This window comes from Protomyctophum parallelum (genome assembly GCF_964188405.1).
Source record: "Protomyctophum parallelum genome assembly, chromosome: 22".
Taxonomy (NCBI): Eukaryota; Metazoa; Chordata; class Actinopteri; order Myctophiformes; family Myctophidae; genus Protomyctophum; species Protomyctophum parallelum.
Genome location: NC_139714.1, coordinates 1,805,998 through 1,950,176, shown reverse-complemented (window position 1 = coordinate 1,950,176; position 144,179 = coordinate 1,805,998). Strand labels below are relative to the sequence as shown.

The 144,179-nt window shown below is 44.6% G+C and overlaps 1 protein-coding gene across 2 annotated transcripts; it reads left to right on the top strand.

The window, feature by feature from the left end:
* Positions 1-69,878: 69,878 nt before the first annotated feature.
* Positions 69,879-132,944, top strand: sema3aa (sema domain, immunoglobulin domain (Ig), short basic domain, secreted, (semaphorin) 3Aa). 2 transcript variants are annotated; one of them, XR_014568823.1, is made up of 18 exons: positions 69,879-70,617; positions 94,982-95,142; positions 98,063-98,125; positions 105,150-105,269; positions 106,926-107,016; positions 107,669-107,788; positions 112,886-113,028; positions 113,209-113,323; positions 114,686-114,755; positions 120,055-120,199; positions 120,626-120,845; positions 121,419-121,510; positions 121,956-121,997; positions 122,281-122,438; positions 127,689-127,756; positions 128,047-128,195; positions 129,110-130,473; positions 130,506-132,944. XR_014568823.1 is itself a non-coding variant. In XM_083758090.1 (18 exons), the coding sequence occupies exons 2-18, from the start codon at positions 70,512-70,514 to the stop codon at positions 129,806-129,808; spliced, it is 2,562 nt and encodes an 853-aa protein (XP_083614216.1). In that variant the 5' UTR covers positions 69,879-70,063; positions 70,101-70,511; the 3' UTR covers positions 129,809-132,944. The 2 variants fall into 2 exon arrangements, 1 of the variants encoding a protein (XP_083614216.1); XM_083758090.1 differs by having other exon boundaries at positions 69,879-70,063; positions 70,101-70,617; positions 129,110-132,944.
* The last annotated feature ends 11,235 nt before the right edge of the window (positions 132,945-144,179 follow it).

Genomic DNA, 144,179 nt, shown 5'->3' with positions numbered 1-144,179 from the left:
TGCCATATCACATCACATCACATCTCAGCATGCTGGTGACAACATGAACATGAGTCTCTCAAGTCAAAATGAGCTCATTGTGCAAGCAGAGAGGGCGTTTATCAAGATAAACTGCAATTACAAAACACAGTGAATCCTCTGTCTGCCTGTAAAACTATTCATAAAACCCTGTCAGGTTTTCCTTGAACTTGTAATTCCAATTTAACGTTTGGACAATTGCCTCTGATGACAAGATGAGTAATTTGAGTATTCTGTTATAAAACAGAGATACTGAAAGATTTTGAGACACATAAGGGTCTGCGTGCATGCTTACCTAATTTGAAATCTGAAAGAAGAAGCCAAACAAAAATAAGTTTTACTCTTATGTACCTGTACACAAGATATAACCATGAAGCACTTAATCTTGAACCTAATCTAAAGTGTTTTCATAGACTGTGTGTGTGTGTGTGTGTGTATGTATGTATATATATATATATATATATATATATATATATATATAATATATATATAATATATATGGGACTGTGGTCCCAGGTGTCTGTACTTGCCTGTAGAGTGTTTGCTACGTATAGGGTGTTTGTTCTCTAGCTTAGTTGTTTTTGCCAATTGTTAGACGACTATGATATGGGATTCTAGGGCTCATGATGTGATACACCTCTCATGCTTAAGCCAATCCTTCGAGTCAGTCGAAAAGCAGCGCTTAGGAGGAATGATGAAACGGCACCTTCTGACCCCCGCGGGTGTGGAGAGTTGGAGCGGCTCTCTGTTTTAGCAGCGCGGCGGGGAGTGTATGAGTGTCTTAGCAGCGCGACGGGGCGCGTATGAGTGTCTTTGCAGCGCAGCGGATGCATATGAGTCACCAGGACAAGTTGTTTAAGCCAAGCGGTCTGTGACACCCTCCCCTCCCAAAGCTCTGTGACCTCTTCGTCACCGAGACGCACTCCGACATGGTAATACGGGTCTTTTAGGGCAACCTTCGGTTGTTGTAGCTGGCGAGAGAAGGAGCAAAATGGGGGGGGGGGGGGGGGGGGGGGGGGCAACGGAATAGCACTCGGCCCGGGAAGGGGATGGGGGGGGGTGGGGGGGGGGATCAATGGCTCGGCAGACAGAAGGCCGATGCAATCAGAGGAGCGAATGAGCCGGCCACAAGAGCCTGCTGAGCCAGCACCAACACACACAGACAGACACACACACACACACACACACACACACACACACACACACACACACACACACACACACACACACATTGAGAGAGCTCATTTAAAGCTGGGTGCCTTCTACTTGTCCTCTGGGCTGATGATGCTTCCAGACACACACACACACACACACACACACACACACACACACACACACAGGCAGTACATGTAGGCACGTTAACAACACACAAACCAATATGCTTCTGTGCGCACCATCATCCACACACCGAATAAATACTTCATATGTACTAAATTCATATGTACTGTATAAGCATTTTCATGCTTCTTCTGAACTCTTTATATTGTGCAAGCCGTGCATGCGCAATTTCACGCACACACATACAGATACGCACGCACGCAAGTGCACACACACACACACACGCACTCTCTCTCTCTCTCTTTCCAATGATTCCCATGTTTTTCTCTCGCAGGCAGCACTCAAACCCTGGTACTATTTATTAGACAGGACTCCTAGGACAGAGATGGATGAATTCTATTTTGATTTCATTGCAGTTTTGGTGGTGAGTTGATTGGATTACAAGTGGGGAAAAATAGGCTTATGTTTTCTTTTGTTTGTCTTTTGTTCCATGCTCGCGGTGTTTTCCAGAAGGACAGTGGTGGAAAGTAACTAGGTACATTTACTATGTACTGTACTTAAATACAATTTTCAGGTACCTTTACTTTACTGGCTTATTTCCAATTATCAATACTTATACACCACTACATTTCAGAGGCAAATATTATACTTTTGCTCCACTACATGTATTTGAAAACTTTAGTTACTATAGTTGCTTTGTAGATTTTGATTATTTTCACCAAACATGCATTTCCAACTTCAGCCTTTTCAGCCATTTGTAAATAAAGTTCAAATAGATCTGCTATTTTCAAAACCTTCTGCTTTTGGTGTACTCTGTGGTGTTTGGTCGAAGGTTTCGGAACTCAGAGGCGTTGGCACTATACAGGGTCATTCCTGTGTCTGTGCATGTTTACGTGCATGTTTCAAAGCGTGTGTAACTGCACGTTCTTTGGAGGGGAGGGGGGGGGGGTTGCAGTCTCCACACACACACACACACACACACACACACACACACACACGCACGCACACACGCGGGACTCTGTGGATGCTCGTTAAAGGTGGTGACGGACCTGGCTGGGACTCCCAGGTTCACTAATAAACATGAGGTAACATGGATGCTGACCAGCTGTCTTCTCCCACGGAACACAAACACACCAAGTTCAAATTCACACACTTTGATATTTTTTCTCTCATGCAGGTTTCAGTGGTGGAAGATGTATTTGTTTTTATGTTTTAATAATGCACTAATAACTTCCATCTTCTACCCCAGATTTGAACCCAGGTTCCTGCACATGCAGTGCTGTTATGTTTACCATTGAGCTGATAGAGCCTGCCTCCCTGCTTTCTCAGAGAATACATTGAATCTTGACCATCAGGTCAAAGTTCGTGTCAGTTTCTGTGTCTTGTTTGAGACATGATTTCGATCTAAATGTCTCAATAGAAGAACAGGGAGATCAAATGCAACCACCCCAAGTGCAAGTCTATATTGTATTAACATACTCTACCATACAGATTGTATACGTTATATTGTATTGACATACTCTACCATACAGATTGTATACGTTATATTGTATTGACATACTCTACCATACAGATTGTATACGTTATATTGTATTGACATACTCTACCATACAGATTGTATACGTTATATTGTATTGACATACTCTACCATACAGATTGTATAAGTTATATTGTATTGACATAGTCTACCATACAGATTGTATACGTTATATTGTATTGACATAGTCTACCATACAGATTGTATGAGTTATGTTGTGTATTGACATGCTCTAGCATACAGATTGGACCAATGTACATGTTATTCATTAACAAAAAAGTTACATAGTGCCACATTAAGTACAGTAGGCTACTTAAGTACATGTACTTAGATACTTTCCCCTTCCGTATGGGTTTTTCAGCTTAAGGGTGGTCTCAGTTCGAATTCTGTGAGGTCACCCCTCTCATTCATGTCCAATGAAAGCATGTGTAGTTGTGCTGCAGACCACAGACAGTAGTAGTTACCCATAAATCGCTCGGAGACTAAACACGTCCCGTGTGCCACAGCGCGGGCGAACCTGGCAATGTGCGAGCGTCTCTGTGGAATAATACGAGCGTCCTGTTTGCTTTGTGAGAGTTTCAGAGGCTCAGCGAGATGTTGACTGCACGCTGCTTTCCTGTTAACTCTCTGTTGAAGTCTCTGTCCTTTGGATCAACTGTGTGTTCAGCCTCGCATGTGGCCTGTTGGGGGACTGTCTGCATCAATCCTGTGTGTGTGCGTGCGTGTGTGCGTGTGTGCGTGTGCGCGTGTGCTTGCATGAGAAATAATTGTATGCAATAATAAATTATTTAATTATCATAGCTATCGGGCTGAAACCTCTAATCTGCACATTCAAACTATTCTTTTCTTTTTTCAGAGCACATACATAGCAAAGGAAAAGATGGAAGTAACAAATAATATTGATAAAGTTTTAAACTAGCAAGTATGAATTTAATCAAGATTGAGCAACGTACACTGCCTATTTCTCACCTAAAATATATAAATCCTTTACGAACAAGCTGCTAGAAACAATCATCCTGCAGTGTCTGTTCTCCTATATATACTGCTGGGTGCAGCTGCTGGCTTTGATCCACTCAGACCACCGGAGCTCTCTCTCTCTAGAAGCACAAACTCGCTTATTTACGAGGTTTCACTCATAACCTCGGACACGCCCAATTTATTGCGTTTTGCAAAATTTATTCACACTGTGAAAATGGCGTTGACGCTGCTGGTGGGAATTCAGCGAATGTGCAGCCATGTGTATCTAGAATTTGTGGCTTTTACCGCTGTGTGTGCGTGTGCGTGTGTGTGTGTGTGTGCGTGTGCGCGTGTGTGTGTGTGCGTGTTCATGTATGTTATATAGCTCCATGCCTGACCTTACGCAGGAAGCTCCATTGTGGGTCTGACATTTTCTGCTGAATTGAGGTTTGGAGCTGCAAACAGATTGACGTCAGATAACCTATAATGACAACACAGGACCTGGCTCTAATTATAACCTGAGCAACATTCTCCCTCGCACTTCAACACCCCGACTCCAGGAACTCTAAAGTTAACATGCGGGTTTTCTCAAACTCACGTTCTCATATAAATGTCTCATTTTGGTCAGGACATTTTAGCAAGCCCCGTCAGAATTCATGCATCATTCATACGATATGCATTAATCTGTCTGCAGTGTCTGCGGTATACATGTAATTAAAGGGAAAATATACCCTTTTTTAGAATGTATATAACGTACATATGGTATTCAAATGATCTTGGACTCATAAATCAGTGCTTTTGAAAATGAATTGCTTTCTAGTTTCTAACATAACAAAGTGGCTTGCAATTTAATTAGTGATTTTCTGGTACTGCCACTTAAACCTATATACCTACTTAATGCTTGATCTGTGAATTAGACCACCTTAATTTTCTCCAAATCTCTTTGCAGAAAATAGCCCACAACAAGCTCACAACGTGTCACATTGTCATGCGTTGTGAGCTTGTAGATCGGCTATTTTCAACACACGTTCACTCCCCAAACGGCCTACCGTGACCTCTTGGGACAAATCTGACTGGACGGGCAAAAATGTTTGACTGGAAGCGGGTAACACTTCCTCCCTTCCAATCATCTGGGGCCGTCCTTCTGTACTCCAGATCCAGCCGCCCCGGGTACTTGTGGAAGGGACATAAAACGGGGACTGGTCCACTAAAAAACTATTGAAACGACAGACTAAAGCGGAATTGAGCCACAATACAAGAGGCACCGCCGAGCGAGCCGTGCCGAGCGACGTTGCGCAGTCCACTTCAGCCGACTCGGCACCGCCCGAGTTAATGACGAATCGTAACTCATATCTCCTCCCGTTTCAGCCCCCCAACTTCCAGTCAAACGTTTGACTTTTTGGGACGTCCGTCTCAAGAAGTCACCCGTTTGCCGCCTGCCATATTCGCAGAATGTTCGCCCCCAGAATAGTGTCGCCATGGTTCATGTGGTTAAATGAAAGCTGACTGTGTGGGAAATTAACATCGTTGCTTTAGCATACACCCTCACATTAACCTTTTATTGTCATGCTAATATCGCTGACCCAGCAGAGGTATCCATGCGAATAAATATAGGAGTCTTGCCGTTCTGGTTTCATTTATAAACTTTATAGGGACATTAGTTTATAATTCTAACCTTGAACACTTACAAAACACTAAGGTGAACATTTACTGAGAAGAGATTTGATGTAGGGGGAAACTCTATTACAGAACCCTGGGGGATCCCGTCCAACTATATAGGTTGTCCGGAATCAGAATCAATACATTTAGATGGAATCATCATTAAATCCTCTTTTAGAAGCTGTCTCTTGTGTAGCTTTTGTTACAACCCTTGTTGGCATCCCATTGAAAGAGTGCCCAGTGGGAACACACACCACACACACTGTGGTGACTTGACTCAGGTCAAACAGTCTCAGGGGAGTGGAAGTGGAAAGTGAAAGTCTCCAGTTTGGATGCTGCACTGTGACAACTGCTCTCAGCAGCATCTCAACTCACAGCCGTGTGTGTGCGTGTGTGTGTGTGTGTGTGTGTGTGTGTGTGTGTGTGTGTGTGTGTGTGTGTGCACGTGCGTGCGTGTGCACAATCCCTTGCGCCCGCACAAGAATAACTAATGAAGGGTTTCCATTCGGGGCATGCAGGGCAGAACTGTATCTGCTACTTGAGTTTGTAATAATGATAAAGTTTTTCATTTTGGTATTATGAGCGTGTTCACATTTTGTCTTAACCAGAAGCCTATACCGGAGTAGTACGCCAGCTATCTGTATGTACAAACTTAGAACATGTTCGTCCCAGAATTAGGGACAATATGGCACAATGCGCCGCCTCGTGCCCAAATGGGAGCTCGTAGATCGGCTACTAAGTGGCCAAAATGTATATAGGACTTAAGTGGTTAATTTATGTGTTTTAATAATAATAATAATAATAATCTAAATCTAAAAAGTAACTAGTAACTAAAGTAAAAGCCTCTGAGATATAGTGGAGTAGAAGTAAATGTACAGTACAAACACCTCAAAATTGTACTTAAGTACAATACCTAAGTAAATGTATTTAGTTACTTTATACACTGTGTTATAAGAGGGTCTCTCCGTATGTTCGTGTCTGTCTGTGTGTCCAGAACTAAACGGCGGACCCATCAAAGGAATAATGCCTCGTGCACGCTGCCAGGAGGCCACACAGAAGTACCTCCGCTATCCCCCCCCCCCCCCCCCCCCAACATATGTTTTAGACATTTTGAAATATTCAACAAAAAATTGTGTAACGTTTAAATTACAATGACATTGCAATGGGAAAATGAACCCTTGCCCAAATTTGGAGTCATAGATTATGTCGTAGATCAGTGGTTATTGGACTCTTATGTCTGTAAGTAACTCTGAGGGTGTGCAAATTAATTAATTAATTAATTAATCCATTTGTGGTTCCATTTGTTACAGGAGACTGTGGTCTAGAAACTCGACACTATACAGTGAATTGATAGACACTCCCTGAGCAGGCTTCAAGCGCTCTCTTTAAAATCCTCCTGTAGCCACGCCCCCTCCACACACACACACACACACACACACACACACACACACACACACACACACACACACACACACACCTGGTGCAAACAGACAGACGAGCTCCTTATGTTTGATAGTACTATTAAGAGTGAAGTAAACAACTTAAAATAATGTAACTTCATGGAAGTTGAGTGGAGTAGTCTGGTTTCTTAGGAAGCGAAAACCGCTCATTCACAAGTATGTGTGACATTTTGTTAGAAGTTAATTCATCTTCATAACAAACTGCTTGGTCGTTTTGTTTTTATGCTGCAGGTAAGTTCGCTACTTATGCTAAGCATTAACATGCGTGCGTGCGCGTGTGTGTGTCTGTGCGACTGTGTGCTCACACGTGTGTGTGAGAGGGAGATAGTGAGATGAAAATTGAGATGAAATGAACAAGTCTCAACAGACATAAAGGTGCTTGAAGTGCTGTGTGCAGTGCATGGGTCCTATACAATTATAGAATAGGCACAGACACAATGTTTTATTTGGGGTGTCACCGTACCAAATCCTTGTATGAAACTATAATATAGTTTCATACAAGGATTTGGTACCGTGACAATATTATTGTATGCCAGGGACCCCTCCATAAGAGAAGAAGTTTCTTTATATTTTTTTCAAGTCGCACATGAGTCAAAAGTAGCATATAAAAATGGTTGAGATTTTTACCCCTCCCTCCCCCCAGAGTTCCGCTCTGAAAGAGCCACAAGCCCCGTATCTTGTACCATTAACAAAGATACATTGAAATAAAAGGCACATACAAATATACATAATCAAAAATAGAAGGAACTAATCCAATATTCGACACACTACGCAAACAAAAATAAATAAAAATAATAATAGTAATAACATTTTAAATAAAATAAAAACAATTGCAGTAGGGTCAGTGTTATGAGTTATTAAGGATTGTTGATGTCAGTCGCATTCATCCTCTCAATATATGTTAAAATAAGAGAAGATTTTTACAGCTCTAGCAGAGATTCTCAAGCCGTTTAATTTCAAGGACCCCCAGTTTGACATGCATTAGTCTACGGACATTTAATGGCATTTCTATCTCTGGGATCCTCAATTTATATTGTAAAATAAATGTTAATTTAACTCTTGAGAGTGTACAAATGGACCATAACGGGTCCATTTGGTTCCAAACTATCATTTAGCTGGGGACCCCCTGGAACTCCCTCAAGGACCCCACTTTGGAAACCACTGCTGTATACTACTCGGCTGTATAGTAACTGGAAGGATGCCGTATACGTACACAGTATACACTACAGTCTGTATATGTTTGTCTGCTGTTGCTACAGTGCACAGTGTACACTGTACAGAATGTGGCTCTTGGTCAGCTCACTTTCTTTCTTTCTATACCTTACTTACATGTACTCAAAGCTTATGGTGTCTCTCTTAAACTGCTCCACAGGTACAGTACACAAGCCAGAGTGATGACCCCAGACCCCCACGCTCGGCTTCTTCTCAGCCCTGAGTCCGTTCTCCTGTGACATGCTGTGAATGCTGGACCCTATAGAGCCTGCCCTAAATCCCTGACCACTGTGCTACACCAGAATGCTATGTGCAGTACTAAACAGTGAGAAGAGCAGGCTGGTCGGTGCCATTGATACTGGGAGGAAAGTACTGGCCAGTTAGCCAGATGTATGGAGGATGGAGATGACTGGAGACGCCGCTGGAGGGTTCACCATGAAGGCCATGGGTTCCACAGTTTCACACAACTGATGAAGTCAACTAGAAGACGGCTCAATGTAGGAACTTTGTTTTTTTGCTTTACTGCTGCTGATTGTGTTGTATGCTGTGTAGACAGTGTGATTCAAGCTGTTACTGTCATGTTGGGACCCAATGACTGGGTGGCAATGAAACATGTTCAGTAACTGTTTCTGGCTCTGGAATTGAATGCTGATGTGTGTATGTCATGTGTGTCTGACATTGAAGTTATGTGAGTTGTAACAGGGAATAGTAGGAGTGAATTTGCTGATTCCTTTTGGTTTGGGCTTTATAACAGCCATCAATTCCAAATGGAAATGTTCAAATGAAGACTCATAAACAGTAGGTTATGTGTGTTGCGCAGTTGCTGCTGAGGTTCGTTGTGAGTTGTGACAGGGTGGCTCTATTGGTTCATGACTGGCATGGCAAAGAATGTCTACTGTATGTAGGCCTATTCTCTCTCTCTCTCTCTCTCTCTCTCTCTCTCTCTCTCTCTCTCTCTCTCTCTCTCTCTCTCTCTCTCTCTCTGTGAACAGTGAATATCAACTGTAATTATACTGCTTTGCAGTATAACTTTGACTACTAATTGTGATCTTGGCCTTGCTTCTGTTGTCCCCCTGATTGATTGATTTGCAACAGTTAACTGGCCTCTCATTTAATTCAACAGACATATGTGTAGGGCTGTGCCTGTCGCAATATATTGTTAGATAATTGCAATTCTTTTTGCATAATCATTTCCATGTTGAAAACCTTTCTTACATTTCCAAACATTAAAAAAGGTGTAAGGAGATTTACAAGCTCACAGCTTGTAGATTGCGACAGCCCTATATTATGTGTTGATGTATGGAGTCCCCTGGTATGGGGCAGACCCCAGCACTCTGCAGCACAGAACATGTTCTTCTGTTTACAAACTTGAAACACGTCGACTTGACATTTCATCTGACCCAGTAAGGCCTGATGGAAATGCAGCTTAGTTGAGAGGAGTGAAGTTTAGTTGAATAATAGAGTTACAAGCTTTGTGTGACTGTGATGCAGTAAAAACAGTAAGTCTTAATAAAGCATGACATGTGCTGGCCCTGCCTTATATCACTGACTTTAATACTGCAGTCAAAGCCCAATGTGAGATCTCCCAGGTCCTCTGACAATGGCCTTCTGGGCATACCCGTGACTAAGGGTGACCAGGGCCGTTGCAGTAGTTGCTCCTACACTACCCTTGGCGCTGAAACATGCCGAGTCAGTTGACAGTTTTAAAACCTTTGTTTCGCATTTCTCTTATGATGTTTTACCTGATTCACTTGTGCAGGTCAGTGCTTTGCATTATTTCTTTATTGCGCTTATGTCCTTTGTTTTTAGCATTTATTGAAAAAATAGGATCAAATTCACGCCAGCATTTTTCCGAGTTGAGCTCTTATTTTGAAGTAGACATAATCTAATAAATGTAACGGGTCTTGTTCAACTGTTGTTTACAAGATGGATCTACAGTATGCCGGGGCACTGGAGGCCTCCACAGCGTCGGCTCTGTGCCATAATATAAACTTTTATTATTATTATTTTATTATGGCGAGGGCGATCCATTGTCATGACAACCCGATGCTAACGCAAGTAGCATTATGGCGTGATCGATCGAAATCGCTATAAAAGTATAATTGCCATTGATCAAAAAAGATCCGCCTATGCGTAAGTGTATGAAGCAGTGTGCCTCTCCTTAGCCACAACGAATTGCTGAGCAATCATTCATCATCATTTAGGTTTTCTCTCATTTAGGTTTATCTATGTGGATATGACACACATCAGCAACACTGTTGAGCAGACCATGTCATTGTGCTTCAGAAACAGATTTATTTGTTAGCTCTGAAGAACTATAAAGCTTATTGTAACCTCAGCGGAAGAAAAAAGGTAGCCTATGCCTAATACAGTACAAGTATTTGCACTTGCTCAAAGAGGCCACAGAGTTCTGGCAATATTCCTTTGCAGAATGGCTGTAGCTTCACTGCTTGACTGAATGTCAGACTTGTATGACGAGTCCCCCCGCATACATAACGTATGAGGAGGAACAGGTGCCCCCGACCCACCAATAGGAGTCACTAGTTGGCAGCCACGATGACAAAACAGACATTATGACTTACGGCAGAGTAAACACAGCTGCAGCTAATACAGTTATTAGTTGAGTTTGAGCAAACTGCTATTTTTCTTCTACGCACCTTTGGTCGGAAGCAGGAATTTGCCTTTAGGAACTTTCCAATTGCTTGGACACACATTCAACACTCTGTCATGCTCTCTTGGCATGGACACACTCACACAAACATACTGCAGTGCCCGCCACAACGCTGCCAGTGGGCAGGCAACAAAGGGACGCACAAGGCGAAGGGCACTCTTTTCTTTTCAGTGCACTGTACTTCCATACACACGTCACCACTCACCACCACCCAACCACAAGACACATTTGTGTTTAATTTCCTTTTAACGTTATGCCAACAGCAAGGATTCCCCCGCGGAGAGGAAATTGAAACATCAAACACTCGTGATTCTCCCAAACATAATTATTTTCAGTCCGACGTTTACCAAATTGAGATTGGTCACTCTTGGTTGGAGTGTAATTTGGTTGCTATTAGGACAGCATGAATTAAGACATATTTCCACTTTCTCTCCAGTTACGCGAAGAAAATGGCTCCCAACTCACCGAGGTCTAGCCGGCGTGGCCTTTGCCTGCCGGCGCTTATAGTAACTGTTGGTTCTACTCCACATCCTCCTCATAGTAACTGTTGGTTCCACTCCACATCCTCCCCTGACCTTTCAGAGTGGAGGAACAGGGTTTTGGTAAAGAAATTAAATAAAAAATAAAGTTTGCCGGGGGATTAGCCGAGATCCATGGCAGTTTCCTTCCTCCGATTTGATTATTTTCAACAGACATTCCTCTAATGACTTCAATCAAACGCTGCCCTGTGAAAACAATGAAAGAACCCACTGCCCCATGTTAAATGATTTGTGACGAAATCAAGAGGATAGGGAGGGGCATTGGGGGGTGGGGGGTCCAACTTGGAAACTCACACATAGTTGAAGTGATGCGAACAGCCCTGATTGGCCCATCTTTACTGTCGGGCCGGGCCTCTTTTTAATTCTAAGGACTACGATGGGTGCTCGGGTTGTGCGAGGTAATTACTTGCGCAAGCAGAGCGCGCAAGTAATGTGATCGGCCTGGTCCATTTGTCGTGACAGCCGTTCCGCCATTTCAGGACCCCCCCAGAAAAACATCAAATCTGTGCCCGTATTGCTGGACCAATGATGACGAAATGACCATATTTCTTACGTCATCATTTAGAGCTAGTCATACACGTATTTCTTACGTCATCATTTAGAGCTAGTCATACACATACGTGTATGACTAGCTCTAAATGATGACGTAAGAAATATGGTCATTTCGTCATCATTGGTCCAGCAATACGGGCACAGATTTGATGTTTTTCTGGGGGGGTCCTGAAATGGCGGAACGGCTGTCACGGTTTTTGGACCAAAGTGACCACAGAATACCGCTAATCAACTTACAACTACACACTTTATACAGTATAGAGTATAGAGTATATATGTATACATATATAGTATATGCCTATATACTATATATATACTATATATATTTCTTACGTCATCATTTAGAGCTAGTCATACGTATACTATATACATAATCAATAAAAAATAATTTACCAAATTGTGCCTGATCTGCTGGGACCAGAGTACGTGGTGTGTATGTAAGAAATATGGTCATTTCGTCATCATTGGTCCAGCAATACGGGCACAGATTTGATGTATGACTAGCTCTAAATGATGACGTAAGAAATACGTGTATGACTAGCTCTAAATGATGACGTAAGAAATATGGTCATTTCGTCATCATTGATCCAGCAATACGGACACAGATTTGATGTTTTTCTGCGTAAGCCTCAAATGTGTGTGTATGTGTATGACTAGCTCTAAATGATGACGTAAGAAATATGGTCATTTCGTCATCATTGGTCCAGCAATACGGGCACAGATTTGATGTTTTTCTGGGGGGGTCCTGAAATGGCGGAACGGCTGTCACGGTTTTTGGACCAAAGTGACCACAGAATACCGCTAATCAACTTACAGATTTGATGTTTTTCTGCGGATGAGGAAAAGATATAGAGAAAAAGATATAGGTGGGGGAGTTATGTTTGCTATAAAAGAAGATATTTCCATTGAAGAAATTCCAACTGAAAGCAGGATATTAGAGAAAGTAGAACATATATGTATACATGTAAAAGATAAAAATCTATATATCATTCTTATGTACAGATCACCTAAAACAGAGCTTTCAAAATTAAACACATTTCTCGAATACACTTTTCTCTGAAAAAAAAAAGGGATCCAGAATATATCTACAACGATAAAACAGTATTTCTTATATAGATAGAAACTAGAATCATACTTAATACTAAATGTTTACATGTATAGTAGGTAGCAAATAATTACATCTAAACATTAATCATTTCAAACATTCCTTCACAGAGATACTGAGATTTGGCAGTTTACAGCGGGCGAAAACATTACATGCGCGCTCTGCTTGCGCACTAGTTGGCCATTTATGGCCTACTAGTGTGCAACAAGCAAGTATGCACTCGACAGAGTGCAGTTCTAGTTTCTTTTGTGGTCGAGTTAAGGAGTTGGACCCCGCGGGTTGTTTACGCAGACTTTTGGTTTGGTTTTGGTGCGCTCGTTGTTTCCCCTGTAAAGTGTGTGTGTGATGGATGGTTTTCGTGTTCAAAAGTCCATTTTTTTCACGTTGGAGTTTTCTTGTCCACGACGGCGGTATCTTCCGTTCCGCGGCGGCCTTCCAACATCAATAAGGTCATGCAGGCCAACTGGAGTGTGTGATGGGTTCTTGATTTGTGCCGCCCTGCCCCGCCCCGGCCCGGCCCCTCCATATCATCCTCCTCTGGCTTTGATTTGCATGGCTGACGTCGTGCCTCAGACACCCAGGTGTTTCTCATCAGATCCGTAACAAGAAAAAGAAGGGGGGGGGGGGGGGTGAAAGTTTTAGCCGTTCACCTAAATCTTTCCATACGTGGCATTGCCCTCTTCGCTCTGCTCGGGTTTCATCTGGCCAGCGCCGATGATCAACCTCCGTCTTCTCCTGCAGACCTGGACTTTGTTAGGGAAAAAAGTTAAAAAAACACAAACAAACAACAAAAAAGCGCCCATATATAACAAGGAGCTGTTGTGTTGTGCTGTGAGGTAATGATTTTGCGTTTCCAGACAGACCCGAATTCTCATGCAGTGGCATTTCCTCATGCAAGGAGATCTAGAAAGGTCTGCTCTTGCTATATGACCATAGTGCACACCCCCACCATAATGAGGTCAACTTTTCAAAAGAAAGTCTGATGAATATCGCTGTTGTCGGGGCAGAAACCTCTTATCTCCATATTCTAACTTTGTGTGTGTTTTCCCCCTTAAATTAACACCCTACTCGATCATACTACAGCATCACACAAAAGCATCAAGCTGCAAGCTGGAGTTTTGAACTGCTACTTTTGCTGTTTTTGAATTTGAATCCTGACAGTTTGGGACACTATGAGGTTTCCCCCTGACAGAGACGATATACTATAATGTATTTACTAGGTCTCAGTAATGTTTCCAACATACTTTGTTCATATCATATCCGCACATCTATCCTCCACTCCCGCTCCGCCCCTTTTTTTTCATCCCTGATCCCTACACCAAATGTCTTTGCTGAAAATAGCCTGTCTAGAAGCTCACAATGCGTTGCAATGCATTACTGTAGATTGGCTATTTTGCTAAACGTTTTCCCCAGAATGGGGACATAATACAAATACAGGAGGAAACAGTCTTGGCATCACAATATATTGACAGTACCAAAAGTAAAAGTGCTCATTATGCAGAACAGTCATTTTGAATTAGTAATGCATTAATGTGATCATTACTGTGATGTTGCAGTTGATAAGGATGGGTCTCATATGCTGCTACTGTAACAAGCTCATTCATCAGCTATTTATTGTACTATAGGCTATTTTATTTTTGGGATTAATTATCTAAATCTGTATCTAAAGCTGTCAAATAATCGTGGTGGAGTAAAAAGTGCAATATCATGCTTCTGAGACGCAGTGGAGTATAATTTAAAGCAGAACGGACAACCACAAGAAGCTAATTGCAATGCAGACAGTGTACGGATAAAGTTTAAATGATGGTGATAGTAGCGGTGGTGGAAAGTAGCGAAGTACATTTACTCAAGTACGGCACTAAAGTGCAATTTTGAGGTTCCTTTGCTTTACCAGTGTATTTCATTTTGTGATGCCATATGGCTTATGTAACATATGCTAAAGTGGTTTAGCAGGCACCTGTCAATAAAACATGATAAGCTATGGTAGGTTTCACAGGCCCTTCAAGCCATTACAAAGCCTGGCTCAATTCACGCCTTCCGTTTAATGGCCCCCGGCCATTCTTTGAGTGGAATAGCGTCCCGACCTTTTTTCATTGGAGCACCTGGAACACTTTTATTTGGCAACGGTTTGAAATGTTCAAGGTGCATGCTGAGAGAACGTATAAGGACATTTTGTGGAGCTGTGTTGGAAATGAGTCTCTCTTGGCTTCCTTATTCTTCCCATGGCTGTGGAAGATTGATCTTCTTTTTTCAGTTTCTGCAGTGATTGTTACATTCAGGAGTTTTAGGCCAGTGGTTCTCAACGAGGGGCCCGGGGGAGGGGTCCTTGGGTGGGTTCCAAAATGGTGTTAGTACAGCATCACAACCATTTTGACCGCTTTATCCATTTATAAGTTGTCTATTCAAAAATCTCCAAAATGTTTAGGGAGATTTTGAATCTTAAAATCTTCTGTTCCGGGGGTCCCTGGCACAAAGCATTTTCAGATGGGGGTCTGCGGCCAAACACAGTTTGCATACTGTATACCATTTGAGAAACAGATCTGATTAGCCCTGCAGTCTGAACAAGGCCACACTGATTCACGGTTGTGAATAGAGAGGATGTTATCGGGCTCCTCTGTGAGGGGATTTTGCGATATAGACATTTAGCGATGGTGATATTCTGGGCTCGCTCCGGCCAGCCCTCCGCCGCTGTGTCACGAAAGCACCCTTTCTTCACGACATTCTATACTTAAACATTTTCCCTGCAAGGAGAAACAAACTGGTATTAAAAGTGATGTTTCTTTTCCCTTCTGTGTTACGTGTCTTGCGCTTTTTCCTTTAATTGCACCAAACAGACTTGTTTGAAAACCGCAAGCTCTTTAAATACCCACTGGGCCTAAGCAGTGGCATCATGGCCAGCAGTCTTGAAGCGAGAACTATGCACCGTGCGCACACAAGTCGCACACATACACACACATACTACTCTCTCTCTCTCACGCACGCACGCATGCACACACGCACGCATGCACGCACGCGCGCACACACACACACACACACACACACGCACATCTGGTTCCAGTTTGAAATGCCTTTCTGTATATATGTTCCCAGTTCATCTTTACACACACAATAGGCTTTTTATCCGGTCTATTCTGGCACTGCTCTTACCGCAACCACAGGGTCCAAATAGGCCAATGAATCGCACAGTGTCATCAGGATAATTAAGCCATTAGTACAGCGAGACCCGATGGGTCTCTGGCTTTCAGATGGGCGACCACATATAGTGTCACCGTCAGGCAGAAACCTTGTATGTGCCCTATTTTATCATTTGTTGTATACTAGAGTACACTAGACCTTTTATGCCCATATGGAGTTCTTTGTCAGGATAATATGGAATCTATGCAGATGTCAGAACAGGCCAGCTCCATATATGGAGATATAGGGGTGCTCAGGTCCAGAGCCCGGGCAGAGGCTTTTGTGCTGGTTCTGGACAACCAACGGGACTCGACACCGGCCACTGCACTGCACACACGCGTGTGTCGAATTTGAAATCGGTGGGGCGAACGGTTCTCAAGCTTACAGACGTACACGCCTGCGTACAGAGACTTGGTGCATTTATAGATTGATGACTACTGTGTTTGTTGGGCAGAAGTGAAGTGAAAATAGCTCAACTCCGAGCTCAACATGTTGTGATTGTGGAAATTGTGAGCTTGTAAGTTGACAACAAGAACACCATTTTTTGTTCCTGAAAATTAGGCTAACATTGTCGGACATGCAAGGTTTCCACCCACCATGCAGCGACGATGTACAGCCACAGTATACTATATACGGTATAACATTTTATTCACACTATGAGAGAGAGAGAGAGAGGGGGGGGGGGGGGGGTTATACAACCATGTCATTCCACGAAAAGCAATTACCATCAATCACGGCGAATTCTGTGTCAAGGTGGCCCGCGGTCGGTTCTGCCTCCGCCGGGTCTGACAATGACACAGGACCCTGCAGCGGTCGGCTGCCGAGCGCGGTGGCGGTCGGCGCGGAAGATGAAAGGTCCTCATTGGACGTAATGGGGCCTGTACATTTTGAAATGTAATGCGTGGTCGTCGGCTGCTCGTTCACCGGCGGCCCGTGGCGGTCCGTCATTACACCCTTGAAGGACCAATAAGACGCTGTATAGGACACGGGCCATTATGTGTCATTATACAGGCCTCTGCTCATACCGTATAGTCCCTTCACATGAACACAGCAGTGATTTCCCACTGGCAACAAATACCGGCTCCTCTGGCACGACTGGGTGTGTTTATTATTATTAAAATATAGGTCTATACATTGCATATAAACATAGTACATACTGTACAGTACAGTATATAGGCAGGCATTCAGACACACTTAAGGATAGACATAAACTCACACATGTGCATGCCGATACTCAACCCATTAAACACGGCACACTGCGCGCACGGACACAGACACACAGTAAAAATACTTATTGTTAACTCCAAAAGCGAACATTATATGGAACCAAATGCACCAGCAAGGGTGCATTTGGTCCATCTGAATACAGAATTGATGCTCTCTGAGTTAACACTGAGGATTTGACTCTGCAGACTGTTGGTGCCATCATTGGATTAGACTACGGTATTATACGTCCCACAGCAGGGGACAGGGTTCTAAACCTTTTCTTTAAAATCTCAAAAGCATCCACGACCCACCCCATTTGATCTGATCACTAATTTCACAGTTTGTTTACTTTATTTATTTATTTGTTTGTTTATTTATTTATTTTTTCCTATTTTTTATTATTAATTTATTTGTATTATTATTATTTTATTTTTTATTAATATATATATATATTTTTTTTAATTATATGTATTATGCGTCCGTCCGTCCGTCCGTCCGTCCTTCCTGGATAACTTCCCCTCATATATTTCTTGAAATGTTGCTCCATTTCAGATTTCCTTTAATGGTCTTTAATTAATTTTAATGGTCAATAAAACAATTGTGTTCCGGCTCCGATCAATGGAACCAGCATATTATTAGGCTACTTTAAGTTCCTGTTAATTGGTTTTCCTTAAAAGAAAAGAGGTTTTAACGAAGTGATGACTGGGGGTTGATCAGTCATATTTACTGTCAACATAAATCCGGAGGGGTACGCCCAAACCTTCACTCCTTTCTCCTCGCCAATTTGCTAAAATGTCTCACTCACTCCATCTCCAGCACTGTATTGTACACTGGAGACTCTCTGTCAGTCACTCTTTGACTGTACACTCATAATCACCTCTGTACCAACATCTCGCTGTGAGTGTTTACTGGGGTCTCGACGGATCCCACTTATGTGCTCCTGCCGTCGGCAAAACGGAACATTCCACAGCCCCTCGGACGTGTTGACTAATTAGTCAGGCGACCTCGAGGTAAAAAGGTTGGCGAGTCTATAGTGCGTGGCCCCCAGGGGGTTTCTGGGTGATATTTTAAGAGGGTTCTCATTGGAGTGACTTGGTATGGTGAAAACAGCCTTAAGGGCCCATGCAGAGCAGACCGTATATAAAGTGCAGACCTGGCTCTCACAATGGCCAACTGATAAGTGTTTTGATGGATGCTGTGTTGTTCTTTGACCCCCGACCTTCTCAACTTTCGGTGGACCCTCCTGAAGGTCTCTGTTGAACCGTCTTATACCCTATCTATACTTAGTTCAAATCCATGAAGGATTAACTAGTATTGTTTTTGCATTTCATCATCATCTCTACACAACCAAACTGGTATCTTTGAGAACTTCAGATGGGTCTCTCAAGAACTTTGTTTCTGATATAGGCAAGCCGAATAAAGTTCGGATGTCGGTTGGACTGTTTTGACGTTTGTAAACCCCTTTAATTGTCAGATTTTGTGCCGCTCCAGAATAAGGATGCTAATAATGTCTTGTTGTGGAGTTAATTGACTTGAGGCCAGTGGTGGGAGAAGTGCTCACATGTTTTACTTGAGTAAAAGTGTCAATACGGCAATGTAAAAATACTCTATAGTTACAATTAAAAGTACGGAAAATGCTAAAGTAAAAGTACAAAAGTATTGACATCAACTAAATGCAGTGGAGTAAAATTTACAATTATATGCCTCTGAGATGTAGTGGAGTAAGTAAAAAATACCTCAACATTGTACTTAAGTACAGTACTTGAGTAAATGTACTTCCGTGTGGAGGTGACCTGAGGCATGATGACTCCTGGGCTTTGCTCAGTCTGCAGATTTGCATCTTTAGACTGACTGTGTCCACACTGTTGTTGTCAAGTAATCAGATGCACAAAAGGTAATCTGTAAATAATTGTCTTTTAATTGCACAGATTACATACCGGTAGATAACGTGTGTACCCTCCCCCAATTCTGCACATTCCCTCATGCTTTTAAGAGGGTCTTACACAGGGTTCTCTTAACCTATTCCGGACACTTTTAATCTCTTATTTAACCTTTTAACTTTACTTTCATTACAGGCAGTATTATTATTATCATCATCATCATGTTGTTAGATGGTGTACCATGTAGTACAGTCATGTGGAAAGTGTGTCTCAAATATGTCACTGTGTGAGTGAGTGACAAATTAACCCCTCTTGATTATCTTGACTTGGTTGCTGTGGTAATGGTGTGTGTGTGTGTGTGTGTGTGTGTGTGTGTGTGTGTGTGTGTGTGTGTGTGTGTGCCTCTCTTATTACCTTATTTGTTTCATAACTACATTCTTCCTTTATTTGTTTTACCATACATATCATTGCTGTCAGGCAGAAACCTCTTACTCCATATTCTAACTTTTTTGTTTGTTTGGTAAATTAACCAACTTGATCTTACTACAGTACAGCGCCACACGAAGGTATCAAAATGAGCAGCTACTTTTGCAACTTTTGAATTTACATGCTGAAATGTAACAGTTTATGGACATAATGAGGTTTCCATATCCGATTACTGAATACTGTATGTTGGACATTTCTTGCAGCACAGGCTGGCTGGTGGATACTGCTGCGCCAACATTCCATGAGCGCATGTGACAAATATAATCCTTGAATCTTTTAAGTTAAGATAACCTGGAATAGCTCCTCCAGGGTGTGGTTGAGCATGGAGCCATGCACGACGACCCCTGCCTGGACTGGGGAGACCAGATGGGGGTCGTGACTCATGGGGCAGGTGGGTGTGGGTGTGGGTCAAGGGGTTATTTGTAGAGGTAAGAATCTAATCATGTGGATCTAGACGGGATCCACATGGGATCCAATGTGGACCACAGACTGCCATGTGGCCAGCCTGTGACCTCAGTCATCTGTAGTACCACTGGTTCTCAACCTTTTCACGCCGCAACCTCCCAAAATCATCATATTTGAACTGGACCCAGCCAAAATAATCATATTTGAACTGGGGACCCACCCAACATGATCATACTGTATTTGAACTGTGGACCCACCCAAAATAATCATATTGGAACTGGCGACCCACCCAAAATATTAATATTTGAACTGTTGACCCACCCAAAATTATCATAATATTTGAACTGTTGAACTCTCAGTATAGATAACTTGATTTCAAGATTTTGCAAATAAAATAAAATAATAAATTGAAATGATTTGAAACACATCCAAAATCTGGATCGTCATTGAACCCAAAATGTGAGCTCTACTCATAACCTGCGAGCGACTCCAAGGAAAGCTCATTTACACAGCGCTCTATAGGTCCCATGCAGTCTGTATATCACTGCTGCCCCACATTCTGACAGGCCATACCTGACGCGGAATCCACAACATTCCTCCACACCACCACCATCACCACCACCGCCGTTTCACTCTGTCTTTCTTCGGCGTTAAGAACCACCCAGGTGGAACAGATTGCCGCACATACAGTACACTGCAGGCCTTTTGAACAGTCACTCTCGCTTTCTCTCTCTCTCTCTCTCTCTCTCTCTCTCTCTCTCTCTCTCTCACCCTGAGGGTGTTCGAATGCAGCGCAGATGACCCGTCACGTCGTTAAAGTCGCTGATCCTTCAAACGGCCGTGTTAAAGCCGCTGTCTTGAAGTGTGATTTACTCCGAGCCTTAGTTTTCTTTCTGCTGGGGGTGGTGGGGAAAGCATCGTTCAAGTCATTCAGCTATTTGCCAAGATGTGAACTATGGCTCTTCGACAAAACACTTAATATGGGGTGTGTGTGGGGGGGGGGGGGGGGGGGGGGCAGAGGCTGTTTTCCAGTACAGGTTAAAAACTACAAGGCATGCTGGATAAAACTGCACTTGTAGTCAGTTTTTTCGTTCTAGGAAAACTAGAATCACATCTTACAAAAATAGCAGATCTATAAACTCACAAGGCTTTGCAGTGTGGACTAGTAGATTAGCTATGTTTGCTATTTTTGGCAAGTATTTAGGGCATAAAGAAGTATAGTCCACCCTCCCAATAAAATACTTATTTTCTATCAAATACACACCCCATACAGCCTTGAATTCATGGAATTGTTTTAGTTTTGGTCACATTCCTGAGCCAATCATTTGATGACCGGCGACTCCGCAAGTGTCCTAATTAGACTTAGACTAATTTGGTGAACTACTCCTTTAAGCCGTTGAAACATATTAAATAAATTAATGTACTGTTGCCCAACTCAGATGTACAACAGTTCATTGCTTGTAGTTTTTGAGGGAAAACAAGCCAGTCACAATAGCAGACAGTTGTGCTGCATCCTTGGTCAATGTCCTTGTCTTGTTGTCTGCATGTCTGGTTACTGCAGACTGGCCCCAGTAGACCAGAACATTGTTTTTATTTTTGTGTGGTTGCAGATGTGTGTGTGTGTGTGTGTGTGTGTGTGTGTGTGTGTGTGTGTGTGTGTGTGTGTGTGTGTGTGTGTGTGTGTGTGTGTGTGTGTGTGTGTGTGTGTGTGTGTGTGTGTGTGTGTGTGTGTGTGTGTGTGTGTGTGTGTGTGTGTGTGTGTGTGTTGTCCATGTCAGCCTATTGTTCTCCAAGTCCATTCATCTTCCAACAACAAGAGGGAGAGAAAATGGGGTCATATTTATCTATTAAAAGTCCCCTTAGTTTAGTTGACATTGCCGTGAAGGGCCATACTGTATATTTATTCCTTAAATACTTAAAACCCATAATACTGTAGTGGAGCAATTATCCCAGGGCTCTGTACTAGGCTTCCTCCTGTTTTCAAATTCAATCTATAGACAATATTTGCCAAAAATAACCGATCTACAAGCTCACGGTGCGTCAGCTTGTAGCTTGCAAGCTAGCTTGTAGCTAGCTTGCTGAATGTTCACAGCCGAATAAGGATGCCGGGGTAACACTGTTCAAGTGGATTAACCTCTTAAACCCCATTCACTTTGTTGTGCGACGCATAATTAAACATACCCTATCTCGCTCAGGATCAGGATGCCATCTTGGAATTGGAATGTTCCTGGTTCTATCCAAGGAAGCTTACAGAAGGAAGGGACATGGTCATGTGACTGGGCTGCGCCATGATACTTTCATGGACGCTTTCATGGGAGGAAAATCTTGCACCGGAAGTTCAATAAATACATTGCAGTGAGTGTTGCCGGCTGGACCAGCTCGTGAACACACATTATTTATTTCTGAACAATTGAGACCGTTGTCATTATAATCGGTTCAGGAATATAAAAGAAGACATATCACAGGTTGTTTTCTAATCACGTGCTTATCGATGTGCCCAGCACATAATTTTATTGAGCATCGAAACAGCGGCGGGTATCGTTTCTCTCTCGGAGGTATCGCGAGATTTGGCTGCCAGACAGTAAATGGTGGAAAGTCTCGTGATACGTTCAGAAAGGTACTGTACTACACAGTGTACACATCGAAAAGCAACACAGCAGACAATAAGGTTTACATGTCTTCTGTTATTGTACAAAAAGGTCTCTGTCATTCAGAAATAGTGTTTGTTCATGAGCTGTTCACTGGGCTCTCACTTACTCCAATGCATTCCACAGAACATCTGGTTGTAGTTTGGCTCCCATGAAAGCGTCCATGAAAGTGTCATGGCGCAGCCCAATCACGTGACCATGTCCCTTCCTTCTGTAAACTTCCTTGGTTCCCGAGGGAAGGTGAAGTCCATTTCACCCGCCCGCTGGTCGGTCGGTAGTCCGACGCGGCGGTCGGTAAGTCCGACGCGGCGTGGTTCCCAGAGCGGCTGGGAAATGTTGAAGCTGCACTACCCTACTGGCCAAAGCTGGAACTGCAGTCGGGCGCTTTCGCTCGTGCATATAGCACGAGCAAAGGAACGCACAGCTGGGGTTTAACACGTATTGCTCGTTCATGAATCGATTCAGGCGCGTTCATGCGAGTTAGCACTTTAGCATTTTGTCAAGTGAAAATGTGGAAGTAGAGCAACGCCACTGAGCAACCTCCGTTGAAATGAATATTGAGGGTGGGGCTGTCCGGCCTCTATAGTTTATATATTACTCTATGGTTCTATCCCCGGGTGTTCATGCTGCTTGGCAGAGTGTCTTTGAGCAAGACACTGAAGTTGATTGGCAGGGTGATACCTTGCACGGTTGCCTCCGCTGTCGGTTTGAATAAAGACACTTTATAAATGCACCATTTACCATTTCATAAATATGTCCTGCGTCGTCATTATGCAATGGTCTTCATTACGTTTATTGATGATCAACTTCTCAAAGTAGTTTGACTAGGTAGACTATAGAGTTGTTTCGCACATTAACCTTTCAATTGGCTTCCTGCCGTTTCCAATTATGCTTCAGTGTCTTAACCCCTTTTGGTGTTAGTATTATTTCATGATTTAGCTATTGAAAAATAGCAGATCTACAAGCTCATAGCGCGCCACCGAGTGGCGAGCTACGAGCTTATAGGTCTGCTATTTTAGAAAATTCATTTTTTTTTTAATCTGATCTCAGGTAAGTAGTGATGTTACCAGTAGTTGGTATCGGGGAGGCTAACAGTGTGTGTAAAGTGTCAGGGAGCCCCCCTGTCCCGTCCTGACTGACTGATGGCTCCTCTTTATTGCAGGGCCTGCAGGGTAAAGGAGAAGTGGCCTCAGGGGACACATACCTATCTATGTGATTGATGGCTCATTAGTCAACAACTCACACCAGAACGCCGGCTGGCTCTTTGAGGAGAAAGTTGCCCAATTTGGCTGTGTTCACTTCACACTTCATGCCTATCCACATTGGAATATACTGTATGGTATTGGTCGGAATGGAATGTGAACTTGGGAGGTATGCATTCCTATGCATTAGATGAGATGAACTCTGTAGATGAATTTCATTCAGTGTTTACACGGTTTTTATGAGCTTATGCTTCTAATTTTATGACATGAATCCTTTACTTTTTAGGATTTTCTTATTTAGATTCTGCACTATTTATTTAACTTTTGCTGTCTTTAACTATAGGAGAAACCTTTTTTTCCCCCCAAAGCATGTATATTTCCTATTTTCAATATACTTTCACTCCAACTCCACTACATTTCAGAGGCAAATATTACAGTATATATAATTTTACTCCGCTGCAATCATTTCAAAACTTTAGTTACTTTGTAAATGTGGATTATTACAAAACATGCATTAACCACTTCAGCCCTATATATATATACTTCAGTCTTCAGCTATTGTTGAAAGATTTTAATACATTTTGAAAACTTTTGAAATGGGACACTATAATTATTTGGGTACTGATTGCCTTTACTTTTGTACTTATTTGTACTCATGTGCAATTTGAATAACAGACATTGGACTTGTGGCAGAGTATTTCTACATTGTGATATTGCTACTTTTACTTAAGTGAGACGTTCTTCTGACATGGACATCCGTGTGAGCGATTCACTTCTGGATAGAGCTATATGGGACACTGCTGAGGTCTTTGGGTCTCGTCTACCTTCTGAGGAAGACGGGCTTCCTTACGAGGTGATTTGTTTCTCCTCCGTGAATGAGCTCCTTTGTACCGAGCGGAGGAGGCAGAAGGTTGGAGGAGTGTGAAAGTGAGTTGAGGGTGCTAAGTTGTCAACCAGCCGTCAACTGGCGGGGTGGATGTAATGAGCCAACTGGGTGTGTGTGTGTGTGTGCGCAGTGTGCGTGCCCGAGTTGTGTTTGTGTGTGCGTGTGTGTGTGTGTGTGTGTGTGTGGGGGGGGGGGGGGGGGGGGTGTGAGTGTGCGTGTGTGCGAGTTGGATGTGTGTTTGACAGTACATATATCAAAGTGTGTGTGTGTGTGTGTGTGTGTGTGTGTGTGCCCTTTCGTGTCCGGAATTGCCATTCCGGTCCACTTTCCCCTTCCTCTCTCCTCCTGTCCCTGATGGTATTTAAAACACACACACACACACACACACACACACACACTCAAACAGCTGTGGGTGGGGGGGGGGGGGGGGGGGGGACGGCAGTGCGTGTGTGCATGGCATATAGAGAGTGAGTTGCTTTCACCCAAATCAGATGTCTGAAGGTTGACCAGCGGAGCGGTCATCGTTGTCCTGTGCTATCAGGATCAATAAGATGTCACACAAAGCTTCCTTTCCTGCCTATAGTATCAATAACAGGAAGGATGTATCTACGTATGTATATAGCTGTGTGTTTCACAATGGGCCAGGAGACCTTTTTTGGGTCACCGACCTATTTGTTTTTTGAGCGGTGCTAGCCACTCCCGGGAACAGTGTGTGTGTGTGTTTGTTTGAGCACGGAATGTCTGTTTTTAGCACGACCTTTTGGCCCCTGCGCATGCGCGCGCACACACACACACACACACACACACACACACACACACACACACACACACACACACACACACACACACACACACTTGTGTTCCAGGGACTACCAGAAGCAAAGATTTGTGGCTTTCGCCTTTATTTATGGAGGGACAGACAGTAGAGTAGGCTGACAGGACTGACAGGCTGACAGGAAATGGGGAAAGAGATGGGGGTGGGAGACATGCAGTAAAGGCCGTCGGGAACGGGAGTCGAACCCGCGGCACACTGCCAGACTGGATTACCAGCCAAGGTGCCTGGACCACTGAGCACACACACATGCCGAGTTAAACATTTTCACGCAAAGAAATGTTATACACATGTGCACAGATGTCCACACATTAAAACAACAAATAGCAGATCTACATATGTAGCTCATAGCACGGCACGAAGTGACACGCTATGGACCCGGTTGTAATGGGTTAAGACAGTGAAAGCTGCTGATGGTCATGTATTTCTGTAAGTCTTCCAGGGAGACGCTAAAAGGTATCATTTTGGTCTCGAACTGGTTACGTTTGGAAACCCCTGATCTTCGCGAGTCGAGCATTGTCTTGTGTTTTGTGGTCCTTGAGTGGAGGTCACCGAGAGCATATCTTTGCATATGGAAAAGCATGGGGATCGTTCCACAACATGCCTTATTGATTCATATGCGGTCGTTAAGATTTGTTAACGTCAAACATTGATGGATGGCGGCGCCGGGCGCGTCCACGGCTGACGAATGGCGCGTTCGGGCTTTGGCCAAACATGGTGGTATATCGACAGGAAGGGATCGAGGGATTGCGCGTTGAAACATGCGTGCCGCATGCGTATCGATCCGCTCGATGCACAAGGACCCGGCAGCAAGGGCCGTTGGAACGCCCTCTGGGGAGCGTGGGGGTGTCTGGGTGAATGTCGGCCAAGGTCGGATCAAGTCAATCTCTGCTCTCTCTCTCTGTGTGTGTGTGTGTGTGTGTGTGTGTGTGTGTGTGTGTGTGTGTGTGTGTGTGTGTGTGTGTGTGTGTGTGTGTGTGTGTGTGTGTGTGTGTGTGTGTGTGTGTGTGTGTGTGTGTGTGTGTGTGTGTGTGTGTGTGTGTGTGTGTGTGTGTGTGTGTGTGTGTGTGTGTGTGTGTGTGTGTGTGTGTGTGCGAGAAAACTATGCGCGCGTATGCAAAGGCTAAATTTATGTACCGTAATTTAGATAGCATTTTATGTAGACATACATAGCACTCTATAGTGTGTATATATGCTATGCCCAGCTTTGTCTGTTTGTGTGAACACAAACATTGGCTGATGATTGGCTGATCACCCCATAGAGATGATTTGATTGGATGACCAGAAGCGGAATGACATTTGTGAGTCTGATGTGATGTACGATGATGTATGATAAGAGCGCCCCTCACTTAACACGAGTGTGATTTTATTAGGTTAAACTAAAGGTGTTGGTCTAAAGGTTTACTACATTATGATAGTATTGGTGACAACATTTCAGCCAATCAGGATCACCCATTGTACAGTGTTCCAATTTTGTCCTCATTTCTTTGTGTCATCACTTCCAATTTCACTTTTGGTTTCTATCTGTATCCTGCATGTCTGAAATGTTTTCATAATCCTGACCTGAAAATGCATTTTCATTGAACAAACATTCTATAGCAATGAGTATCACAATATTAGAGTTATTTAATGCACATTTTGACAAAATAAATCACTTATACCTTTTTTCTGGTTATACCGTTTTCCTGTTCAGTTTATAAATATCTAACCATCAGCAAGAGCTTGTGACTGACACACAGTGGACCCATTCTCCATTTCGTGACAAGTAACGCTTTTGGGACATTCAAGGTTTCCACGCGACAGCGACGACATGCTTGCTTAAAATAAACATGCATGGGGGGTATATATCGGTTGGCCAGAACCAAAAAACCCTACATTTCAGCACTCGGCTTGACAGAAATGAGTGTTTCTGGTTTGTGCACAAAATTGACTACCCCTTTCCAAGTGGTGTTGCCCCCACCCCCCACCACCACCACCACCACCACCACCACCATTCTCTTAGCAGCACTGGTCGATGAAGGAATTTTCCATTAAGGGCTCTCTGGTTGAAGAGTGAAGGCATTTCTCCTTGACTTCTGTACACACCTCAGATTATTCTCGGCTTTAAAGCCACTTCAGGTTGAGATGGGCATGTCTCCTCTCCTCTACGCGCACAAAGGCTGACTTTTCTCTCTGCTGCGTGTGAAAACGTTACAGGGCCACGTGCTCATTTGAAGATGTCTACACGGACATGTCTTGCTAAATCACACGGGTGTGATTTTTATTAGATGCAATTGTGAACAATATATAGCCAAGGAAGATAATGTATCCATTATTGATCAATCATTCGTTTCACTGCAGCTCAACAGTGTGAGGGGTGGAGGCTGTTATACTCCTGACCTAGCTGACGCACCCCCCAGCGCTCGGTCTCGTTGTATTTGGCCCGAAAATGATACATTTTCTAATATGATTATGACAAATAATCTGCAGAATGTCACTGCACTGAGGGACATGCAGAGCGCTGTATAGTTCCGCAGCTGCTCTATATGCATCTCCTTACAGCAGTGTTTTACCAGATTTTGCCGTTTGTGTTAAATAACACCATGAAACCGCCATTACCCTTTTCATGTCACGCACCCCCTAGAGAGCGTTTGCGCACCACAAGGGGTGCACACCAGCTGTGTCCGTTTGTGTGAACACAAACACGATGATTTGTTTGGCTGATCACCTCAAAGCATATGGATTTGATTGGCTGAGCAAAGTACATATTGAGGATATAGAAGGTGAGTGCAGAAAAGTGAAGATGCTCAAAGTGATTGGCCGGAATGACACTTTGTGATGATTTGATTGGCTGCATGAGCACGGAATGTGATATGATATGTGTGGTATGATGCTGTATGATGATAAGAGCGCCCCTCACTTCACACAAGTGTGTTGTTTTTTTATAGAACTGTGTCTAAGGCTATGGGTAGTTGTACGCTGGCAGTGTCCTTCCTGGTCAACTCCAATTATTTTGACGGCCTTCCTCTATTAGATTATATTGTCGACCCGGGAGTTGGAGCACATGGCTTAAATGGTTTAACCGATTAAGACCAAATGTCTTCTAAATCCTGACAGTTTTCTGAAAAATACATGTTTCTACGTATATCAGTGGTTCTCAAACATTTTCATGTCAAGGACCCCCAGAAATATATGAAATTGGCCACCGACCCCCAACTGAAAGTATGTTGTTCCAGGGAGCCCCCAGAACCAAGGATTTGTAGGATTGTAACAATATATATATTCAAAGATTTGTGCCACATTTTCACGATCTTTCAAAAAATAGCAGATCTACGAGTTCGTAGCGCGGCACTCTGTGCTGCGCTATGAGCTCATAGATCTGCTATTTTTCAACAGCTAAAGTACAACATAATGCTTAAAACACCAAAAGGGGTTCCCGTCCAGAATGGGTTAAAAGAGCATGCATGCATTAAAAATTGCAACATTTGCACCGAGTTATGTCCTGCAAGTCATACATATAGCAGTAAATAACATGCATCGCAGCATATAGAAACATGCACATTCAAAGCAACTTCTGCTCTGAATCCTTTCACAGTTATTCCTCCATGGAATGACTCTCCTCCTGCCATCTTCCCACCATTAATGGAAACCTGAGTGTGGCTGACTCCCACCCCCCTGTAACCAGCGCAGTAATCACTAGCAGAGTGATCCTATATATATATATATATATATATGTATACTATACATAAGCAACAGTTATCACGTTAGTTCTGTCACTGTTATGACCACTAATCTTATCTCATGCGAACTCCCCAGACGACTCGCCGCTCCGCGGGAACAACACGGCCACCTGATCCGGGGTGATCTCACTCGCAGCCCCACGCTCCGTGCTGTGTGTGCGCCGTGCGTCCTCTTGCACGCTTATTGCACCAGGGGTGCCTGTGACAGCCAGATAGCCAAAGGTTAGCCCTGCTCTCCAGTGAATACGGTTCCTGTTTGGATAGCACGCAGCCACGTCTCCCCGGTGGTTTGTATAATATTGTGACAGTTGTTGTTTATGAAGACGTGCCGGGGCTCTCTCTCTCTCTCTCTCTCTCTCTGGTCAACGTGCAAACTCTCCGACCTCTGGCCCGGCGCTCCCAGTCCCATACATCATGCTGATTATGCTGTTGTTGTTGTTGTTGCTGGTTTGTGTGACCTTTCCGTTCTCCAGTTTGCCTGTTCCGTGTGAGAAACTTTTTTTCCACTACCACGTTTCGAGGTAAAGTCCTGTGTGTGTGAGTGTGCGCGTGTGTGCGTGTACATGCGTGCGTGCGCGAGCGCGCACATCTGACCTGCTGCAGCCCTGCATGGTTCATGTCATATTTACTGCACCTGTGTGCCGCGATGGGCCTAACCTTTAAACTGTGGTGGGCTCAGTGTGAAGTTCACTCCGCCTGTTTCAAAAAGAGAGGAGGGGGGGGGGGGGGGGGGGGGGGGGAGCGGTGGATCACATGTCTCTCCGTGGCTGTTGGACAGTAAATTAAAACGAGGAGCAATTTCCTGAGGCCCAATTAGCAGAAAATTGGTCCTGTCTGTTGGAGTATCTCGGGAGAGAGAGAGCGAGAGAGCTTTGCACAGTTCTCACATCAGGAGAGAGGTGCGTGTGTGTGGTTTATCACGCTATAGGTGGGTGTGTGTGTGTGTGTGTGTGTGTGTGTGTGCGTGTGTGTGCGTGTGTGCGTGCGTGCGTGCAAAATGGTGACAAAAACAGACTGGTAAAAGAGAGAGAGGGAGGATGAATTAGGGAGGACAGGAAAACAAGTGTCAGTGAGATGTATTGTGGAGCCAAATAAATAGAAATGAGAGTGAAATGGAAAGTAAAATGGGAAATTGGCACCGACTATATACGGCCCGACTATTTCACTTTAGACACCAAAACTAATTCATATGTATTGCAATCAAGGGAATGCTGGACATTTCCAATTTTATACGAGACAAGTAATACATAAATAAACCAAAACTGTTCCTTTTGTGGAATTGGGGAAAAAACAATCCTGTGTACTGATGGATCCAGTTATTATTTAGTTACAAACTCTTTGTTGATATTTTCATAGTTTCAACATTTATAAAACCCACGCAGACAGACATAACCACCTGGCGTCTTTATGTTGGGTGTGCCATTGTAGGCAAACAGTTTAAAAAAAGTAAGTTAGTGACAAAAACTATAACTTTCTAATGAAAATGCATGGCTTGGATGCAACTGGGACGTACAATCCTCAGTGATGTATCCCAAGGTCATCAGGGTTTCGGGTCTCGCGGACATCATACCCCTCACTCGGGTGACCCAGCCGGGGTGATCAAGTCCCGACTTGCGTCCCAGTAGCTACCCTCGATCAGACTCAGACCCACTAGGGAAAGACCAGGGCCACACAATCTGTTGGATCCACTCCGGAACTATGCCGGGACTGGGAGGCACAATTCTGGCATGTGGAGGGACTAGGCTCTGTGGGTTGACTCCTGTCCGGGCCCCTCCTACGTCTCACCAGGTCCACTCCTGCTCTCACCAGGAGTACCGCCAGGACCTGTGCGTTGCACCAGACTCCCAGCACCAGACACTTCATTCAGGACTGGTGGCTTATTGAGCCTGGTTCTGCAGGCTCCACCGCTGGAGGCCTCATCGAAGGTTTTTGGGCTTCCTCCTCGCGGAGGACGCAGGCTGGGGCGCCAACCCATACTGCTCCCAGAGTGCTGTCTACATTCCGGCTGTCACCCGTCTCTCCGGTGGTCACCAGACTATACCTGATTGTCACATAGTCTATTGCAACTTGCTGCATTGCCACCAGTGGTGGAAAAAGTACTCACATTTTGTACTTAAGTAAAAGTATCAATACTCTATTATTGTAATATGTCCCGAATTCAAAATGTACTTAAAAAGTACATGGTAAAAGTGTTGGTATCAAAATGTACTTATAGTACCAAAAGTGTATATACTGTAAGTACTCTTTGTGCAGAATGTACAACGAGCTTTTAGAACGGCTATTTTCAAACGGCCAAGTACAATATTTGGATCTTTCTATTTGGATTAGAAGTAGAATTGTAAATACTCAATAACATACAAATACCTCAAAACTGCACTTAAGTACAGTTAGTGTTAGGAAAACCCTAGATGTATACTTAGTTACTTTACACCACTGCACATTGTGAGCTTATGCATTTTCTTGCTACTTTTGCGCGACACTGCCACACTATAGGCATTAATGTACGTAGAACGCGTAGAAAGATAATGTTGGGGACACAGTGCGGTATTTAAATAGATTTCACTGCATGCTTGCCACACACACACACACACACACTCCCCCCTCGGATCGATCCACATGCCGTTCCGCCTCGGGGGGCTTGGGGCCGTCGATGACATTGATGATGGACTCCGGTTGACACAGAGCTCCATGGCTGAGCGGGCCGGGTCGGGTCAATGTCAGCCCTGGTTCTGGATCGACCCGCCTGTCACTCACAGTTAATGGAGGTCCTTCCCTGATTGATCCCCGACAGCATCCTGTCACCACGCCCTACATACAGAACTCACTGACCATTACAGAATTCACTGACCCAGCTGAAAGTCACCGGCAAACAATTGACTGTTGTTGACTTGACGTTTGTCGTTTCTCAGCGACACCGTCTGTTGCTATGACAGCTTCTTTCTGTTTGGAGTGTCCACGCCCTTTCATCCTTTCACTTTCACACTCCTGTTTACATGAGGTGTGTGTGTGTGTGTGTGTGTGTGTGTGTGCGTGCGCGACTGCGCTTGTGCGTGTGCGTGCACGTGTTTAAGTGATTGAATAAACTGAATGGTTCACCCATTCCTGGGACATGTGAGGTCCAGTGGAAAGGAAATCCCATTGTGAAATTCACCCGAACACCTACCTAGAGAACAAACCTATACCTTCTATGATGTCACTGAGCATCATGAAGGAACTAAACGACCCACCCACCTCAGACATCAGCAACGTTATGGAAATGCCAAAAATAGAATTGTTTGGTGTTCAAGGGTTAGCTGAATTTCTGTGGACACATCCAACCGTTAGTACCCAAGCCATGGCACCACGTCTTTGGGCATTTCCTTGCATGCAAGCAGCCATAGATTTAATTGCTTTGTTATGGGACTGCTCGAATTCCACGCATTGTTATCATGTTTGAACTGGGAAAGGTTACCACATTTTTCTTTTTTAATCACATGAAAGCAATTACTCAAGGTTTTTGTCCATTTTCTCTTCCCATTGTTAATCTCGCACGCTTCCCTTCCCTCATGTTTTCTCAGTGCATAATTTATGAGGGAAATGACACTTTTGAACCAAACCTCGCCCTTGGTCCGACTAAAATGATAAGCTACACCTAAAAATATCCAGGAACTGTCGTTAGATACCCTTACAGGTTAGAACCACAACTAAATCTTGTTTGTTTTGCAGGCTCTCTGGCAGCCAATACTCCACCATTAGTACACTTTAATGTCCCTTTAACCCCATCACTGCAGGGAACGCATCTGTGTCATTTTATTTTTTAAATTTAATACTGTTTTTATTAGGCATTTTGTATATGACATAACTTCAGAATATCATTGACAGATAATGGGTAATTAAGTAATATTAAACGAAAACAATAAGTGACAGGTAGTGTAAATGTTCCAAATACAATACAACATAAAAAAGGTATATAAATGTGATAAACAAGAAAAAACAAAAAAACAGTGACATATGTTAACAGTTTGACTGCGGAAAACGATTTACCAGACTTTTAATCAACCCCCCTTCACTGCCGAGATTGTTGTATTACCTTTAGAGCATACGCTGAATTATTTGGGCTTTTAATCCGCGAAAATCGAGCGAAAAAAGCTTCCCCCGTTTGTTATGAACGGCCGGACCACCCGCCATCTTGGTACACCCGGAAGACGCAGCACAGGAGCCTCCTCCATGAGGCGTTGAACCCCATTCGTTTGCATTGGCCTCAATTTCCCAGAAGCCCTAGCAGCCCACAGCATGTGACGATTTCCGGTTTCATCATCCAAACAGATGCATCTACTCTCTTTCTCCGCGGCGAAGAAGGATTTTCTATTTATTTTTTACATTGCGGCGGATTAAACACATAAAACAAAAGTCGCGTATGTCCGATATGGCAGCGACATTAACCTGAAGTAATCCATTCAAAGCACGGAAACAAAAACAGGACAGACACTCTTGCGCTCAATCTTTCCCAACAAGTTGTTGTATATCAACTGAATTACAGACATTTTTCTCTTCAAATGAAAAATGGGTTAGCGTGGACCTCTTAAAATAGTCAATGAAGGGTTGCCAATTCTGGTAAAATCTGTCTTCGTCATTTTATAGTTTAACCATGATTCTAATATTTGGCTATTAGTTACAAAAATAGCAGATATACAAGCTCATAGCACATGCTATTTTTTAAATATTGTGACATTATAGAATATATATTTAAAGCGAACACAAAAACTCAAATATTTGCTTCTGGGGGTCCCTGGAACAACATATTTTGATATGGGGTTGGAGGCCAAATAGCCTATAAGGTTGGAGGGGTTCTTGATATGAAAACGTTTGAGCATTCTGTGGACTTCAATTCAATTCAATTCAAAGGGCTTTATTGGCATGAAAAAACATACGTTTACATTGCCAAAGCAGAAAGAACAATACAACAATACAGCAATACAATCAAAACAAAACTGATGTACATTTGAAGGTCAGAATCTACAATAGATCAATTTCTATGTACCAAGATCACTCGATGCAGGTATAGTGCAGGAACATACACAGTGATTAATCTTTAGGGTTGTTGTGTTCCATCTATCATTACACCTACATGTTTATGCACTTATTTCATATTTACATGTCGATTTCAGCCGTGACATTTATTTCAGACATGCTCTATAGTATGTGAAGAGTCTGCCTGTGCTATCAACTCATTTTGGTTTAAAACATAATAATAATAATAATAATCAGTTTTTCTCCTCTCCTGAACAGTTCGTCTTGTTCTGTCTCTGTTTCAAAAAGGTCTTCATGGGTTAATATTTAGTGGCTTTCCAGTCCCGCCTGCTTCCCTGCCGTCCTGCCCGCTGATAAGACCCCGGGCTGGGTCCGGTCATGCATCCATCTATCTATCTCTCTCTATCTCTCTCTCTCTCTTCGTCCATCTGTCTGTCCATCAGTCCATCGCCACCCCTGCTCTGTTGTGATTGGCCCCCGGGCGGGACACACATGAACTCGCTGACCTGTATCCGTTTGACTCATCCATTAGGAGACCCTCGCAGCTCCCAAACCATGTGACCCCGTTCACCTGCAGCGCTCGGGGTCATCGGACGCCACCGTTTCAGAGGCAGCTTGGCATCCGTTCCATTCAGTGATGACATTTGACTGCACATTTTGATTTAGTTCCGTTTTTAGTCGACTAAATCTGCACTTGATTTAGTCGACTAAAATGTAATATGGCGGTTCGTGATGACGTTGAACTGCCTGAATTATACTCGGCTGTGTGCCGAAATTAGCAGATCTACAAGCTTGTAGATCGGCTATTTTTGGAAAGTGACACCTGCACACAATTATTAGGCAAGCATAAAATTACTTGTTTGTTAGTTCTACTGGATATCTTCTCCACTAGTCCCTCACAAACATTTCAGTCTTGTTTTTATTTCATGACACAATTGTCGACGTATTAAAACGTCGTCATAGCTTAGTTTTAATTTCGTTTAATTTCGTTTTTGTTTGTGAAAAAGCTAGTCGACTAAATGTTTTTGTCATAGATTTAGTCGTAATCAACACTGTTTCGTACGCAAACTTTCCATTCCGTTCCATTTGAAAAGGGAAGAATTGTCAATTCCTCCATAACTTCTTCTTTGCCAAGTTTCATAGCCTTAAAACCATGGCTTCCAACAAGACAATGGCAAGTTAATCCCAAGCGAAACTCTCTCTCTGAAAGCCTAAGGAGATAAATTCTTCTCTCGCTAGGGTTCTAGCACTATGTATAACCGTATAATATCACACACATAATTACTATACACCGTAATATCACACATTCCAGCACAGGTCCGGGAAGAATTTCAGCAGAGAGAAGAGATCTTGACCTGGATTATTCTAAAGCTCTTTACTCAGGGCGACAGACTCCTACCATTCAGGGATATCAACTCTTATCATCTTCTTTTTCCTCTAAGTAGGATCGCTTACTTACGTAAAAGCCTGGGCTGTAACAATACGCCTTATATTCTCCAGGTGATTGAGGCGAGGCTTTATATGCTATAGCCCCCCTCCCCCGACTGCATATAGGAAGGTAATCATGGCTCCTTCCTGGAGACACGAATCACAGACCACAGTGCTCTTATTATCAAGGCCCAGGGTATTAGGCTCCAAGGTAGGAGATGGAGAGAGATGAGACAGTGGGGGAGGGAGAGAGAGACTGTCAGTATGTGTGTTCACTGTGTGAGGCTGTAGAGAGGGTGTGTGTGTGTGTGTGTGTGTGTGTGTGTGTGTACGTACACGTGTGCGCGTCTGATGCATGAGTCTGCTCGCTGCCTGCGTGGCTGATTAGATTTTTATTAATATAAAACTACCTTCTTATACATCACCCTCCTCCCACCCCCACCCTTCTCCTCACCTTCTTCCCATGCATCCACCCATCGCTTCTGTTCTCTTCTGTACTGGCATACTGTATATACAGTGTAATATATCTGCTCCAATACCAGCAGTGTGTCAGACCACACCGGCGCGTCCTCTATGTCAGTGGTTCCCAAAGTGGGGTCCAGGGACCCCTAGGGGTCCTTGAGAGAGTTCCAGGGGGTCCCCAGCTAAAGGGTAGTTGGGAACCAAATGGACCCTTATGGGTCTGTAACTCAGAGAGTGTACAAATGTGTACACTCTCAGTTCAATTAACTTTGATTTTAAAGATATTTTTTTTTGCGGCTTACGCCTTTTATTGATTTTTTAAGGGACAGATAGTAGGCTGACAGGAAACGGGAGAGAGATGGGGGGATGACATGCGGTAAAGGCCGTGTCGGGTTCGGGAGTCGAACCCGCGGCACACCGCGACTGGATCACCAGTCCGGTGCCCAGACCGTTACGCTACGGCCTGGGCCATTAACTTTGATTTTACAATATACATTGGGGTCCCGGAGGTAGAAATGCCATTAAATAAGTGACTAGCCTAATTCAGGTCAAACCCGGGGGTCCTTGAGATGAACATCGGTGAAAATCAATCTGTACAAATCTTCCCTTATGGGGCTTCCTTGGCATATCTTTTCAAATGGGGGTCCACAGGCTAATGAGTGTCAATTTGGGGGTCCTTGACATGAAAAAGTTTGGGAACCACTGTTCATGTTCGTGTAAAAGTATGACTACAACATTGGAGAAGTACTCTGTTACAAGTAAAAGTCTGTTATAAAGTTAAATAAATAAATAAAACGTGCAAAAAATTTGGCATCGAAATATAGCCTACTTAAAGTACCAAAAGTTAAAAGTATTCATTTCCACAAGTTTTCAAAATGCATGCAAATCTTTTGAAAATGGCAGATATAGTATAGTTAGTATATTTTCAGATATAAGTAGTGGCTAATGTGTATTTTGTAATAATACTAGTAGAAACTATTAGTAATAATAATAAAAACAACACACACATACACATACACATACACATACACATACACATACACATGCACATGCACATGCACACGCACACGCACACACATACACACACAGTATCCTATGTCGGGCCGGGGGCGACGTGAAATGCGCTGTGCGCTCAGAGTGGTGAGGCACACACATTCACAGAGACATTCATATTCCCACCTGGGTTGGTCTCTCTCTCTCTCTCTCTCTCTCTCTCTCTCTCTCTCGTGCCCCTCGAGCCATTTGCTCAGTGGGAAAGGTTAATTGCTTCAAACACCAGCGCTGTTATTCCAACTGATTCCATAAGCACCGCGTTTGATATTAAACAGACAAGAGATTACTGGATACAATAACAAAGACTGTGCGTAGAGGGAATTGTTTTTTTTCTGTTTTCTGTGCTATATGAGAATATGATAAATACAGTAAGTCATGGGATCTGTTGTAAAGCTGTAGAGCTGGACTGTAAATACACTAAAGCTGCTACTTTCTCCAAATTGTTTTCTTTACCCGTTTTTTGACAGACCCCCGGAGCACAAGAGTTAATGCGCTGCTGCGTAACCCCGACCAACCCTACACACACACGCACACGCACACACACACGCACACACACACACACACACACACACACACACACACACACACACACACACACACACACACACACACACACACACATACACAGTTTTAGCTGCCATTACATCCAGCTGTCTTCACCTATACTGTATGAGTGATGGGTCCATGTGTGTAGGGCCGGGCCGGGCGCCGCTACAGGCTACAGGACACGCTAACAGCCTTTTAGCTAGCACCCAGCGAAGCATTATATAGCCTCTTCCTCCAGAGTCTAAACTGGATATGTGTTGCCATGCCTCTGTACTTTGTCCACTCTCTTTTTTCCCCTGCTACACCAAGTCTCTTCACAATACAAGCTCGATACAAGCTCACAGTCGATACAAGCTCACAGCACCTGTGCGCTTGTAGGTCAGCGTGTTTTTTGTTGAACTTTTCCCCCCAGAATAGGGATGCTATAGGGCTCAAAATGATTAAAAAGGAAGGAAAGACACTGACGAATGTGAGGAACTAGAATACGAGAAGTGTCCCCTCCTCCATCATAATAACGTTAAAGTTCAAGTGTGGAAGCCCAATAGATGTGGCAATGTTTGGTGGAACAGGCCCTCTCGTTCTAAATGGGCCATGCTGTAAAAATGTGATATTAATTTCGAATAGAGAAATAAGACAACTAGAAATACAAGACCCATAACAAATACAGTTTAAAGGGATATTTCACTTTTAAATACAAGGAATAGTATAAAATATAAACATGAAAAAAAGTTAAATAATGGACCTTATAATGAAACGGGTTGAAAACCCCTTCTCTTTTAGAGCACACAATTGTGTTTTGGACTATACGTAATTTGCAATTACCGAAAAGCAAGTAATAGTTAGAACTGATCTATTGCATTGATTCGGAGAGGGTTTAATTGCCCAGTCGGTGTGCCTACTTTCTGTTTTAATTATGTGGTGGTGGGGGGGGAGGGGGGGGGGGTCGTGTAGCCTACATAGTTTATGCTCAAACACATTAGTTGTGAAGTGGCGTCAGAGAGCCTGCTGATTGTCAAACAGAATTATACAGTGGAGGGAAAACAAGGCTCTCTCCAACACATCATCCACTGTTCAGGCCTGAGAGGCAGAGTGTGGCCTTGGTTAAACACAGCCTGGTTGGGTGAGAGAGGTGGCACATTGTCGCTGTCGGGTGGAAACCTTGTGTGTCCAAAACGGCTTTACTTTCCAGGAAATGGAGGGGAAAAGAACCTGTTTTCCAAATGGATCCTAAATCGTTTTATTTATTTCTTGAAAACTCTTAGGATTTAGAACAGTAAGGCTACTAGTTGTAGTCAATAATAGTTGATATACAAGCTCACATCGAGCTTGTACATCTACTATTTCTGAACCTTTTTGAAAAACTCTTGTGTGAAGTGAGGGGCGCTCTTATCATCATGCTGTGCTCAACCAATCGAATCGCCACAAATGTAATTCCGGCCAATCACTTTTGGCGTCTTCCCTTTTGATCAGCCAATCATGTGATCAGCCAATCACAAGCCAATGTTTGTGTTCACACAAACCCAGAAAGCTGGGCATAGGAGGGGCTAGCGCCCCTCAAACATTATGAATAATTTTTATGTTTTTTAACACATATCTTCTCTTCTCAGGGTCCCTGGCACAAAACATTTTCAGATGGGGATCTACGTCAAATTCATTTTGGGGGGATTTTACTGGCTTGACACAAAAACGTCAGGTGTTAATGGGTTAATACTTTTCATCGGTTCATATGAAACCCACAGACACACTTAAAACACTTGGGAGACACACCCGGTGTCCCCATTTTAGGCATGTCATTATAGGTGACATTTTTTGAAAGATTTTAAAAAGTAGCAAAAGAAGTAGAAGATTTATAAGCTCACAAAGTAACACAAACCTGACATGTGAGCTTTTAGATTTAGCCTATTGTTGAACAACATTGAATTATAAATGATGAAGTATATAAAATGGATCATAATTGATGAAATATTGGTAATTATGGAGATACGAGGTATCTATCCTATAGCGGTGACGTGCAAAGACATTATGGATGAGGGGGTTAAATGCATTACAGGGCCTGTGGGGTTGAAGGAGGGGGACATTTTTAAACACACAGCAGAGATGGCTCGCTCTATTCGGAGTGTTGATGGAGAAAGAGAGAGAGAGAGACAGAACGAGAACGAGTGGAGAGAGTTTGTGTTTTACTTCGCTGAGGTGTGTGTGTGCGTTGTCTCCGCCCAGTGAGTGCTGACTGAGTTTTGACATCAGCCCTGCCCTGCGTAAACAAACAGCGGGAATTCACCCGAATGATCTGTCATACTCGATGCGCACTTAAGGGGCTGTGCACACACACACACACGACACATGCATGCACTCAAGGGGCTGTTGCGCACATGCACGCACGCACGTACACAGCGCAATGCACGCACACACATTGGCGTTGCTATACTTTTGAAGATTCTTGTACCCCCTGACACCGCTGGCTCTCCTCCCAGCTGTCCCCATCAGCAGCATGTCGTTTTATTTCTGAAAAATGCAGAATGTGATTTTATTATAACTAAAGTCATTAGAGAATGAGCACGGAATGTGATTTTATTATAACATTAAAAGTTAAGTGTGTTTGAATGAATCACTTATACCGACAACTAAAAGCAGCTCCTTATAAACAGTTGTCAGTTATATTCCCTTCTTTTATCACGCACAATAAAAAAAAGAAGCATTCACTGTCCTGCAGAGCTTGCCAGGAGGCAGGTAGGTACATGCCAACTCTTTCATTCTTTTGCCCTTGACCTTTGTTAATGGTGATTGAGAACGGCATGCATGACAGCATCTCCATTCTGCTGCCGTCTGGGTGTGAAGGTCCCAGACTCGCAGCTCAGTCCATGGTGCTGTTTAGACCACCCTCAGCAGTTAGCCATAGCCTCGCTACCTTAACAGGTGCCCACATATACTTTATTCATTTGCTTGAGGGTGTCTGTATGGTGATGTTATTCATCCCGACCTATCTGTTACTTATACTGTCTATGGCGACTGGATTCCCCGATCTTCCAAGAGAGATTTTGCGCTCTCATTAAAAGGCGGGTGTAAGTGCAATCCAGCCGTTTCTCTCATTTCTTTGAAAGTGTCCATGTCTCGGAGCCATAGAGTAGAATCGGCTCGACGGTCGTCCTAAATATTTTTACTTTGAACCTCTTACTAAGCTGCGATGACCAGATCTTATGCATGTCCGATACTTTTGCACTTTTACTCAAGTACATGCTTGTAACAGAGTAGGCTATCTGTATTGATACTTTTACTTAAGTAAAACATGACTTCTTCCATCACGGCCTGCAGATGGTTGCATGCATGCAGCTAGGGCGGGCACCCTGCTGGCTCTAATCTGGTACAATAATGGACTGTTTATGCAAAGTGTACAAATTGTATGTAAATTGAAAGGGGTGGAAAATAGCTTGTTCAAACGCCAGACCCATGATGAGCCATATTTGTGCCAAGTTTGGAGGCAATTGGACAAGTGGTGTTCTGTGGGAAGGAAAGTGCGCGCACACGGACACACACGGACACACGCACGCAGCCACGCACACACACTCGCCACGGCTTTCCAATTATAGTAGTTAGATTAGATGCCATTTTTTCCCCATTTCTTTGGGCCATTTTTAACCTAAAGTTTAAAGTTATACACACTGAAAATTGCCACATGGTGAACTTGTAGATCTGCTATTTTTGGTGTGCTCCAACTCCAACCCTTAAATGAGAGTATACCAGGAGTTTGAGGACTACTGATTTAGAAGGCATTTGTAGAATCTGCCTGTCTGAATAAGTTAATGGCATACACAAAGATAAACTCACACATAGATTCGTAAAGTTACACACGCGTACACATGTAGACCACACGCATTTCCTTCTATTTAAGATTGGCGCGCCAACGAAAACATGTCAGAACTTTGAATCGTGCGGTCGAAGCTGACGCTTAGCCCTGCGGATAAATCCCCGTCGCGAAAGATTAAATTCAGACCTAGCGGAAACATTTTTTAAAACACGTGGCACGCACTTCACGCTGGCAACACTGTCTCCTCCAATTAACCTTACAAGCAACCCCACACCGCCACCTTAAGACCCGGAGGAGGAAACGCGGGCATGTCCTTGGGATGTTCCATAGTGCCTGCATGCGTGGCAACAACAAAGCACCATGGATACCGGAGAACAACAATGCCCTCCCCGGCTCCTGTCCTTCTGGCACTCGGCTCCCCAATCTTTTCAATTAACCAGGTTGACTTTGCATGGCTAATTAAGTCCTCATCCTTGACGAGCTGTCTGACTTCTCCTCCAAGCCTCTTACGAGGGGGCTTACAGCCCTGCGGGGGCCCCCAACCAGACGGATTGTTGTCCAGCTGGAATGGGATTAACAGCGCCGCCAGCACCCCCCCCCCCCCCTCCCACCTGCCCCTCCAATGGCGTCCCACAGCCCCACAGCCTTTGTGTTTGGGTCTGAAGTGTCGAGTTGGAAGGGGGCGAAGCGGGAGAGCAAGGATTGGGGGGGGGGTTAATCCCCTCTCCTCCTCAGGGCGGCTCCCCAGGGGATGGGCTCACTGCAGTGGATCGCTGGTAGACCACCGTTAGACCACCGTTAGACCACCGACCGCCACCATCCGCGCGCCGCTACACCGTGGCCAAGTGGTGGGAAATGTACTCTCATGGTTTACTTAAGTAAAAGTATCAATAGGCCTACTGCAATGTAGAAGTACAAAAGTCTGGAATAAAACATTTACCTGAGTATAAAAAGTACAAAAGTATTGTTATCAAAGTGTACTTAAAGTATCAAAAGTAGTAAGTACTTGCAGAATGTCCTATTTCGCAAGTTTTCAAATGTATCAATTGTGAGCTTGTAGATGTATTTAAGTACAGTAACTATAAGTAAATGTACTTATAGTTAATTTACACCACTGACTGCGGTCCACCCCTATAAAGCCCAAATTGAGCCTTAATCAATCCACCCCCCACCCCCCTCGCCCAGAAAGGGGATGCGTTGGAGGGTAATCTCCTGTAGCCATGAAGACATTTGTTATTCCCCTTCTCGTGGCCAAATTGCTGATCAGACACAGTGTTGGGAGAATTGCGAGCGGAATTGGCCAGCTGGATGTAAAGCTCTGTGCTGGAGGCAGCACACGTTTTCAAGCCCAACTGTCCGGCAGGGATTATTTTCCCTGCATCTGCACGGCCGGATTATCAATGTAATCAAGCAGTTATACAGTTGGCAACTTGGCAGGCATGTCATCGTGGACATGCAGATAACGTACTTAGTTTACTGGAGTCCACATGGTCCCCCTCTACACTAAATCTTCTACAAACTCGAGCTTGTAGATCTGCTATTTTCACTGAATGTTTGCCCAATATGACATGCCCAGGGATAGGGACACTATAGGGCCTGAGTGGTTAAAAACAAAACACTATATTTAAGACAAAACTGAAATCCGGAAAAATACCTTTCTATTTTCTTGAGCCTCTACAAAGAGAGCCTTGGGATTTCAATCACTGCATAATTTGTAAAGCCTTCAGGACTGGTATCTTTGACAGCTTCTGTACAGACACGCCAGGATTTACGACTCAAATCCTCGAACCCCTTGTAGACATACCGCAAACAAACCTCATTAGCAAGCCGAATGGGATGTAAGATTAGGCTAATTACAGGAGCCTCGCCACAAACGAGCAGCACAGGCAAACACACCTGCGGTGTGCAGGTGTGTAAGTAAGAGATATGATCCCTGCTGTGTGGTATGTACAGTGAGATTATACTGTTTTATAGGGATAATAACAACAGACCTCAAGGGCCTAGGTATTTTGTCAGAGAGGACATGCTTTGCTTTGTGATGCATGTTTTAACCGCATTTTCCCCCCGACACTTGTTGCTTTAAGGTTAATCCTGTACGCGGCAGATAAAGACGTGTTCGCTGCAAATGGCTTAGCTGTAGAGGCTAAACCTGTCAGGTTTGCAAAATCCTGCAACAAAAGCTCACAGTGACTGACTTGTAACCGCCGCCCTTTTAAAGGATTACAGTTACTGCACAGAAAAGGCAGAATTCTGTCAATTGTTGTAGCATTCATGGACCCACTCATTCATTTAACACTGGTGTCTGATCTACAAGCTCACATCACATGCCTTGGGACTGGAGCTTGTAGGCCTACTATATTTTTGCTATTGCTTTTTGAAACTTTTCGCCTCCAAACAATGACATGCTCAAAATAGGGATCATGCCAGATTGAAAGCTGTTTAACATGAATTTTGAAATTTCGTAGCCTTTTTCATGCTGGACAAGTTGTCACGAGCCAGTGGCAACCGATACCCATCTAATAACTAGAATAATCCACTTCCGAGAACGCTAGCGCACAATGCAGCACAGCACAGCATCTGTTTGGACAGCACCACCCGGAAACAATAAATACGCAAAGAAACCAAAAGCAGGGCGGATATTGTGTTATCAGCGCGCCTCCAGGAATGAACGGTCCCATTCACGCTGCACTAGTGGGTTTTGGACGGGGTGGGACAGTGGGTGGAGGATGGGACAGCACAGGGGGGGCGGCGGGCCTTGTTAGGAAAAATCAACTTGGCAGCCAAGTTAGATGGTGGTCTCCAGCTGAGGATGTCTGGCAAAACATCAGTACCATTCTGCTTTTCTCCGCCCCGTCATGCAGGCCTGCCCGCCGGGTTTTTTCATTTCATGGAACTGACGGCGAGGCATGCAGCTTTCAAAACAGCCTCTGGTCCTGCTGGTGAGAACTGGGCGCCGTCAAGCTTTACTACGCACACAGACAATCGCATCCAATCACGCGCACATGTGTATATGCCGTGCGCACACATACGCACGCACGTGTACACACACACACACACACACACACACACACACTATACCCATCTTGTGATGTCAGTGGTGTAAGCCATACTGTGGCATTGAGTTCTAAAGAAGCATGTATGATGAATTTTGAGTGGCAGTGTCGAGAGTTGTGTGTGTGGGGGTAGTTTGGATAGCTGATACAGGGTTCATACCACTATATAACTAAAGATAAAGAGTAGACATGGGGTATAAAATGTCTTTGCACATGCTCTGGCGCTGAGTCACTTCTTTGAAGTGTGAGACCTCCTGCAGACGCATGTGTAAAACAAGACGTGGATCGCTCACAGAGGACGAGACCACATCAGTCACCTGCACCATGAATGGCGCATCATCTCTCAGCAACAGGCCCTGCATAGTTGCATAACCGCACACGCATTGTTCAGCCTGAAAGAGGCTTTTTCTCCTCGCCCGTTCTCGACTAAAAAGCATGAGGAACTCTGGAAGCCGGCGCTCTGTGCGTGCACGCACGCAGAGCGGCTTCCCAGTATATACAGCGGTTCAACCAGTCACCTCGGGCGTAGAAACTCAACAACCACATCCTGCTTTTTCTCTGTTGCCAGCGAGGTGCGGGTGACAATAGCAACGCACCGCATCGTCGTCACTGTGTTTTTCTTTCCGGGTGGATTCCTTGCCGTGGGTGTGATGGTTACAGTATTCACGGCCCTCCCTCCCGCCCGTTGCCCTGTGATGTGATTTGGGGCCGAGGATTATCCGCTCACTGCGGTTGTTTTTGGAGGAATTGGTGCTTTAATCTTGTGTACTTCTGTAACACACTGCGATGAAAGACAGCCTTTTGGTGTTGGCTCAACGGGCGAGGGCTGACTCACAGGCACAGGTGCACCATGGGAGGGGGACGACGGACCTGACACGCCGGGACATTTCCACTGATGAGATGAATCATGAACACAGAGGACATTACCGGTATATATGACACTGGTGACCATCTGAGGGAGGTGACTGGAGTACCCCCATGGCTCTGTAGTCTGTACCAGTGGTTCTTCTCAACCTGTGGGTCGGGACCCAGAGGGGGTCCCCACATGATTGTAGGGAGGTCCTCAGATAACAGTGAAGTGACAATTTAAGGACTTTTAAGACCTTTAAAGTCATCCAAAAAAAAGCGAAATGAAAAAGACCATTACCGCATCAAAGGTTATTTATTTATCCATGGAACCGAGTCAAACTAAATAATGCCTCAACAATTCCAAGTGCTTGTCAGGTTGGGGGAATCCCCAGCTCACTATGATTATTATAGGGGATCGCGCCCATAGACATCTCTATTCAAGGGCCTCTCTATACAAATCAAATCTAAAGTAAATAGTAAATAGCTTATCTGCAAGCGTTGTGGGCTATATTTTTGTCAAATGTTTGCCCCAGAACAGGCAAATAGGCTATAGGGTTTGAGTACATTGTTAACCTTGTAGAACAAGCAGTGGTTATAACCGCAGCTCCATGGATTAATTTGTCTTTGCGAATGGAATATTATTGTAAGGTTTCCTCGGAGCGTTGCGTTCAGCCAGACACATGGCTGTTGAATCTGGATCTGAGTGCACAGTGCTTCCCATCAGCCCCAGATGGACTCAAGCTCTCTCTGCTGAGCAGAACAGAACACACATGCGTGTGCGCACACACACACACACACACACACACACACACGGACAAGCACACCAACTCATTTATTTTAACAAGGCCTGTGGAACAGCCAGACACATACCTTTTCAACCATATCCTCTATTTCTTTTTCTGTCTCTTTCTGTCTTTCCCCCTCCCTCTTTCTCTCTCTCGCCATCTCACTCTCTCTCATCTTGTCTCTGACCCTCTCTCTCTCTCTCTCTCTCTCTCTCTCTCTCTCTCTCTCTCTCTCTCCCCCTCTGTGTTTCTCTCTCACTCCCTTCTGTTGGTTTGTCTCTGTCCCTCTCTGGTTCTCTCAGACAGAGAGAAAACATCATTGTCGGTATCTCACTGATCTGGTTTTTTTTTTTTCCTTTTTTTTTTTACACATGAAGACATTCTTTAAAGACATTTATCAGACGACAGTAAAAAGTAATGGGGTGTTTCATTTGGCATAATGAAACGTAATCACCCTGTGGACAGGGCTTTGAATCCATCTGTCCCATAGATTATTTTATTGTTATTATTATTATTTTTCACGGTCGCCACGCTCAGCGGTGGAACTCTGGCGCTTTCCTTCTCTCTGTTCTGTTCAGCAGCTGAGGGAACGTGAGTCCTTTGACGTCACCAGGAACTGGAATCTGTGGAGGAGGAGGAGACCAGTAGTGTGTTAGTCTGAAGTAATTTTTCCCTTGGGAAAGAAATGGCTTCAGGCAGACTATGTTGAATCCTTTAATAGATCTGGAGACAACCCCACACGGGGACGGTCGGAAAGACACATTGGACGGATAGCAAAAGCTGTGAAATAGTTAGTATAGAGATCTCTATACGGTACCTCAGACTGTTTGACTCCAAGGCACACCAACGTCTGTATTTATGCAAACATAGCCCATAGCAAGTGTTATCACTCTTATCACAATGTACATCAATCTATTTCATACAAAGTTTCATGTTTTGAAATTACGCGTAAAGAAGTCACTGTGACAGGCTCGGAATGGGAACGGTCAGAAAGTGGTAATAAATAAATAAATAATTTTTTGTCTCATCTCATGAAGGCACACCTGGCCTCGTCTCACTGCACACCGTTTGAGAAACGTCCTGAGCATAATAGTGTTGCCATAGAGCGTCTCCTATCGTGAAGCCCTCCATATGGTATATAGCTATAACAAACAGAATGCATTGTTTTAGCGTCTAGGTGAGGTTGTGATGTGTGAAAGACGATCACTCAACGCCGGAGCTTTTAATGGATCCGCTGCCGGGATTGAGTCGTTTGGTTGCACCACTTTGCATTTCATCACTTATGTCTGTCAATTACAGTTGATTTACAAGGTGTCTGCAGTCCCGGCGAGCGTGCAGCATCAATTTGCGAGCGGTTGATTGCTCCAGAGAGAGAGAGAGTGGCGACGCGGCAGGATGTATCATTCATTATAGCGAGCCATAGGATGTCCTTCAATTATCCCTCGCGCTGCAGAGCGAGTCACTTCAGCCATTACTCTTGTTATGATTTCCTTTTTGTCCACCGCGATGCAGATTCGATCTGACAAGAGCCTTACGGAGGTACGGTGGTGAACGAATGCCTGCGTGAGCATTTTGAATGCATGCAGGCTATAACTGTGGGACTTGTTCCGGCGCTGTTCCACTGAATCCAGTTTGCTTATTATTTTGTAGCATTCCGGTTCCTTAACAAATCCCTCCTGTCGGTCCGATTCCTTAAGTCCCCTTTAACGTCCCTATAGGGGGTTTCAAATGGACCCTAACAGGTCTCTAACTCTGAGAGTACAAACTGAATATTTGTGCGCTTTCAGAGTTATGGTGGTCCTTGAAACTTAAAGTTTTGAGACCCACCAGTGTTGTTGTTGTATATAGCAGACTGACAGTGTGATGACATCGGTTCTGGGAACGGTTCAAAATGTGACTGAGCTGACTCCGGTTCCACAATGTTGGATCCTCTGGTTCCCGATCTCAACCCTACTTGTCATAGCCTATTGTGTAACCTTTTTCTTTTTTCAATTAAACAACTTCTCTAAACACTGTTTTAGTTGCAAGTGTATGTCTGTCCCCAATACTCACGCCAAAATAACAGGGTCCGGTAATTCATACCGGAAATGTAATTATTTATTCTAAAATAGCCTATTTGCTAGAACCCTGTAGTATTCATTTTGAAGTGGTAGCCTATAGACCGATTCAGAAACGGGTCTCATGGTCACAGGCAACGTATCTGTGGTGTAAGTCTTAACCAATACCCAATCTTTCTGTTGTATGAACACAAGGCTGCTGTACCTCATACTTTAAATGCTTAGTATGAGGTATAAAGTACAGCAGCCTTGTGTTCCTTGTGCTCCTCAAAAATGAGGAAAATGGCAGATCTACAAGTTATGCAACGCATTGTGAGCTTGTAGATTGGCTATTGTCGCTGCTTCTGCGGCGTGTCCTGCAACAAAGTAGGGTGTATGAACAGTGAGGGGGGGGGGGGGGGGGTAGTAGAGCCCTGGGTGACTCCAGTCAGAAAAGTATATATGGTTTTAAGTTGTTAATTTACCCCCCAAAAAAGGAATACCAGTTGACATAATGGAGATACAGGGTTTCTGGCTGACAGCAGTGATAAGAAGGTACCTATAGTCACCCCATGGGGCCCTGCATGGGGGACTTTCCTGAATATGATTGTGTTTTGGGCTTAAAGGTTGGGTACAGGTGGGAGCCATCGCTCACTGCCGCAGCCTGTCACCAGTCTGTTTGGACAGATGGTTTGCATTCAGCCCGGGTTCCTATACATGACTGCTGTGAATAAGCCTCGCTTAATATGAGTGCTTTGCCTACGTAACGTAATGAATGGCGCCCATACGCGACACATTCTTTTCCCAGGGTTGCATGACATGGGTCTCGTAAAAATGTTACAACAGACAGCGGAGCTCTTCAATAGCCTGACACCCTCTGACCCTGGGGTGCAAGGGGCTGTTTGGGGTTCCCCCCAGGTTGCATTATGGGTCCCGACACATTTTGAACTGATAATATTGATCCTAGCTTTTATCTGGGGGGGGGGGGGGGGGGGTTAAAGTAATGGACTGTGGTGAAGCCTGTTCCTCTGTGTGTCTTCAATGGGGGCTCTTCTCTTCTCTTGATAAAACACAGTGCTGTTTTTCCTTGGAATGAAAGTGTTGCCCTGTTCTCACAGCTGGGGCAAATCACCGTGGTGAAATCTGTGGCCGGTGTGGAGTCACCCACATGCCACAACGCATCGGGCTGTTTCGTAATGAAGACATTCTCCAACTAGCCAGGCTTATAGAGGCCCCGTAGGTCTTGGGCTGAATGTAGCTTATACTTCATTATACATTTTTCCCTGTATGTCGTTGGATGTTTTAGTTGGTTATTGATCATTGTTTGTGAATTAGCATGTCGGTTCATTGTTTGTTAGATTAAATGTAAAAGTGTCTTGCAAGTCAATTTGGGCTGGGTGACCCACTTTGCATCATTGATTGATTGACGTATCTATTTACAGTTTGCACTTGCAGTATACTGTAGGTACATTTCAAGCACAACTCAATACAAAAACTGTTAACTATGGACGGACGACACCATAAAGCATTACACTTGTTTTTGTTTTAGGGTCCAACAGGCGTCATGGACTCGTTTGCATGGGTCACGAAGAAATCCCCCCCCAAGAAAATATTTGCTTCCATAGAAAATATAAGTCTTGCAAAATGTGCAAAAACAGAAGCTCACAATGTGTCACGATGCAACTTTGACTCTATATCTTCTATTTTCACTATATAATGTATATGGTAAGTTTCGGTCCTGGGAAGATAAGAAATATATATAAATCTTTTGGATCTGACCTGAAAAGGTTTTGGTACTCATGGTAATGTTATTAAAGCTTAAAGGGTCGGTATGAGTTTGCATTTTGAAATATGACTTTGTTAAAAAGTGTTTAAACATGTTTAATGATATCCAGGGAGTCTCATATCAGCGGGAATGCTATGACAGCAGAGAGACCTCATTTAACTTCCGTACACAAGCTATTAAACTGCTCGGATGTACTTAAACTCAATTGGTTGTGACATTTTATTGTGATATATGAGCACTACTTACTCGTCTGGGAGTCGCAGTTTCAATCTGACTCAGAAAAGGTCCCCCCGGTTGACCAATCAACACTTGCCTCACAACTTTGACATGACATGTTTGAGGAATTCTCTCCCTCTCTCTCTCTCTCTCTCTCTCTCTCTCTATGAATACGTTGGCTATCCTAAAATAGCAGATCTATACAGTACATGTGCTATTTTATTTGTGTTATGTTTAGGTACATAGCTAAGCTGCCAAGAAATGGGTGGTTCTACACATTGTTTGTTGAAACTTTTCAGATGGGGGTGTCCGTGGCCAAATACATATCAATTCAGGGGTGCTTGACATGAAAACGTTTGAGTGGCAGTGGCCATAATTGACCACTTGAACCCTAGTGGCTATTTTCGCTAAACATAATTTGCTGTAGAAGGAAAAAAGGAAGGGGCCCTAGTATTGAGCCCTGTATACAGGAGTCGTATACAAAGTTTTAAGTGGTTAGCATGTGTGCTCTTGGATAGCAACTGTGCGCCATATTAAATCGGACTCCTCTGCTGAGCACAGTAACGGCGAGCGCCAGCGGTTAGTTTTATATGTTTCACAAGCGTGTAAATATTTAATAGAAGAGTGCATGGGAAGGATTGCTGTGTCACTGTGTCTGCCTGCCTCCGTCCACCCACAGAAGGATTGCTGTGTCACTGTGTCTGCCTGCCTCCGTCCACAGAATACGATACCCCCCCCCCGCCGAACTGGGAGAGTGATATTTACAAGGTGCAGTACAAAGAGATTCATAGACTGCAGTGTTAATTTTGTTTCCAAAACTATGATGAACAATGTTCGTCGACGACTACGTTTTTTCACTGCCGAAAACAAATAAAAACTAAGCTATGATGACTAATACTTTGAATAAAATAATACACAATTTCATCCACAAATTGAAAGTACACTACAATGTTATGGAGGGACTATAATAGTGGAGAAGACATCCAGTAGAACTAAGACAAGTCATCATAGGTGTGCGTGGGTGTCACAGAGAAAAACTGCGAAGACAGCTGATCTAAAAGCTCACTAGATTGGCTATTTTCGGCATGCAGCCAAGTGAGAATCGTCCATTTCAATGGCATCATGGCCCGCCAAAAATATATTTTAGTCAACTAAATCTACAGTAGATTTAGTCGACTAAATGATATTTAGTCAACTAAAACTAGACTACCGGTAAAAGTAAAACATCTCGGGTGACTAAAATAATTATGACTTAAACTTAGCAGAATCTTTTGCAAAAGACTACAAAAGACTACAAAAGACTGTCAAAAATCTACACTGGCCCCGGAGAGATACCGTACCTAGTGAGAGAGCTGGCTGGTGTCCAGGGGGGCAGTCAGCCAGATATTTCGTGAAGCCTCATTTGAAATCGGTAGTTCATATAATGGCCTGTTGTGGCGCTGGACTGGACCCAAAAAGCCCCATAGCTCCATAGAGGCCCATGTATTTTGGCCCAACTTCACCTAGACTGTATTACCTTAATAAACATGGTCATGAATACTTTCTTCTTCCAGTCACTAGTTTAAAGTCTCATTTCTAATGTCATAATATTCTTTTTGGAAAATTATGGTCCCATTAATTAAAAAAATGACCATAAAGAAAAAAAACCATCGCGTATGTTCTGAGGGGCGTGGCTACCATTACAGTCTATGATCGGGATTCCCCTCCCACTCGAGTCAAAATAAAAACCAACGGAGAAGAAGGGGGGAAGTCCCGCCTCGTTGTCTGGGCAGCCAATGACCAGCTGGTATACAAAACGGAGCCAGCCAATGGCCAGCTGGTACCAAAGATGGCGACTTACATCAGGAATTAGCATATTATTACAGGCTTCATTTTACGTTCATGTTAGACCCGGGGAACGCTTTGTCCATATTTTTTACAGTCTATGCTGGTGTCACAGACCCTCCCCGTTTCAGTTTCAATAGTTGTTTTGGTTGCAATTAAATGATCTAAAGATAACTAATGTGTGTGCATGAGAAAGCCATTTGTGTTTGTCATTGTCAAGTTATTCGGGATTTGAGATTACTGAGACTAATGGTGGTTCTCAACCAGTGTTCCCTGAGGGGGTTCCAGGTTAACCAAATGGTTAACCAAATTAAACTTAGCAGAATCTTTTGCAAAAGACTACAAAAGACTGTCAAAAATCTACATTGGCCCCGGAGAGATACCGTACCTAGTGAGAGAGCTGCCTGGTGGCCCTCCTTCCTCCCCCCCGTACCCCCCCGCCGAACTGGGAGAGAGATTTATGTGCAGCAGAAAGAGATTCATAGACTGCATGGTTTTATTCTGGACCGTGTTTCTCAGAGACGCTGATGCAAGTTTATGGTTTGCGGTCGGCCCCCTTGGATCATATGACTGTTGTTGATGTTGATGTTGATGTGTCAGGAACATGATGGTGAAACGACCCCGGCATCCATTCCATAGCGAAGAGCCCTGTTTGTTATTGAGAGAGGGGTGCGTGTTTGGGGCCATCTTGTTACCGTGTGTTTGAAAGCTTTGTGGGTATTCCAGATAAGGTTGTGTGCGTGTGTGTGCATGCGCGTGTGTGTGTGTGTGTGCGTGACGTGTGTGTGTGTGTGTGCGCGCGCGTGAGCGAGCGTGTGTGGTGTGTGTTTTCTGTTTGTTGCATTTTCTCTTTGTCTTTTTTTTCCTTCATTCTTGTAAATTTAAAGCAGCATTTTCCATCCATGGTTTGGAAAGCGCACACAACTCTTGAGGACATTTTTATGTTGCATATAATATCTGGGCCGGCGATGGGCTGCATGTTTGTGCTGGAACGAGAACAAAAACACAGACGCAGGATTGAACCAAACATTGGCGTCACACTTTCCTGTATATATACAGGTGGTCTCTCTCTGGCTTGGGGAAGGGGGGGGGGGGGGTCACCTCTAAACCAAGTAATGCTTTTTAAGTTTATCATTACGGCTGATTCATGCCCCGTCATCCGATTCTGTCGCAGGCCGATTCAGCTCACCGGGTTGCGCATGCAACGCGTTCTGAGCTTCTGTAGGTCTGCTATTTTTGGCCCGCGGGACACCGCCATACGACAAAGTATTATAAACCAGGTTTTAGACTTCCTCCCCACTGCGCCCCCCCCCCCCCCTCCCAGCAAATCCCCACCACTCGATTTGATTAGGTTACAGTTTAATTTGGACCGCCAGGCAGGCGTAGATGTTAATGCTCTTTGAGAGATCTTCCTTAGAGGTCCTATTCACCTTGACATGGCGGGGTGGGTGGGTGGGTGTTGTTGGGCGGATTTCTGTGAGCCCTAAGCTCCCTGATTGGGTTACATGGCGGGAATAATGAACTGCTTCTCTGTTGTCTTGGCCTGACCTGTGAGATAAGCCTCCATATAAACCCCGCCCCCACCCTATACCACCACCACCCCACTGACCCCCCCCCCACACACACACACACACACACACACACACACACACACCTCACAAATGGGGCATTTGAATTTGCATATTCATATAAGATTCCAGGGACCCCCTGCAGGTTTTGGATTAGTTCCTGGTGGAACTTTCCGGATCGGTTGACGACGCTCCATTCAATATACGAGCAGCTCCGTTGAAGCGGGGGTTCCAAAACGAACCAGGGGTCTTTTTTTTCTCTTATCTATCCAGTGGTTGGTTGGTCGCTCATAGTTGTCCATCCGTATCGTCCCACTTGTTGCAACGCTGAACTCGTTTCAAAGACCCGCGGCGGAAGATCAGGAGGAATGCATTGTGGGGGTTTCAAATGTTGTCGTGTCACAGACCCTCCCCGTTTCAGTTCCAATAGTTGTTTTGGTTGCAATTAAATGATCTAAAGATAACTAATGTGTGTGCATGAGAAAGCCATTTGTGTTTGTCATTGTCAAGTTATTCGGGATTTGAGATTACTGAGACTAATGGTGGTTCTCAACCAGTGTTTCCTGAGGGGGTTCCAGGTTAACCAAATGGACCCTTATTAAGTCTTTAACTCCTGAGAGTCTTAAAATGAAACCCCACTCTCAAGATTTACATCATTGTTAAACATGTTAACATCATTACTTATTTGAGAATGTAGAAGAACCTCTTGCCCCTTATCTCTCGACTGACCGGGATATGGCTACGGACTGTTTCTTGGTCACTCCTTCTCATGTTTTGTTTCTTAGGTATAATTATGTTTTTCCTGACCACAAATGTTAAAGTAATGTAATGTCGACAGCGTGTTGTTTAGAGTATTGTCCCGACAGATGCCAGATTCATTGTTCAGCCGAATGTAGAGATCATTATGTATAGTGATGGGGGAAAGTAGACCCTTTAAGCAGTTACCATTACTTTTAAGAGTGTGCAGCCGAGCTGTGCCCAAGCAAGGTCACTCAGTGACAAGACGGTTTCCTATATAGCGTCTGAGAAAAGTAAAGACACGTCAGAATTCTCCAGGACAGACTAACCCTCTGGCCTGCGCTTCGCGGGGCCCCACCGATCTGCGGACTGATATGATCTAATCTGAATTCGTGATGTAACAGGTCGTATTTGCTTTCATATATGTCTTTGCTGTTCATATGTATATCACATGACCATTCAATTTGGGATAATTGTGGGCAATCAATAAATGCCAGATCTTGTGAATCCATGATTTTAAGGTTACAGCCTGTTTATTGGACTATTAGATAACCCTCTCACAGGATGGCGCATCAATAGTTAGCATATTGTTCAGAGCACAGAGGCTATAGGTTCATTGTTTTCCTGGTATCCTATACAGTTGCAATGTACAATGTGGTACTGTGGTATTTTCTTATTATTTCTAATTGTTTAGACAGAAGATCTAGGTTCATGGTTTACCCGGTATACTAGTTTCTTAAGGCACTAAATTGATTAGTGAAGTGATTATACTGCTCATTGTATGTTAGTCGCTGTGATTATAAGAGCATCTGCTAAATACTTAGTCTATAAATAATCACGTGAGTGAAATTAACTGTAGGGGAATTGTATGACTCATTTGGCTCGGGATCACCACAACAACAACAACCCCCCCCCCCCCCCCTACCCCAAGACCCCCTGCGAAGCTTTGAAGCTTTGAAGACAGACCACTGATACATGAAGCTCATTAAATCGTACTTGTACTGTATGTTGTGCAATGAGTGTGCGCGGCAGCTGATCCTCTTCACAACACACACACTCGCGTGCGTGCAGACCCGTCACCCCGCTGCGATCCCTCCCACGCGCCCAACGCACGGCGCTGAGTCACGTCAGGAAACTCATCATCAGCCTTTTAATGAATCAGCGTTTAGGTTTCACTCGGATGTTCCTCTGCTTCCTGTGAAGCGTGCTTCCTGATCTGCGTCCGCCGCATGCGTCCCCCGTCATGGCTGCAGCGTGAGAGGACACATCTGTGGGAGAGCTAGCTGCCCCCGACAGCGGGAGATGGATGGAAATGTGTCAGCCGTGAATAAATACACATGCTCTATAACCTCCCCCTCCGTCGCTCCCCTGTCCCACCCTTTCCCTGCCTCCACCCATCCGTCCTTCCGTCCGTCCGTACTAACCATCTAACGCAGTGCTTCTCAACCTTTTTCAGGCCGTGGCCCCCAACATAATCATGGGACCCCCCCCCCCCCCACACACACACACACACTCCTGACAAGCACTTGGTTCGTAGGCGTTGAGGCATTCAATTTAGTTTGACTCAATTCAATTCAATTCAATATTGTGAACATTGCAGATTGAGCTTTACTTGTAGATCGTCAATTTTCACAATATTTGCCTCTTCATGTTATTTGACAATTTGGCCATTTTTTTTATAATATAGTGCAGTTGATTGCTTTGAATGCAGTAATGGTCCTATTTTCATTTCTTTCTTTCTTTTTTTTGAGGAATTAAAAATCTCTGAAAAGTCCGGCTTAAATGGTCACTTCACCGTCATCAATGGGGACCCCCATATGGGGACTCCCTGGGGGTCCTGAACCACAGGTTGACAACCACTGGTCCAGCCAACCAACCAATGGTTTCCCCATCCATCCATCCACCCATACACCCATCCATCCATCCATCCACCCATCCATCGTAACAAACCAAATGTTGTACAGATGTTTTTCCTCTCACAGGCTATACTGTGATGTGATTACACATTTGTTTATTTGTCTTCTGGTTCCCGTACTTATTCTGAGTGGACGGGAAAAACACAGGGTTGTGTGTGTGTGCGAGTGCGCACTGTGTGTGTGTGGGTGTGTGTGTGTGTGTGTGTGTGTGCATGTGCGACTGTGCGTGTGTGTGTGTGTGTGTGTGTAGGCGGAAGGCCCTCTCTGTAAGAGATTACCCGAGCTCCGTCACACACACGCGATGGTGGTGCATGACCCCTTTGTAAAACAGGAGGCTGACCCTTGACCTTTTAGCCAAAAGTGATGAAACGGTAGAGGTGGTAACCGTCCCACTTCCCCTCCGCTGTGAGGCTCATGTGGACGCAGTGGGCGGGGCCGTTCCGCTGAACTGGTGACCACTGCTTAAGGATGTCCGGTCCCGAATGGGGTTTTAACCATGCACTTTAGCCAATTATTTGCCCTAAAGTGTGACAGATTTGTATTTAATTTCCCAGATGTCTTTAGCCTGTAGATCAGTACATCATTTCTTTTTTTGTCTTAACATTTTTCGGACTGTGAAAATACATTTTTTATTTTTTTATTTTCCCGCCCCCCCCCATACTGATCATTCCCCCTCTCCTCCATGTTGACGGGACACCAAAACAGCGATGCCAGGTCGAAGGTGGTTAATGAGGTGTGGAATGGGTTTTTAATGACGTGGGTCGCTCCAGAACACACAAGAACACAAAACAGGTGTCGGGTCGGGCACTTGACCCGGACCAGGGGACGAACTAGAGAAGGATGGATGCGATTTCTATTGGCTGTCTGGACCCATGTGAATGAGGTGTGTGTGTGTGTGTGTGTGTGTGTGTGTGTGTGTGTGTGTGTGTGTGTGTGTGTGTGTGTGTGTGTGTGTGTGTGTGTGTGTGTGTGTGTGTGTGTGTGTGTGTGTGTGTGTGTGTGTGTGTGTGTGTGTGTGTGTGCGTGTGCGCGTCTGTTAAACTCATCTCTTATCGTGGAATTTGGTGATATGGGAAACCTCTCCTCGCTGTCACGTCTTCCACATGGTAGCCGAGACGCAACAAAAAGTCCCAGGCGTTTTGCGTGTACGGTGTAATGTATATTTAACCATATAGATATCACAGGGAGAGACAGCTTTGCAAGATTGCGGTTTATGGGTTTCACGTAGTAATGATTGGCAAAACAGATGCTTTTTTTTTTTCTCCTTCTTCTTCTTCCCTTGCCAAGACACACACAGATGGGTAAAGGTTTTATTGTGACATACGGCTTCTGCAGCCCGGGGGATGTGAGGTGATATTTCTATTTTATGGCGAAATGGAACAGATTGTGAAAAGAACCTGTCGGGTGTTGTATAGTTCACTGCTCAGGTCTTATCTCGCTTCCTTTCTGTACTCCTACCTACTTTTGCAATGACTTCACTCGTCACCGTATGAAGTTACATCACTCACACAACAGGGGGGTGTATTTAAGTGATCTGTGTGTGTAGTGAATCAGCGTTTAAGTTTCAGTCTGATTTCCTGCCCAGCTTCCCGGAAAACCGGTGTCGTGACTCGCGCTCAAAACGATCCGACTATGTCGCAAATATTTCACGTCAAGGACTGGAAAGTGACAGAGATACACTGCATCAACAATTGAAATTAGGTCATCATGAAACAAAAAAGAAACGAGCAGACAAAATTGGAACTGATCGAACACTATAACATTTAAGCTGGTAAACATTCTTTGTGGGGTCGACTCACTCTCCTGATTGGATGTCCCATACCTGAAAATATCTGCTCTGTATACTAAAGAGTCAGAGATGTGGAGACTAGAGGGATGTACCGATCCATGAGACAAGTTGGCCGATATCCGATATAATTAATTGCTATTATCCCTCTAAGACCCAGCGTTGCTTAGGGATGTGTAAATGTGTCCAAAATAAAAATCGATTTGTATAATTCAATATTAACGATTAATCGATTAATCTGTTTTTTTATTTTATTTTTTTCCTTTTTTTTATTTTTTTTTATTAACCCTACAAAAAAAAAATCTTCCCCCCCCAAGGGGTACCTAAGTCAAAAAAAATTGGGAACCCCTGATGTAGTTGATTAACAATAATTGTAACTCTTGAGAGTTAATAAGGGTCCATTTGGTTACTAACTCCATCTTTTAAATGAGGACCACTGGTGTTCCCTGGACCACTGTTGATCCAATTGATCACCATAGCAACCCCAGCCTAGGCCTGATTAGGTAAATTCCCAACACCTGCTAAATCCTCCAAACCTGTATCTTGATTGGAATCAATCTCCACTCACACTCCTCTCAGTCATGCAGCTACACAGACACATCCCAGGCACACTTTGGTAGGCCTATATAGTCCTGCAACAAACAGTCAAAAAGTGCTTTAGTTTTCGAGATACCCCTACCGGAGTTAGGACCAAACACAACATAGTTTTTCCTCATCTCTAAGGCCTCCCATACATGAAATGGATTCTTGTATAAAAATATTTTACTGCAAAAGTGGTGAAATTGTTATTTAAAGTTATACACGTCAAACTAAAAATAAAGCCTGTCCGTCTGGTGGTTGAGGCACTTAAAGGCATGTAGATTCACAATGAAAGCTCTGAGAGGTTCAAAACTTGGCATACTTGAAGCCAGAACATACCTCTACATTCTAGAAAAGACTGAATGTCAATATCTGAATGTCAATATGAGATATAGTCATTTGAACACATACTTACAGTAGGCGGAATTGTACATCTATGTAGATGTCTTCTCTACTTTGTAGTGACTCTGGAATGGATTGTCATAGCAACACATATGATGGCTTGTAGGAAAGGTGAGGTTCTACTGAATCCAGCAATACCAATTGTGTAAATGTAGCTTGCATAATCGTGGAGTTATGCCACAAAACGTATATGGTGTCCCAAACGGGGGGAAATAAAACTAATGAAATCTACAGTATCACATTAGTTTTATTTTTACTTCACTTATCAAGGGTGGGAAAACATAAACAAATCACTTGAGTAGAAGTCCCTAAAATGTATGAAATGTCTCAAACTTGAGAAATGAGAAATTGTGTAGAAATAGATGCCGCTTCAATAGAGAAATATGCAAGCCTACAGTGGAACTACTAACTATTATTGTTGCAGCACATGACCTGGATGTTAAATAATAATAATATAATATCTCAAACTTATATAGCGCTTTTCTGAGTACCCAAAGACGCTTTACATGGGGGGGGGGGGGTTTACAGAGGTAACAACAAATTAAAAACAACTTTAATAGAAAAAGGACATTAAAAGACCGTGAAAAGGGAAGGCAATTTTGAAGAGGTGGGTTTTGAGGGTGGATTTGAAGGTTTGAAGGGTAGGGGCATCTCTGAGTGCCTTAGGGAGGGCATTCCACAGGGTTGGGGCAGCAAAGGCGAAAGCCTGTTCCCTCATCAAGCTCAAATCTCAATATTATCCTCATAAATATAAATAATCAAGTTATTAATTTATGTTATTTGAGTTACTTGGTTACAGTCAATTTATACTACAGTATTTGGCTCCACCTATGTGCATCTTATGTGATCTTATAATGTGAAGTGTATCGGAAATCGGGGCCGATCATGACATTTTTAAATGATCAGATCAGGAGCACAAAAATGTGATTGGGACATCCCTAGTATCAATATGATATCCATATCATGATATTAGACTGTATATTGTCCGTGATTTGGGATATTGTACTATTGTGATATTGGAGGAGTTGCATAAAAATATAATTTTCAGATGGGGAAAAATCGGTATCGGCAGATACTCAAAATTAAAATGATCTTACTAAATGTTGCTCAACAGAGAGATGATGATGTTCATAAAACCGTGGCTCTATATACAGACAACATGCTGCAGTAATGAGCAAGTTGCAAATGTTGAGTGAGAGCATGCCTGCACCAGTCTCATCAAGAAGACTGAATAGGGTTGATACAACATTGTTTAACATACAAAGATATTTTTCATTTGTGTGAAGGCCAGTACAAGACCAGGACATCTGACAGCCATTATGGCTGGTACTGGTATGTGTACCAGAGACTTATGGTCCTTCATGCAGCATCAGGAAGGTTGATGAAGTTGTACATCATCTGCTCCTCTCGTACCCAGATCTGTTTGTGTATGATGACAAATATACAATATACAGTATAATACCGGTAATATGCCGAGGCGGCAGTGCCTCAGGGATAGAGTGGCCAATAGAGCGGCTGGATGGAGAACCGTGAGGTTCGCAAGACAAAATTCAGTGTGAACTAAACATATACCGGTAGTACTATATCATACCATATTCTCAGTTCGATCCAGGGCTCCCCCAGAGTTAGACTCTGAACCCCTAATTGATCCCGATGTGCAGGTCGGTGTCTTGTATGGTTTCCTCTGCCATCGGTGTGTGAATGTGTGAATGTAATGCACAATCTATGTAAAGTGCTTTGGATAAAAGCCCTATATACTGTAAATGCACCAATTTCCATTTACGGTATATAAACTCCTTGACTGTTATGATGACATACAGAAGACACTGACTCTGAGGAAGAAGATGATATTGTCTAAATACAAACCCTGGAAACATACAGCATTATAATTTGTAGAACATGGAAAGTCTGATGTTGCATGCTCTAAAAGTGTGCCCATGGGAAATGGGCACAATGAGAGAAGATGCAAATCTCCAAGAAAATCCAGAACTACTACATAGACCTGCAGATATATCGATGAAGAAAACCATGGACCAGTGTCTTCAGTATGTCATAACTCTTATTTATTGAAAGTGATGACTTGTCATCACTTTCATTTATTTAAAGAAAGATGTTAACTACTTCAGTGAGATTAATAAAACCTTTGACATAGATACTGGTCTGCTGTTCTAATTCTTTGTTTTATAGCTGCTATATTTCGTTTAGATATTTAGTGTTTTAGGTAGCATTTATGATATTTGTCATCATATGCAAAGAGATCTGGGTACGAGAGCAGCCGATGTACAACTTCATCAATCTTTCTGATGCTGCATGTGAAGGCCCTGTCTCTGGTACTCTGACCAGTGACCATGTGAAGGCCCTGGCTCTGGTACTCTGACCAGTGACCATGTGAAGGCCCTGTCTCTGGTACTCTGACCAGTGACCATGTGAAGGCCCTGTCTCTGGTACTCTGACCAGTGACCATGTGAAGGCCCTGTCTCTGGTACTCTGACCAGTGACCATGTGAAGGCCCTGTCTCTGGTACTCTGACCAGTGACCATGTGAAGGCCCTGTCTCTGGTACTCTGACCAGTAGTCCTGGTTTTGTCTATGAACTGATTGCACAAGACCGCAATGACTTTTTTGTGCTATCCCTTTTCGACTGATTGTATGACCGTACTCTGTTGCTGTTTTTACATTTATGTCTAATAAACTATTAAATCCATCAATCAATCAATCAATCAATTGTGCTGGCCTTCCCACAAATGAAACAATATATTTGTATGTTAATCAGTGTTGTATCCTATTCAACAATGTTGTACCCTATTCAGTCTTCTTGACGAGACGGCATGCTCTCACTCTGGTCTTACTGGAGTAGTTTTCTCAACATGATACAGTATATGATGAGGAGAGGAGAGTATTGAATTTGGGTTTGCCAGGGTTTTATGAACATCATCTCTCTGTTGAACAACAGTTAGTATGTGTTGAAGGTCTTCTGCCGTGGGCTTTATACATTATGGGTCTTGTTTCGTGCTTTTTTCCAACTGTTTAGCAAAGATGATACAAAGATTTGGATCCAATATTCCATTTTGGTAAAATTTTAAAGACACACTTCAGAATTTGTACAGTATCTATGTTGTGCATTACGCGCACTATTTTTAGGCTATAGTATATGTGCAGTAACCATATTACAAGTGATACTAATTAAGTCTATTTTCCATTCTGGTGAAACAGTGTCAGGGCTTCTGCTATTGTCAGTGTAGACTGGACAGGCAGTAGGCTCTGTTACACTAAAGAGAACTAAATGCTAGGTCACTCTCCACTCCAGTCAGCTAAATAGCTACTTGATTTGACAAGGTTCATCTCATCTTTTCACAATCCAAAATATGTGAAATGATTTTACCGGTCATTTTATGAAGAAAGCCACATACTGTAGTATAACTTGACTGTAACCAAATAACTCAAATAACATAAATGAATAACTTGATTATCTATATTTAGGAGGATAATATTGAGATTTGAGCTTGATCCAGGTCATGTGCTGCAACATAATAATAGTTAGTAGTTCCAATCTAGGCTTGCATATTTCTCTATTGAAGCGGCATCTATTTCTTCACAATTTCTCATTTCTCAAGTTTGAGACATTTCATACATTTTAGGGACTTCTACTCAAGTGATTTGTTTATGTTTTCCCACCCTTGATAAGTGAAGTAAAAATAAAACTAATGTGATACTGTAGATTTCATTAGTTTTATTTCCCCCCGTTTGGGACACCATATACGTTTTGTGGCATAACTCCACAATTATGCAAGCTACATTTACACAATTGGTATTGCTGGATTCAGTAGAACCTCACCTTTCCTACAAGCCATCATATGTGTTGCTATGACAATCCATTCCAGAGTCACTACAAAGTAGAGAAGACATCTACATAGATGTACAATTCCGCCTACTGTAAGTATGTGTTCAAATGACTATATCTCATATTGACATTCAGATATTGACATTCAGTCTTTTCTAGAATGTAGAGGTATGTTCTGGCTTCAAGTATGCCAAGTTTTGAACCTCTCAGAGCTTCCATTGTGAATCTACATGCCTTTAAGTGCCTCAACCACCAGACGGACAGGCTTTATTTTTAGTTTGAAGTGTATAACTTTAAATAACAATTTCACCACCTTTGCAGTAAAATATTTTTATACAAGAATCCATTTCATGTATGGGAGGCCTTAGAGATGAGGAAAAACTATGTTGTGTTTGGTCCTAACTCCGGTAGGGGTATGCCGACTTCTGGGGGCCATTGTCGCAGTACTAATAGCCCTGTCCTGTTGGGATGACAATATTGCCTTTCCAACAGATTTTCATTAAAAAAAAAAAAAAAAAAAAAAAACCCATTATCGATTATTCATTTTCATAATCGATTTCGGGTCCTATCAACGATAATCGATTAATCGGACCCATCCCTAGCGTTGCTTTTTTTTTATTACTATATATTTTTTTTTTCCTGTTTTTTTTTCTCCTAAACGTCATCAGTGATGTTCATTGCAATGCCATTTCAATGCCATTGGTCATGATGTTTGCATATAAATACCCCCCACAGAGGCTGAAATTCACACAAATTAAAAATGTCTGGACTCTGTGCGATTTTGAACATTTCTTAACCTAAGACTTTTGACCTTTACCCTAATAAAAGTAGGTAAAATAATTAATATATATGTTTTTTTGTGATCATTAGAATGTCTATAACATGTTTTATTCATTATTGTGAAAGATATCCCCAAAATGTAAATTATTAATTTATTATATTATTATATAAAAAAAAAAGATTTTCATCAAACTTTTTATTTTTATTTCTTTTTACATATTTTTTAGTCTTAGTCCTAGTAGTACAAAGTAGTAGTAAGGTTGAAATCAATTTTTTGCAAGTAGAAATTAATGCGGGTGTTAGAGGTTTATGGCCGATATAACCGATGTCGATATGATCTCATGCTGTATTAAAAAACAATATATAATTATTTTGGCCATTCTGAAAAAAGGCTGAATTTGAAAAAAGCAATGACTCTTTATTCCAAAATTATATAGGGATGCACCGATATTGAAATGTTGGCTCATCATTTGTTTTTATGTTCCAACTATTGACTCTTTCGAAAGCTTCCCCAGAAAACACAAAAAAAAGCCTTTAGATTTTATTTTTCAACATAATTATAATAGCCTACAATTAAATATCTGCTAAATCCGCTATATTATTTTACCGATACCGATTACCGATGAATTGGCCAATATCGACCGTTTGCAGATTAATCTCCCATCACTAGTGGAGACCCATTTTACAGAATCAGAAAAACATCTTTTTACAAACGTGTCACTCACACCCCCATTTAATTTGTGGCGTTTATGGTGTTGTGTTTATGACCAGCCGTGCACACAAAGTCACCCGGACCGACAGGAAAGGTGACTTTGCGCGGAACACACGTCAAATAAAAGAAAACATGACACGTCCTTGGGTGCCAGGCGGCTGAGGCCGCACCACAGGAACTATGTGCGCCGCTGCTCTGTCAAAACATCAGTGCCTGTTGTAGCTACTGTCTACTCTACACCGGGGGTTCCCAAACGTCAGGTCACCCCTGTCAGTAACTTTGTCATCCAAAGGCACCCCTGAATTTAATTGATACTTTATAGAACTTTACATTTTTGTCATTATTGTGGCACGTATAAATATGTGAATCTTAGTATAAGAGATGATCAAAGGACATCATAGGGACCCATATTGTATGCAATTGTGTTGCAGATAAAACTTCTTCATAGATTTCATCGACAGCTTCATAGACTTGTTTGACAGCACTATAATCAGTGTATGTTGGATTTATGTTATTACATCACCTAATCAACATGAGTAAGACGTTAATATATTAGTGCCCCTCACTTCACACGGGTGATCTATTTCTCCCCCCTGTCATTGCCTTCTGTCCTCCGGGTACAGGCTTTAGTTCCGTCATACTATTGATCCGAAACCTCAATCCCTAACCCTAACCGCAAGCACGGGAGCAGCGCATGTCGGACCATCGCATTTTCGCATTGCATCGCATGTCCCTGCGCTTCAGACGTTTGGTGTGTCGGAATAGCGTGCGCACCCCCTGTCATCCATCCCTCTGTTCCATCACGACTGGACAGCACTGTTCTCTGAAGCATGACTAATACTTAGTTTGCTCGCCGCTGTGTCGCGCACCGCAAACTGCAGATCTACAAGGTCAGAGTGTACGGCATCGCGACACGCGCTTAGAGATCTGCTATTTTTGGGGGCGTGCCATGACCTAGTATAAATCATGGATAAGGGGTGGGTGGGGGCGCTGAGTGACCTCCGGGAAACAGGAAGTGAGCATGAGGAAGTGAGGGAGGCGGTGCCTTGACCCCACGATGGGACTTTATCAGTCACCGCGGGCGGCTCCCGGTGGCGTGGCGACGGCCTCGCGGACGCTGACAGGCTCTTTTAGGATGTGACTTTGGAGGCGGCGTGTCCTCTTTACAAGGCCACAGTGGTGGAACAAGTACTCACCATTTCTACTCGGTAAAAGTAAATTAAAAGTACACGTTATACGGAATTCAGAGTTTACATGAATACAAATTAAAAACACACAAGTATTGGTATCAAAATGTAGCAAAAGTAGAAAGTACTCATTATGTTGAATGTCCCATTTCACATGTTTTCAAATGTATATAAAGATCTTTTGAAAATCTACAAGCAGATCTACAAACTCACAATGCGTCGCGTTGTAGATCGGCTTCAAATGGCTGAAATGTATATGTGTGTATACAGTATGTATATATATATATATATATATATATATATAGCGCTGAAGTGGGTAATGTTGTTTTGTAATATTCATCAAAATCCACAAAGTAACTATAGTAACTAAAGTTTTCAAATAATTGTAGTGGAGTAAACGTACAATATTTGCCTCTGAGATGTGGTGGAGTATAGAAGTAAAAGTGAAAATTGGAAATACTCCAGTAAAGTAAAAGTACCTGAAAAATGTGCAGTACTTAAGTTTAATGTACTTTCCACCAGTGGAAGGGCAGAGGTCGAGGAGGATCCCATTGGCAGGGCGGGTATAGTACACTAATATTATCTCATGTTCCTTCGGAAAGGGACGTCGGGGTGTGGTGGTGGTGGGGAGGGGTGGGGCTTGTGCATGCACAAGCAGAGCACTTTTTCTAAAACACAGTTATAAGCTTGTAGATCGGCTATTTTCTGGGTCTAACTTTAAGTATGGAGTGCCGTGATTTTTTTCCACCCTAAAACATGATCATCAGGTATTATTATAAGGAGGAAGATTTTTTTATTTTTAAAGTGCAGTATTTGTTAAAATGTGTTTTTTTTTTAATCTTGACACGCCCACCAGTTCATTAAAGGGGCATACTGTACCACTCATTTTCAACATTTGACTGTCTTATGAAAAAAACCATTAACATGGTGAATCACATCTTGATGACGTCATCAAGATGTGATTCACCATGTTAATGATTTTTTTCAGACCGACCGCAGTTCTAGGAATCACAGAATGGGGGGACTTTTTTTTATTATATCCACACAACAGCTCAAAGGTATAATTAGTGGTATGCCCCTTTAAGTATGCCTGGTTTGCCTGGTGAGTGCATGGTGATGGGTGGTGATCCACCTGAACTGAAGCCGCACCCACAGCAGTTGTTGTATGATAAAGGGGGAGGGGTTAGGGGAGGGGATGATATTGTTTTTTTTTCATTGGCACGTTTTGCTGTCAAGGTGTCAGCCTCCAGGAAGAAACCCTAAATTCAAAGGTCATTGCACATAATTATAACAACCACACAAAGGGGTCTAATAATGAAGCACTGTCACCTTATAAACACAGGAAAAACTGGAAAGAAAATGTAGTATACATCACTTTAGTAAATGTACTTTCTACCACTGCACGCTCACACTCACACACACACACACACACACACACACACACACACACACACACACACACACACACACACACACACACACACACACACACACACACACACACACACACACACATGGGCACACAGGTTACCCTCTCTGGGTCTGCAGGGACACAGTCATATCAGTAACAGCACATTCACACTTGGCCCCCTCCAGCCACCCGCCCACCTACCTATGTGAGTCATCATTGGGGGGGGGGGGGGATCTCGTGTTCCTCCATAGCTCCTATTTTTACCACCTGGGCGCTGAAAGCCTCTTGTCAATGAGCGTCTCATTCCAGCGGCCAACGGTCGGCCGCGGTGTCGCCATGTATTAAGTCGTCATTACTCAAGGCTAATATACGCTGTCTGTCCACCTCTCTGCTACGGGGGGGCGGGGGTGACAGACATATAGATTCTAAAGGGCAGCCTCGTCCCTCCCACTGACTGCAGGGATCGATGCAGGTGTACCAGGGTGCCATTTTGGCTGGACTGATTCAGATAGATGATGGAGGGCGGAGCAGAGGGAGACGTTGATGGAGAGAGGGGGAGAGAGGAGGCCTTTCATCTGTCTGTCTGCACATGCTGGTGTTGTGGGTAAACAAGCTAAAAATCACAGATGAAATACAATGGCACACACACACACACACACACACACACTACACATGTGCGTGTGTGTGTGTGTGTGTGTGTGTGTGTGTGCGACCGTGCGTGCATTCGTGCGCCAAAAACATTAGGAGTGCCACGTAGTGCAACACGGCAACAATACTTAAATACTTGCTCAGATATGAGGGCATACCCCTATACTCTGTCGCCACGCACTCACACCCCATTTAAAGGTTTTATGACATTCATTTTCATTTATTTTTATTTTTTCTTTTAGGTTTTATGACCTCAATTACACCCAAAAAACCTGAACTTTGAACATTCAGTGGATTTTCTGTGGTCTGAAGTTTTCTTTGGGGTTTGGAAGCCTTTTGAGCTACAATGAAAACAGGCAACACAGTGAAAACAGTGACATCTGCTGGCAAATCCCATTGACATATATGGGATTTGCAGGGTCTTACATCACTTACTGCCGGCAAATCAGAGCACCTGTTTGAGCCAGAAAACCCCAGATCACAGAAAATCTACTGAATGTTAAAAGTTCATGTTTTTTGGGTGCAATTGAGATTAGAAAACCTAAAAAAAATAAGAACAATTCCAAAACCTTTTTTTTTATGTCACAATCCCTTTAAAGTGTGGAGATCCACACCTCATTTGGGGTCCAACTCTGCGTCGAGGTGTCTCTGTGTTTGTGTTTATCAAAGCTTTTATCGCCTGGCCCTCCATTACACCCTGACACCCTGACAGGAAACAGGATGGCCCGCCACCCCCCCCCCCCCCCTCCCCTCCCTGCACGCGCTCACACGCACACACGCACACACACGCACACCTGCAGAGAGGATATAGGGGCCAGGAGTTGGGGAATGCAGTCAACCTGTGTTACTGATATGAAATGACTTAAGCAGATATACAGGGACTGACTGAGACTGTACTGCAAAAACTCGAATAACACCTCTACCAGTTAACATCTCTTACTGGTTAATATTGGTTTCAATCTGGTTAATAACACCTCTACTAGTTAACAACTCAACTGGTTAACCCATTCAGGGCGGGAACCCCTTTTGGTGTGTTAAGGTAAGGATTATGCTATACTTTAGCTATTAAAAACAGTATTAACAGTATTTTGACAGGAAAGGGGAGAGAGATGGGGTAAGACGTGCGGCAAAGGTCGTCGGGATCGGGACTCGAACCCGCTGTAGTAGATTTCCAGCATGGTGCCAGAGCCAACTTTTTTAAATCAAATCTTTGCTTCTGGAGGGGTCCCTGGAAAAAAAACATATTTTCAGACGGGGGTCCGAGGTCAAATACATTCTGGGGGTCCTTGACATGATTTAGAAGACTTAAAAAAAAAAATGCTTCATGGTCTAAAAGTTTTTAGTATTAATTGTACCAATGGCATCTAAATGTGGTTGGCTTATTGGTGTTGCGTCCACCCACCTTCTGGGCAATGTTAATATAGGATTACATGGATGCAATATATATATAATGGCTCTTTATTCCAATATTCTTTGGAAGTGCAGGTTGTTGTTGTTGCAGGTGTGTGTGTGTGTGTGTGTGTGTGTGTGTGTGTGTGTGTGGGGGGGGGGGTTGGTAGGGGGTTAGTCTGTTAATGTGTCAAGATAAATGCTAAATGACCTGTTTGAGGACAAGCCACTCAACAAGAGGTGTGGGGGGAGGGGGGGTGTTGCCGAGAGCGACAGAGAGAAATATATACATAGCCTACATTATAGAGAGAGAGAGAGAGAGAGAGTCTTCTATCTTAGGAATGGAATACAAAAAAAATCTAAATGAAAGAATCCATAAAAAGGTAAAAGCAATTAAAGAAAAGGATGAGTTTAATGAGCAGATCCAACCACCCCCCCCCCCCTCTCTCTCTCTCTCCCTCACTGTCACACATTCTCTAACCCCTCTCCTTCCCAGCTGCTCTCCTCTCCCTCCCCTCCCCTTCCATCCCCTCCCCTCCCCTTTCCTCCCCTCCTGTGAATGGTTTAGCGCTCTCTCTCTCTCTCTCTCTCTCTCTCTGTCTCTCTCTCGCTCAGTCAGTCAGTCTGCTGGAGCTGCGCTGAAGGATTAGAGGGCTGCCGTCGGTGTCTCTGCCTGGAAGGAAGCAGAAGGAAACAGAGAGATATACCATCCACCACTCACTCTTCTGGATACTGAAGCCCATTCAAGAGAATTGTTGTTGCATGGTTATTTTTGCACGGCCACCACTATCTCTTATCTCTTATCTCTCACTGCACGGCACGCGCAACCCTGTATAGCCGAGCCTTTACCTGGGAGAGGAGAGGAGAGGACGCATGCACACACACAGCCAAGGGACTATTCTGCCACTGGACCCCTATACACTTGGAAGCCATGTGAGACCCCCCTCTCATCCCCTCGGAAGCCACGCAAACCTCCCGCTGCGATCCACACACAGAGTTCTGGAGGAACCAGGAGAACTGGGATTCTAAAGCCTTCCCTGGAGGTCCCTCTCTCTCCACTTCCAGGAGGTGTTTGTGCCATAGCTGTTCACCCACCCAGAGGGGAGGGATATCAGGCAAGACTCTTGGGGGGGATCGGTGTTACCCCCTGTATACCCCTAATTCCCAAGCCCAGCGGGAATTGAGACACACATCGCAGGGCACCGGTATAGGAGTGTGAGTGCCCCCGTCCCCCACCCCCCCTCCCCCCGCCCTGGTCTGGAGACCCCTCCAGCATACCATGGAATACCTGTATGGGATTGTAGTTCTGCTGTGCGGGGCGGTGCAGCTGGGGCGGACAGGGGAGCCCAGGCCCAGCGTCCCCAGGTTAAAGCTCTCGTACAAGGGTAAGAGCACTCTCTGTTTGTCTCCCCCCCCCTAAACCGCAAACCCCTATAGGTGCATCTCAAAATAATGTCAAGGACCCCCCCAAATCGATACGTAGTTAGTTGGTCCGATAAGAGAAAAAACTGTAAAGATTTGTCAAGACATTTCAACATGTTTTTCCCAAAAAAATATCAGATCTACATGCTCACAAACGCAGCATTGTGAGCCTGTAGAATAGAGAAGGAATGCAATGGGGGCTTGAATGTTTAAACTGTTCCTCGTTTTGCCCTGGAACCCCCTCAGAGACCCCCGGGGGTCCCCGGGAACCCACTAAACCCCTATTAGTGCAGCCCGATATGCATGGTCCTCTGACATCACTTTGTCTTATTCATTCATACATCTTCATTTCTTTCTCGTGCGTGTGTGTGTGTGTGTGTGTGTGTGTGTGTGTGTGTGTGTGTGTGTGTGTGTGTGTGTGTGTGTGTGTGTGTGTGTGTGTGTGTGTGTGTGTGTAAAACCAACCCTCAGTGGTGTGACATTCAATTGAATGAAATTAAGTCTCACAGATACACAGGATTTGTTTACTGTGTATTTTCATGAGCATTTGAAGTGCTTTACATAATCGCTCGTTTATCACATTGGGTGTCTTTTACAATGGCTCACTAGTACAGTATATCTCTCAGTCAGAAAGCAGTGTATTCCTCTCTCCCATTAACTCTGTCCTTTCCCCCCTCTCTCTCTCCTCTCTCTCTCTCTCTCTCTCTCTCTCTCTCTCTCTCTCTCTCTCTCTCTCTCTCTCTCTCTCTCTCTCTCTCTCACTCTCTCTCAGAACCCTCTACTCTCATTCTTACAAATAGCCCCCGATTGCTTCCATATGCCACTGGAAGGGGCTCTCGCCCAAAGGTAAATGTATGTATTGGCCCCTGTACCAATTTTCCCCTCGCTGCTGCTGCCGGTTGGTCGCTGTCTGTCTGTCCCCCTTTCGGCTCATATATACCCGTATGGCCCCCGTTGGTTAAGTGCTCCGAGGCAGGCAGTGGAGCCTGCCTTTTAATGGCCTCTGTCCCAAAAACTCTCCTGCCCTGTCATGACACTATGGAGCGCTTTCTCTTTTAAGGAGCGACCCTAGGGCTCTCTCTCTCTCTCTCCCCCCCCCCCCCCTGTACTCATTAGCTCCAAATGGATTGAGCAGTTGTGCGAGGAGTTCTGGTTTTGTTTAAGCGGAGGAAAGATACTGTACTGTACCGTACCGTACCGTACTGTACTGTACGTGTGTGTGTGTGTGTGTGTGTGTGCGTGCGCGCGCGCGCGTGTGTGCGTATATATGCACATAAACACATTACACATTGTCACAGTCTCAGCCAGGTGGAGACCTCATAGGCTCAAAACTGTTAACCTTTTAGAGTTCATTTTGAAAAGTAGCAGATCAGGCTGCTATGTTCTGCTGCTTTTGACACTTGTGTGTGACACTGTACTGTATATGATCGAGTAGTTAATGTCTTGTGTGTGACGCTGTACTGTATATGATCAAGTAGTTAATGTCTTGTGTGTGACGCTGTACTGTATATGATCAAGTAGTTAATGTCTTGTGTGTGATGCTGTACTGTATATGATCAAGTAGTTAATGTCCCAAAAAGCGCAAGAATACATGTGGAGACAAGAGGTTTCCGCCTGACAGCGAGGATATATTCTGCATACAGTATACAGGGTATGTATACTGTCTGAGCATGAAGGGTTATTTGTGAGTGGTGGTATAATCATGGTGTGGAACCAGAGTCCTTTGGCGTTGGTTGCACGTGTACGCTTTTCTTTGACGTACTACACACAGTAAAACATGTTATTCTCTCTCGTCGTGTGTTATTTTGAGGGTTAGACTGCAAAGCGCCGGCTCTTCCTCCTCGTCACCTCCCTACTCCTCCTCCTCTTCTCTCTCTCTCTCTCCTCTCTCTCTCTCTCTCTCTTCTCAGACTTGGTCTCTCCCTCTCTGTCTCGTCTCTCCTCTATCACACCCTAGACTAAATCAGGAGCTTTGTAATAGCAGACTTTTCATCTCAGCCAGAAATAAATGGCAACATTTTTGTCATATTTTTTGGGGATGGTTTTCCTGTTTTCTTTTTTTCTTCTCTCTCTCTCTCTCTCTCTCTCTCTCTCTCTCTCTCTCTCTTTTAATGTCGTTGAGGGGAGGCCATTGTGGTTCTTTGTCCTACAACATGACCGAAAGTATATACGGCTTCAGTGTGGTGTATCTCTCTCTCTTTCTCTCCCTCCCTCCCTCCCTCTCGCCATACCACTCCTTAGTTTCATCTCGCTCGTCCTTGTAAAAATGTGTGCCCTCTGAAAATGTACACCACCGCTAAAAATCCCCAGCGCTAATGTGTCCGTTCACGACTCAGAGCGAGTACGAATGTGACCAAATGGACCCGTGAGGGGTCCATTTGGTCACATTCGTACTCTCTCCGAGTCAAGTTGACACCGAGGGATTTCACATGTGTTATGAACAGAGCTCATTTGCCCTCATTCTGTGGTTGAAAACAAGGTTATGTGGATGAAAAGTGCCCTTCTGTTCTCAGCTGACACCAAAAGATGATGCCTCACATTATTTGAACGCACGACGAGGGCGGGAGGAGAAAAAGAGATGGTCTAAATCGGGTTTTTAATGTAATAAACATGTTGTTTATTACCTAATTACATTTTTTCTATTTTTGACCCAGACATTTTTTGGGTGAAGAGAGATGTTTGACTTTGATGTGTCACGGAATGCAGGCTGTAAATTTTTGCATCGTAAGAGAGGCCCGAATACACTTTTATTATAGCAACCTTTCAAGCTTTGAAGTGTATGATAATTGCCGCGATTTTAATTGTGAAAGTGAGCCGTTTTCTGTGTTTGGTTTGTGTTGGCTTGATTTATGTAAGTTGGCACGATGTACAATGTTATAATGCTAGCACAGTGACGGCTGTGCTGGCATGTTTAATGTATAGAATATGTCACAGCAGAAAACGACAGTTTTGGCAGAATGTTCACACTTCTTCGGAAAACCTGCAGTATGCCCACAACCTGAATGCAACCCTGTGGCATTGTGGGGGAAATCTCATGCCAGATTTACAGTTGGGTGCAAGTTGAGGTTGCGCATTGAAAACAGTTGATCTACAAGCTGAGCTTGTAGATCACTGGGACACGTGCTGCTCACAACGTGTGCAACACGTTAGGATCGAATAGTCCCCACTTCTGTCTGTCTGTCTGTCTGTCTGTCTGTCTGTCTGTCTGTCTGTCTGTCTGTCTGTCTGTCTGTCTGTCTGTCTGTCTGTGTGTCTGTCTGTTATTCATCCTATGACTATTAGGAGCAGTGAGCAGCCATTGTGCGCCACTCAGGGAGAAATTAGGGGTTAAGCTCAGGGACACACATTAACACATTGCTGTCCTGGGCTGGCCTGGTACCTGGGACAAACCAGGGGCCCCAGCCCCCCCCCCCCCCCCTCCCCCCCAGGCGGGCTCACTATGACGCACAGTCGTGCAGCTGGGTCTAAATGAGGCGTCAGTCCGTCCCCGGATAGATGCATCTGTCAAAAGAATGTGAGCACACATTTCTCCCCCCCCCCCCCCCCCCCGGATGCTCCTCGTTGTGACAGGAGAACATGCTGCTGACAACACAGTAAATGATGTACATGTCATCAAACATGGGAAGCATGAGTCGACTGTGAGTGACCAATATCCGTCATCAACCCAGCTCATCAAAGGCCCAGCGCTTGCGCGCTGCGCGCGTGTGTGTACGCGCACGTGTGTGTGTGCGGGTGTGTATGTGCAGCTTTGCTAAATGTGTCAGATTATGATGTGCACTCGGATGATGAAACCCATGGCTTTGTGTGTGTGTGTGTGTGTGTGTGTGCGCGCGTGCGTGTGTTGTGTCAACTTGTGTGCGCTCACGCCATCATGCGCTGCTGGCGTACAAATGCACGCCAGATCGCCTTGACAACGCACACAGCAATGCATGCTGTGCAGTGTGCACGCTTCCACGGTCTGGTGTGTGCATTCCGTTTGACGCCCGCTCGCTTGGCTGTTTTCAACCCTTCTCACATCAAGGACCATTATTTATTATTGGTTATTTGAACCACGGACCACCATTTGATGACATTCAGCCTCTCAGACCCAAAACTATAAAGAATGCTTTGTTGTCGTTGGACAAGATTTTGTCCACAATTCCAGGCTGTATTGATGTTGGTATACCATAGATAACAGGCAAACGTTGAATTGTGTAGACTTCTTGTAAATTAAGTATAGACCCAATGCAGATGTTTAACAATAATTGAACTCTTGAGAGCGTAAAATGGGTCCATTTGGTTACCATACCTCTCCATTATTTAGCTGCATTTGGACCGCCTGGAACCCCCTCGAGGCCCACCGGTGGTCCCCGGACCACTGGTTGAAAAGCCACTGCGCTAGACGACCGGCCCACAGGTGTCTGCATGATGACATGTCTCCACACTTGTCAGGGGACGGCTCCTCTGTCGACGCCCACACGCTGCTTGACGGGAGGACGCCGGCGAAGGGGGAGGGCGTAGGAGGAGCAGGAGGAGGAGGAGAGACATAGAGAGACATAGAGAGAGAGAGAGAGAGAGAGTCTGGCTGTCACACTGAAGTGTCACTCGTCCCCCCCCTCTCTCCCTCCCTCTGCCCCATGCAGCCTGCACGGTAATTAAGTCCAGTAAACGACAAGGAGGAATTCTCCCGGGGAAGGACAATCCAGTCGGTGGCCATGCAGCGAGACAGGCAGGCAGGCAGGCATGCAGGCATGCAGGCAGCGAGGCAGGCAGGCAGGCGGGCAGGCGTGGGGTCCCCTGAGTTGGAGGAGGAGAGCAAGTGGGGCCAAATAGGAGAGTTATAAGCCCAATTTATAATTTTGGTCGTATGATGGCGTGGCGTGCTGAAACTAGCCCAATCTATAAGCTCACAACATGTGGCGGATGCGATGCGTTGTGAACTTATCGATATTTTCGACAGGCGAGCGACTGTATGCCCATTTCTGTGCATGGAAAGGCCAGTCAAACGATTGCCGAGCGAGCAGTCATGATACAAGTTGCCTGCATGCGACTCCAGCGAGCTCCGCCGCTCTCCTGGAGAGGGCGGTGGAACGGTCGCACACGGAGCATTTCAGAGAGCGGTAGCGGGCCGGAGGAAGGGAGGCCGGCGGAGCAGATATAGGGTGACCTCTCGCGGGACGTCCGGCGAAGCTAACATGGACTCAATGATTTCCCAGTGGGGTCAGTTAAGACGTGAAGACAGAAAGGAGTCATGCATGCTTCCCACGGAGGGAGGGTGGGCGCCCGCAGAGCCATGATCACGCTGTTAATGATTTTCTCTCCTCCGCCATGGGACTGAAATAGCCCCGTCCTCCTGCTAAAGCTAGAGCTTGACACGTAACTGAAGGAGAGAAACGGAGACGGGGAGTAGGGGGAAACTCGAATCCGGGGTTTAAAATCATCTTGCCATATAGCGAGGAGGTTTTAAGGTTACACAGACTTCAAATCTGGTCCATCTCCACCTCGACATACCTTGTGTCAACGGATGGAGACGAACTGAGAGATTAAAACACCTACTGAAAACCAGTCAGCCAAAAACCATGCAGTCCTGTTGAGTTTGAATCCCTTATCGCTACGTGGATGCCGGTTCAATTCAGCCTGGAGACCCGTGTCCCATGAAGCCCTGTTGTTATTTAGTCAATGTCTGTCTTAGTGTCTTGACTATTATTACTTACTTATTGTTTATGTTTTATATAGCATTACTTACTGTTTAGACTGATGCTAGGTTCATGTTTTACCTGATCCTAGATTACTGAGGCACTACACCATGCTAGGTCATATGCATTTGATGTCCTACAGCAGGGCCTGTTGGAGTCTCTACAGCAGGGCCCGTTGGAGTCTCTACAGCAGGGCCCGTTGGAGCCTCTACAGCGGGGCCTGTTGGAGTCTCTACAGCGGGGCCTGTTGGAGTCTCTACAGCAGGGCCCGTTGGAGTCTCTACAGCGGGGCCTGTTGGAGTCTCTACAGCGGGGCCTGTTGGAGTCTCTACAGCAGGGCCTGTTGGAGCCTCTACAGCAGGGCCTGTTGGAGCCTCTACAGCAGGGCCTGTTGGAGCCTCTACAGCAGGGCCTGTTGGAGTCTCTACAGCAGGGCCCGTTGGAGTCTCTACAGCAGGGCCTGTTGGAGTCTCTACAGCAGGGCCTGTTGGAGTCTCTACAGCAGGGCCTGTTGGAGCCTCTACAGCAGGGCCTGTTGGAGTCTCTACAGCAGGGCCTGTTGGAGTCTCTACAGCAGGGCCTGTTGGAGTCTCTACAGCGGGGCCCGTTGGAGTCTCTACAGCGGGGCCCGTTGGAGCCTCTACAGCAGGGCCTGTTGGAGTCTCTACAGCAGGGCCTGTTGGAGTCTCTACAGCGGGGCCCGTTGGAGCCTCTACAGCAGGGCCCGTTGGAGCCTCTACAGCAGGGCCTGTTGGAGTCTCTACAGCGGGGCCTGTTGGAGCCTCTACAGCAGGGCCTGTTGGAGTCTCTACAGCAGGGCCTGTTGGAGTCTCTACAGCAGGGCCCGTTGGAGTCTCTACAGCAGGGCCTGTTGGAGTCTCTACAGCAGGGCCTGTTGGAGTCTCTACAGCGGGGCCCGTTGGAGTCTCTACAGCGGGGCCTGTTGGAGTCTCTACAGCAGGGCCTGTTGGAGTCTCTACAGCAGGGCCTGTTGGAGCCTCTACAGCAGGGCCCGTTGGAGCCTCTACAGCAGGGCCCGTTGGAGCCTCTACAGCAGGGCCCGTTGGAGCCTCTACAGCAGGGCCTGTTGGAGTCTCTACAGCAGGGCCCGTTGGAGCCTCTACAGCGGGGCCTGTTGGAGCCTCTACAGCGGGGCCTGTTGGAGTCTCTACAGCGGGGCCCGTTGGAGTCTCTACAGCGGGGCCCGTTGGAGCAGGGCCCGTTGGAGCCTCTACAGCGGGGCCTGTTGGAGTCTCTACAGCGGGGCCTGTTGGAGCCTCTACAGCAGGGCCTGTTGGAGTCTCTACAGCAGGGCCTGTTGGAGCCTCTACAGCAGGGCCTGTTGGAGCCTCTACAGCAGGGCCCGTTGGAGTCTCTACAGCGGGGCCTGTTGGAGCCTCTACAGCAGGGCCTGTTGGAGTCTCTACAGCAGGGCCTGTTGGAGTCTCTACAGCAGGGCCTGTTGGAGTCTCTACAGCAGGGCCTGTTGGAGTCTCTACAGCAGGGCCTGTTGGAGCCTCTACAGCAGGGCCTGTTGGAGTCTCTACAGCAGGGCCTGTTGGAGCCTCTACAGCAGGGCCTGTTGGAGTCTCTACAGCAGGGCCTGTTGGAGCCTCTACAGCGGGGCCTGTTGGAGTCTCTACAGCAGGGCCTGTTGGAGCCTCTACAGTGGGGCCCGTTGGAGTCATATTTCGACTGTGGAGAATTGTTCATTTCGACCGTCAAGCACAAATGAATGTGGTTCATTATTGTGCCCAGGTTAAATGTTTCGTACTGGAAGTGTGTGCGGCCAGTGGCGCAGCCGGTGGTGTCTTCCGACACACAAGCGAGCGTCTAGATCAGGGGTGGGCAACTATAGTAGTACACTATAGTTCCACACTCACTCCAGAGGGCCACTATAGTTCCACACTCACTCCAGAGGGCCACTATAGTTCCACACTCACTCCAAAGGGCCACTATAGTTCCACACTCACTCCAGAGGGCCACTATAGTTCCACACTCACTTCAAAAGGCCACTATAGTTCCACACTCACTCCAGAGGGCCACTACAGTTCCACTCTCACTTCAGAAGACCACTATAGTTCCACACTCACTCCAGAGGGCTATATTGCATATTACTGTCGTAGCAAAAATAGCCAATCTACAATGCTCTGAGCTTGTAGATAGGGTTAACCCGGCATCAGGGGAAACACTGACCCCTAAAGGTTGGACTATGCGTGTGCGGTGCACACACACGGTCCAATTCACACAGACTGCATGGCAGAGATAATCCTGTCAGATTGAAAGAATTGAGGCCATTGAGATGCGGAACAGAACAGAACTTTAGAGGGCTCGTTCAACAACCTGATAATTACCCTCTGGGCCAGGCTTAATTATGGGGCCTAGAACCTCTTAATGTCGAGCTGGTCGCCCTGGGATGGATGGATGGATGGATGGAGCAGAGAGAGAGAGAGAGAGAGAGAATTTGGAATCGGTTTTGTACCTTTTCAAAATAGATGCTCGGAGAGTGGGACCAGTCTGGACTGAGCCCCATAATGAGACTGTGTGTGTGTGTGTGTGTGTGTGTGTGTGTGGCCTCGCCTGTGAATGTATGCGTATGTATGTTTTTTTTCCCCTTGTCTGTGGTTGCATCTCTGTGTCTTCAGTATGATACTGTGCGTGTGTGTGTGTGCGCGCGTGCGCGCGTGCATGCATTTGAATGTATCTCTACATGTGAGTGTGTGTGCATTCGTCCATTCTGTGGGTTGGGGCTGACAGGGCGGATGTAGAAAATTATAAGGTGTTTTCCACCAATGCGCCCTGGATATGTCTGCCTCTCTCTCTCTCTCTCTCTCTCTCTCTCTCTCATTCCCTCCAGTCTCTCATGGAACCACAACTACCACAGGCCCTAAGTACAGTCTCCATGTCGGCTATGTGTGTGTGTGTGTGTGTGTGTGTGTGTGTGTGTGTGTGTGTGTGTGTGTGTGTGTGTGTGTGTGTGTGTGTGTGTGTGTGTGTGTGTGTGTGTGTGTGTGTGTGTGCCGCGCACGTGATCGCGCGCATATGTATGTTTCCCTTCCTTGTTGCTTTTTCTATCTCTTTGATTGTGGCTCACACGAACGAGACACATCTTGTACACACACACACACACACACACACGCGTGCACTCACACACGCACACACAATGCACCCGTATTCTGTCTACATTCCATTCTCATGTCTTGTCCGGTAAGACACGGTTTGATGTGTGTTACCTCAATGTCTGTTTGTATCCCACCCAAAACGTCTTACATTACAATGTACCGTACTGAGTCAGTACATTGCAATGTAAGATATTTTGGTTGCTTTAGTTTACAGTAACGCTACCACAATGTCTTGTAGTACAATGTACTGACACAGTAAAGCTACCAAAATGTCTTACATTACAATTGGTGATGCACCGATGTATCGGTCCACATATTGATATCGGCCGATGTTTGCTGTTATCGGTCAATATTGGCAGTAGCCGATGTGTATCTGTTGTTGATGAGCATACATTTTGCGTTGGCTATGTTGGTGGGCTAGTTACCATTCTATCCCGATCACAACTTGAACGGCGCTGAGTCGATCGGCTCAAGCAGACTTTGCTCGTTCGCTGCTGCCTCTCGTTGCCGAAGTCCGCTCTAGGCGGCGCTCCTCCACCGTTTTAACTGTTTTTTTGGCGTCAGTGTTGTAGTTTTAGTCGACTAAACATCAAGAGATTTTAATTGACTAAATCTACAGTCTAGTCGACTAAAATGTATTTTGGCGGGCCTTGATGCCGTCGTAATGACAGATTTTAAACTTGCTGAAAATTGCCGATCTACAAGCTCACAACCAAACAAAAAAAAATACTTGTGTCTTAATACGTATACTGGATCTCTTGTCCACTAGTCACTAATATTCTAGTATTATATAGTCTAGTTTGTATTTGTTGACGAATTGCCAATATATTTAGTCTTAATTTGAGTCATCATTGCTTAGTTTTCATTTAGTTTCCATTTTGTTTTCCTCAGTGACAAAAGGTAGCCGGCGGACATTTTCCGTCATAGTATTAGTCGACGATATCAACACTGTTTGGCGTCTTGGGTTTTTGATATGGGCACATCCGCATTCCTGGAGTGCAGAAGTGACCGGGAAGGCATCGATTGACTGGACCCAACTCCTTCCAGTCAAACATTTGACTTCTTGAGACGTCCGTCCCAAGAAGCCACGATATGCATTTTGGGGAATGAGCAAGCTAAATATCTTAAATAACGAAACACCCCAACATGTTTTACATTTCAATGCACTGACCCAGTAAATCAACCACACTGTTATTTAGTCTCCCTCCACCCTAGTCCACAAGTTGATAGATTGAATAATAACATTTATTCTTCGTGCACGCATGTGTGCGTGCATGCGTGTGTGCATGCATGCCTGCGTGCATGTCTGTACGCTCAATTGCATATTTGTGCTTGCACGCATTTTCCACAAATAATTATGCAATGACAGCACTTTGTGTGTACATAAACAAAAAGGCCATTCATCAAAACCATTGAGAAATATGTCACACGCCTTAGCTGGAGTTGCATGTTAATGGAGGGGCTACGTTACTGTCAGTTATGTGAACCATCATAATATTGTTTCATATAGTATCTGCTTCTTGCAGTACTTCAGGGCTGTTCAACGTTTTTGAGGCCACGGACCCCTTAGCTGAGAGAGAGAGAGAGAGAGATGAAGCAGGGACCCCCACCCACTATATCATGTATACAAAAGGTGTTGCAGATGGAACTCTTTCTGTTGGATTCATCAGTTAATGTGTATTTTCAGACATTTATACAACGTTTACTGTAAACCCTTAATACTTTTTTCTTAAGAATCTTCTCTTGCTGAGAATAGTGAGAGCTTGTAGATCTATATTGTCTGTGAATGTTCCCCCAGAAGAGGGATGGATGCTAGGGGTTCAGGTGTATGCGTTGATGAGATAAAGTATAGACCTTTAAAGCATTTACCAATACTTATAAGAGTGTGCACCTCTAGCTGTGCTTATCAAGGTCAGAAAGATTTCTATATAGTGTCTGAAAAAGTAAAGACACGTCAGAGCGTCCCGGACAGACGAGGCGCTTCAAGGGGCGCCCCGACCAGCGGACTGATATGGAGCGGATAATAGATTTGTGATGTAACCGGTCATATCTGCTTTTATCCATGTTCATTTGCTGTTCATATTCATATCATGTGGTCCCATTCATTTCGGTAATCATTAAAATATGCCATCTCTTAAGGTCCTATATGAGTTATTTACAGGCTATTTATTGGACTTTAAATGATTTGAACTCAGTAATGACGCAACAGCGTGCGTGCGCGCGTGCGCACATATATTTCCAGTGTATGTTTTTATGTTGATGTATGCGTATGTGTGTGTGTGTGCGTGCGTGTGTGTGGGGCTTGGGTTACAGCGCAGTGATGACCACAGAGTGTGGGTGTGTGTGGGCATGCGTGTGCGTGCGTGCGAGAATGGGGACATGCCACCTGCTAAGTCTTGTCAGTCAGATGAGAGAGGGCTCAGGGCTCACCATTCACCCTGAGCCAGAGTCACATTACATGCATGCATCCCTGCTGAGACAGAGAGAGTGAATGAAAGATGGGCAGGCAGGCGGACAGATGGAGAGACAAAAGAGAGGGAGAAACGGATGTATAATGACAAAGATAGCCAGAGGTGCGCGCATGTGTGTGTGCGTGCGTGTGTGTGTGTGTGTGTGTGTGTGTGTGTGTGTGTGTGTGTGTGTGTATTTGGATTTGCAGCACAGGACCAGGCCAGTTTGTGTGTATAATATGTAGCTGGCTTAGTGGGTGCTGGAGTGCTCAGGCACCCTTGGTTATACTTTCAAATCACCCGTCCATGACGTCCATTCATTCACTCCAGAGCGATTGGTGGCGGTGGCGGGGGGGGGGGGGGGGGGGGGTTGAGCACCCTTGGCAGTGATATGAAGTCAGCGTCCCTGATGTGTACTGTAATACTGTAGCAGTTTGCAGCACCAGTGATAGAGCTGACTTGCAGACTTTGCTGCTGATGGTAAGTCAATCCCGACTCTCACTTTTGGTTGTGTGACAGGTCTACATGTTCTACAAGCCCTATATGCAACACGTTTGTGGAAGGAGGCAGTCCCTCACCCTTCCTCTGTGAGCTTGTAGATCTGCTAGGATTTTAGTTTTTTACTTTTGAAAACTTGGGACATATGGGACATTTTTGGGTAACGAGGGTGTTTGTTGGGGGGGTGTTGGCTTGGGTTACATTGGTCGATTCTAGGCGCGACGAACGCCACAAGTCTGAACGGTGTTGGTTTAACAATAGCGTTGTTGTATTGTACTACAAGCTGTCGCTGGAGGTTTCTCCAAGCACCCTGGATGGAGATGCTATTGTGCTTCTACACCACAGCATCGTCAACACTCTCCATCGCACACCTCTTTTTGCACACGTGCGTGCATGTGTGTGTGTGTGTGTGTGTGTGTTTGCTTACATTCAGATGTTGTCTGTGTACATTTCCTCATGCTTTCATGCAAATGTGTAGATGCGTGCACGTCTGTGTTTATGTCCCCTTGTGTGTGTCCTTCTGTTTGTATTTATGTCTCGTTGTGGGTCCACGTGAGAGGTGTGTGTGTGTGTGTGTGTGTGTGTGTGTGTGTGTGTGACTGAGTGTGTGTGTGTGTGTGTGTGTTTGTGTGTGTGTGTGACTGAGTGTGTGTGTGTGTGTGTGTGTGTGTGTGTGTGTGTGTGTGTGTGTGTGTGGGTTAATCAGAACCAGACTGGTCCTAGATGAGTGTTTAGTGGTGTGTGAGTGGGCATTCTGTGGTGTGGCGGGCATAACTGGAGGCCCCCCGAGCCGTTCTGTGGTGCTGGGGACTGCTGGAAAGAGTGTGTGTGTGTGTGTGCACGTGCTCGTGCTCGTTTGTGTGCGTTACCGCCATCACTCTCTCTGAGTGAATATTTTTTTATGGATGTATGTCTGTATTTCTTTCTCTCTTCCATCTCTTCCCCTGTTATTATCACTCCCCCTGCTCTCTCTCTCTCTCTGATCTGGTATTCAGTCAGGGAGGAGAGGAGCAGTGTGTAGGACTGCATGGTGACATTCATCACACAGTGACCCTCCTTCTTGGGGTTTAGGATGTGGTCGCATTTCTCCCTTGTTTAGGCTGCAGATTCTCGCCCCGTCGGTGGAACGTGGAGCTCTCTGGACTACAACAGTTTTGCTACATGACACGACACGCCCATTTCCCATTGGCGTGTAACAGTTGTTCCCAAAGTGGGGTCCGGGGACCCCCAGGGGTCCTTGAGGGAGTTCCAGGGGGTCCCCAGCTAGATGATAGTTTTGAACCAAATGGACCCTTGTTGGTCTGTAATTCTGAGAGTGTACAAATGGAATGGAACCAAGGTCCATTTGGTTCCATCTCAGAGTTCCAGCTTTGGTTGCTCAGAGTTAAATTAGCAGTGATTTTACAACAATATACATTGGGGTCCCAGACATAGAAATGCCATCAAAGCCTGATTCAGGTCAAACCTGCATGGGGCCCGTGAAATGAAATGAAACCACTGCTGGAGCCGTAAAAAACCTTCTCTTATGCAGGGGGTCCGTGGGCCAATTAGTATAATTTTGGGGGTCCTTGATATGAAAAGGTTTGGGAACCACTGGTGTAGGCCTGTATGGATTAAAGTTCTCAGTTGTCACCAGTGTTGATTTCGACAGCAATTTTAGTTTTAGTCAGTCCTATATCACAAATATTGAGATATGTTGATAGTCCAGGCTGTGCAGTCTTCATTCAGCGGCAGGAAGGCGAGAGTAACATACCCTTAAGGAGATGGACCAGAGATATATATTATACTGTATGAAATCTATGGAAAGGTTTTGATCTGCAACACAATGTTATACAACATGTATAACCGCCTGCATCTCTCTCTCAGCTATTAGGGGGTCCTTGCATGGGCTGAAAAACATTAAGCCACCATATAGTTTAACTGAGGTCACCCCAAGGCTCAATATCCTATAGGTGAGACGCCTTGTGAGCTTGTAGGTCAGTTATTCTTTGCCAAGTGTGTGCCCCATGCAGAATAGAGACGTGGAAGGTTCAAGTGCTTAATAATCACACAGTAAGTGCTTGTCTTCATTTCTCGTGCCGTGTCTGAGCGGGGTTGAGCCTCCCAGGGTGCACAGGAAACTATAACGCACTTCCTTCCTGTCAGAGCTGTCAGTCAAGTCGGGAGCCCAACGAGAGTTCCAGCCTGTGTTGCTACCGACTGTTGCCACGGCAACCAACCCGCACCTGCGACTGTACTTATGGCAATGCCAAAAGCGTGTGTGTGTGTGCGTGCATGTGTGTGCATGAGAGAGAGAGAGATGCTTTGGTCACACAAGCAGCGACAAAAGCTATAAAACAAATTCTTGTAAAATAGTCGCCGTTGAAGTGTTGCTCAGCGCACTCGTTGCCGGCATAAAGTGTTCATCCGTCTGTGGGAGTGAGAAAGATATTCCTACACACGTTCCGTTTTTTGCAAGCAGGAATAGTGTGGCGAGGAGGAGAAGAAGGGAGGTGGGAATGGTGAAACCAAAAATGTCAGATTGACGCCCCACCGCGCTGAGAAGAGTCCAAGCTGCCGTTGATTTGGTTGCTTTGATTTATGTCAAATAATTTAACACCATCGTTAAACATTAAGAGCAGGGAGATGGATATACAATAACAACCCAGCCCCGTGGGGAACAGAAATAGCAGAGCCCACCGGACTGGTGGTGCTGGGGTGGTGGTGGAATTAAGTGCATAACAACACCAGGAACGCATATGCAGAGGAAGCTGATTGCCACGGCATGCAGCGAATGACATTTGGGTGACTTGCATAACACTGATTGAGCCCCTCGAGTATATCTGACTGAACTCACTCCGCAAGCCACAGTATGTGTCATTTATGTTCAATTCATGCTGGGACATACATGCGCCATTCCAACTCTTCACGCTTCCCTGATCTTTTCTGGTTTTCCCCAGGTTTTATTCACTGATTTGCTACTGAAAATAAGAGTCTCTCCTCCACACTTCCAGCAGAGGAACACTATCTATTCAGGGATTCTTAATATAATTAATATATAACACCTTGGCAAATGCCCCACCTTTCTCACTGACAATGTTCTGCATCGCCAACGGCAGGACATGTGAAGTTCTGAAGGACATGTGAAGTTCTGAAGGACATGTGAAGTTCTGAAGCGGCACACATGTAACTCGAACGACACGGAGTTCGGCTAAAGCAGACCTGCTTCCACTGAACGGCTGACGCCCGCTCGGCGGTCTTTCTCGTGGCTTCTGAGGTCCGCTTTAGACTCTCCCCTCCGTCGTTTCAACCGTTTTTCGTTTTTTTTCGTTTTTTGGCGGAGCGTCACCCTTTAACATTTTGGGTTTGAGACCATGCACTTAATCCATATTCCTGGAGTGTGGAAGTGGCCAGAGACGGCACCAGATTGGACGTCTGTTGTCACATTCTGTCCCAAGAAGGCACGATAGGCCGTTTTGGTGTTTTGTTGTGTGAACCCAGCAACAGAGAGCCAGATGTGTGGGGAAAAGCGCCCAAAGAGACCAGCTTGAGGCTTTTTAGGATATAGTTTTCAGACACTTTGTTAAGCAAATCTTTCTGCAAATTTTCCAATGGCGGCATCAACTCGCCTTGCTTTCCCCCAGCCGACCGACCGCCCGACACCTGTGTGTTCTGAGTGTGCGGTTGTGGAGGTTGGCGTGAGAGCCGCGAGATGCCGCGCCACACAGCGAGAAGAGAAGACAGACAGTGGGAGGGTGACGTGCCAAGCCAAACCCCAACGTTGGCGACATGACAGCAGCGCAGCACAGTGCTTTTTCTGCAGCCAGCCAGCTTGTGCTCGAAAGATAAACATGTGTAATTCCACGCGTTCCAATTATTTCTCGGCTGCCATTTTCTTTGCCTTTCAAGTTTTTCAAAGTGCTTTCCTGACTCTACTGACTATATACAGTACACTGCAGTTACTGTGCGTGCGTGCGTGCACATTCGTGCGTGCGCATTCTTGTGTGCTGGTTTCTCTGATCGCTGTTTCTGTTTTTTGGGACACAAACTCAAACACCCTCACATAGCATCTGTGTTGAAACAGAGACACACACAAACAAACAAGTTGGGCCTCACAAGTATAGTAATACAAAAAAATTAAACACAGACACACACACGTATCTAAAGAAAACATGCGACCACACAGCTGTATTTTAGAAGTGAAAGGAGCCCTATAGTGCGCACGCCCATGAGCACACACGCACACACGCACACACCTCCTGCTAGCTCTTTGTGGAGAAAAGTCAGTTGGCTGGCGGTATGAATTGAACAGGTACATGTTGTACAGTACGTTGTTATACAGTCTACTGCACATACAGTTTATACAGTTTCCCTGCTTGGGTATCCAGGTACACAGGACCCCCCACCCCACACACACACACACTGTAGCCTACTTTAATGTACTGTTTTTCTTAAATTGTTTTTCTTATTTTTTGACACTTGCTTTGAATTGAATTGAAATGGCCTGCATGGTTTGTACGGTTGCAGGCCGCGTCGCACAGCTAAGCGAAAAATCACACATTTACAAGCTCACAGCTCCCTGCGGCGAATTGTGAGTTTGTAAATCCGCTATTTTCTCCAGTGCACCAACGATAAGTGCAAATGACACTTTTTGTGTGTGCTGTCGGCGCGTGGGAGCTTACAACACCTCTGGAGAGCGGCAGACTCGCCACAGACAATTACCACTCGAGATGTGAATGTGTCTCTCTCTCTCTCTCTCTTGTATTCGAGGGCCCTCGTCAAGACGAGAGGCGAGCTCATTTTTCCATAACGCCGTAACACATGGCAGAGGGTCAGGGGAGGATTCAGCTCGGATGAATCACTCGTGTTTGGCCAATTCGGAGGGTTCGTCCTTGAACACGGAGTACAGACACAGAAGACAAAAACATGCAGAGCGATTGTTGTGATATATACGCGCCGTGCACCGTGCACAGTATGCAAATTAACACAGGGAAAACAGTGTAAACGTACGTGCGTACGCGCATGGCACGCATAGCCTAAGATTTAGACTCTCGTAGATGTATTTATCGATTCTGACATTTTCAATCTACTAAGGTGCTTACATTGCTGCCCCACTTCTCGGGTTGACTTGCGATCTGCGTTTAAGCCGTAGATGCGTTTTCAATTTAAAAAAGTGTTTTGATCCTCTGTCTCGGAATCTGTCATCCATCTTGGATCTCTCCTCATCTCCCCAATGAGTGCAACTGGCGGCGCAACCTTGACCACCAGGGGCGCTGTTGTACAGTTACAATGGAGGACAGATCCAAGATGGATGACAGATTCCGAATTCCGAGACAGAGTGGATCAAAACACTTTAATTGAAAACAACGCAGGTTTTAAATGTAGATCGCAAATCAACCCGAGAAGTGGGGCAGCAATGTAAGCACCTTAGATTTAGCATTTGTACAATTTGAACAATTCTAGGTCCGCGAAGACCGGGTAATGAAGGCTTAGACTCTCGTATATTGGAAATGTCAGAATCGATAAATCCATCTACGAAAGTCAAAATCTTAGGCTATAGCACACAAGCACATGTACGCTTGCACGCAGACCCACACACACACACACACACATCCATGCAGCTTCGATGATTCCAGTGGTAACCACATAGCTAAAGACCGCACATGCTGCTGAGCTCCCTTCCAAATGATTGGGAGGGTGTGCGTGTGTGCGTGTGTGTGTGTGTGCGTGTGTGTGTGTGTGTGTGTGTGGTTATGGGTGAAAAGGTAAGTGTGAGTGAAGCAAGGCAGTCAGAGGTCTGCAACAAGAGAGAGGTCTGTGTATTGTAGGTGAGTGTGTGTGTCATAGGTATGTGTGTGTTTTAAGTGTGTCCAGGACAGGGTGTGGTCGGTGTAAGCAGATTTTGTGTGTGTGAGCGCGGCAAGCCATGCATGTATGTGCACGACACGTACGTGCACAGTTCCATGTTTTTTAATGTCTCTCCCCCAGTCCCCGTGCCCGCAATTCTATGTTACAGTTGTGCAGAAGCTGCAGTGTGTGTGTGTTTGTGTGTGTTTGTGTGTGCGTGTGCGTGTGCGAACATGCTGAGTGTTTCCACCATTCATGCTGCATAAGCAGAAATCCTGATTGGATTACAAGTCTGTCTGGGAAGAGGGGCATGCGTATGTTTGTGCGCACACGTGTGTGTGTGTGTGTGTGTGTGTGTGTGTGTGTGTGTGTGAAGGGGAGTGGATGGGGTACAAGCGTTTAGTTCAGTGTTAATATATTCATGTCATGGTGTCAGGGTGTATTGAGACGGAGCAGTGCTGCTAAACTGCTGAATTCATGTACTGTATAATACATCTGCCGTGTGTGTGCATGCGTGTGTGCACGCGTGCCATTGAGCGTGGCAGTGTTGAATTTGGAGGTCCTTAAGGTGTTCACGCCCCAGTTCTCTGCTTCTCTTAACAGCAGATCCCAGCAGATATATACAGGCCCCTCTGTGCGTGCGTGCGTGCGTGCGTGCGTGCGTGCGTGCGTGCAGGCCACCGTGCCTCTTGTCAGAGATCACCGCCGTGTTGAAATATGTGCGTGTGTTTTCCCTTCGGCCCATCGAGGGGAAACCTTTCGTGACAGACCTCGGTGACGGAGGCTGTGTTTGGGCTGCAGCAGCATTCCTCCTGGGCTGCTCCCCGGTTCAGGAGGCTGTGTTTGGGCTGCAGCAGCAGCAGCATTCCTCCTGGGCTGCTCCCCGGTTCAGGAGGCTGTGTTTGGGCTGCAGCAGCATTCCTCCTGGGCTGCTCCCCGGTTCAGGAGGCTGTGTTTGGGCTGCAGCAGCATTCCTCCTGGGCTGCTCCCCGGTTCAGCTCCGCACAGGTTGGCCTGTGTGCGTTTTTTTGTTTTGTTTTTTTTGCCAGGCAGTGTCGACGAGCCAAAACGCCAAGGATAAAGCAGTGTTGACAAGTTGCTTGTTGTCGTAGTCGTGGGTTGCATTTTTTTGCAGGGGGTGACTTGTTTCTAAAGTGTAGTTGCTTTCCTATTGTTGTTTAAACCAGTGGTTCTTACACATTGTCATGGCAAGGAAAGACCCCCAACGCGAGTCGCCCCTTTACCAACCCCGGGCGTACAGCCGGCGGAACTGCTCGGCCTGGTTTTCCTAAAGTAACCTAAGTCATTTATGCTTAAACGGTTAAACCTAACCTTATTCCTAACCTTAACCTCAGTAAAGCTATGGATAAACCGAACCCTATACCTAAACTTAACCCCAGTAAAACTATGCCTAACCCTAAACTTATTTCTAACTTTATTCTCAGTAAAACAAGATGAAGAATACAAGAACCGCGGCACTGAGCGGTCGGCGTGAGGTCGGTGGCAAAAATCGAGGGGCGAGATGGTTTAGGGGCGACCATACCTGATACCATTCAATTAGCCGCAGCCTAGTCGCTTCTTTTGGGCTTGTTTTCATAGACCTGGTTTCTTATTTCTCTCAGGACACTGAAGGAAAGAGAAGTTAGTCTCCCCTGACTGGAAATAGAGTGAGCATTGAAAATATTGTCCACTTCCTCATAATTCCCTTCGCTCACCCGTATTGACTTTCAACCTGGCGTCCCTGTTTTGGTGATGCATTGTGGAGCTTGTAGATCGGATTTTTTTCCACAATTCATCATACGAAAAACATTAGGCCTATATAAGGATCACATCTTAAAGGACCTATTGTGTACCAGTGTCACTGCATAGAGGTCACGTGTTTTGAGCTTAGATAGATATGCAATTTTCGGCAAAGAGGTGTGGTGTAGAGGGAAATAATGAGCAGGCCAAGTATCGAACCTTACAGCTCCTTAGTTATAGCAGGCAGGAGAGAGAGAACGAACCCATACATGATACCAAACCTTGCATGGCCAGAATTAACCACATCGGCAGAAAGCCTGCATGGTTTTAGTTCACACTAATTAGTTCTAAAGCCCCCTTTCCGAAATCCGGTGTGTGTGTCTCTCTCTCCTGCTGAAAGAAAGAGAGAGAAATTAAATATACAATTGGTACAGAACAGTGTACAATTGAAGCTGAGAATGATCTTTGTGGGGATCTCTCTCTCTCCTGATGGAATAGAATTGGTATCCCAGTCTTGCCGACCGGAGTTATTTATTGCGTGTTTACTAAAGAGACGGGGAGACCCCTAGCTGTTACTGAACAAACATTTTGAAGCAATGATTATTATCGAGATGTTTTTTTTTTTTTTTACAAAAACATCACTTTAGTACTGAGGAGTACTCTGCGTTCTAAATGCCTACTTTGGCACAAGGCCACAATCATGCATTTATCTTTCTCTCTTTTTTCTGTGACTTTCGTAGATGAAACACAAGACGCTCTCCTGCAGGCATGATGTCGACTGTAAATCTCTTTTCCTTACTTCCCTAACTCATTTCCTGGCCGTGGGATGTCACGTCTGATTCGTCAGTGGGGAATAAAAAGCTCTAATCCCCGAAGACCCCCTCTTAAACTTTGCGGGTCAAAAGAAAATAAAGGTACATTAAAGTTTCCACCCGGGTTTTCATTTGTCGATGGAAAACATGCTGTGTTGAGTTCCCGACCCCCACACACTGCACTCTGACACAGATGAGCTGCGACCCTCTTTATTGGGTGACGGCCACACCCCCTCACAGCCCTCTCCTCTTCGGCCTGTAACCCACGGCCACGGGGGAGCGTTCAGTCCAGCCCTTCACCACCGCCTCGTCCCTCAGTCCTCTATTCCCCACTGGATCTCAATGTGGGGCGTCCGCCCGGGCACCACCGTGGGGGGTCTTGGTAGGGGGGTGGGGGTGGCGGAGGGGTTGATTTTGACAGCAAATCTTGATTTGAGTTACTTTTAGTTTAGTCTCGTGAATATATAGTTATCATTTAGTTTGAGTCACATTTTTGCCACCTGTTGCTGAAAATAGCCGATCTACAAGCTCACAACGCGTCGCATCTGCTATTTTCAGCATGTGACCAAGTGTAAAATTACTTGTGGGTTTTACTTATACTGGATCTCTTGTCCTTAGTCCCTTCCTAACATTTTCATCTATAGTTTTTATTTGTTGGCGAAATTGTAAATATAGTTTTAATCATCGTAGCTTAGTTTTTATTTACTTTAGCATTTAGATTTCCTCAGTTCGTCATAGTTTTAATCAACGAAATCAACACTAGAAGGTTCCAGCCATGCAGGGGGGTTCCCCTGCAAAATGAGAAACAGTCCGAAACACTTAAAGGCCTATTTTATTTGTCAGCTATTCGGAAATCGTCGCCAAAACCTTGACGAAATGTTGCTAAATCTTCTCTCATGCGGGTCCCTGGCACGGACTCTCTTCGAATTGGGGGGGGGGGGGGGGTTCCACGGCCAAATGCATATCAATCTGGGGTTCGAGGACCACTGGTGAGGGCTTGTGACGGAGGAGGGCGGGACAGAGTCGCTCCATCCTTCCATCCGTCTTCATCATCATCATCATCCCCTCTATCAATCCTCTCCATTCTGGAGTCACAGATGCTCAGACCTCTCTCCCTATCTGAGTGGCTGCAGATGGCTGCTGTATAGCAGCCCTTCAATCACCACAAGACCACTCTGTGTGTGTGTGTGTGTGTGTGTGTGTGTGTGTATGTGTATGTATATGTATATGTGTATGTGTATGTGTATGTGTGTGTGTGTGTGTGTGTGTGTGTGTGTGTGTGTGTGTGTGTGTGTGTGTGTGTGTGTGTGTGTGTGCGTGTGCGTGCGCGTGTGCGCCTGCTTATCTACTGTACACATTTGCTGGTCTGTATGTTCAGGTTCATGTTTGTGCGACTGCGGTGTTTATTCCATGTCATGTGATCATGTGTGTGTAACGCACGCCAGAGAGGCTGATGAATGACTGAGGCTCTGAGATGAGCTGCGCTGATGACCTGGAGGGTTCAGAACGACGAGGGCACCAGGAAATAATTCCCCATTAATTTTCCCCATAGACGTTTCCAAAAGTACATTTACTTAAAGACATTTAAAGTCTCGGACAAAGACAACAGCCGAGTTGACAAATCATGACAATATCCATCCAATTATTTTTGTGGTTATCATGATTTGTCAAGTCTTAGACAGGCTTAAATGTCTCTGAATAAATACTTTTGGGAACGTCTATGGGAAAAATGAATGGGGTTATTATTTCCTGGTGCCCTCGTCGTTCTGAAAGGGGGCGGGACTGTGACGTACAGTGGTGGAAAGTACATTTTCTTAAGTACTGTAATTAAGTACAATTGAGGTATTAGTATATTTCCAATTTCCAATACGATGCGGGCGATGTTAACTTTGTGTTTTTTCATGAATCTAAAGCCCTACTTGATCATACTACAGTGTCACACAAAAGCATCAAAAGTAACAGATCCGCAAGCTCGAAGCGCATTTTGAGTTTGTGGATCTGCTACTGAAAATTATTTATTTTTTAATTTTGACTACAAAAACTACATTTTGACCTACCTTGACGCAGTTAACTGTGTCAATTAACGGTGGCTGTTAATATATAACCTGTATGGCAGTGTGCCACCACCTTCAGGTGTTCAGGGATAATAAACCCATGTCATTGAAGTTTAACGGAGTGTTTCATAAGGAAGTGGCCGTTGGCTGACGATGACCTTTGGCTTTTCCACGGCATGCTACTGGCTCAGCTCTACTGTACTCCACTCCACTAGCTTCTCTTTGTTCTACACTGCAGAACCTGGTCATCACAGGTCCCTTTTACACCAAAAGAACTTTGGTTCTAGAACTGGTTCCGTTCTAGTTTTTGGAACCTTGGTGCTTTCACTGAACCAGCTGTGAACCGTGTCTCCACCAGTTTTGAGCACCAGTTTTAAGCAACCAAGTTTGATTCCACGCCTGGCCAGCAATGTGTTGAATATGATCGGTTGAACTGTCCATTTCAATTATCCCTTCACTAAGTCACTCCCCAACCCATCCTTGTCCAATAGGCACGTTAGCAGCGAAGAAAGCTTGACCTGCATAGCAACCGTTGCTAAACTATTTGGATTGGCATTGGACAATTGCGTTTTGGGGTGGGATTTAGTGAAGGGCTAATTGACAATGGCAGATACAATTTCCCTTTTCTTTTTTGATGACGTTTTTTTGCCATTGTTTATATCGCATCTGCATCTTCCAAGCTGAGTGACATGCCCACATTGGTTCCCATTTCACGGCAAGAAAAATCAAGTGTTGTTTTGGTTCTGCATGGTTTAACTGAGGTTAGGTTAGGCATGTTTAACTGAGGTTAGGTTAGGCATGTTTAACTGAGGTTAGGCATGGTTTAACTGAGGTTAGGTTAGGCATGTTTAACTGAGGTTAGGCATGGTTTAACTGAGGTTAGGTTAGGCATGTTTAACTGAGGTTAGGCATGGTTTAACTGAGGTTAGGTTAGGCATGTTTAACTGAGGTCAGGGTTAGGCATGGTTTAACTGAGGTTAGGTTAGGCATGGTTTAACTGAGGTTAGGTTAGGCATGGTTTAACTGAGGTTAGGTTAGGCATGTTTAACTGAGGTCAGGGTTAGGCATGGTTTAACTGAGGTTAGGTTAGGCATGGTTTAACTGAGGTTAAGTTAGGCATGGTTTTACTGATGTTAGGTTAGGCATGGTTTAACTGAGGTTAGGTTAGGCATGGTTTAACTGAGGTTAAGTTAGGCATGGTTTTACTGATGTTAGGTTTAGGCATGGTTTTACTGATGTTAGGCTTAGCTTTAGGCATGGTTTTACTGATGCCAGTGCAAAGGAAACACTGTCACAGTGAGTGAAAAACACTGTCTGGTAAACAACATTGAAATAATGAAATATTGTGGTTCGTTGTTCATTCTGCTCTGGCTGGAACTGCATGTGTGCAGTCATAAATACTCTCTCTCTCACACACACACACACACACACACACACACACACACGCACACGCACACGCACACGCACACGCAGAGAGAGAGATTTGGGCCCTGTGGCCCTGTTCTGCCAATGAATTATTCAGCCAATCACACGGCTGAACAATCTGAACTGTGACTCCTGATTGGGTCATGCTGTGTTCTCCTCAGAAGTCTCACGCTAGACCCTACTGTGTGTGTGTGTGTGTGTGTGTGTGTGTGTGTGTGTGTGTGTGTGTGTGTGTGTGTGTGTGTGTGTCTGTGTCTGTGTCTGTGTCTGTGTCTGTGTCTGTGTGTGCGTGTGCGTGTGTTCTGCAGAGGAATGCACAGCTGTACAAAACGACAAATGCTACTAACAGAGATATATTTGATCTTTGGCATAAAACAGCTAGTAATAGATACCATCTCATTCACTCTCGTACACAATGAGTTATTTTGTTCATTAGAATAATTTCTTATGATTATTTGTGTGTTTCTTTATATAATCTATTCACTTGTATGTCAGTTATTTACATTGGCTTGTTTCCAGTCTAGGTCAAATTTCCCAAAATCGTAACCCTGAAGGTAAATTATGTTAATTTAGGCTGTCCGATTAGGAGTATTACAGTAAGTGCATTCAAAGCTCAGCTCACATCGTCTAATGCCACGCCACAAAATAGGGACAGATTGAAATTGGTTAATTAACTCTCTCTCTCTCTCTCTCTCTCTCTCTCCCTCTCAAACACACCCACACAGAGATGTTAGATTCCGGCAACCTCGTCACATTCACCGGCTTGGCCAACAGTTCCAGCTACGACGCCTTCCTATTGGACGAGGAGCGAGGGAGGCTATTGGTCGGAGCCGAGGACCACATCTTCTCATTGGACCTCGTCAACATCAACAGAGACAACAAGCAGGTGGGACTCACATTCAGCTCATTAAGTTGCATGTCCTCTCCACTCCTCTCCTCTCCTCTCCTCTCCTCTCCTCTCCTCTCCTCTCCTCTCCTCTCCTCTCCTCTCCTCTCCTCTCCTCTCCTCTCCTCTCCTCTCCTCTCCTCTCCTCTCCTCTCCTCACTTCTCCATGCTTCCACCATGCCTCGTTGGTCCCTCTGGAGTCGATTATACCCTAGCTCTTCTCCTCTCTCCTCTTCCTTCCCTGCCTCCCTCTCTGTCTCTCCGGGTGGAGGCTTGTTTATAATTCCATTACTCCACCTGGTGTGTGTTAACATCCATTTTATCTGATTGAGACACAGATTGACATGGACTTGCCTGCGGGCTGCAAAACCCGAGTAGACGAGTGGAAGTACTGAAATATACATTGTGTGGGATTCAGAAAGAAACTCGTCCCATGCCAGATTTTTGGCTGTTCTTTTATTTATTTTTGGCCAATTACCGATGTTTTTTTACCCATATTTTGTCAAAGAAATAGAAAAAATATATATGTATGAGCAAAAATCGATCAAAATGAACGCAAATGACTTTTCGATAAACATAAACACATGACCTAACCTAACCTATTCAAAAATGTTCAAAAATGGCGAAAGTGGTTCTAAAACGGGACACGTGGGCCAATACCGATGTCATCTCTTGAAATCAAATAACGGCTGATATATCCGTCCCAGCTCTAGCTGTTGGTGCTGATGTCCCCAAACTTACATTTCTATAAGCATTCAGCATTCAGTCTGACATTGTGTTTCTGTTTTGACCCCAAACTTACATTTAAGCATTCAGTCTGAAATTGTATATGGAAACACCCATCTAAGAGAAATAAACAATATCATATCATCATCATCATCATCAACCTTTATTTATACCTCGGGAACACATTGAGAGAGAGCGCCTCATTGCCAATGGCGCTGAGTTACGACTAAACATTTATTTACGGCCGCAATTAAATGAATTACAATAAGATCAACTTCTTAATTTTCCTAAATGGCAACGACGTCTTTGGACCACAACGGCAAAAATGCCGTGCAGACTAGAGTTCTGTGCAAACCAGGTCCCAGGACATGTCTAATGATGCGTAACATTTAGTCTCCTCCAGTATGACATAAACAGTCAAATCCCTGCATTATTATTTTTTTACAACTTTTTTTACAACACTCTTTTAGTGACGAGTGTATCTCACAACGGGTAAGGGCTAGTTTATACAATTTGTGACAACTGACAATGCTGTTGCTTTCCAAAATGTCCATGTGCTATACTGTAGGCCCTACAGCATTGGTTTGGGGACGGTACTTTGGTGTTTTTGAGGGGCGCTAGAGAGAGCAGTATAGGCCTACGTTTGGGCCCTTGCCTTTCTAGGTGTTTTTTTTTTATGTGTGTGAGACTGACAATCAGTGGCAGCTGGAAGGAAACGCTGGGGTTCACACGGGTCCCAATTAAGACGAGGAAGCGAGTACAACCCATCACTGACCTCAACTAAGCAGATGACGGACACAACAGAGAAGGAAAAGGAACTATACTGAAATGGATCGGCCCCCAGCTCGACAATACCAAGGAAATTAAAGTAATGGCAATTAAAGCTGCTATAAGCAATACTATGTCAAATTTTAATGACCTTTTTTTTGGGGGGGGGGGGTATTCAGTATTCAGACAGCCAGCAATGGGTAAAACGCTTCCAAAAAATGTAGTCTCTGTGACACATCTACTGTAGGTGCTGCAATCTGCATTCAAATATTTTCCTAGAAGCTTTGTCATTGGTCGATTTGCCTGTCTACTTCCTTATTGGTTAGTCATTTCGACCTAACCCTAACCTTTTCGACCAATGACAAAGCTTCTAGGAACATCTTTGAATGCAGATTATGGCCCCTAGATGTGTCACAGAGACTCAAGTTTTTTGAGAATACCAAAGAATACAAAAAAAAAGCCATTTGACATATTATTGCTTATATTATTGCAGTTCGATCCCGGGCTCCCCCAGAGTTAGTGTCGAAGTGTCGTTGAGCAAGACTCTAAACCCTTTTTGCATGGTTTCCTCTGCCATCGGTGTATGAATGGGTGAATGTAATGCATCTATGTAAAGTGCTTTGGATAAAAGCGCTATATTAATTCACCATTTACCATTTTATTTACCATTTCCAACTCGCTGTCAGGTGAAAATAAGTGGCCGGTGAAATCATACATATCAGAGGAGACATGTGCTTGTCTACACCCTCCCCAACTGTAGGGCTTGGCAGTGACAAAGATTACATGAATGTGGGGGGAAAAATTGGGGAATTAACATAATTGGAGGAAAAGGGAAAGAGGAAAAACAGGAGACAGCCCTTGACCATAATTATACCAAAAGGAAAAGACAAGTACCGACAAACTACGAAAGTGTGCAATATGACACTGCTTACGTTGGTGAACTCATAAATATACATTGAGTTTGAAATGAACCGGTTGATGGTTGTGACAGAACCTAGTCCCTCCCATGGAATTATGAATCCTCCACGCCGCTGAGTCACGGACTCTGCTTCTCTTCCATCGAACAACAACATGACACACTCTCTCCTCTGCTGCGGTTTGTTGTGATTCGCTTTGCATGGATTGTGAGCACGCGTCCCCCGGCTGTGGGCTGAGGGTCTCCGTGGGCCATGGCTGCACATCGCTGCTATTGTACTGTAGCTCCTATTACGTCTGTCTGTCTGTCTGTCTGTCTTTTCTCCTCAATGGGTCCCTTGGCATGGGAAACATACGTTTACATCCAAACTAAGACATGTATATGTACAATTAAAGATATCAGGCCTACTACAGTTTGCAAATGTATAAACAGAGATGTGTAACATTGCACCTTCGCCACCAAATATAATATAGTTATAACTCAATCTGTCTGTCTCTCTTTCTCCCGCAGATTGCATGGCCAGCCACGCCCTCCAAGCGTGATGAATGCAAGTGGGCAGGGAAAGACCTTGGGGTAAGTTCCAACCTCCCCCACCCCACCCCAGTGTTCTGACAACTAATCCAAGCACACATCACGATTTATTTAAATGTTACTATGTCAAAAACTCCTGCGTATTTCTCCCGATGACTTGGACCTGAGTAAATATGTGATGTACCGTACTGAAGAATGTTGGGTTTGCCTTGGACTTGTGATCTAGTGATGCTGTGGGCTCCCAGATTTCCAGCTGAGTTTTTGCATTGGGTTTTGGATACATTATGAAAATAAGCTATGTAGGAAAATACATTATTATGATATTAACATGTTCTGTTCAACAAGATCATCTCCGATTCTCAGATAAACCGCAAAACCAACTATCAATTTTACGCAGTGTTAATTCAACAGCAGAGAAAGAGAGAATTGGAAAGTGATAGAGGAAGAAAAAGAAGGAGAGAGCGTAATAAAGAGAGGGAGAGAGTGAAAGAAAGAGGGAGAGAGACGAGACACAAACAGCTGTTTCTATATCTCCCCTGCTGATTTTGACAGGATACTTTCACGTGCTCTGATTAATAAATTTATTCCTTGCTTTTGAGACATTATAGCCTTAGCCTATTGATGCAAATGAGCTTTTATTCTTTTGCTATTGCATGCTTAAATCAATCCTGGACTGGTGGGATGATAGATCTCAATTACCTTACCACCGGGCAGACAATGTTGTGATATGCTTACGCATGTAGCTTTAATATTCACCATAGCTTTATCATGCCTACCAAACTTGGTGGGTGCTCTTTCAACCATTTTGATACCAGGGGAGGGCCCACCATTTATTCTGCATTTGAGCCATGGACCACCGGTTTAGTCTCTCAGACCCAAAACTAAAGTTAGTTTTTGTCCACAATTCCATGCTGAAAATAGGAGAGAAACGTTGATCTGCGCTCTGCAGAGCGCCACTTTCTGGTATAAGACTTCAGCTCAAAATGCTCATAATAGATCCTCTTTAACCACTTAAACCCTATACTGTACTTTGTTGTATGGCAATTTACAAAAATAGCTGATCTACAATTGGTATTGGGTGGCATTTGTATCATGTTGCCAGCTTGTAGAACTGCTCTTTTTGCCTATGTTTGCAGAAGATTCGCCTATAGTTTTTTGCCAAACGACGGCTGTAATCAAGGGCTCCACTGCAGAGTCTAGATTATGTCCTGTATATGCTTCTGACCAACTTGGCTCCGTTGGTTATCTATAGGAATGCACGAGGTGATCTATCCTTGAGCTGAAGATATGAGAACTGTTTCCTGTGCTCGTGTTAACTCTGTCTGGTTCTCGTCTCCAGTCGTCCACCTTTATGGTTCAATGATGCTATGCTGTGGTGTCGCGCTGCTGTCCATTGTCGTGGCAACAGCCGCCTATAGTTCTTGTGGACTTAGCGCTTATTAACGGGGGTGAACATTCAGAGAAAGTAATCGATCTAGTAAGTATTGTTTTCATGTAGCTGTTTTTATATAGCTGGCCTAGTAGACCTCTGTGGGACACCAGTCAATAAAGTATAGGCATATACAGTAGGATCTCAGAGTAAAAAGTGTGCAGTGGTATAAGAAGTTGCAGGTGATCATGGGAGTGGGCTGTTTTTGTGCACCGTGTTCTGGCAGAACATTCTCCCCCCTGGGGAGACGATGTCCGCTGTCCGGACCCCCGGGCCGTCCACCTGCTGCGTTACAGTTGTTTGGTCAGAACACACTCACAGAACACGCAATGTGCCACACTGGCACAAGGACAGAAGAAACAACACCTCAGCGCTTATTCTGTTGTCTGTGCATGTACGTGCGTGCGTGCGTGCGTGGATGCACACTACTGGCATATTGATGTGGGAGGTATTGTTTGAGATTCTATCAGGCTAAAAGTGTTTTATAGGGTTTGGCGGAGCACGTACTGCATATATGTTCTCTTACATCCGTTTTGTTTGCAAGCATGCATGCACGCGTGTGTGTGTGTGTGTGTGTGTGTGTGTGTGTGTGCGTGTTATCTCTATACAATGATGTTTGCGTTAGCCCTCCCTGTGTCCTAGCTGATCCTAATTACACGGCTGGCTGAGTCTGCACTGTGTGGAGGGGAGGACGTCTGAGGGATGTACACGATTACACTGTCGGCTCACTGAAGCACCGAGGGGTCCACGGGGGGTCCGACAACACTGGCAGGCTTTGCTGCACTTTCCGCACGGCACACATCAGACAAGCACACATGCAACTGTTTTGTCCTAATTGAAAGCCTAACTGTATTTATGTAGTTGTTTTTTTTACCATAGAAACGTCAATATCGCCTGTGACGACCAGGAACATTGTCTATCGCAATATCTATTTCTTAAATTGGGCTTGGGATATTTGGCTGTACAGTATCAGTGATACGAGGACACACAAGCATGCGCTCACGCACGTGCAAACACACACACAGGTCCCCAAGCATGCACGCACGTCCCATCACCATCACACGCACACAGATGCACAGAACTGTGGCGCTGCTTGCACACTGAACCACTCATCCACTCCCTCAGCTTTTGTGAAAAGGCGACGTGTTTTGGCAGCCGCAGGCGCGGGGAGAAGCACAATGAGGTATTTGCGTGAGCTGCGAAAATGTTTACCCTTGAAAATGAGGCGAGCGAGAGTGAGCCCAGAGCTTGGACGGCAGCAGGAAGCCAGTCCTTGATTAGGACGTTAGAACTGAAACATTTCGAGAGTTCCCAAAGCGATGGATTTCTCCAGCCGCGGAACGAATGCAACAGCCGCCGTCGTTCCAAAAATGCCTCAAGGCAGTATCACTCTCCTTGGGCGTGATGGCCGTGTGTGTAACACGATGACTCGGATAGTTGCGCTTGATTCAAGAACCTCAAATGACTAAAAGAGATAGCATTCGCGAGGATTTGAATTCTCAGTGGAGGGTTGGATTGTTTCCTTTCACAAAATATACCCTTATTTTTGGCTATCACTAAAATTAACTACTTTAACCCTATACGGTATACTTTGTTGACCATAGTATACCACAGGGGCCTATACAGCCCTACAAAGTGCAGTAACTACACAGGAATTTCCTTCTGCTGATAAAATGGTTTTAAAAGTGTCTCAACTGCAGCCAAAAGAGATATCGCCATAAGTGATGTGAATTGTATATCTGTTCTTGAGGGACAATCATGAAGGCTAATTTGACCTTTGGGAAATTGGTATACACAAATAAATTGGTGTGTCCAAAATAGGTGGCAGAATAGGTGGTCCGCTCCTTTTGTCCCAGAAAAGTTCACAATGCATTGTGCTGTATTTGTTGAGCTTGTGGATCGGCAATTTTCTCCGTACGTTGTTAATTATTACGAGAAAGAATCCTGCCTTGCCCGCACATTTTTCCATATTCAATTTCAGACCTCAATATGACCTGAAATCACTCATCTCATCTAAATATGTTTAAGCCCACTGAGCACAGCTCTGCACACCCACCGCCCTCCACCACACACGGAAAGTCATCGGTTTACTCCCGATCCGAAAGAGTGTCATTAATTTTACCCAATAATGACTCCTTTATCCTCTGCGGTGCGAGCGGTTCTCGGCATAATAACATGGTCTGTGATCAGGGAAACCATTTTTCACCTGGGGGCATAAAGCGTGTTTGAGTGACTCGTATGGCTTAAGTCCTGTCAACGTTATAGGCTCGACCCATATATACCTACCTACCTACCTACCGCACGCACGCACACAGGGCTAACGAGTCTAGCATGAAGGACCCAGCCCACATGAGAAAACCTAAACAGGGCTGACATCAGGGGGAAATGAATGGTAGCAGCGGGTATACGTTGCGCGCAGTAATACTGTGTGAGAATGATGTAGTGGGAGTTATTTCTTTTTACTCCTTCAACGGTAGGGGAGCACAGAGGGTGAAGTCATTAGCGTCAGGCGGGCGCGCGGAGCCGCGGCGTGCACGCAGGGGGGTGGGGTGGGGGGGCCGTTGAGGTCACTGGAGCTGAGGTTCACGTCAAACCGCTGGTTGGTTCTGGTCTGTGTGGACTTGGGACAGCGGGTTAATGATAACATGACCCGTTGAAGTGTTTTAATGCTTGAGTGAGGCTCAGTTAGGTAGGGAAAAAAAATAACACTATAGCACGCTTTTACTGTACGTGACTGCACAGTGCTGTTAGGATCGTAGATCGGCTATTTGAACTTCTTTTTTTTTTGTGGCTTTCGCCTTTATTTTTTTAATATATTTTATGGAGGGACAGACAGTGGGCTGACAGGAAATGGGGAGAGAGATGGGGGGGGGGGGGGGGTGGGAGACATGCAGTAAAGGCCGTCGGGATCGGGAGTCGAACCCACGGCACACTGCCAGACCGGATTACCAGCCAAGATGCCTGGACCACTGAGCCATGGCCCAGGCCTATTTGAACTATTTTTAAACGTTTCTTTTTCCAAACAGTAAAACAATGGCTAATACGTTCAGGGATAAGGCGTAAGGATGTGATCACAAGGTCAAACTGAAGTTCAACGGCAGAGGGAGAGGGAAAGGCCATATACTGTAGTTATAGTTTATAAGTCGTGTCTGTGAATTTCAAATTGCAGGAAAAAGGTATGATCCAGAATATATGTGTGTAGCAGAGGTCAGGATGGAAAACACTTGTCACCTGACCCTACACTTTATGATCCCATTCATATCCAGTGTTGTCACACACGGAGGGACGTTGGCGGGCCATCGCTGTGGAATGTCTGGGAGATTTAGGGCTCTGTCTGAACGCCGTGCAGACGCAACTTACCAGTGGTGTACTGTAAAGTAACTATGCGTACATTTTACTCAAGTACTTTGGGGTCCTTTACTGGCGTGGATTTCCAATAGTTTTACTTCTATACTCCACTACATCTCAGAGCCAAATATTGTAGGCTATACTATTACTCCACTATAATTATTTTAAAACTTTAGTTACTACGTTGTGAGCTTGTAGATCTGTTATTTTCAAAGTATTTTCTTTCTTTTTTTAACGTGTGAAATGGTACCTTCTGCATAATGAGTAGCATACTTTTACTTTCAGTACTTTAAGTAAATTCAAGTAAATTCTGACTATTGAACTTGTACAGTACTTGTAAACTTAAGTAAAACAAAAACAAAAAAAGAGTACTTTTTCCATCACTGCATGAATCCAGATGGTCTCTCTTTGTTTTTGCAACGATCGGCTGAACGCACCTGTAAGAGGGACAAGGCTGAAGAGATATGCAACTGTAAGCTAGACGAGCAGAGAGAAAATGGACAGAAGTGTGTGTGGGGAGCCCGCTGGCCTAGTGGTCCAGGCGCATGCCACATATAGGCTTTTGCCTGACAGCGCGTTGCGTGTTCAAGTCCCGTTCATGACGACCTTTGCTTACCTCTCCCCTTCCCTCTTTCCCTCTTCACTTGAAACTATCAATTCAGGCAGAAATAAAAAAGAATACGTGTGCATATGTGTGAATTTTGTCCAATTTGTTTGTTAATACAACATAACTTATACAATTGGAGTGTTTGTATTTTGTATTTACGTGTGTGTGTGTGTGTGTGTGTGTGTGTGTGTGTGTGTGTGCATGTGCATGTGCACGTGCAATCCGTGCATGTGTGTGTGTGTGTGTGTGTGTGTGTGTGTGTGTGTGTGTACTTGCGTGTGTGTGTGTGTGTGTGTGTACGTGCGTGCACATGCGTGTGTGCACGCATCGTGTGTTTTCTCATCCCGACCCTCTGTGCATGTGTGCTTACAATTAGTTCTCTGCGTATTCCGCGTGCACAGCCTGATCTCTTAAGCATATGTGCTCAAATCAAGCCGTCACTTCTGGCAATAATACGTCAGGCAAGATTAACCAATCTTGTCAATTAACGCTCTAATAAACGATCTCACAGCACTGGGGCCAAACACATGTGCTGGGGGGATCCAACCCAAACAGCCTCGCTAAATGCAAACATATGGATCGTTGGAGATGTGAGGTGGACTCGCCTGATGGGCATTACATTACAGGTGGGATTTCCTTGGAACGCTATACTCCGTTTCCAAACCAACTGGAAAGCCCCTACATCTTAAATACACTTCCTCCTTCTCTGTTAGAAGTGTGTCATTTTATTCAAGGATAGAAAAAACTGTATGAACCCTATAGAGTCCCTCTGTGGAAATAGCAGATCTACAAGCTCACAAACATAAACATAAACGAACTGATAAGATACAGAGCAAATCAGGGAAAAGGAAAACGCACTATTAAGCTCGAATTGCACCCTTCTAAACTATTTTTGTTGTATCTTTATGGAACATATTATAGCCTACTGTGAAGTTGTCCCACAAAGTTCACCTAATTGTGCTACTACAGGGTCACGCACATGTACGATTGTACGTACATATATACTCTTTAACTCTTTGTTTGCTCTATTTTTGCACTCTATTTTCTATCCTTTTGTTTGCTGCGTTTGCTGTGTGATGTTATATTATATATGTGCTGCTGCATTGTTTGAAGGAAGCCAAACAAAATATAGTTTTACTCTTTAATATGTACCTGTACACAAGACGATAAAGCACAACCTTGAACCTTGACGCTGTGAGGTTGTAGATTGGCTATTTTCACCTGAGAGATTTGGTGCAGAGGGACGAAAGGAGCGGCATGTAGGGTTTAAGATGTTATATTTGGTGTTTTTTAGAAGGAAGGTTTCAGATGGATTTTCATTATATGCAATGTCCTTTTTGTCCTTTTTGAGTGGTGCAACCACTCCAAGGAACAGCAATGTCCGTCCTAACCTATGTGACTATGTTTAGAGTACCAGTAAGGACAAAAGTGGCGCTATTGTACCAGAAACAGAGATAGTGTTGCACTGTTGCTTGCTATTTACAGAGAGAGAGAGGCAGGGGGAGAGGGGAGTTGCACCACTCAGTTCACACAGGTGTGATTTTTTTCTTCAGAAAGGACCAGTTTGTGTGTAGACTATTTTGGTTATTACCTAAAGCCGTTTTAGTGGATATAGTAGGCCTACAGTATTACATTCTTATTCTTATTTTCATTCCTTGTCTCGTGTCTTTTTCCACCCCCAGAGAGAGTGTTCTAACTTCATCCGGGTCCTTCAGCCGTTCAACCAGACACACCTGTATATCTGTGGCACCGGAGCCTTCCACCCCATCTGTGCCTACCTGGAGATGGGCAAGAGGGCAGAGGTACGCACGCACACGCACACACACACACACACACACACACACACACACCCGGGCCCCGTCTCTCCGGCTCCGTAGTAAACTGAAAATAGATTTTCAGTCAAGAAACCATTTCAAATCAGGAGAGAAAACTCTCATACAGGATACAAGATTGTATCCTTGAATATGATATATGAATTGAAGTGAATTGGCAAGTGATGAAACAAGCAAATCAATGAGCACACAGAAGTGGAACACTGTAAAGTTGAAGCTGATAAATGATTAGCAACAATCATTGATGACTGAACCCGGAACCTTCTGCTGATTCCAAGACGCAATTAACTTACTCAAAAACACCCAATAATTTATTTTGGAAAATAGAGCTTTAACTAATAGCGTTTCTTTTTAATCCAAGCTATATCACTTACAATGATTACCCTTTTAATTGTATTACCCTTTCAATGAACCTCAGGTTTTTACTGTGCTGAGCCTTCGCACAGTTTCCACACTGCTTTTGCAAACGTTCTTATCGACTGCACTGTGCATGGCATGGACACGCATGCACGCACACACACACACACACACACACACACACACACACACATGCACTCACACACACACACACACACACACACACACACACACACACACCGTGGCGGATGGTTAGGTATAGTCCGATTTAAGTTATTCAACACCTACCTACACCACAAAAGGTTTGCTCTATAGTCTAGTGACTCTAGTCTGTCAAGCAAAAGCACCATTGTCCTGGTGGAGTGTGTTTTCTTCCTTTTGTACGAAGTGAAAAACACTTGACTCACAGTCCATCATTAATTAAGCTCGTGCAAATGAACCCCCCCCCCCCCTCCCCCACCCTCTTTTAAAATGCAAGTTGAATCAGTCATCTTGATAAAGGCCTTCAGGTTAATCAATGTAGCAGCATGCTTTCATGTGTCATGACAATAGGCTGAAGGCAGTGTGAGTGTCTCCTGCTGGTTGCCTGTGTAGATTGGCCCTGCATGTGTTCTCCAGAGTTTTTAATAGTGCTGCCAATCATTGATTCAGAGTAACATAATGTCAAATAGAGGTCTATACGTATTTTGGTACTGCTGGGTTCCCCCCCCCCCCCCCCCCCTTCATTAATCTATTCAAGGACTTGTACCTGCACTGCAGTGTGCCCCGGGTTAGGCCTACTCCCCGCTGTTCCGAATTAAGTAGTTTGTCAAAGAATGAAGTTATTCTATTATGCATTTGTGTTGTGTGTGTAATGAGAGGTAGTGTGCTATTAAGGGGGGGAAAATAGGTCTACAAGCACACACGGTGTGGCAAAGATGAATTTGGTATTAAGGATTTACACATTAACATGAAGCTACACAATGGCAGTGCTGTCAAACACAGTCTATGAAGCTATCTTTGAAATGTATGAAAAGATATAATCTGCAACACAATGTATGCAATATTTAGTGGGGGTCCGGTTAAGCTAAGGGGTCCTCCTTGACCTGAAAGACGTTGAAGACACCTAGACTCTAGGCCAGTGGTTCTCAAATATACTGTAGCATTTCAACACCCCCAGTTTGTTATGCATAATGCCACGGACCCCCCCCCAAGGACCCCATTTTTGAGAACCACTGATCTATAGGCTTTTGATGGCCTCGTTTTGAACTTTGACTCTTCTCATATCAGGACAACATCTTTAGACTGGAGTCGAATTTCGAGAACGGACGTGGGAAAAGCCCCTACGACCCCAAGATGCTGTCCGCCTCCCTCCTGATTGGTAAGCCTTGTCTTTTGTTTTCATTTGATCTCTTGATTGGCTCAAGGAAGTGTACTATTTTGTGCAGATCTCAGTGATCCCTGTACCCTGAATATAATATAATCCTGTCCCAGACTCCCAACATACATGTTGGCCTTGCATTGTTTCATAGATAGCCCCTGTTCTCTATTTTCCTCACCCCTCGCAGTGGTTCCCACAGTTAAATGCAGCTAGAATGGTAGAAAGCTAGTTGCCTTCATTCCAATGATTGTATTTTATAGTGCCCTGGTACTCACACAAGCACAGTTTGTCACCCTGGAGCTTCATACAGAACCCAGAGATGGAGTTCTCAACAGGCCTGAAAATGTACCTGGCTTCTGTATGAACTGCAGCTCGGGGGTGACAAACGGTGCATGTGTGAGTTCCAGGACACTATTAAAATAGACGATTATTTTGTGAAGAAAAAATCACACCCGTGTGAACTGAGTGGTGCAACTCTGTGTGGGGCCCCCCCGGTGGGACCCACAGGAACGCGCCCAGGGTGCCAGCCTGGTTCCGGCGAGCCGCCCCGTGGCCGAAACGGTGGAGAAATGAGTTTTTGACAATGGCTGAAGATGTATTATTTTCTAAATGGGGTTGGCCATTCATTACAACGGTGCATTCTCATTGGCAGATGGAGAGTTGTACTCTGGCACATCTGCAGACTTCATGGGAAGGGACTTTGCCATCTTCCGTACCCTGGGAGACGACCATCCAATCAGGACAGAGCAGCATGATTCACGGTGGCTCAACGGTAATGTAGACAATCAGTAACTACTGTAAACGAGAAAGTATGGAAATGGACAGTGGTGGACAAAGTGCTCAAATGTTTTACTTAAGTAAAAGTAAGAATACTGCAATATAGAAATACTCTTTTACAAGTAAAGTAAGTATTGGCATAAAAAAATACTAGAAAGTCCTCATTATGCAGAATGGCCCTTTCAGTTTTAAAATGTGTACACAAATGCATATACTGTAGGGCTGAAGTGGGTATGTTTTGTAATAATGATCCAAATCTGAGTAAAAGTACAATATTTGGATCCGAGATATAGTGCAGTAGAAGTAAAAGTATTGGGAATTTGGAAATACTCAAATCTACAGTATGTAGAATGTCTGTGCTTCGGAAATTAAGAAGGCGGAGTTTGTCATGGAGTTCTCATCATAATGTGGAAATTCCATCTTTTGGGGGAGTTGGGAGGAGGGGCTGCTTTCACCTATACGACAGATGGCAATTTCAATTAATTTCAAATTTATTTTATTATAATGCCAACTAAGATGTCTCAAGAAACACGCACGCACAGATTTATTAGACATAATGTAAAAACACCAGAGTACAGTCAAACACTTGTCTTAGTCCAAAAGGCATAGCACAAAAAACTAGAAAAAGTGCCCTTCTGGTCACAGGTCTCCACCAGGAGGATAGGAATATTTAGGAGTAATATAAACATGTTTTTTGTTTGTTTGTTCCAATCTTTGCCAATCAGGATGGAATATGGGAAATGGTGCAGATCCGTGTTGATGGCACGCATGCACAATCCACCTGTTGGTGGCGCTATAACAGGGCAATGTGAAATGGGTGGGCTATATTCCTCAGCCTAGTAGGAAAGTGCGTGAAAGATTTGAGGTTTTTTGTTCAAAACAGGCCAATCCTGCAAAATTTGAAAGCCAATGTTAGCCAATTAGGATGGAATATGAAATATCAGACACATCCGTCTTGAGCACATGACTATGGAGATACTGTGTAACGATTTGCGGGATTTTTGGACAAAATCTGTAGGTGTACTGTGCAAAAACTTGTTTTGCACAAAGCGGCCTCCTGGTGGCGCTATAACAGGCCGTTCTGGAAATTGTGGGGCAGAGGTTCATCGTTGGCATCCAGGGAGTGTGTGTGCAAAATGTGGCATCGACCGGGTTAACGGTGGCCAAGATTAGCTTCTAACGGACGGACGGACGGACACACGGACACACGGACACACGGACGGACGGACGGAGTGCAAAACATACTCTCTCCCCATGCCTTCGGCCTGGTGGAGACAAAAAGAGTGACATGAATTCTTTGACAAATAGAAATAAAAGCCACATCTAAAAAGAATGGCCTTGGGGAAGTGGTTAAAAATATACATATTTAATCAATGCAGGCCAAAACCTTTGTGATTGGCCAATTGTCTCAGTGAACCAAACAGAGCCTCAAGTGACCGTGAAACATCAAGTCCTTTAAGACCTGTCACAGAGCTCATTCCACTACCAATCATCTCCATTCAGGTGCAGACACTGATATCAGAGCTCCATTCAGCGAGGATTGGGTTTGATGGTTGCTCATTCAGAAAGGGCTTGTTATTATATTGAGTGTTCTGTTCGGTGGGGCTGTGCCCGTCTGTCGCCATGCGGCACCGCTGACCCACACAGGGTCAGTCAGAGCTCGTTCCCCCAAAGGCCTGCCATCTCTGTCTATCCCTCTTTCCCACAGCACTAATCCCCTCTCAGCTGTTTTCCTGTGGCAGAGTCAAATTCCTCACAGTCCACCACCAACCCCCAATACTGACCTCCTCCCCCTTAAACACTGCACACACCGACACACATGCACACATGCAAGAACACGCACAAGCACGCACGCATGTTCAGTGTGCGACTGCGTATAAATCGAGCAGCCCCAACCCCAAACCTCAACATTTTTATTGAATCCTTACTCTAACCCCCACCTGAATCTTTTCTAATCGTAATTGAATTAAAAAAATATATATATATACCATATATATACCATATAAACAACCATTTCTCTTGTGAGAACCAAAACAAATTGTCCTCACGATCTGGATTATTCAAATTCTACTATACTTTATATATATATATATAAAGTATAGTAGATATTTGGCCCTCAAACGCACGCACGCATGCACGCACAGCCCACACAGGCGTGGTGATTTGCCATGACATATCTATAAAGAGTCATTTTAAAAGGGGGGAAAAGAAAGAGTATTGAGACGTTATTGTCCTCACCTTAATCCCCATCATTCCATTCATTCGCTCGGCTCCAACAAACCGCTCACCCTGGCTAAATCCTCTCCTCCACAAAGGAGCGAGGGTAATTGCTTGGATTACCAGGATGGGGATATTCAATTGAGCCTTTATCAGCGGGGGTTACATGGTATACACTCCCAATGTAACAGGAGAGAAACTCGGGAATGAATCCTTAATGGCTATTGATTCTAAACTGAGTGTGTACTTCAAAAGGATTGGGGGGGGGGGGGGGGGGTGAGACCCACAAGGAGGGCTTTCGCTAGACTCGATTCATTCCCGGTTTATTTGTACGCTGCTCCCATCTTTTAACACACATGGCGGGATGGAGGTAGCGGTAGGATTAAACCCTCCTGTCGAATAAAGACGCCTTTTGTTGGGAATTAAACATCAGGAGTTGTACGACCACAGGGCCTCTGGCACCAAGACACTGTTTGGATTTATGAATGTGTGCATTGAACGGCACACTCCCAGTAGCAGATTGTAGAGTGTATATATATATATATATATATTATCTGCTCGGGTCTAGGCTCACATAGCCAGACTCAGAAGGAGTGAGTGCATTGATGGCGGCAGCTGCCGGGAAGGTGGGTGTATTATGACAGCTCCATTCCGCGGCAGTGTTTATCCGCGGCCGCCGCTCCAGATGCCCCGCTGCCGGTAACAGCCGCGGTGCTGCCGGGGAGAGGGGTGGCGTCTGCCAGGGAAGGTGCACTCCAATGCCGCTTTTGCGGCGGAGCGTTGGTCTGGCATGCGTTGCGTCGTGCTTGCGGTTAGGGATAGCGCTTGGCGTAGGGTGTCGGACTGATGCCGCCGAGAAACACTGCCGCCTGCCGCGGACACTCCGCGGCTGATGCCGCTGCCAGACAATGCACTGGCTCTCCCTCGCCAGACTTTCAGAGATCTACCGCCTTATAGGCGGATATATACAGATAGCTCGCCTGGCTATGCGAGACCAACTTGGGCGTGTCTTTAGCTTAAAAAACTACTTTGGTGTTTTTTCAACCAAGGTTAATGTTTTATTAGAGAAAGTAAAAGTTGAGTGTTATTATTATTATTTGTATAAATGTGTTATTTAAATGTTTTCATTTGCTGCTTTCTTTTTTTGGGCTATTTTTGACAGGGGCTAAATATGTATTATAAGTTTTTTTACAAACAATTGCAGCGATTTTATTATTTACTATATTTAGTCCTACTAGACTCCAGGAAATGACATCTGGCCACAGTAGTTGTTTCTGTGTGTCTGAACGAACAACGGGGGCATGCCATCCCTCTGCGCAGCACTGTTTATCGCGTGCGTGCGTGTGCGCGTGCGTGCATGCGTGGTGATTCATATCCAAGGACTGTTACCCACATAGTGTGCTTGTAAATCTGCTCCCCACTTTGGCTCCGTTGGCCCTTTTCACAGCCACTCTATCCCCTAGCAAACAGCCATCCGGCCGTAACATGGCACCCCTTGTTTCTCCCGTCTAAACCCCCTCGCTCTTACACACGCGGGCTCGTTTTACGCGTGACGACGCCTGGGTGACTGCGACTGCAATCCCCCTCGCCTTGCCCCCGACCCACCCCCCCCCCCCACCCCCCCCCCCCCCCCCCCAAACACACACACACACTGCCCTCCAGTGTTGCCAGATTTTGTGAGAGAAACACACAACCAGGTCTATGAAAACAAGCCTGTAAAGGCCACACGAGCACTTTAGCTGCAGGCTTTATACTTTTCTAAAGCGGATGTTAGAAAATGGCCGATCTACACGCTCACAACAGGTCACGGTGCAATGTGATGTGAGCTTGTAGATCAGCTCTTTTCAAAAAAATCTTTAAACTAAGTATTTGGAAGATTTTTTGAAATATTTCAACAACACAAATGTGGTAGGCCTACAGGGCTCCCTGGCACAATACATTTTCAGATGGGGGTTAGGGGACAAATTCATTTGGGGCTCAATGCCATGAAAACATTTGGGAACCACCGATTTAAGCAATAAAAGCAAGTACACATTATAGAAACTAGCCCCCCTCCAAAAGAACAGAACCCTCAACTAATAATATTTACAAGCTACTTTACAGAAAAATGAGCAGACATGGCAACACTGCCCCCATCCCCACCAGCTTCAGGGGCTTGGGGGTGTGGTGGTGGTGGTGGCGGGGTGGGGGGGGGGGGGGTAATCCTGAACCTCGGGCCATTTGGCCTTTTTTCCGCGTTTTGATTTCCTCTCGCGCCCCCAAAGCTGCGGCAGATTTATTCAAGTGTTGTACAAGTACAATCGGAGCCATGTGTGTTTGTGCAAGGATGCGGTTTAGAGAGAGAGAGAGAGAGACAGAGAGAGAGAGAGAGAGAGGGGTTTGTGGGGATTTTGGAACCCGGAGCGCCGGGTCGTGGTGAAACGAGACGCTACACGGCGGCGTACGGCGCAGCCACTGAGCCACGACCGAACCGGATCAACGTGGATTGTCTCGTTAGAGGGGAGGAGGATTTTCACCGAGACAGTGGTTGGATCTGGAAACTGGTGCTCCCTGCTCTCCTTGTGTGCGTGTTAGTGTGTGTGTCTGAGAGTGTGTGTGTTTGAGAGTGCGTGTTTGAGAGTGTGTGTGTTTGAGAGTGTGTGTGTTTGAGAGTGCGTGTTTGAGAGTGTGTGTGTTTGAGAGTGTGTGCGTCCACTCCTCACATTGGATACAAGAACGCGTGCAAATTCGGCGTCCTCAGAATGGTCGCCACCAGGTATTCCTAAACTTAGTTTATTTTTGAGGCTGTGCGTTCCGGTAACCTGTAATTAACAGTGTAATCGGTATATTCAAATTTGTGTGTGCATGTGTGCGTGCGTGTGTGTGTGTCTGTCAGATCCCAGGTTTGTGGGCGTGAACCTGATCCCGGAGAGCGACAACCCAGAAGACGACAAGATCTTCCTGTTCTTCAAGGAGAACGCCATGGATGGAGAGCACACTGGCAAGGCTACCATCGCCAGGATAGGACAACTGTGTAAGGTAACAACACACACACACACACACGCGCACGCACGCACGCACGCAGGCGTTGTATCTTCCCACCGATTCCTTCCAGTTGTCCTTTTTCCATTCCCACATTATCTACAATCCTGTGTATGCTGTTGTTCTTATTATAGTGTGTGTGTGTGTGTGTGTGTGTGTGTGTGTGTGCGTTTCCAGAATGACCAGGGAGGTCACAGGAGTCTAGTAAACAAGTGGACCACCTTCCTTAAGGCCCGGTTAATGTGTTCAGTACCAGGAGCCAATGGCATCGATACGCACTTTGATGAACTACGTAAGTCTGTGTGCGTCGTGGGTTGATGGGTGCGTGCATGCGTGCGTGCGTGTGCCGTGCGTGTGTGTAATGCTATCCACATGGGGACCAAAACTCCAACAAAGATCTTATACAATAAGGTCCGTCGGTCATTTTCAGGGATAAAAATCATATTAGAGCTAAGATTTCAAATACAAATGGATTCGCTCCGGATTATAGGATTAGCAATGCATTTCCAGTCCACATTGGGTTTAGGTTTACTTTTACATTTAGGGGTTACAGGCGGTTAGGCGGTTATAGAGTTCGGGTTACAAATACATATGACAGTATTTTCAATCAAATTCCTCTTCTGGCCTCCGTGTGGCTATACAAATAGTAAATATGTGCGTGCGCCACGGTGTCCGACCTGAGGTCAAAATTCAAAAATGTCTTCTAAATAATTTTCTGAAAAACCTGTGTTTCAAACTTATGTAATTGGCCGCCGACCCCCATCTGAAAAAATGTTCTTCCAGTGACCCAGATGCAAATATTTGAGAAAACGTTCGCTCTGAAAGAATATATATTCAATGATGTGCGCAACATTTTCACAATTTTTCAACAATAGCAGATCTACAAGCTCGTAGCGCAGCACCAATTGCCACGCTACGAGCTTGTAGATCTGCTATTTTTCAACAGCTAAAGTTTAAAACTAGAAAAAGTGCCCTTCTGGGCACAGGTCTCCACCAGGTTATCCACAGATCCGTGCAGTTAGAGGTAAAAACACTTTTCGGCCAGTTATAGCGCCACCTTGAGGCTGAGTTGAAATTGTTGATGTGGCATTTCGTCCTCGGCCTAGTGGGAATGTGGGTGCACAATTTCACGGAAATCACGCGATGTGTTCATGATTTGCAGCATTTTGTTTGAAACTGAGCACTCCTGTGAACTTTGGAAGCCAATCTTAACCAATCAGGATGGAGTGTGAGAAATCTGAAAGACCGGTTTGGTTGAATGGCTCTAGAGAGACTGTGTACCAATTTGCGTGATGTTTGGACAAAATCTGTAGGTGTGCTGTGCAAAAACCTGTTTTGCACAAAGCGGCCTCCTGGTGGCGCTATAACAGGCCGTTCTGGAATGTTTGGGGCAGAGGTTCATCGTTGGCATCCAGGGAGTGTGTGTGCAAAATTTGGCATCGAGCGGGTTAACGGTGGCCGAGATTAGCTGTTCACGGACGGACACACGGACACACGGACACACGGACACACGGACACACGGACGGACGGAGTGCAAAACATACTCTCTCCCCATGCCTTCGGCCTGGTGGAGACAATAATGGTTAAAGTGGTTAAGGTGACGCAGGTCTAAATGGGTTACATTGTTCAACCCCGAAATATGTTGTGCTTGCAGAGGACGTCTTCCTGATGAGCTCCAAGGACCCCAAGAACCCCATCATCTACGCCGTCTTCACCACGTCCAGGTAACCTTGACCTTATCTCACATCTGTAGAATCAATGAAGGAATCAATCATTGTTTATGTCGAACCATTTGAACCCATTTAGACCTGAGAACGATTCTACAAATTCTAAATCCGACAGTTTTCTGAAAAACCTCATGTTTCTATATCAGTGGTTCTCAATATTTCATGTCAAGGACCTCAAAAATGATATGTAATATGCCGCCGACCACCATATATATTCAAAGAATATATATTCAAAGATTTGCACCACAGCACCAAGCTCGAGCTTGTAGGCCTACGAGCTTGTAGATCTGCTATTTTTCAATAGCTAAAGTATAACATAATGCTTGAAACACCAAAGGGGGTTCCCGCCCAGAATGGGTTAAATAAGAAGACAATGTAATAATAGATATACAATAATAACACATTGAAAGAAAAAAGTTAAAACAGAAGCAAAACACAAAATCTAGTACAATTATATAGCTTATCTGCTCCTACCCCTGTCCACAGGTCCATTTGGTTCCATTTGTACACTCTCTGAGTTACAGACCCATGAAGTGTCTATAATTATAAGGCCATTTGGTTCCTAACTATCACTTATCTGGGGACCCCCTGGAAGTCCCTCAAGGGCCCCTAGGGGTCCCCGGACCGCACTTTGGGAACCTCTGGTCCAGGTAACCTGTGTTCCATGTGTTCAGTATAGCCCTGCCTGCATCTATAGTACAAAAGCTTTTTCAGTGCTCAAATCCTCACGTAATATACGGAATGTTGACGGCAACAGATGCTGCCACTATCATATCCGTTGTGTTGACTCGTTGCTATAGGAGATGAGTGAAATATTCCCGCCTGCACAAGCTATTTCCTCTCATATTTGAAAAGCACACTCGCTTCCATTTCCTCTTTTTCCGCTTCCCTGCATTCTTTCTTTCTCCGTTCCATCTGCAGTCCTGGAAGCCGCCGCTTCTCAACCAGTGGTTCACGGACCACCAGTGTGCATGCGTGGCATAAGTACAGGCCGGTCAACGGGGTCCACGTATCAAAAGATAATGTTGGAATAATATTTCATAAGTCCGGTCAAATGTGAGAGAACTTCAGAACATGGCTTGATAGACTTTGTTGCGCGTTGTCCTGGACCAAGCTTGTAGATCGGTGAAGTATTATACAAAATAATAAAATATCTCATAGAAATGACTATAGAAATGATATAACTCCAGTAAAGGAACAAGTAAAATGCAAATGTATTGGAATCAAAATATACATTAAAAGTAAATGTATGGTAGTCATTATGTAGGATGTACTGTGTCATAATGGATGAACTGTATTTAAAATCTTTCTATGCCGCATATCTCTCATCGCGGCATATTGTGAGCTTGTACGTATAGCTCAAAGTAGGCCTCTGAGCTGTAGTAAAGTAAAAGTACTGACAATTGGAAATTCTCCAGTAAAAGCACCTCAAAATTGTAATTCTACAGTACTTGAGTAAATGTACTTAGTTAGTTTCCAACACTGGATGCAGGCTTTTGACCGACATCTGCCCAGACGCCGCTGCCCGGCCTGTTAATCCACTTCCAGGTGCTTTCCCTCGCCCGGCCTTTTCGTCTCGCCTCTTCAAGATTTGGAGATTGCTTTTAGCCGATTTATCCTCTCGTTCCCCCCCCCCCCCCCCTCCCCCGGAGGCTCGGGTTGGGGAAATCAGATTATAGGTGTCGGATCAATGGGAGTGGAAGGGGGGGGGGGGGGAACCCGATACTCACTCACCAAGAACCAGTGGCTGGAAAGAGTACTCAAATATTTGACTTGTGAAAGTATAAGTACTGCAACGTAGATGTAGTCCGTACTAAAAGTAAAAGTACTCATATTGCAGAATTTCACAAGTTCAAAATGTGTGCAAAATCTTTTGAAAATAGCCGATCTACATGCTCACAATGTGTCGCAATGCGACGCATTGTGAGCTTTATAGATCTGCTATTTTCAAATGGCAGAAATGTATAGCGTTGAAGTGGTTAATGTATGTTTTTGATGAAGGCTGGATAGCCGAAACGTCTGTTGACTTTAATTCAACATGCAAGAATAAAAACTAAAGCAGATTGGTGTGTGCGACCCATCACCTTTATTTCTATTATATGATTTGAACGGGTAACGCACCTTAAGTTAGAGCGCGGTGGTCACAAGAAAGGTTTTCTAATGTATGTTTTCTAATCACAATTAAAATCTACAAAGCTAACTAAAGCTTTCAAATAATTGTAGTGGAGTAAAAGTAAATTGGAAATACTTATTATAACGTGCAGATACCTCAAAATTGTACTTAAGTACAGTACTTGAGTAAATGCACTTAGTTACTTTACACCAGTGCCAGGAGCGCACGGCTAAGCCAGACGGCGTTCCATTTCGACGCGCCCCGTTGAGGTCGAAGGCGTTGAGAGACGAGGCTATGCACGTGAGCCCGAAACGCCACAGATGGCGACACTTATCGTGATGATGGCGAGGACGATGGTGGTGCGAATGGTGATGATGATGAATTTTGCGTCAGGTGTGGCTTTGTGTCCGAGGCTATTCACCATCAATCACTGGTCATGGTCACGATAAGAAACAATGAATAGAATCCTGGAGCAGTCTGACAATGGCAGCGACGAGCATCGCTAATCCCATACGGGAGGGGGTTTCGGTGCACACCATGTGAATTGCTGTTGGGTGGGGTGCTGGTTGGCATGCACACATATGCACGCGCGCACACGCACACACATACACGCACACTCTCACACAGTCTCACACAAAGACGCTCGGAGATTCAATTAAAGGGCTTTGAGGAATTAGAGTGGGTTTAATTGGTTTTCTAAGTGCCTGTTTTTAGAGATGAACAGAGCGGTATTTCAGAGCGGCTGGCTTTTAATATCGCCACTTAATGAGGCAAAGCACAGACCGTCCCTCTGACAGGTCCATGGTTGATGGTGGTGATCCTGTGCATTAAAGTGTGTTTGTGCATGTGCGTGTGTGTGTGTGTGTGTGCGTGCGTGCGTGTGTGCGCTTGTGTGCGTGCGTGCGTGCGTGTGGCATCAAATTTAACTTGAAGTACCAGAAGTAAACGTACTAAAATGTTTGCCGCGATGAGACGCGTTGTGAGCTTGTAGATTGGCAATTTTGTATTAAAGTGGTTAATGTATGTAATTAATTTAAATCTGCAAAGTACTATAGTAGCCAAACTGAAGTTTTCAAATAATTGTAACGTAGTAAAAGTAGGCCTACAATATTTGTCTCTGAGATGGAGATGTAGTGGAGTAGAAGTAAACGTATTGAAATACTGGAAATACTCCAGTAAAGTGAAAATATCTCAAAATTGTACTTGAGCAAATGTAATTTAGTTACTTTCCACCAGTGCTTATGTGTATGAAACGCTGTTTTGACGGTCTCTCCCAAAGGGTGCATGTGCGTGTGCGCTCGTGCGTGCGTGTGTGTGCATGCTCGCCTTCGTGCGTGTGTGTTCATAATATTATGCGTAGGGTCTGGCCTTCTCCAGAGGCACAGTACATAATGGAGTGTCTTTTTTGTGCCCCAGCGGGTTAATTGAATTTCTCTGTAATTAACATTTACAAATGTTAATCCATTCATCTTCCATGCTTTGGTGAACGCTGTCACTTGTTTATAATGCCACCCACGTCACCATGCCGAGTCCAACGCGACATCCCTGAGCGCTAAAACAGACAAAGGCTGTCCCCTCTGCTCCCCCCCCCCCCCCGGTGTGTGTGTGTGTGTGTGTGTGTGTGTGTGTGTGTGTGTGTGTGTGTGTGTTATTGAAGAAAAAACAAACAGCTTTACTTCAAATCGAATTATATTCTCATATTAAGAGTGTGCGTTCAAAAATAAACAAGTTAAGCCAATTTGGAGTTTCAAAGAATAGTTAAGTAAGTTAAGTCTTTTTGGTTACCAACATGGAAATATTAGATCTCCGGTTTGGATTGAATTCGGGAGACTTTGAATGCTAATCTCCACATAATTACGTTTTTCATTTCCAAAATGGACATATTTTTATTTATTTCGGAAAACAGAACGGTTTATTACACAATGCGTTCAGGGTGGGATTTGGAAGTGCTTGAATGTATTTCCAACAGTTATACTGTAGATGTTTAATCATGGCAGTGGAATATGTATCTTGGAATTTTACTTTGGAACTCCCAAGTTCTCTGCTGTCGTGACCGTGAGTCTCCGATTGCTGATGTATTTTGGCCGACCTGTGTCAAAACACAGAAAATCCACATCAATTGGTTTTTTGTGATGGATTTTGAGTTTCGACCTTGTCTGGTTTGGAGCCGTGGCCCCCACTAGCAAGAGCAGAACCCTCCCATCTGGCTCTGTTAAAACGACTCGGGGGCCAAGTGCTCAAAACGAAAATCCTGGAGAAGGAATTCCACTGTGCTCTGAAACAGCCCTCCTGTTCTGCTGGTGGCGTGCCCACATTCCTGTCTGCTCTCGGGACGAGGCTGGAAGCAATCAACTCAAAGTTCCAATCTGTCATCCCCGCTGTTAAACGATGACAACCTTTCTACCTCGTGCCTTTTTGTTGCTTCGCTGAAGACTCATTTTGTTGTCTTTCTCCTACGGCGCTTCGACAGTTCCTACAGTAAATCCCTGGCTGGTGATGATGCATCACTGATGAATTCTTCCCCTGTTCTCCTTGTGACTGTTCTGTCTTCGTTCCGCCTTTGATCTCGCCGGCCTCGCTCTCTCTTTTTACTTTTTAACCTCCCTCACTTTCCATTCCTTCTGTCATGCTTTGTCTCTCTATGCACTGATCATTCTAAGCTGATGTTTATAAATTGCCGGTAAACCATATTGTTTATGATATGATTGATTGATTGAATACTTTATTAACAGTTTGCAAAAAGGTTATATTTATGATGCTAAAAGGATAACATAAAAAGCCCCGAGGGCGTTGTGGTCCTATGTATTCAATTCATCAAGACATTTAAAGACATACAATAAAATACAAGAAACTATCAACCCTGTATATGCCCACCACCAGCACCTCCACTAATGTATTTAATATATACGTGTTTTACATTTTGAAATATTTAATTTCATGTTGGAAGACAATGGTTCAGATCGGGGGAACACATATTTGGAGTCATACTGTCGTCACTCGTCAGACTGACATATGACTGACGTTGTAGTAGATGACTGACATGGCAGGCTGGTCACACGTGGGGGTCCAAGCTCCATGTGATTTGAGTTTTGAATTTACAATGTCGACTTCTGCATTTGTTATGAATATGATTATTATCGTCTGTAAAATATTGTTTCTGGCACTCTCTTTCCTCCCATGCAGTAACATCTTCAAAGGCTCTGCGGTGTGTGTGTACAACATGGCAGACATCAGGAGGGTCTTCCTGGGCCCCTACGCCCACAGAGACGGACCCAACTACCAGTGGGTGCCCTTCCAAGGCAGGGTGCCCTACCCCCGCCCTGGCACTGTGAGTCTGCCGTTAAGCAAAGAAAAGAAAGTTGTCACAATGTAACAGTCTTCTATTCTCATTGTTGAACCTATATGGATGCCGTGTTTAAATCACTTATTTGTTTACATTTTCAACAAAACATTTTCAAAAATAGGGACTCGATTCATCAAAAAACCCATATGGTTAAGTAGAGTCCCTCGGGGGGATGTGTTGTGAGCTTGTAGATCTGCTATTTTCAGCAAGCAACCAAGTGTAAAATGACTTATACTGGATCTCTCGTCCACTAGCATTCCTAACATTTTAGTCTAGTTTTTATTTAGTTTACATTTCGTTTTTGTCAGTGAAAAAAGGTAGTCGACAAACCTTTCTCGTCATAGTATCGATAGCATCGATGAAATCAACACTTAACTACTATGTCCAAATCTTTTACGGTTCCTTCTGCAGTGTCCCAGCAAGACGTTCGGAGGGTTCGACTCCACCAAGGACCTGCCGGACGAGGTCATCACGTTCGCCAGGGGCCACCCGGCCATGTACAACCCTGTGCACCCCACGGGGGGACGTCCCATCGTGGTGCGCACGGACGTAGGCTACCAGTTCTCTCAGCTGGTGGTGGACCGCGTGGAGGCCGAGGACGGACAGTATGACGTGATGTTCATCGGCACAGGTGACCGCAGCATCCTGTTTATTCAGCCTGTTCTCTGGCAGTAGGGCTGCAACACTTCATCGGCTAAACAGTTGGTTAATGGTTCCTAAACATTTTAGCCTCGAGACCCAAAATAGAAATGTGATGTCTCCCCCCTGTAGCATGAGGCAGCCCCAAGTACACCCCCTGTACATGAGTCATGACGCTATGTTGCAGGGACTTAGCCCAGATCCAACCTGAGTGCTGAGCTGAGTGCCAAGCAGAGAGGCCATTGGGTCCCATTTTATAGTCTTTGGTATGATCCAGCCCTGGGATCGAACCCTGACCTCCCAGTCTCAGTGCGGGCACACTCTAACCACAAGGCCACTGAGCTGGTAAATCTTTTAATTCCCCAAAAGAAATGTGGAAACATTTTCACAACACAAATGTTGTGTGATCGAGGGTCCCCCTGTCACAAAATAATATTTTCAGATTGCGGCCAAATGCCAAACACATTGTAATTTGTGGGTCCTTGACATACATGAAAAATATTTGAAGAACTACTGCTATAAAGGAAGCAAAACAAATGTATATTTGTGTGCCGATGCGTTGTAGACATGGGGACGGTGCTGAAGGTGGTGACCATTCCCAGAGAGAGCTGGCATGACCTGGAGGAGGTGGTTCTGGAGGAGATGACCGTCTTCAGGGTATGGAAATGGACCTATATTTACATTGTTGTAAAGAATAGAATGTGTAGTAGCTTAGTAGAAACTTGACCTGAGGTAACATGAATAACATGACCTTAATTGTCTTCCGAGTTATGGACATGGACTTACGTCAGTTGTTCTATAGAATGTGTAGGCAAATAAGTGAATGAATCAATCACTTAATAGGCCTACATAGGCCTACTGCGTTGAATGATGAATAGCGGAAATAGTCCTACTTGAAAAACATTGCAGTAATCTAATTGAGCTTTTAGATATTTTTGCTATTTAAAAAATATGAAAAATATAATAAAATGAAAAGTACTGGCGCCAGGTGGAAAGCGGTTGAAGTCAAATTGATAGTGTGGGTCAAACTCATGAAAATATACATAATATGAACAAAATGAATAAACCTGGCGTTTAATGTGGTGAATTTTGTTTCATGCAGGAGCCAACTCCCATTACCGCTATGGAGCTTTCCACCAAGCAGGTAAGAGAACAAATGACCCTGTTTTCCACACATAATATTTCATCCGAATACGGTTTGAGAGAGTCCAAGAGAAACAATAAAAAACTTGAACTTGAGAATGTATTTTCATTTTCATTCGTGGATTTCCAAAGAGACCGAAACGCGCCCGCCGGGACTCGAACCCGCCACCTCACACAGAGGAACCCTTTATACGAGGGCCAGCCATGCAGTCCAACCTGAGTCACACAATCAATCAATCAATTCTCCTAATGTGTTTTCTACTTCTCTCGGACTCTTCCAACAGCAACAGTTGTACCTCGGCTCAGCGCTGGGTGTATCCCAGATGCCTTTGCACCGTTGCGAGGTGTATGGCAAGGCGTGCGCCGAGTGTTGCCTGGCCCGGGACCCGTACTGCGCCTGGGACGGCTCCGAGTGCTCCAGATACTTCCCCACTGCCAAGAGGTATGAGCAGCTCTCTCTCCCTCTCTCCCTCCCTCTCTCTCTCTCTCTCTCTCTCTCTCCCTCTCTCCCTCCCTCCCTCGTTCTTTTTCAAGTTTTTCATTTAACCGAGCAAGGTTTTGCTGAGCATGCACGCGACGCTGCGCTTTTTGTGCACCCATGAGCCTCCCATTCGAGCTGCTATTGAAACTGACACGTGGGACGCTGCCCGCGTTGCGAGTCTTAATTGCGACTGCAGTCTTCCACTGTTGGACCGCATGGAGCTGTTCCACTGGAGTAGTTAAGGTTAAGCACATTGCTCAAGGGTGCCTCAGCTGCAAGAGTTATTTTGGTTTTTGTCTATAATATTCATTAGTTTGAGTTTTTATTTAGTTTGGTGGTGTATTTCTGTCTAGAGTTTGGGTTCGTTTTTGTTTGTTTGTTTGAGTGCGTGAGTAATTGAGGAATTACACTAGATTTAGTAGCCTGGTTATCAGACTGGAGGATGGTCTGGAGCCAGACTATAGATTTAGTTTATGGTCCTTAATTCTTAGTCCATCTCTCTAGTTTATTATTTAATTGTTTGGTATGTTGTTCCGACATGAGGAAAGCCTCGATTTATCGACGCATTTTAGTCAGTTTTTGTATTTGCTGTTTATTTGCAGTTAGTTTTTTGGTAACAAAAAGGGAAAGATTGTTGTTATTGTAGTTTGTCGTCAAAATACATTTCTCGCTTTTTAGTTTTAGTTTGAGTCTTAGTCAACTGTAACAACCCTGCTCAGCGGCCGTTGTGGAGGCATAGGGAAATCAATGCTCATCGACCTTTCCCTCAATCCCATGAATCCCATGGTTTCGGGGGACAGTCTCTGACCTTTAACCTTTAGGCTTATATACCATCCCAGCTGGACATCCTGTGTATATCCAGCCAATGCACATAGACCAGCGTGAAATGAAACTAAATGGACCCGTAAGAGTTACATTATTGTTAAACATCTGCATTGCTTAATTCACCAGAGGTGTACACAATGAGAATGTAGAAGAATTGTTATTATAGATCAATGTTTGTGTTCTCACATCAATACAGCATGGAATTGTGGACAAAATCGTACATTTGGGGTCTGAGAGGCTAAATCTCATCAAATGGTGGTCTGTGGCTCAAATTCTGAATAAATAATGGGCCTTGATATGAAAACCACTGACAGACTGAGACTACACTACACAACACAAACCAAAACAAACATCTAAACATGCCAGTTAGTCTACGAAGAAAACTACACGAACACGAGTTCAAAAATACAGTAATCGCACGCACGCACGCACGCACTCACGCACGCACAAGCCAAATTATAGCCAACAGGAGCAACTTCACCCTACAACCGAGAGTTTTGAACACACCCTCAAATTACACTGCTGCATCCAGCGGGATTAGACCTGACCACCACACACGCATGCACGTGCGCGCACACACACACACACACACACACACACACACACACACAAACACACAGGTTTGCATTACTATACTTGTGAGGACATCAACCTTTTAGGACAGCATTGAAATAGACGCAGGCTACATGCTCGCACTGGATGTTTTTTAAGCGTGTAGATCAGCATTTTCTCTGGTATTTTCCAATGTCACGCAACTAAGTTAAAAGTAAGGAAAACTCTAACCCAAACCCCACCTCCTTAAACCTAACTCCGAACCATTCACCCTAACCGGAGTCTTTTCCTAATTGTAAACCCAGCTCTAAGATCATTTCTCTTGCAAGGACCATGAAAATTATTGTCCTCACACTGTCCATTTCTCAAATTCTTCTGTACATGTGGGAACGTTTGGCCCGCACAAGTATAGTAATACACGCACGCACGCACACACGCACGCACACACCCTTCATTTCACTCATGCAGAACTTCTCACACCAACATGAAGTAGGCCGGTGGGTGTAGTGGTGCAGGGCAGGGTTACACCCCATGGTTAGGGCCGGGTTTGGGCCTCCGCTCTGCCCAGCTCTGCACTCCAAATATCACTGCTGTCGGCCACAAAACTAACATCTCCAATAATTCAACTTCATGTTCTTTTCCGTGAATGAATTTCAATGAGTTTTTGGAACGATATAGAGGAACAGTTTTGGACATACAAGGTTTCAACCCGAAGCGACGATATTTCCCCTGCAGCCTCGAATGAGAACCAGACACTCGCCCTCTCGCATGTGCTCAGACAGCCAAGAAATACAGGAATGTTAGGCCAGGGAAATCTACAAATGAGACTCCATGATTGTGTTTGTAGTGTGTGTGTGTGTGTGTGTGTGTGGGTGGGGGGGGGGGGGGTGTTGATTGATAGACAGAGAACGATTGTAGGTTTCTTTACGTCCATAATTTGTGTGCACTATAGAAAGAGGAAGCGCTGAGCCTGCACGCACGTACACACACACGCACACACACACACACACACACGCATGCACACACACACACGCACGCACGCACACATGCACCATCCATCCATCCGCCCACCCACCCACCCACCCACCCATCCATCCATCCATCCACCCACCCACCCATCCATCCATCCATCCGCCCACCCACCCATCCATCCATCCATCCGCCCACCCACCCACCCACCCACCCATCCACCCACCCACCCACCCACCCACCCACCCACCCACCCACCCACCCACCCATCCATCCATCCATCCACCCACCCATCCATCCATCCATCCACCCACCCACCCATCCATCCATCCATCCACCCACCCACCCACCCACCCATCCATCCACCCACCCATCCATCCATCCATCCACCCACCCACCCATCCACCCATCCATCCATCCATCCACCCACCCACCCACCCACCCACCCACCCACCCACCCACCCACCCACCCATCCATCCATCCATCCACCCACCCATCCATCCATCCATCCACCCACCCACCCATCCACCCATCCATCCATCCATCCACCCACCCACCCACCCATCCATCCATCCACCCATCCACCCACCCACCCACCCACCCACCCACCCATCCACCCACGCACCCATCCATCCACCCACCCACCCACCCATCCATCCACCCACCCACCCACCCACCCACCCATCCATCCACCCACCCGCCCGCCCATCCATCCACCCACCCATCCATCCACCCACCCACCCACCCACCAATCCACCCATCCATCCACCCACCCACCCACCCACCCATCCACCCACCCGCCCGCCCATCCATCCACCCACCCATCCATCCACCCACCCACCCACCCACCAATCCACCCATCCATCCACCCACCCACCCACCCATCCACCCACCCATCCATCCATCCACCCACCCACCCACCCACCCACCCATCCATCCACCCACCCACCCACCCACCCATCCACCCACCCGCCCATCCATCCACCCACCCACCCACCCATCCATCCATCCATCCACCCACCCACCCACCCATCCATCCACCCACCCACCCACCCACCCATCCACCCACCCGCCCATCCATCCACCCACCCACCCACCCATCCATCCATCCATCCACCCACCCACCCACCCATCCATCCATCCACCCATCCATCCATCCATCCACCCACCCATCCATCCACCCACCCACCCACCCACCCATCCATCCACCCACCCACCCATCCATCCATCCACCCACCCATCCATCCATCCACCCACCCATCCATCCATCCACCCATCCATCCATCCACCCATCCATCCATCCATCCATTCATTTCATGAAAGAATGTATATCATCACTGCCGGGCGTAAACGTTGTACAGTATTAGGATCCTTTCAGGAAATGGAAAAGGTAACCTGTGGTGTTCCAGTGAATCCAAACCTAGTTTCTTCTTTTCCGTTGGCTACATGTCCATAAGAACCCACAGACAGACTTGACCACCTTCAGTCTGGCATCCCTATCCTTCGGCATGTCATTATAGGTGAGAATTGCAACATCAAAAAAATATTTTTCTTTTGGAAATAGCCCAACGGCAGTGATGCAACTTATTATTTTTTGGCTACGTTTGCACTATAAAGGCATAACAAAAGGAATTGATTAATGAAGAAACATAATATTTTTTTTGTATACAGAGATGCAATGCTTCTACCCGGCAACAGTGACGATATGATGGTGAATTAGCTGGGAGAACGCAGTGGTGGCAAAGTAGGCTACTCAACTATAAGTGAAAATATCAATACTGCAAATGTAGAGATACCCAGTCTGGCATTCAAAATGTAATTGAGTAAAAGCACAAAAGTATTGGCATCAAACTTCTTAAAAGGACCAATAGTAAAAGTAGCCTACTCATTATGCGGAATGTTCCATTTCACAAGTTTAAAAATTTAATCTTTTGAACATAGCAGATCTACAAACTCACGCAACATGTTGTGAGTGAGCTTGTAGATCGTACATTTTCAAATGGCCGAAATACATATGGGCTGAAGTGGTTAATAATAATACTATTCCAAATCTACAAAGTAACCAGTAAAGTTTTCAAATAATTGTAGTGGAGTGAAAAACTAAAAAGTAGGCTACAATAGTTGCCTCTGAGATGTACTGAGTTGGTGTAGAAGTAAAAACAAGCATTGAAAGTTGGAAATGCTCTGCAGTAAAGTAAAAGTACTCCCGTACTTTGAATACTTTCCACCAGAGCCCCAGCATAGCATGGCAGTAAAACACTCTGTGACACGGGGGCCTTTTCATGTCCTAAAAGCACGCAGAGGGGAAGCCGTTTTACGACGTCATTTTCAAAAGCGTAACAATACCGTACGTGTTTCATAATAACAGCGGTGGACGAGGCACAGTGGTTCATTGAGCTGCAGGTTTATGTTTCTCGCGTCTTGCTGCCAGGGTTTTCTTCTTCTTTTTCTCTTTTGGTCATTTATTCACCCGCTGTGGTCTCAACAGTGGACTGATGGCTGAGTAAACACTCACTGTTCTGAGTTGTACACACGCACACACACACGCGCACACGCACACGCACCACACACACACACCACACACACACACACACACACACACACACACACACACACACACTTCATCACAGATGATTCATAATGGCTCCGACTGTGCAGGTTTACTATTAGCTAACAGTGCTCCCCAGTGGGCAAAAAGGAAATTGCACACGGACCTATTATGTGTGTGTGTTAGAAGTGTATAATTGTACATCCCTAAATGTTTTGATGAATTGAAAATGGTGGACCCTGTTGTAAACAAGTGTAATGGTTTATCATGGTTTTGTTTTCTAGTGTTTAACCTTTTAACTGTGTTCTCTCTACAGGCGAACCAGACGACAAGACATCAGGAACGGAGACCCTCTGTCCCAGTGCTCAGACCTGCAGCATCATGGTACACTCACTCATGCTCTCTCTCTATCTCTCTCTCTCTCTCATACGCACGCACGCACGCTCACTAAACAATTTTGTTATTAAAATCTTTACTATAACCCAACCACAAACCTCACACTTCTCCCAGTTGTTTCCTAGTGAAGTAGCTGTGGCCAGTGAAGCATAATATTTTCCCACAGTTATTATTATGAATTATTTTAAATGGGGAGCATGCTGCATGCATTTCTGTGCTGGAAAGGGCCAGCAGCAGCGTGACGAGGTGTGTGTGTGTGTGTGTGTGTGTGTGTGTAGATGACATGGACGGTCTGGTGGGCAGCGTGGAGGACCGCAGCGTGTACGGCGTGGAGAACAGCAGCATGTTTCTGGAGTGCAGTTCAAAGTCCCAGCGGGCCGTCATCTACTGGCAGCTGCAGAGGCTCGGCGACGAGCGCAAGCACGAGGTGAGCGCACACTCTAAATCCTAAAGGTTTTCTGTAAAACCTATGTTTCTATGTCCGTGGTTCTCAAACTATTTCGTGTCAAGGACCCCAAAAGTTATATGTAATTGGCCGCCGGCCCCCATCTTAAAATATGTTGTTCCGGGTATCTCCCCAGAAGCAAACATTTGAGTTAAAATACTATATAAGAAACTGGTCAAACATTGGTCAAATTGTCAAATAATATATTGAAGGCAAAAATTGTGAAGGCTTGTAGATTGGCTATTTGCACAAAATGTAACGCCTCAACTCCTAGAATTCTAAGTGCTTATCAGGGTGGGGGTTCCCCTGTTCAAATAGGATTATTTTGGGCGGTCTCTGCCTAGAAAGGTTGAGAACCAATGACGTGGCATATTTAACATAATAGGAGTAAGGATAATTATAATGATAATATTATTATTATCATTATTATTATCCTTACTCCTATCATATTAAAAATGCCACGTAATTTGTTCTCAACCTTCCTAGGCCGCGACCGCCCAAAACGCGCACACACGCACAGACACAGACACGTGCACGCACGCACGCACACACACGCCACACGCACACACATTCCTATCTGCGCAGATGTATTTCACACTGCTTCACATTAATTAGACAAACATCCTCTCAGTGCTGACGCCTTTCCTCTACCGTTATCATCTACTGACCCATGATGACCCATAACCTTTGAACTTTAGCATTGTGCGCCCGGGTGATGTTTAGATTCACCTTTGACCCTTGACCCCTGTGATTCCCATTACCTCAGGTGTTTTTTGTCAGTAATGAAAGCTCATGAAATGTAAGCGACCTAGTTTTTTAATGTTTTTGTCTTTTGTTTCTCTCTCTCTCACCCTTCCCCCCCCCCCCCCCCCTCTCTCTCTCTCTCTCTCTCTCAGATAAAGCTTGATGAGCGGGTGGTCTGCACGGACCAGGGTCTGTTGATCCGCAGCCTGACTCCGTCGGACTCGGGCGTGTACCACTGCCATGCCGTGGAGCACGGCTTCATCCAGCCCCTGCTGCGCCTCAGCCTCCAGGTCATCCCCACGCAGCGGCTGGGCGACATCCTGCCCATCAATGCCGCGGCCATGGGCGCCGCGACGGGCCACACGGCCAAACACAGGATGTGGTACCGCGACTTCCTCTCCCTGCTCGACCACCCGGACCTCAACAGCGTGGAGGAGTTCTGCGACCGCGTCTGGCGGAAAGAGCGCAAGCCGAAGAGGCCGAAGGCTCCCGGCGGCAACAAGCCGGACTCCGGTCCCGACTCCACCCCGAGGACGAAAACCCCGGCACTGAATGCCCAGAGGCAACAGGGCGGCCCGCCGCCGAGCAGCCCGAGGCTTCAGGCTGCGGCGCAGGGCGCAGAGGGGACACCACGGAGCGCCCAGAAGGCTCAGCCCAGTGTAGGCACGGCAAGCGGACAGGCCCCTAAGAATAACCAGAGGGCCCAGAGCGGCCAGAAGGGAGCGGGAGGCTCCCAGCCGGCGGCGCGGGCAAACCCCCAACAGGCCGCCAAGTGGAAACGGATGCAGGACAACAAGAAGGGCCGTAACCGGAGGACCCACGAGCTCCAAAGACCACCGCGCAGTGTCTGACCGCGTCTGAGCACAGAGGCGCACTCGTGCGACCAGAACACACACACACACACACACACACACACACACACACACACACACACAAACAGGACAAATTCTCGCACACACTTATACATCCAGTAGATTGATATACATATACTATGTGTACACTCATTTAATATTAACCCTGTCCGTAACTGCAGTCCCAACGAACAACAGTATTAAACTCTGTTATTCTAGATAGAAAGTCTTAAAGGCTCACGGTGGGCACTATGAACCAAACACCTACACACATGCATACACATGCACGCACGCACGCACGCATACACAACCATTGAACAGGACAGCGGTGTCTGATACAAACTAAACTAAACTAAAAGGCATTGTGTAAACGTGTGAGCCTGTGAGGACATGGCTGCTTGTTCAGGACGGTTCCTGTATATAAGCTACTTCAGTATGGGACTGGGACTTCAACGGAGGCGTTCACGATCAAGCGAGGATCAGTGAATAATATATCTGTTCCATATACATTATAACGTGCACTCGTTACACTGATGGACGTTAACACGGGTGGAGGACATTTAATGGAGACTTTTATCCATACGTGGACATTCACCGCAAATGCACGCCCTCGAGCCGGATGGATTAAAAAAACTGTTATTTTGCAATGAACAGCTCATTAAGAGGTCCTCTGTCTGTCGAGTGAAACCGAAGCGAGCCAGCACAATTTCTCAGAGCGGCAGAACTGTGCATTGGTTCACAGTCTGAAAGCGCTGAGCGTCACCAGGAGTTCTTTGTGGGCGTATATGAAAGGCTCAAGCTTTTACTGCGAGAGCTCAGCCGACGGAGCTGGAAGTTTGGTTGGTGTTGCGATCTGCATCAGCACTGCTCGTGTCCTTTGTGGAGATCAACACGAGGGTTAACATGCAAAAACAAAGTTATGCCCTGGTGCAGCCAAAATGCATCGTCATCGTGACCCTTGGCCATGACCAGCCAAGGCAGGGATATGCATGACAACGTTGTTGATCTATGTTCATAACTTCAATAAGCTATTTCTTGACAGTTATTTTATGGAATTATTTTGTCTTTTTCTATCTAAAAGTAAAAAAGAAAATAATTATTTACTTCTTCCATAAACACCACTGCTTCTTTTTGGGGCAAATGTGCAAGCAACATAGTTGATCGATTGCCATTATCCCACACGGATCCTGTCTTAAGTTATTTTTGTTAACTTTTTCCTGGGATTCATAGACACTGGACATGAATTCCAGTCTTGGGCGATGATGCTGAAACTCCAGTTGTTTTGTGTACATATATACAACAAACGTAACTCTTTGTGTATGTACATATATACAGTACAAGAACACCACTTATTATTTATTGCTCATTGTTTTGTGAAAGGGTTGCATTTATTTTTGATATAATGGTATTTTTGGCTCATCAATATTGGAGAAATAGTAGCAGTAACAAAAACTAAAAAGAAAAAAAAAAACAGTTTGATGGACCAACTTGGTGAGTTTGTCATCTCTTTGATCATCTCTTGTTTTGCGGAGATGCGTATGTTGACAAATAATTATGTTTAGACGCTCGAGTACAAGGATTTATGTCATTAACTGTATCACAAGGTGCATTCACACCGGATGCGCCGTCAACATTTTTGAAGCGGCATGACTCAGTCTTACTCTTAAGTCGATGGAAAGATGCTAAATCAAGACATATTCTTGCTTTTATGCCTAGAAGCCCAGAGCAGGAAGTAAAAAAAAAGGAGAGGTTTTTGCTAGAGAGAGTGTGTGTGTTTGCATGTGGGGCAGAGAATGGAGATATCGCTTCAAGCTAAAATGTAGCGTCCGGTGTGAACGCACCATAGCGAAGTGATTATCGTCTGTCGGGTGGAAACCTCACATGTCCAAAACTGTTTCAAATTCAAAAGTAGTAAAAGTAGGAGATCGACAAGCTCAAAATACCTCTATATGTGCCACTTTTCGAGCTTGTGGATCTGCTACTTTTGATGCTTTTATTTGAAGCCAATTTTATTTGATATGATCAAGTAAGGCGTTCATTTAAGAAAAAAGAAAATAACTAATTTGGAGATGGGAGGTTTCTGCCCGACAACAGTGTTATTTTTTATCGTTCCCCGTGTGAATGCACCTTCAGGGCTAATTCAGCCTATACTTTGTCGAACACGTCAACACATTTCTCAGTTTCAAATACAGTGTTTACTGTTTTTGTCCTACAATGTGGCTGCTCGATGAAGTATAAATTCAGTAATGCTGAACTTATACTCTTTTCAGATTCCGGCGTCGCTTCCTGAAAATAGCTGACCGACAAGCTCACAAGCTTCGTCGAGCAGCTATTTTCAGCATACGACACATCGTACAACAAAGTATAATTCAGGCGCAAGTCTCCGCAAGAGACCCTGAACAATGATAAGCACAATTTTCTCATTTTGCTGCGTTTGCAGAGAATTCTCTCTTCTTTTGTGTTTTCATGACGGGTTATTTAATTCACTAGTCGTAGTCCCACCATCCCCCAAACACCTCCCAACATGTCATTCATTCATACAATAACCATTATTTGTAAGATAATACCCCCAAAAACTGAAAAACGTTAGCTGTGAATCTCTCTCTCTTTCTGTATGAAATAGTGCGGAACAATGTTTAAAGCTAGTCTGAGCAGAGGAGGTGTTATACTGCATGTGAATGCTACCTACAGTTAAGTGCATCTTTTTTCTAATGTCTCTTTAAAAGTGATTTTTGTGTCAGAGAGGTGACGTTCCCTAAAACCAAGGTGTGAATTACTTTTGTCCTCTTTGCCAAATCAAGGATACCGACCCTTCCGGCTTTCCCCGATACTCTGACCCAAAACTTTTTACTCCACAATGTCACATGTCCCGTCCCTCTCTCTGTCTCCCCCGTCCCCTTATTATAATACAGGACTTGAGTGATGTGACAATGCAATAACAATGACAGCAGGACATGTATCCACTGAAATCTGACAGTGTTGTTGGTTGGTTGACTCATAGATCTTCCAGGGTCTCCCTTCTTGTCTTGGGAGTTCTTTTCTGACTGGGCAGGTGCTGCCACCTGCTGTAACGCCACACCTCTTTCTGGCATGCATTCAAATTGTCTAAAATAAAACATTTCCTGTAAAAACGTAATTGTGTTCTCTATCTTCGGACAATAAAACCTCTATTCACTGTGTGGTGGTCTGAGGTATACCCAGTTGGATATTTTTAAAAAGGAGGTAACACCATGGCAATTTCTGTCAGAATACGCTGAGGGCTGAATTCACCCTCCTGCCCTTGTTTTGGATTTTTCCTTTTTTTTCTACCTTGCCCCCCCTAGCTGCCCTCTTTTTAAGGTGCTATGTTTTTGGTCCAACCCAGGCCCAGATTTAACAAGCTCCACTGCTGCGGGGGTGAGTGGGAGGCAGACCACTAGTTGAAAACCACTGTATTACAGTAGGCTAATGTTAACTCCATAGTATACAAAACAGAAAAAGTACAAAAATCACGGCACTCCATCTTTAGTAGCATAACCATGTGGACGCCCCTCACTTCACAAGAGTGTGATTTTTCATATTGAACTTTCCAATCCTCATTTTTCATCATTTTTGACCATGGGCTATACCCATATCGTAAGGCATACCGTTTTTCATCATTTTTGAGGATTTGAAAAAAAGACGAAAATCACTCAGAGACGATGGGCTATAGCCTATGGTCTCGGAGTGAATTTCGACTCCCTTCACATAAAACTTCTCTACAAAATACTAGTCTATATTGCGTGTACACAATATACAACGGCGTTTGGTTGTGTAATTAACTCGACCTGGCAGTGTGACCAGGCAGAGTGGTTGGGTGGAGTGGTTCCCTTACTCAGTTCTCACTCTTTTAACTTTGTCGGGTGACCGAGAACTGAAGACTAGCTATAGCCTTTGTCGAGGTTTTTAATCTAGTCTTGACTGTGCAGAACATGTCAGACCCACGGACCGAAGCCGGGAGAAGGTTCCTGGGACTTAAACTCCCTGCCTCCTATTGTAACTTTTGGTATTTCGGGGACTGTAAGCATTTTTGCATACTATGAACGCACTGTTCTGTTAAGATTGTAGGGATCGATGAGTTCTCTGAGATATTGTGGTGCCTGACCATTGAGAACTTTATAGGTGAGGAGGATTGAGAACTTTATAGGTGAGGAGGATTTAGAACTATGTTCTGTATTTAACCAGGAGCCAGTGTAGAGAGGCCAGTGATGGTTCTGATCACATGGTTCTCGGACCCCTAGTAAAATGATGAAAAACGGCGTGCTATAGTATGCCGTACGATATGGGCTATAGCCCATGGTCAAAAATGATGAAAAAGATGAAAAGTTAATTTCGACTTTTTTTAATAATTTTTGAACATGGGCTATAGCCCATACCGTACGGCATACTATAGCATGCAGTTTTTCATCATTTTTGAGGATTTGAAAAAAAAAAGAAATTTCGACTTTACCAGAGTACCAGATTGGTTACCAGAAGGTACCAGAACCAAACAAACAAAAAAGCTGTTTAAACTGTCTGGAACCAGTGGCCCAGTGTGTTAGAACGCTGGCACATTATCGGGAGATGGTGGGTTCAAACCCCACTCAAGTATTTACTTTCAAAACCGATTTCAGGAGTAGAAAACAAACGAAAAAGCAGTAAATATTGTCTAGACCAGTGTGTTAGAACGCTGCCACATGAGGATTTTTTACCTCGTTTTTCATCATTTTTGAACATGGGCTATAGCCCATACCGTACGGCATACTATAGCACGCCGTTTTTCATCATTTTTGAGGATTTGAAAAAAAAAAAAAAAAAAAAAACATGGGTTATAGCCCATTGTTTTTTGAAAAAAATAAATATGTAACCTCGTTTTTCATCATTTTTGAACATGGGCTATAGCCCATACCGTACGGCATACTATAGCACGCCGTTTTTCATCATTTTTGAGGATTTAAAAAAAAAAAAAAAAACATGGGTTATAGCCCATTGTTTTTTGAAAAAAATAAATATGTAACCTCGTTTTTCATCATTTTTGAACATGGGCTATAGCCCATACCGTACGGCATACTATAGCACTCTGTTTTTCATCATTGTTGAGGATTTGAAAAAAATGAAAAAAAAAAAAAACATGGCCCATCGTTTTTTGAAATTTTGAAAAAAAGAATTTACCTTGTTTTTCATCATTTTTTAACATGGGCTATAGCCCATACCGTACGGCATACTATAGCACGCCGTTTTTCATCATTTTGAGGATTAAAAAAAATGAAGAAAAAAAAAACATGGGTTATAGCCCATCGTTTTTAGATTTTTAGATTATTATTTTTTTATCCTAGTTTTTCATCATTTTTGACCATGGGCTATGGCCCATACCGTACGTCATAATATAGCACGCGTTTTTCATCATTTTTGAGGATTTGAAAAAAATGGAAAAAAAAAAAAAAACATGGGTTATAGCCCATCGTTTTTTGAATATTTGGAAAAAAAATTAACCTTGTTTTTCATCATTTTTGAACATGGGCTATAGCCATAGAGTTATAAAACTATAGAGATGACACCCGAGTTCTCCTCCCATCCACTTGCATTGAGTTGCTCAAAAGCGCATGAGGCGGATTTACTCCTCCTTCCTGGTAGGAACAGAGTGCATTCTGGGATTGATTGGTTACAAACACATGAACGCGCGACCGGCACATGAACTAGCATCGTGCGTGTGTGCGTGTGCGTGCTACTCGTGGTGAACGCGCATCGCTATGTAGGCAGCAGGCTCGTCTTACCTGACACTGCCAGCTGGGGGCGGTATTGGGTAGCAAGCTTTTTTAATATGGTTATTATTAGGCTCGTCTGCCCTCCAGTGTAAAACTGTTTTGCGATCATTTTTCGGAAAGGAAATATAAAACCATAGCGGTTTTATCATATTAGCATTTTGAATAGATTAAGAACATGGATGTATCTGATGTAAATTAATTCGTTATTTTTATACACCTATGAACTGTTTACACACCATATAATATTAATGCAATATAAACTGAAGTTCATTCCAACTTGTGTGTTATTGTGTGGTGGCTGCAGTTGAATATTTGCTTTTAAAGGGACTTTATACTTTTGCTAATTCACATTTAGAAGAAAGTGAAAATATAGGCTACATACATTTTACAAATACACTTCCCAATGACAATGTAGGACAACAAGCTCTGAAGAGGAACACTTCAAGCCTGCATGGCAAATGCAAGGTCACAGCACCACTCTAAACTATTAAATAATAATGCTACCGATCTCTAATAAAATGCCAAAATACAATAAATGATGGGTTTTCATAGCACTTGTAGCACTATGAAAGAAAATATAATAAATATTAAATATGTGTAAAATGTATTACAAAATGTATTACAAACTATATATTTATATAACAAAATAATATTTAAAGTGTGAAACAAACAAATGAGAAACAATAACTTTTTTCTTATCCCCCCCCCCCCCCCCCTGGAACAAATATTATAGGTTAATTATATAACCTATTAACATGTTCTATAGCTAGAACATATTAAGTACTTCTCAGTACTTCATAGGGGCACACTAGTCCATTAGGTCAAATTATGTCTAAAAAGTTACAGCCAATATACTACAGCCAGGTACAGTGATTTTCCTCAAGTGTGACCTAATACATTCTTCCTTCTGTAGGGGAAACAACACTTTTCAAAAAAATACCATCAGTGCTATACTATTTGGTATTGCATACATTTGACCAAGTAGAGACAGAGATAGAGATATACTTTATTAGTCTCCCGAGGAAGACATTTGTCTTAGAACAAAGAACAAACAACAAACAGTGCAGTGACAGTGCAGCGCCAAAATATAAGTAGAAGCAGTCACATCCGACGTGAGGCTTGGAGAGAACAAAGAGACCATGGGTTGGTATGGCTGGGGTAGAAGAGAAAGAAACAAAAAAGGTGGTTGGAGTAGGTTACAGGCAGGTAGGATAGGGGAGGTAAAGGGAGGAAGAACAATAATTAACAAGGCCAGAATATGAATGAACAGTGGGATGAGTACAGTGTATTTGTATTTATTAATTTAATCCTCACACAAAGAAATATTCCCTGACCACTTTCTGGGCTTGTTTTATTCAAAAACAAACAAAAAAAACTCTAGTCTCCAAAGCTATGATGTAGTGTAGGTAAAGTTGCCAATTATGCTTGGAGCCCTGGACAAGTAGTCAAAAATCAACTAGCAAGTTTAAGAGGCAACTTCACCTAATCTAGATTGTAGCTTTAAGGGACTGAACAATACTGTTTAAAAATATATCATTTCCCAAAAGCGAAAAATGAACTCCATCACGCAGAAAGAGGTCAGGGCGGTCAAACTTTATGTCAGGGTGAGCCACAAAGCTCCCTCCAAAAGCTCTAACAAAAGCACTGATCTCATAGTTCACCCATTTTCTGGCCTTGTTAATTGCCCCCGGATTTGCAGCACCCCACTGGCATCTCTGGGTGATCTGTGAGAACACAATGTCCATGTTTGGGAACTGCTGGTGGAGGTGCTGCAGGTCCCTCTTCATCATTGTGGCCAGTTCGATGCTCTTCACCTTTCCCAGGTCGTTGCTGCCACAATGAATCAGAAGGACATCCGGGGGTGTCCTTCCTCTCTGAAGGGATTGTTGGAAGTAGGGGAGGAATTTGATCCATCTCAGTCCACCCCAGCCATACCACTGGACCTGGGCATCCAGTCCCAGATTGGTACCCATGGTCTGCTGGGCTCTCTCCTTCCCACGCCGGATGTAACTGCTCCCCATAATCCACATCGTCTTCTCTGTGGATTACAAAATAACAATTTCAATTATTTTACATTGTTTATTATTATAACAACAACACAGTAAGTAATAATACCATTTTGTGTCAGGAGGTGGCAGTATGCCAAGATATCAATGAAGTTGTTTATAGAGCAGTGGTTCTCAAATGATTCTTTTTGCTCAGGTCACATACTGAAAATATAATTTTCAGCTAAGACACACCTACATTACATTCTTCCTTTATAGAACCTTACATTTATGTCATCTTTCCCCCTAAGATACAGTATGTCACTAGCATAAATGAGAATATAGGCTTATTATGTTTGAGGGGCGCTAGCTATGTCCAGCTTTTTAGTGTGTGTCCACAAACCTTGTCCTACACAAACATTAAATTCACATTGACAATGAATGAACAATTTGACGTCATAGTGTACATTTTACGCCACCTAGTGTAGGTGAGGATGCAAATGCTGATTGGCCGGTATGATATGATGTATGATGACGTATGATGATAAGAGTGCCCCTCACTTCCCACGGGTGTGTGTTAAAATAAATACAAATAAGCTACATTCTGCATTGTGTTCGGGTAGGACAAGCTCTCACCGTTGGCCATCATTGGGGACTGAAGCATCTGGCGGGGCCCTGGCTGACTGTCTGGTCTGAGTGGGGTGGCGTTGGGACCCATTCGGCCTGCATGGCACCCTGCTGCCCGGGGCCAGAAGCCCCAGGAGGAGCAGACCCAACCCAGCTCTCCTGCTGCTGCTGCATCCCTGGCCCATGACCATTGAGTCCTACATGGAAGAAACACAAAGCCACGGCTGACAGTAAGGAACACAGCAGATGCCAGATGAACTACAGATGCAGTATTGGTCTGAGACATCCACAATATAGATCTAGAGGTGACATAGTTCTGCTCCAATGTGGTTGCCCCTACATTTCCTGTTCAAGGAAGTGAGTCACTCTCTGCCAGCTGTGACCAGAGAGAGAGAGAGATATATAAGCCACAGAATTAAATCAAACATAGGCTACTGTAAAAGAGGCTTTACACTAAATGTCTGTGACATAAAGTGGGTTGGCCTGTGGTTTCTCTTTCTCCATTGCCGTGGTTGGAATGGTATCAGGTACTGTCGCCCCTAAACCATCTCGCCGCTCGTTTTTCTGGGGAAATACGCATATAAAATTTCTGCCGACCTCAAGCCGACCACTCGGTCCCATGGTTCTTCTATTCTTTATTTTGTGTTAATGAGAATAAGGTTAGAAATAAGTTAAGGTTGTAATATGCCTTGTGTATTCTGTATATCAGTTCTTTCTATATATCAGCAAAGTGCAGGTTTTATGTTAAGACATTGAGAGTTGTTTCTAAAATAAGTTGGAATTGATAGAGCTAGACAGCAATAAATATAACTAACTTTGCTGTAACATAAAATGATATAAAGATTCACCCGTCTTTAAATGATCATTTGTCTTAATGCAGCCAGTTGCTTTCCGAAGGTCTACTCTATGTACACAAAGTTAACCATACGGGTCCATTTGTAACTATGCTCTCAGAGAGTTATGGAGGTCCTTGACATTTAAACATTTGAGAATCACTGATTTCTAGACGATGTGCCTATGTGGCAAGAACAACACGTGGGCCATCTCCACCCACCTGAAAATAACTATAGAGTTGACATTTAACATTAACACCAGTGTCCACTGTCCACTGTCCATATTCGGGGACGGGGACTGTTCGGATTTCGGGAGATTAACCGAGTATCCGACGGACTCAGCAACCGGCAAGACTTTAACTAAGATTCAACACGCATAGACTGAACTAAAATGTTCCAATAATCGCTTCTCTTTACAAACGCATGCTTTTTATAAGGTTTTATTCACTCATTATTACACATAAACACTCATACATACACACTGTTTGTTTCCCCCTCCCGCTGACACAGGTGGATACAGTACCCCGGATCTTTGCCTAATAGCCTGTTCCTATCCTATCTGTCGGCTGGGATTTCAGCTCTCATTGAAACATTCTAAGCTGGCCCAGACCGGCCACTTGAGAGCCATTCTTCGCTCTCTCGATCTGGTACAACTTAGCTGTTGGTATTAGATTAGTTCAACACTACCACCTTTGCATCACCTATGCTCATGTTTACCTATGTTTTCTCTATGTTACCTCTATGGTTTTAAATCTGAATTTGGGAGACAAAACAAGAGGCACAATACATACTCTGTTACAATCTAACACATTACAACACAACATGTTATTATAAATGCACATTAATGTATATTCACCATTGGCCTCTCGCCTGTTGCTCTCATGATCTTCTCCTTGAATCTACCCCACTGTTGGTTTACACACATGAATACAGCAGGCCCTGACTGGGGTCACACCTCCCTGGCAAAGTTATCAGCCAATCGAAAGCCCAGACTGCTCCTTATCTGCCTGAGAGAGGTGGTTCTGTTTCCACCACACTTCCTGTGGTGTAAGGCTAGCTGCTATTTCAGACTAGCATAAACTGGTCGACTCTTAGATATTATACAGGTGTTTTGCTAACCCAATATCTAGGTGTGGACCCTAGAACACGTATCGATACACATTACAGGAATTGAAATGGTAAGCTACTTCATACATTGCTCCCCTGCTATCAACATGTGTGTAATCAGTGAGTCAGCCCCCCTTCCTCTGTAGAATTGTAAAACACCCCACACTCTACAGGAAGGTAGCCTCTACCCAACCCCACTGGAGTTGCATGCAGCTCATTTATTGCCCCACGGAATGTGCTTAGAGACCTTATCTATAGACAGTTCCCTCTCCTCTCTCCCTGATGAGAGCACATGTCCAGATCACCTAATACATCCCCAATCTTGATCATAATCTCGTCCATTCATAATTGGACAGTACAGGGACATTTGTCCCAAATAGCTGAACTACAATGAGCTTGTAGATCAGCTATCTTTTAATTATTCTGCAGCACCCCTGGACTTGTGTCACAGTACCTTTGAGAAATCCTGAATTAAAGACTTACTTTCTCGAGGTCTTTCCTCTGTTTCAGTGGATGACGCCTGTAAATCCTGCATCATTGGATTTCTAGAATGGAGAATTCCAGAAGGAAAAGCATTTGTTTAAAATACGTTCTTCTATTTTCAGCACCCAGAACACAACACACTATTAATTAAAAATAACAGATCACCCGTAGTAAACCTGTCCAAATAGACTCCACTAACTGCAATTTATGGAGCTCTCTACATGCAACATCAGGTCAGGTCCATATCAGCCTAAATCTGCCTAAAGAGATTGTGGTGCATCTCTAGATTATAGTCAGTAGTAATAATTGTACAGTAGTAGTAGTAGTACAGTAGGCTACTTTCGTGTGTGTGTGTGTGTGTGTGTGTGTGTGTGTACAAGAGCAACATTTGACCAGGAAGAGAGTACACTTTGAATCTAGCCCCTCTCGGAACGGGCCCTGGGTCAGCCCAATCCGAACCGAACCGGGCTGACTGGGTCTCAAAAATGTCAGAAACTTCAGTACCATTGGGTTCTGCTTGTGGGGCTAACTTTGAATCTAGCAGTAGACTAAAGCTGAGTCCTTATAGTTTGTCTGTCTTGTACTGTCCAAATCGAACTTTGTAATTCTTACTCTTACAATCTGCAAAGTTAGCATTCCTGGCCAAATGCATATTATAATACAACGTCTTCAATTAATCAAAGCCTTGTTTGTTAACCATGCATCCATGCAAACAACCACAACTTTTTTGTTTTTGTGCATTTTTTAATGTAGCTAAGCTTGCAACATCATTTACCGTTCAAATAATAAAATCAGATTTTACAAACCTTTGTCAGCTTTGTGTATACAAATCTCGATCTGCAAGCTGCAGTCAGGGGCTTCTCGAAATCGGAGGCTCAGAGCTAGCCTGTCAGTGAAGATATTAGAGTATCGTGAAGATCCGTATTCCTTCTGCTGAAAATGCAGCTGCCCCCTGCCAATCCCGACCAAGGTTGACGCATCTTTACGTGCATTACACATGTGGGCATTGTGGGGGAAGGGCGATCCATACACGGCCGGGCGTGGCAGTTTTGTAGTTGAGCGGGGATTTAGAGCGGGGACTGGGAGACATTTTAATTTCTGGTGTTGTACACTTTGCTTTAACAAGATGCCTAACTGTACTTTGTCCAATTGTTCCACTAGGACTCGCAGACGAGGTCCCCTCGGTCAGCCAGGAAGACCGGGGGTTTCTTACCACAGGTATGTTATTTTTTGCATATTTTAAAGCCTATACAGGCACAATAATCACAATATTAAATTGTATTAAGACAAATAATTCGTGGCTGCTCTCTCGTTCCATTTGACACAAACGATTTCACAGTAGTGTGATAATGACATAGCTAATATGATGCAATGCATTTAGCCATTTAAGTTATTTATAACTCTGCTTCTGCTGTGATTTCGTATCATAATATGATCAATATCACTACTTCTTCTTCCCATATTCTCTAATAATCTTCCATTCTTGCAAGTTGCTGCATGTATGGTTCTTATACATAACATTTCCAGAATTTAAATGCTAGGATTAATAGGCTACATGAGGAACTGTATGGGAAGCCGTTTAGGCCAGAAATGCATAGTCAGTTTGCACATGCATACTTCAATTGCACATACATATATCGACACTTGCACATACATGCATTTTAGCTTTTACCTTATGTTGACTCAAATGATGGCTATAATATCACAATTGACTCACTTGGCCACTTTTCTGCACTTGAAATTGTGGGGTACAATCTTAGGATATAGCCTATTGATATAGTAGGCCTAGGCTATTTATATTTATACTCTAAGCCCTAAGGCTACAATAGCCTATAAAACTGCCTCTAACAATAAAAACAATAAAAACTGCCTCTAAGCGGCTGCACTATCTCACGGTTATGGCGAGACACGGACTACCTGCAGATGACCTCGTCACCATCTACACCACTCTCATCAGGCCGTGTCTGGAATACAGCTCAGTGCTCCTAGTGGGCTGCTCTAAGAAACAACAGGCAGAGCTAGAGCGAGTCCAGACACGTGCCTGCAAAATCATCAAAAGGAGAGCTGGTAACATCTCACAACCCCTACCATCACTCCAGAGCAGGAGGGAGGAGACTGCAGTGAAGATGGTCAAGGACATGCACGATGAACAACACCCTCTGCATGACCTGCTACCTCCAACACGAGGCAGCTGCACTGCCAGGACTTTGAGGAACCAACACAAGCTGGCTGAACCCGAACCCAAGGCCAAGACCAACAGGCTGAAAAATTCAACAGTGCACACTGCAGTCAGGCTATATAATGACACTATTTAGCTGCACAAAAACACAGTATGGCCACCTGAACTGCATATATGACCATGCTCTGCTGCCCTGAAAATGTTTAACCTTATAATTGTGTGTTTTTAGTCTATTTTATTATTATTATTATTATCATGTATCAATTTGTAAAGTTCTGCAGTTTTTTCAGTGGGGCCTCGGCTCCACTGCAAGCATGAATTAATAAAGTCAAAGTCAAAGTCAAAGCCTAGGCCAAACATTGGATGCATATTGTTTTTGATGTATTAATCAACAGTACCAGTAGCTTTTGGTGTACTTTTATCAACCAATCTATGAAACTAAATTGATTTGACATAAAAAATTAATGAATTAAAGGTTAGCTGCTGCTGCTTACTAATCAATTCCACTCCCAGCCAGAGCATGAGGGGATTTTGTGTGTGAATTCAGCACTGGTGTAGGCTTCTGCACAATGTACTTTAGTTTCAAATTTTAGTACTTTAAAAAATAACACTCATCTTTTACTTCTCTAATGACAACCTAAAACATGAACCTTGGTTGGAAAAAACTAAAGTTGTCCTTTAAGTAAATATTGTGAGTAGCAGTGATTTTAAGGCAGTAAATATATAGCATATTTGTATTATCTGTCTTCACAGCTTTCCACGTGATGAAGACAGACTCCATCGTTGGATCCAGTATGTTGGGCGCCAGGGATGGACATCAACTCCTAACACCAGGCTGTGTTCCCTACACTTCGACGAATGTTGTTTTGAGTCCAATCCATTCAGCGTTCGGAGGCGCCTCACCAATGATGCTGTTCCCACCGTAGAGTATTCTAAGGTTCCCACGGTAGGTGAGAGGTTTGTACGTGCTTTTGTATGTGCTGTTGATGATGGGGTAGGCTTACATGTAGATGTCTCCGATAATCTTGAGAGTGACATGGAAAGCCATGTTAACACACATGACAGCATTTTCCTGCCTCAAAATGACACAGCTGAGGAGGTTTCTGAGCACATAGAGCACAATTACTGTTCTTCATGTGTAAAAGGCATGCATGCTGAGCACAAGTACAGTTCTTCATCCGTAAAAGGCACGCATGCTGAACACACTTACCAATTGTATGACTCTCCCAGAAAACTCAAGCGTAAATTGAAACAAGCAGGGGTAAAAATGGATGAGTACATAAAGAGGTTGAAATTGGAAAAACAGAAGACCCAAAGGCTTCAAAAACGATTACTCAGCTTGTCAGAGGTCATCACTGAGCTGAAGCAGAAAATGCTAATTTCTACAGGTTGTGC

Bases quoted from the DNA above. Each gene is read 5' to 3' on its own strand.
- sema3aa (XM_083758090.1), top strand. From the start codon at position 70,512: ATGGAATACCTGTATGGGATTGTAGTTCTGCTGTGCGGGGCGGTGCAG. The intron at 120,200-120,625 runs GTGAGTCTGCCG...TTCCTTCTGCAG, and splicing joins CCTACCCCCGCCCTGGCACT to TGTCCCAGCAAGACGTTCGG. The intron at 127,757-128,046 runs GTACACTCACTC...GTGTGTGTGTAG, and splicing joins CTCAGACCTGCAGCATCATG to ATGACATGGACGGTCTGGTG.